The sequence below is a fragment of the Podarcis erhardii genome, assembly GCF_964252035.2.
Source record: "Podarcis erhardii genome assembly, chromosome: Z".
NCBI lineage: Eukaryota > Metazoa > Chordata > Lepidosauria > Squamata > Lacertidae > Podarcis > Podarcis erhardii.
In genome coordinates, this window is record NC_138504.1 from 47,407,418 (window position 1) to 47,526,872 (window position 119,455).

The 119,455-nt window shown below is 47.0% G+C and overlaps 3 protein-coding genes across 12 annotated transcripts; all 3 read left to right on the forward strand.

The window, feature by feature from the left end:
- The first annotated feature begins 1,347 nt into the window (after positions 1–1,347).
- ST6GALNAC4 (ST6 N-acetylgalactosaminide alpha-2,6-sialyltransferase 4) lies at positions 1,348–15,597 on the forward strand. Of its 2 annotated transcripts, none has more exons than XM_081847787.1 (6): positions 1,348–2,284; positions 4,479–4,543; positions 7,831–8,016; positions 10,335–10,747; positions 12,005–12,112; positions 14,686–15,597. In XM_081847787.1, the coding sequence occupies exons 2-6, from the start codon at positions 4,532–4,534 to the stop codon at positions 14,873–14,875; spliced, it is 909 nt and encodes a 302-aa protein (XP_081703913.1). In that variant the 5' UTR covers positions 1,348–2,284; positions 4,479–4,531; the 3' UTR covers positions 14,876–15,597. The 2 variants fall into 2 exon arrangements, with proteins under 2 accessions (XP_081703913.1, XP_081703912.1); XM_081847786.1 differs by having other exon boundaries at positions 1,349–2,295.
- Positions 15,598–28,907: 13,310 nt separating this feature from the next.
- On the forward strand, positions 28,908–51,971 carry ST6GALNAC6 (ST6 N-acetylgalactosaminide alpha-2,6-sialyltransferase 6). Of its 6 annotated transcripts, none has more exons than XM_081847790.1 (7): positions 28,908–29,159; positions 30,994–31,182; positions 39,700–39,764; positions 42,390–42,563; positions 47,317–47,714; positions 48,989–49,096; positions 49,250–51,971. In XM_081847790.1, the coding sequence occupies exons 3-7, from the start codon at positions 39,750–39,752 to the stop codon at positions 49,434–49,436; spliced, it is 882 nt and encodes a 293-aa protein (XP_081703916.1). In that variant the 5' UTR covers positions 28,908–29,159; positions 30,994–31,182; positions 39,700–39,749; the 3' UTR covers positions 49,437–51,971. The 6 variants fall into 6 exon arrangements, with proteins under 6 accessions (XP_081703916.1, XP_081703919.1, XP_081703918.1 ...); XM_081847791.1 differs by having other exon boundaries at positions 28,912–29,159; positions 42,288–42,563; positions 49,247–51,971; XM_081847788.1 differs by having other exon boundaries at positions 28,912–29,159; positions 49,247–51,971.
- A 13,972-nt stretch (positions 51,972–65,943) lies between these two features.
- Positions 65,944–117,392, forward strand: AK1 (adenylate kinase 1). Of its 4 annotated transcripts, none has more exons than XM_081847647.1 (14): positions 65,944–66,048; positions 73,218–73,407; positions 74,038–74,199; positions 76,020–76,192; positions 77,331–77,444; positions 77,692–77,883; positions 80,616–80,706; positions 83,603–83,682; positions 99,110–99,152; positions 105,667–105,702; positions 106,908–107,071; positions 109,411–109,527; positions 110,431–110,622; positions 116,973–117,392. In XM_081847647.1, the coding sequence occupies exons 1-14, from the start codon at positions 65,986–65,988 to the stop codon at positions 117,039–117,041; spliced, it is 1,686 nt and encodes a 561-aa protein (XP_081703773.1). In that variant the 5' UTR covers positions 65,944–65,985; the 3' UTR covers positions 117,042–117,392. The 4 variants fall into 4 exon arrangements, with proteins under 4 accessions (XP_081703773.1, XP_081703774.1, XP_081703776.1 ...); XM_081847648.1 differs by having other exon boundaries at positions 65,949–66,048; positions 73,218–73,383; XM_081847650.1 differs by lacking the exons at positions 65,944–66,048; positions 73,218–73,407; positions 74,038–74,199; ... (3 more) ...; positions 80,616–80,706; positions 83,603–83,682 and adding an exon at positions 86,400–86,542.
- Positions 117,393–119,455: the final 2,063 nt, after the last annotated feature.

Here is a 119,455-nt window from a genome sequence, read left to right on the forward strand (position 1 = left end):
GGTTGATGATCTCCGGCGGGCTAGGGACAAAGGTGAGAGCTGTTTCCTAGTTCTGCTGGATCTCTCAGCGGCGTTTGATACCATCGACCATGACATCCTTCTGGACCGTCTTGAGGGGCTGGGAGCTGGGGGCACTGTCATACAGTGGTTCCGCTCCTTCCTCCTGGGCCGTGTTCAGAAAGTGGTGGGGGGGGGATGAGTGTTCAGACCCCTGGGCTCTCACTTGTGGGGTGCCTCAGGGTTCTGTCCTCTCCCCCATGCTTTTCAACATCTACATGCAGCCGCTGGGAGGGATCATCAGGAGGTTTGGGCTGGGTGTTCATCAGTATGCAGATGATACCCAGCTCTACCTCTCTTTTAAATCAGAACCAGTGAAGGCGGTAAAGGTCGTGTGTGAGTGTCTGGAAGCAGTTGGAGGATGGATGGCGGCTAACAGATTGAGGTTGAATCCTGACAAGACAGAAGTACTGTTTTTGGGGGACAGGAGGCGGGCAGGTGTGGAGGATTCCTTGGTCCTGAATGGGGTAACTGTGCCCCTGAAGGACCAGGTGCGCAGCAGGGAGTCATTTTGGACTCACAGCTGTCCATGGAGGCACAGGCCAAATCTGTATCCAGGGCAGCTGTTTACCAGCTCCATCTGGTACGTAGGCTGAGACCCTATCTGCCTGCAGACTGTCTCGCCAGAGTGGTACATGCTCTGGTTATCTCCCGCTTGGACTACTGCAATGCGCTCTACGTGGGGCTACCTTTGAAGGTGACCCGGAAACTACAACTAATCCAGAATGCGGCAGCTAGACTGGTGACTGGGAGCGGCCGCCGAGACCATATAACACCGGTCTTGAAAGACCTACATTGGCTCCCAGTACGTTTCCGAGCACAATTCAAAGTGTTGGTGCTGACCTTTAAAGCCCTAAATGGCCTCGGTCCAGTATATCTGAAGGAGCGTCTCCTCCCCCATCGTTCTGCCCAGACACTGAGGTCCAGCTCCGAGGGCCTTCTGGCGGTTCCCTCACTGCGAGAGGCCAAGTTGCAGGGAACCAGGCAGAGGGCCTTCTCGGTGGTGGCGCCCGCCCTGTGGAATGCCCTCCCATCGGATGTCAAGGCGATGGACAACTACCTGACATTCAGAAGACATCTGAAGGCAGCCCTGTTCAGGGAAGTTTTTAATATGTAACATTTTAGTGTATTTTTCATCTCTGTTGGAAGCCGCCCAGAGTGGCTGGGGAGACCCAGCCAGATGGGCGGGGTACAAATAATAAATTATTATTATTATTTATTATTAAACGACCCGCGGGTCTGGAAGGCAAGAGAGGTACAGTACAGACGAGGCTTGCCGAAGGTTGCCCTTGCTCTTGGGTCAGGGCTCTGCAATGCGCTTCCTCGGGAGCAGGGATTTCCGAGGGCAGATTCCCAATTGTAAGTTGCGTTTTGGATCGCAGCCCCTAGGAAGGGGCGCTAAAGCACTAGCTTTTCCCCCTTCCAGTATTTCTTTCATTTTGTTCCCCCCACCCAAAGGACCGAGGTGGAACATCTTTAGCTAGGGATGGCAAGAACCCTCTTTTCCTGAAACCCTAGCCGAGGGAACCTATCCATCATTCAGGGAGCCGGCGGCCCGGGCCTGAGCGGTGGAGAGGCGGTGCTTTTCGGCACAAGGCAACCGGCCTGGAATCGTTTCCCGCGCGCTGCGAAAGGGAACAGCTGCGGTCGCGCGAACCATCCGGCGCTGGGAGGGGAAAGGGCGGAGTCGCAATCAGCTAAGGAAGGAAGCAGAGCATCAGCTGGCCGAGCGGTTGCGCGCAGCGTTGCGCTTTTGGAGAGCGTGCGGCCGCGTTGCGCGCAGACCTCGGCTGAGGCTGGGAAACGCCGGGCGAGGCCCGTTCCTCGGAACCCGCGAGCGAACAGCTAGGCTGGGAAGTCCCAGTCGCCGCCTCCGCCTCCGCCTCCCGCCGCGCCTTTTGGCACGTCAAAGTCTAGTTGCAGAGCGCGCCTTGGGAAGGATACCTCCTCGCCAAGCGGCCGCCCTCGGGGGCCATGCGCGCTTCTCCTCCCGGCCCTCTGCAGCGCTGTGGGAGTCGCGCACGTCTCCTCTTCCCAGACCGAGTCACCGAGATAGCAGCGGGGCCCCCAATTCCTCTTGCGCCTCCCCTCTCGTCGAGCTTTGTGAAGTCAGCGGTCTGAATTTGAGCCGGGGAAGCCGGAGCAGCAAAAGGGCTCTCAGCCCAAGTCTTGCTTTTACGTGTGGAAGGAAGACCACCCATCGCTTCCGCCCCCTCCTTGAGTTCAGGTACAGAGCAGGTATGATGAATGTGCTGTTGAGCATGTGCAGAACGCCCTCCTCCTCTTTGATCAACTGTGCCGCCGCGGTATCCGGCTAAGATTACATATTTGGGCATGTGGTTTGTCCAAGAATGGTCGTGTGTGTGTGTGTGATTGTGATGTATCCAACTATACCCTATTCAAAATAGTCCTAATGGATCTAAGCTAGCCATGTCATTTAATTTCAGTGAGTCTACTCTGGAGTGTGACTTAGCAGTTGGAAGGGACCCACAGTATTTAATTTTTTTATTTTAATTGTTGTCAGTTATTCTCATTATTACTTATAAATTTTTACTTGTTTATTTAACTCAGTTTTTTAGTTGCCTAATAGAAATACAGTATTCTCAAGTCCAACATGTATGGTAAGAAAAGCAGACCTGAAGCACTAAATAAAAACATGAAATCAAAAAATCCAACCCATCAGTCGCACAGCAGCAAAAATCTAGTTGTAAAGTTCACCACGACAAGGAAAAACTCCTGTGACTGATCCAACAACACTACAGAAGCTGAAACTGGCCAAATTGCTAAAACTTCACAGAGCCTGAAATAAAACGGTATCAGTGATGCTGAAAGAGAGGTGTTAAAAAGGCAGCTGTTGTGATCAAGTGACAGGAAGAGAACAAAATAGAAAGTAATACCATTTCCACTGTGAGAGCTTTTCCTTCTTGCATCCTAGGACAAGTGAACTGTTGTAAGAGCAAGCTAAAGTCAATCATAGGATCATAGTATCGTAAAACTATAGTGCTGGAAGGGGCTCTGAGGATCATCTCGTTCAACCCCCCGGCAAATAGACATTCTGCAAAGCTAGATTTAAGGTGCCATTTGATGCCTAGCCTACATAACCTAACCTACATATCTAACAGTAAATAATTTGCAGGAATGTTAGCCAACAGATTAGCTTCAATTTTACTCACAGTTAAATAAAAAACTAAGGAGGAGGCAGCTGACAGTCTGTGCCATCTCTGGGGCTGCTTGTAATCAAAAAAGCTGGCTGAGCACAGGCTGAGGTGGTGAGGCAGAGCCCTGTGTGCCCTAACAGACCAGATTCCTGTGCGTAGGGGTGTGTGTATATATATATATATATATATATATATATATATATATACACACACACACATACATATGCACATATACTACTACTCTCTAGAATCTTCTGCAAGCAAAGCCTGTGCTCCTCCTGGGACTGGAAAGGGGTTAGTTTGACCTCCACTTTGGTAGTAACACTAAATTACTGTCTCATGAAATGAGGCATGTCTAAAAAGTGTGTCACCAACATGACAAGTTCTGAAAGTTCTGACTTAGTTTTAAATTGGGGCAAAGCAGAGAGACAAACTATATTGCTATTTTGGGGATGGGTGGCCACACTGCCTCCCTCCTTAGTCTCAGCAGGGAGGTGGATGGGGACAAAAGTAGAATTAGTTGACTCTGTCTGCACATACTACAGTGGTACCTCGGGATGCGAATGGGATCCATTCCGGAGCCCCATTCGCATCCTGAACAGAACGTAAGACGCGACAGCACGTCTCCGCGGGTTGCATTTCACTGCTTCCACGCATGTGTGTGATGTCATTTTGACCGTCTGCGCATGTGCGAGCAGCAAAACCCGGAATTAACGCGCTCCATTACTTCCGGGTCGCCGCGGAGCGCAACCCGAAAGTGCTCAACCTGAAGTGTATTTATCCCAAGGTATGACTGTATTTGGACCCCTCCCACCCTACGAATCTCAGTGGCATTTCCCCTTCTCCTGAATCTAGTTTCAGAGGTCCTCCTGGATATTTGTTCTCCCCCTTCCCACCTGGAAGGTCTTGCAGCATTTTCTACCTGCACAGGAGGGATGGGGTACTAGCCTGCCTGGCCAATGGTCAGGGATGATGAGGAATTGTGGTCCAACAAAATATGGAGGGCCATAAGCTCACGGGTTTGGTGAAACAGTCTTCCCACCACATCCACTGAACACACATACAGACACAAACGGTGCCATAAAGTGTACTGAACTTCACTTCCATTGAACTGACTATGCCCAGCACAAAGGATAATATCCAAGTATGAAAAATGGTCTGCATCACTCCTTCCACTTTTCCTCTCTCTTTTTTCAAATGTCTTCATGTGGTGGAGATGTCCTAAGAAGCAGTCTCTTAAACAATCGGTTTAATTTTTTTCAGGGCATTGTCCTCAAGGCCCAAAGCAGATACATGGCTGATAAGACCTTAAAAGGATGCAGTTGTTTGTAAGTATGCAATTGGGGAGAAGGTGTGTATGGGATCTGAGTCTGCACTCAATACGCTCCTTTCACCATGGGAATATTCCTTCCATTTAACATTCTTCACGTGCCTCCTTGCCTTCTGCTCATTTGACTGGCGTAGCACACCTTCCCAGGGGGTTGCTTGCTTTCAAAACGCTGCCTGTTGGGTTCCTTTCTCCCAGCAGATACAGCCGCTTTAGTAACAGAGGAATCTGCCTTAAGTCAAGTCAGATTGTTTGTCTACAGGCTGGCAGGCAAGGGCTCTCTAGGATTTCAGACAAGAGTTGTTTCCCAGCACTTTCTGAGAGATGTCAGGGATTGGACTGGGGACCATCTGCTTGCAAAACATACACTCTGCTACTGAGCTGTTGTTCTTCATCTAAAGATAAAGTAAGATTCTAGTCCTTGTGGTTCTCAAGCAAAGGGCTGAACTTGGGGCATCTGCATGCCAAGCTGATTCTTTGACACAAACTATGGCTGTTCCCCTGAAGATGGGAATTTTAGTCCAGCAACATTTGGCCTTGAGGAACATAGGAAGCTGCCTTAAACCAGTCCTTTGCTTGAGGATTGCTTGAGGCATACTGGGAAATGCCAGCAATTGAACCTGAGAACTTCTGCATGCAAATCTGATCCTCTGTTGCTGAGCTACAGCACCTGCCCCATCCATGATGGTTTCTTTTAGATCCAAGTGTAACCTTAAGATCAACCTCCTTGCTCCCCAAAACCTGTTGTGGGCACATACCTAATTCTGTTCCATGTGTGGCCACTTGGCTGCTCATCTGCATGGGGTGGGGAGGAATTTAACCTGCAACCAGTTAAACCAAAGCTCTGTTTCTTTTAAGCTTCTTTGCAGTTAGATCTCACGCCATGCAGGCCTAAGCCAATTACGGCATCTAAAAACAAGCCTCTTAAGAGCACAGTGATCGCCATCCACTTAGCTCATGGAACGAAGGGCAGGTGGGACTATCGGCAGACCTGTGAAGTCTGAGTGGGACAGAGGTTTGGTGCAGAGCAGCCGATGTAAGGCCGAGTTGAATGCCCTGTTCAGGTACAGTCCTAAACCATGGGTGGCTAACCTGTGGCCCTTTGGAAGGTGGTGTTAGACCCTAGCTCCCAGGTTCATTGACCGTTGGGCCATGCTGGGGCTAATGGGAATTGGAGTCCAGAGACGATTACTGTGCTGTAGCACGGTGTGTGCAAACCTTAGCCTGTGGCGCTTGCCCCTTGTTCTTTAGTGCGACTGCAAGTAAAACATTTGGAAATATTTGGCTGTAAGTTGCCCTGGGCAAGATAAAGAGGCTGACTAATTAATTAATTAAAATATCTCATAGATACATAGAATTGCAGAGCTGGGTGGAACCACGAAGGTCATCTACTCCAACCCTCTGCAATGCAGGACTCTCTTGCCCAAGGTGCAACTCGAACCCGTGACCCTGAGATTAAGAGTCTCAGGCTCTACCCAGTGAGCTAGTCAACTGCTTTTATACTGAGCCCATCTCCGCATTAAGTCAAAACTCAGAATGTTGCTTAGTGGTTCTTAAGCCACAGTTTGATCCTGGCTTGTTTGAACTAACCATAGTTTAAACCAGGTGTGGGGAATCATAGGCCCAGGGGCATGATAGGGCCTTCCAAACCTCTCTACCTGGCCTCCTGGATTCTCCCCAAGCCACACACCTCACTGCCCCAGCTTCATGCCCTCCTTTTGCTTTTGCTTGCATACGGTGTGTCCACAAACACTGCCTCTTATACTTGTCCGCATGGACAGTAGAGGGGAATGTGGAAAATCTCACCTACCATACAAAAGTAAATGTTTGCATTCATTGCTCTGCTCGCTTTTTGCCTTTGCATGCTTGCCTCTGAAAGATTCCCTAGGAAAAAAATAAAAATCCTCCATATCTCTGGAAATGGAGAACCATGTTTTTTTCTGGGAAACTACGACTTCCACAGTGGCAGACTTGGGGCTTTCAAATTTCAGAAGTGCCCTGTGTGACAGTAAAATTCGGACTCCCCCCCCCTCTTGTGCTCCATTTTACAACATTGTTGCAGCACTACCCTAAAACCACGTTTGACTTCCATCATCCCTGTCAATTGACTGTGCTTGCTAGGGCTTATGAGAGTTGTAGTCCGGCAACACCTGGAGGGCCACAGGTTTCCCATCATTGGTTTAAAACGAAGAGTTCCCCCCATCCCTCCGAGTCTGAACACAACCGGGAACTCTGGTTAGCCCACTTGGGCAAAAGACCCCTGCGTTGCAGGCGTTGGACTAGGTGCCCCTCGTGATCCCTTCCAACTCTCCAGTTCTATGATTCTCTGATTCTAAAAGTGGAAGTGAAATTCTCCAGTCCCCTTGCAGGCTTGCCAGTAACCTGAGAGGCAGATATGTGGGGCAACTCTGGTATATTTGTTTCCTCACTTGATCTGCCCTTGGAATGCTCTTCTTCCTGGCCAGTTGCCAGACCTTAAATTTGCTCGTTTTCTGAAAATGGTGTGAGGTGGACTTTGTTCAAATTGACTTCTTCAGGGTTGCCTGCAGCAAAGCTGTTTGCCATCGAGCTGTTTGCTGTCATTTCCACAAGATGCACTTGGGCAAGTATATTTCAGCATCCTGTAGAACAATTAATAGAACTATTAATGTGGCGCTGCTTTCCCAGGGTCCTTAGAGTGCCAAGGTCTCTACAGAGCAGGACCCCAGCTGTGCAGCAGAGTGCGACCTTTGCATGTGCAGAGTCCCAGGCTCAGTCCCTGTTAGCAGGTTCAGTTGGAAGACCGCTCTCTGCCTAATGCAATGATGGGGAACCTTTCACCTGGGGGCTAAATGCCCCCCTCTCTCTGGCCCTTGGGAATGTCACTGGGCTGCACTCCTCCTCAGCCAGGCCACATCTCTCACCAGCCCCATTTGTACTGCACTTGAGTGTTTATGTCCTTCAACTCTGGTGGCTTCTCCTGCTTTCGTGGAAGGAGACTAGAGAGGGGAGTGTGTAGAAACTAGCCAATGGTCCAAACATAAAATTTAACATTTGCCCAGAGTGGCTGGGGCAACCCAGTCAGATGGACAGGGTACAAATAATGAAATTATTATTATTATTATTATTATTATTATTATTATTATTATTATTATTGCTGCACCCGCTTTTACCTCTGGCCTCACCTGCTACTGGCATGTGGCCCTTGGAAAGTTGCCCAGAAGAGAATGCGGCCCTCGGACTATGATGTGCATCTGCCTTTCTGCCTGCCAAGAGGAAGCTCAGACTCTCCTCTCTCTTTTTCTTCAGTCTCGGCTGTTTTTAACTCTGGTCATCCTGTGCGCCTGCTCCATCCTGTACATCTTGATTTGCCCTTACTTCTGTGTGTCGTTGTGTTGGCTTGGCTGCCATCACCCGGAAGAGCAAGGAGGAGTCCTGCCAGCTGGTCCTGGAGCTGCCCAGTTTGAGGGTTACATCAGCGTCCCTGATGGGAAGGTGAGTCAAGCCTCCCAGTTATGAAAGCGACCATTGTCAAACCGTGGCATTGGTCAGTTGAGAGGCACCAATTCAGGTTGCATTTTGGGGTGTCATTTTAATCCTCCATGAAGAAGAGAGAAAAGAAACCCTCCCCATAAGCAAAGAGCGGGGGAAGGGGTCTATCTCCTCCCTGATGTGCTTGTTTTCTACTTGCAGGGTGGTTTTTTTTTAAAAAAGCAAAACATATGGGGTGGGGAGCATTCAGAAACGTGACATTCTCCTCCCCACACACCTGGAGTAGTGCAGACTGTTCTGCCTCCTCGTTGTGCTCTATGTGGAGACCCAGACAAGTATGTTCAAGGTTTAGAAAGGGATGCAGAAAACTTCTGAAAATGTCATTTGGATCTGCATTATGAAGCACTCCTGTTCAGGGTTCCAGCCAGCCATACCCTTCTTTCAGACACTCCATTCCTACTTGCTCCACAGCCAGCATTCAGTCCTTTTCGGGGCCCAGACCTGTTTGGTAGGTTTCATGCCACCTTGCGTCTTTCCTCCTTGCGATGTTCCTCCGGCCTCATGAGGAGCCTCTTCAGTGGGGCTGGTGAGTGTGGGCCTCACCCCTTAGGCCGGGTGGAAGGGGCCTTGCAGGGAGCGGCCTCCATGCCCCACAGCCGGGCGATGTTCCTCCGGCCTCATGAGGAGCCTCTTCAGTGGGGCTGGTGAGTGTGGGCCTCACCCCCTAGGCCGGGTGGAAAGGGCCTTGCAGGGAGCGGCCTTCACGCCTCACAGCCGGGCGATGTTCCTCCGGCCTCATGAGGAGCCTCTTCAGTGGGGCTGGTGAGTGTGAGCCCTGCCCCCTAGGCCGGGTGGAAAGGGCCTTGCAGGGAGCGGCCTTCACACTCCCAGCCGGGCGATGTTCCTCCGGCCTCATGAGGAGCCTCTTCAGTGGGGCTGGTGAGTGTGAGCCCTGCCCCCTAGGCCGGGTGGACAGGGCCTTGCAGGGAGCGGCCTTCATGCCTCACAGCCGGGCGATGTTCCTCCGGCCTCATGAGGAGCCTCTTCAGTGGGGCTGGTGAGTGTGGGCCTCACCCCCTAGGCCGGGTGGAAAGGGCCTTGCAGGGAGCGGCCTTCACGCCTCACAGCCGGGCGATGTTCCTCCGGCCTCATGAGGAGCCTCTTCAGTGGGGCTGGTGAGTGTGAGCCCTGCCCCCTAGGCCAGGTGGAAAGGGCCTTCCAGGGAGCGGCCTCCATGCCCCACAGCCGGGCGATGTTCCTCCGGCCTCATGAGGAGCCTCTTCAGTGGGGCTGGTGAGTGTGAGCCCTGCCCCCTAGGCCGGGTGGAAAGGGCCTTGCAGGGAGCGGCCTTCACGCCTCACAGCCGGGCGATGTACCTCCGGCTTCATGAGGAGCCTCTTCAGTGGGGCTGGTGAGTCTGGGCTGTGAGGCGTGAAGGCCGCTCCCTGCAAGGCCCCTTCCACCTGGCCTAGGGGGCAGGGCCCACACTCACCAGCCCCACTGAAGAGGCTCCTCAGGAGGCTGGAGGAACATCGCCCGGCTATTGTTTTATTGATTTAATATGCTGTAAACCGCTTTGAGATTTTGGTTAAAAATATAAAGCGGTATAGAAATTTAAAAACAAAACAATCCCTTGCTTGCCCAAAGGGTTTTCGTGGTTCTCACTGGGATGTCAGTATAAACCCTGGATGAATAAAAACCAAAGGGCATGGATAGGCTGAGACGTGAGAGATGGGTCCTGAAATATCTCTCTCTCTCAGATGTCAAATGCCAGAGTAAAGATGCATTAATTTAATTTTCACCAAAAGGAAAATCATGCTTCAATAGCATACAAAATTGATCTGTTTATTCCTCCTCACAGTTCACCTTTCCTGTGGGCTATTAGTTGCCTAATTGGCAGGACCACTTCAAACTCCCTTTTCTCCTTCCTTTTCTTTTAAGCTGGCCTCATAATACGCCACCAGTCACTTGGAAATTACTTAGTTAACATGATGACACCACATTACTGTGGTGTGTCAGTGTCATGCTGTGTGTCAGTGTCACGAAGCCAGATCAGAGTGAGAGCAGGGAGTGTTACTCTCACTCTGAATGGAGGAATCCCTTCCCTTTTCTTGGTCCAGTTTTCAGATGCATGTTGAGTTTCCAAAAGAGGGTGCTCTTTGTAGAGGCAAAACCCAATTTTGTTTAAAAGGTCTGTCTTCTCCTTTGGCTTGGTTCCTAGATTTAATGGGGGAAAGGAAGCAGTGCAGCAAGGGTAGCCTTAGCCACTGCCTCTGGTCTTCTCTAAGCTCCCTCCAGGCTCTATTCTCTTCTACCTTTAGCCATTGGCCCGAGTGCCATGTCGCCAGTGTGCTGTGGTATCGAGTTCTGGGCAGATGCTGGGTTCGCGTTCTGGGAAGGAGATTGACGAGAAGGAGTGTGTCCTGCGCATGAACCAGGCCCCCACCCAGGGCTACGAGGAGGATGTGGGTGGCAGGAGCACTATCCGGGTCGTTTCTCATACCAGCATCCCCTTGCTCTTGCGGAACCAGAGCTACTTCTTCAAGCAGTCCCGGGACACAATCTATGTTATCTGGGGCCCCACCAGGCTGATGAGCCGGGAGAAGGTGGGCTTGGTCTACCGCACCCTCCTAAAAGTGAAGGAGATGTACCCGAGCCTGCACCTCTACACACTGACTGACCAGATGATGGTGCACTGTGACGAGCTCTTCCTGCTGGAGACAGGGAAGAACAGGTGAGAGGTGGCTAGAGTGGGTTATCACCAGGCAGGGACCATAATGGTGAAGCACATCTCCCAAGGATATAAGAAGAGCCCATTGGATCCAGCCAAGGGGGCCTGTCCAGCTGCCATGGACTGGTTGGACTCAGAGGAATGGTGGGAGGAACTAGCTGGGGAACCACCATGGGAAGAAGGCTCAGATTCTTTGCCCAGGGACTGGTGGTGGGAAGACAGTGAGTGGTCAGAGAAAGACTGGAGGAGGTGTCAGAAGCAGAAGAGGGTAACAGGGTTTAGTGAGAAGGGAGAGTGTGCAGCAGAGAGCAGTGCAGAATCAGAGGCAGAAGCTGAAGCAGGAGAGGAGAGAGGCCAAGAGGCAGAGATGAGTCTGGCCGGTGAAGAGGCACAAGTGCCTCCCCCTCCAGTTGCGACAAGCCCTCCTCCACCCTGGTCTCCCAGAACCAGGAGAGGCATGAAGAGGGCAGAGGAGAAGCGGGCTTCTCACAGGTGCAGCCTCAAATTGCTTAGGAAAATCTGTGGAGAGGAGGGGGCTTAGGCAGCTGTGGGGAGGCAGGGACCTTCAGAACTTCATGGGGGCAAGACCTGCTGGATATGAGTAGCTGTGCTCATTAGGCCTGACAGATCCTGGTTTTGCTAATAAAGAGTTAACTCCAATGTGCTTGGTGTAGTTTACTGCTGGTTATCTACAGTCACTAGCCCAGCACCCTGTCTCACTGGTCAACCCAATGTCCCAATGGGAAGGCCACAAGCAGGACATAAACACAACACCAACCCTCCCTGCTTGTAATTCCAGCAATTGGTGTTCAGGGGCACACTGCCTCTGACAGTGGGGACAGAGCTTAGCCATTGTGGCTAGTAGTTGTTGGTGGCCATGTCCTCCATGAATTGGTCTAATCTGCCCTGCATGCAGGAAGTCCTAGGTTTCCGTGCAGCAAGCCGAGGTTTGAGCTTTGGTGGCCTAGGAGTCATCCTCCAGCCCTTTATGATTCCGCGCATGACAAATGCTAGCCAAAATGATATACAAAACGTGCTGCATTTTGGGTGGGAGGAATGCTTTGCAAAAAAAAAAAAGTGTATTTCAGGCGGAATTGCACACAGAAATATGCACTTTTGGAGAAATCAACACTGAAAGCCCTATGAATTCTCATGGTGACTTTTTAAAAAAGTGGGAAAATGAGAAGCAGAGAGAAGCTGCAATTGACAGATTTGCCCGTCTCTATGTTAGTGTTTGCCTTGTCTCTCCCAAATCCACAGGATGAAATCTGGCTCTTTCCTGAGCACAGGCTGGTTCACAATGGTTTTGGCGATGGAGTTGTGTGAGCAGATCTTTGTCTTTGGCATGGTCAGCGAGAACTATTGCAGGTATGGCACAGGGAGGTGGGGTATGAAAGGATGTGTAAGCAGAGATACACACACATTATTTAAGAGTAATAATAAACATAATAATTGTACCATGCCAATCTGACTGTGTTGCCGCAGCCATTCTGGGCAGCTTCCAGCATATACAAAATCAACAAAACATTAAGCATTAAAAATTTCCCTATACAGAGCTTTCAGGTGTCTTCTAGCTCCTTGGCATCTGATGGTGGGTGCATTCCACAGGGTGGGCACCACCACCGAGAAGCCCCTCTGCCTAGTTCCCTGTAACTTCACTTCTTGTAGTGAGGGAACCACCAGAAGGCCTTTGGAGGTGGACCTCAATGTCTGACCTAGAGACACTCCTTCAGGTATACAGGGCAGAGGCCATTTAGGGCTTTAAAGGTCAGCACCAGCACTTTGCATTGTGCCCAGAAATTTAGTGGGAGCCAGTGAAGATCGTTTAGGATCCTTGTTTCATGGTCCTGGACACTGTTCCCAGTCACCAGTCTAGCTGCCGCATTCTGGATTACAGTAGTTTCTGATTCACCTTCAAAGGTAGTGCATTTCAGTCGTCCAAGCGGGAGATAACCAGAGCATGCACCACTCTGACAAGACAGTCTGCAAGCAGGAGGTGGTAGACAGCTGCCCTGGACATAGAATTTACTTTTTGTCTCCATGAGGAGTCCATATTGATTCCCAGGCTGCGCACCTGGTCCTTTAGGAGCAGTCACCCTATTCAGGACCAGCAAATCCCCCACACCTGCCACCCCCCCATCCCCCAGAAACAATACTTCTGTCTTGTCAGGATTCAGTCTCAATCTTTTGACTGCCATCCACCCCACAACAGCCTACAGACACCCACACAATTTAAATAAGAGGTAGAGCTGAGTATCATCTGCATATTGGTGAACCCCCTGATGATCTCTCCTGGCAGTTTCATATAGATGTTAAAATGCATGGGGGAGAAGATGCAACCCTGAGGCATCACAGAAGTGAGCGCCAAAGGGTCTGAACACTCATCCCCAAACCACTTTCTGGACACTTTCTGCATGACAGTGCCCTCAGCTCCCAGCCTGCCTAGATGGTCCAGAAGGATACCATGGTCAGTGGTATCAAAAGTCGCTGAGAGATCCAGCAGGACCAGGAAACAGCTTTCACCTCTATCCCAAGCCTACTGGCAGTGTTAGAAACTGTAATAGGAATTCTAGGAGCCAAGTGGTTCCTGGGACCTAAGTTGCAGGTGCCAAAACAAAATGTCTAGGTGCCAATTTTTTTCCTGTCCCTCTAACAATAAAGTCAGGCAGCCCGACAGCAATAAAATAAAATAAAAGCTGCCAGATGAATCAGGTGGTTTGTGGGGTAGTACAGCAGCAAAAGACGCACCTTTTTGTACCGCACTACCCTGCAAAACATCTGATTCTCCTGACAGCGCAGCAGCAAAAAAAAGACGCAGCCTGTTCTCACAGTTGCTTTTGGGAAGCCCCACAAGCAAGAACCGAGTGCAACGGCAGTTCTCCCTTCTTGCAGTTCCCAGCAAACTGGTATTCAGAGGCATGTTGCCTCTAACAGTTGAGGTAAAACACAGTCCTCTTGGCTGGTGGCTGTCAACTCAGCATTGTTGACACTGACTGGCAGTGAGTTGTTCAGACGGGGGACATTCCCACCCCTATATGGAGATGCTAGGGCTTGAACCCGGGGCTTTTGGGGGATTGGATAACAGTAAGAGCTGTTCAGCAGAAGGGGAATGGACTCCCTTTGGAGCAGTGGTGTAACATAGGACGCCGGCACCCAGGACAGGGCAAGTGTTGAGCTCCTCTGGTGGATTAAGCAGCTGAGGTGGGGGCACACACCAGGGGTGTGCATGCAGAGAGGATGAACGGAGCCCACCTCCAATAGGCTCTTCACCCACTGTCTCCATCCACCTGCCCACTAGACCAGCCCACCTTCCGCTGCGCCTCAGTTTCCAGGGCTCTATGCCTGTCATGGGGTGGCTGATTACACCTCCTCAAAAATGTGCGCCTGGGGCCACAACCCCTCTGTCCACCCCCCCATCCCCAACACACTATGTCTCTGCTCCAGAGAGTTTGGGCTCTCCTTCCTTAAAGGTTTTTTAACATTGGTTGAATGGCCATCTGCCACGTATGAGATTCCTGCATTGCAGGGGAAGGGACATCTGAATTGCTTGCAGAATCATAGAACTGCAGAGTTAGAAGGTACCCAAAGAATCATAGATTCATGGAATTGTAGAGTTGCCAGTCACAGGGTCCAAGATGCTTGGTATGGGGGAAGGTGCTCTTTTAAGTACTTGAGGCCCAAGCTTTGACTTTAGTCCAGTAGCTCTCTGGCAACCAGCTTTCAGGACCAGGGGTCAACCCAGCAGCTGCCACATTCTGCAATAGCTGCAGCCTTTTCCTTCAAGCGCAGTAATGCAGATGGGAGGATGCATGGGTTTAAAGTAGGAGGAGCCACATGGTAGCCCATCTCTTAACCTGCCAGACGGTGTGGTCCAGGCCTTCTTTAAGCATGCAGCAACCTGGTTTTCATTTTCTGTGTTTTTGTCGTCCTTTGATTGGCAGAGACAGAATCCAGCCCACTGTGCCTTACCACTACTTTGAAAAGGGCAAACTAGATGAATGCAAGATGTACCTGACCCATGAAAGAGCCCCCCATGGTGGGCATCGTTTCATCACAGAGAAGGCCGTCTTTTCTCGCTGGGCAAAGAAAAGGAACATTGTCTTCACTCACCCTTCGTGGCCAGATGGGTAGATGAGGCCAGCAGCAGGCCACCCATGGTGCTATTGTTGTTTTGGAATTTTCTTTGAATTCAATCTTCAAACATTTGTGACGGAAGCCATATTTGTCACTGTTTGGTTCTGCACAAAGTGCTGGCTCCTGCACGTGTGGTTTTCAAAGGGCAATGAGGCATCAGGATGCAGAGCAGCCGGTACAGGGCCTCTTCCATTTCCCTTGGCCATGTATTTCTAAACTTCCAGTCAAGAGGCAAGGAGTTGTTCTCTTCTTCCTGAACACTGAGTGGAAAGTCCTTCTCGTTGGTAGGTGGGAAACACTTTGGAATTACTATTTTTTTTAAGTGGAGGGATGGAAACATTTCAAATATTGTAGTGTGTGTGTGTGTGTGTGTGTGTGTGTGTGTGTGTATATATATATATATATATATATATATGCAATCCTCACTAGTGTTGGATTGTTGCGGCCTACTTCACCAAATTATGTTTTCTGTGCTTGACACATTGTGTGATGAGAAGTACACCTGGATTAGGCAGCAACGTTTTCTAATGCTGGAGATCCCAGGTAGTTTACCTGATAAAAGGCTCCCCACCCCCTGAGTTAATGGGATTTTGGGAAGCAGATGAGGGGGAAGACAGTAATCTGTTTCCACGATAACTGTTCCTATGTTTTGTGCACTGCTGAGAGATTGTCAAACATCACGTGGTTTAGCAATAAAATGAAATAAAAAATGAAATGAAATGAAATGAAATAAAATGAAATAAAATAAAATAAAATGAAATAAAATAAAATAAAATAAAATAAAATAAAATAAAATAAAATAAAATAAAAAACGACCCCTTTCTGCCTGAGACTCTCAGCCAGGACAAAGAAGGCTCACTGCAGGGCTCAGCAGCAAAAACAGCCTTGGCTGCCATGTGGCTGTTTGCTGTGTTTGTGGGTCACGTGGCTCTGTGGGCCTCTCCACCATGTCACCCTCCTTCCCCACCCCTTCAGCTGCTTCCTCTTATCTCCACCGCCTTCTGTGCTTCTGTTTCCCTTCAGCTGTTTCCGAGAGATTATCAAACATTTTAGAAACCTGAGCATGGAAAGGGCTGACAGTGCATGGCCTTTCTGAGCGCGAGAGGCAGCTACTTGAGAAATAGACTGCTGTGCTTCACGTGTCTTGGCTGTAGGAAAACAGGGGTGTACCTTGTCAACTGCAGATGGCCCCCAGACTAAATTCATGTGGCCCTCAGCTTTATTTTACGCAGGTGACGAGGAGGGGGGAAGTGGGTGGCAGCAAGAGAGAGAAAGCCTTAGTATGGAAGCAGAGAGTGGGGTGCTTCACCATGGATGCTGCCCCCCACTCACTGGCAGACGGGGCCCCCAACAGGGAGAGGGAAAAGGTGCCCACTCCTGTTCCTGAAGAAATAGCAGGGGCAGCTGGAATTGTGAGAAAGGGAGTCAACCCTTCTCCTGACCCCCACCTACTGCAGTTCCAATCAAAAATACACACCCTGCCCTCCAAGCGGTCCTTTTCCCTTGGAGAAAGGCTTACCAGTGTGAGCCAGTGTGGTGTAGTGGTTCAGAGCGGTGGACTCGTAATCTGGTGAACCAGGTTCGCTTCCCCGCTCCTCCACATGCAGCTGCTGGGTGACCTTGGACCAGTCACACTTCTTTGAAGTCTCTCAGCCCCACTCACCTCACAGAGTGTTTCTTGTGGGGGAGGAAGGGAAAAAGAGATGGTTAGCTGCTTTGTGACTCCTTTGGGTAGTGATAAAGCGGGATATCAAATCCAAACTCTTCTTAAAGTGCGGGGAGGAGGGCATTCTTCAAGATTCAGGCTTTCAACGAATCTGACCATTTTTTTAGGGATCAGCGGCACAGTTACAGGTGGAGATCAGGGAACTGGTGGGTTGAAATGGTTTGCTGGTAGTGGTGTTCAGCCATTGGGCATGGAGGGAGGAGGTGGGAACTGTGGACCAGCGCTGTTTTTTTTATCTGGAACACAGCTTGGAGGAAGTCCTCCTCAGCGGGAGCTGGTTCCTGTTGGGAGTGGTAGGGCAGGGAGGTCAACAGCAGATGGGGCCAGATCCAATGGCAGGCAGAGGCAATTCATTCTAGCTTTGCCCCCCGCACCCCCTGCTGAGTTCTAAAAAGGCAACACTGAGATGAGGAGAAAGAGGAGAGCGACAGCCAAGGTTGCAGGGTCACACCACTTACCTAGGGTGCTTACTGTTCAATTTCTGTACACTTTCTGAGCAGCTGTAAATCCCGACCCTCTTGTTTCCTGATGTCCAGCCAAACCCCTGTGTGTTTCTGCATAACCATTTAAGTTACAAGCCTCTCTGGCTTTGTAAAAGTGCCATGTGCAATGATGATAATGACAATTGGAGCCCCAAAGAGGGCCTCAACCAAGGATGGGAATAATAATAATAATAATAATAATAATAATAATAATAATAATAATAGGTTGTTATAGTAGGGGGTGTCATTCTCTCTTCGGTGAGGGGGTCTTAAAGATATTTTTAGGGTGTGAAGACTTCAAATCTGCTATTATTTTTGTGATTTGACAACATTTGGCTGGGTAAGTTTACGTTTGATGAAGCACATAAACTGTTTTCAGAAAACCAAATAATTTTAATTTTATCTTCTGAAGGTATCAGATAATGCTAAACAACAGTAATATGAATAAATACATAATAATAATATTTAACATACAGTTAAAGTACTTGGCAACCATTTTTAACTATTCCTATGCAATTTTACACACATTTTATTTACGAAGCAAAACTAAATTATATTAATTTAACCAAAATATCTTTTGAATTGCCAAGTCACTTAACAATTTTTTAGCATCCCTCATTTTTGGGAATTTGAAAGCTGAAAAATTCAGCACACCCATCATGCTATGGTAGATGAGGAACTGGAATGGGGAATAGATCAGCCTTTTAACATTTGGTAAGATTATTGTTTATTTTGTTAAATGCATTTCTCACAGTGAAGTATCTCACTGCTGCCAAGCAGTACATTAAGGATAAAAATAATGTTGGTGTCAGAAACAAAAGTCCTGAACTGCAAATTATTTCAATCCTATTCCTCTCCACGCCCCCACCCATGAAAATATTGCAACTCTTTCTGAGAAGACTAGAAAATAAGACAGCCATTATCTCAATGTCTTTATGACACTAGCACTCAGAATATGGTGATCAGTTCTGGCCACCACACCTGAAAATGATATTGTAGAATGGGGAAACTTCCAGAAAAGCAGAACTAAAACAATTGAGGGGCTGGAGCCCCTCCCCTTTGAGGCAAGGTTGCCATGATTGGGGCTTTTTATTTCAGAAAGGAAGGTCAATAAACTGAGGAGGCAGGGAACATGATAGAGGCACATAAAATTACACATGGAATGAAGCAAGTGACTAAAAGTATTTCTCCTCTCATGATGCTGGAACTCATGTAAATCCACTGAAGCTGCAGACAAAGTACTTTTTCACACAGCACAGAGTTGAACTATGGAATTCATTCACTCCCACAAGATTTGATGGCCACTATCTTGGATAGATTGAGGAAGCGCAGAAAGGCAGTGATTTAGAGGATGTCATATAGATAACGGGAAATAAATGGAGGCACAGGAAGCTTGCTATTCACGTTAAATGGCAGTGTTGCACGATCCCAAGATCCTGAGAACCACAGGCTCTCTGTTCCTGCTTTGCAGGCTCATCCTCCGAGGGCAGTGGCAGAGAAAAGCTGCGAAGCAGAAACTATCGAAGCTCAGCTCTCTTCTTACCTCCCCCATGCATAGTTATCTTCTCTCTGTTTTGAAAAGTACTTTTAAAATTATCTTCTGCGGCAACAATAAACTAGGTGAACATTAACCATTATTGGTGTCCTGGTGTTCTTGTCACATTGTCCATTTTCCTTACCAAGTTCATATCCTTGGTTTAAGTCGCCAAAGCATGAACAATCTATGGATGCCCCTTGAGCCAAAATCCCACATGTAGTTCTGAGAAAAAGAATGTTGAGTCTCCATAGTGTCTGCTGCACTCAGCACTCCCCCCATCCCCATGACAGTATGACATGAACAATGTCCTCTTTGTTCTGAGGGGAGAGGGGAAGAACAAATAACTCACTGAAAGTTTGGAATTTATTGGGGACTAGACTCCTCAATTGACCTGAGCTAGGCAGCCTCCAGACAGCCAGTATTTTGTGGGAGGGATCCAAACGCATACGGGAACTTAGGGAGAGGCCCATAGCTCAGTGGTAAGTCATCTGCTTTGCATTCATAGAATCCTAGAATCATAGAGTTGGAAGAGACCCCAAGGGCCATCGAGTCCAACCCCCTGCCAAGCAGGAAACACCATCAGAGCACTCCTGACATATGGTTGTCAAGCCTCTGCTTAAAGACCTCCAAAGGAGGAGACTCCACCACACTCCTTGGCAGCAAATTCCACTGTCGAACAGCTCTTACTGTCAGGAAGTTCTTCCTAATGTTTAGGTGGAATCTTCTTTCTTGTAGTTTGAAGGTCCCAGATTCAATCCCAAGCATCTCCTGGTGGTGCTGGAATATTCCCTGCCTGAAACCCTGGAGAGCTCCTGCCAATCAGTGTGCAGTATACTGAGCTAGATGAACTAGTGGTCTGACTCCGTATGAGACAGCTCCCCATATTCCTTATTGAGGTTTGCACACACAAAGTGAATATTTAGGAGCTCTGCTGCCCTAGTGCAGCAAATCAACTTTTTAAAAGCCTCAGGGCTTTTTGCAGTTTGGAAAGTGATAGGAAAATGCATTGAAAATGCAGGATGGTTTCGAAAAAGATCTAGGGGTCTGAGCAGACCACGAATCCACAGTGTGACGCAGCAGCAAAAAAAACAACAACAACAAAAAACCCCTAATGCTATTCTAGGCTGCATCAACAGAAGTCTATCATCCAGATCAAGGGAAGTATAATAGTCCCACTATATTCTGCCTTGATCAGATTACACCTGGAATACTGTGTCCAATTCTGGGCACCACAATTTAAGAAAGATATTGACAAACTGGAACATGTGCAGAGGAGGGCAACAAAGATGATCAAGGGTCTGGAAACCAAGCCTTATGAGGAGTGCTTGAAGGAGCTGGGTATGTTTGGCCTGGAAAAGAGGAGACTGAGAGATGATAGCCATCTTCAAATATTTCAAGGGATGTCACACTGAAAATGGAGCAAGCTTGTATTCTCCTGCTCTGGAGGGTAGACCTCGATCCAATGGCTTCAAGTTACAAGAAAGGAGATTCTGACTAAACATCAGGAAGAACTTTCTGACAGTAAGAGCTGTTCAGCAGTGGAACAGTCTCCCTCGGGGGGGGGGGGCGGGTTGTAAATTCTCCTTCCTTTAAGGTTTGGAAGCAGAGTTTGGATGGCTATCTGTCATGGATGCTTTAGCTGAGATTCCTGCATTGCAGAGGTTGGACCAGATGCCCCTGCATCATACTGTTGACTCATGTTAAGCTTGTGTTTCACCAAGACCCCTAGATTCTTTTCACACGTACTGCTAGTAAGCCAGATGTCCCCGATCCTATATATATTGGTGCATCTGGTTCTTCCTGCCTAAGTGCAGAACTTTACATATGCCCCTACTGAAATTCATTTTGTTATTTATCATTTGCCCAGTAATAAATGTTGGAAATGTAATGAGAATGAAGGTACCTTTTATCACCTATGGTGGACCTGCCCGAGGGTGAAAGCATTCTGGGAAATGATCTATAATGAAATTAAGAAAGTCCTTAAATGGACATTTACTAAGAAACCAGAGGCTTTTCTCCTGGGCATGGTTGGCCAATTGGTGCCAAAGAAGGATAGGATTTTCTTTATGTATGCTACTACTGCAGCAAGAATTCTTCTGGCAAAGTATTGGAAGATGCAAGAACTACCTACTCTGGAAGAATGGCAGACAAAGGTGATTGACTTCATGGGATTGGCAGAGATGACCGGCAGAATTCGTGACCAGGGGAAAGAGGCAGTGGAAGAAGACTGGAAGAAATTTAAAATATATCTTAAAAACTGTTGTAAAATTGATGAGTCTTAAGATGTCAAGGGGTAAGAAGCAGAGAATTACAGCTGTAACCAACAAATTTATGGGAATTTAATGAAGGGAACTAAATGGATAAATTGACTAAAGGGTTGCTAAAAAAAATTATTTCTAAAATAAGGATGCAGCGAAAGGGAGGTACGGGGAAGTCGATTGAAAGAAGTTACAAGAAAATAAGATTATGAATTTATTTATGTTTGATTTGTTTATGTTTGTTTGTGCTTTGTGATGTTTTTGTCTTTTAATTATGTGTTTTAAAAATTGAATAAAAATTATTTTTTTTAAAAAAAATGAAATTCATTTTGTTAGCTTGCGCCCAGTTCTCCAATCTGTTAAGGTCATTTTGAATTTTGATTCTGCATTCTGTGGCATTAGCTATGCCTCACATCATCTGCAAATTTGATAAGCACCCCCTCAAATCATCCAGATAACTAAAGGGTTTAAAATACCCACCCACCCCACACAAAGAAAATTAAAGCTAGGACCACCACACCCACATATAAAAACCAAATGCTTGTTTGCATTAAAAGCAAAGATGCATTAAATGTTGGCTGAGCAGCGTTCAAAACGGAGGGGGCTTTCCTTGCCCCCATGCAAAGAGCCTCCTTCTCTGGAAATGTCGAGAAACCTAAATCTGTGAGACAGAGTTGCTATGACGACTGTACTTCGAGAGCATGGTAACCATGGGGAACAACCGTCTGACGCACCCGGCCACCAGCAACTACTGTTGAGGATTTTGCCCTCATTTCTAGTGCATGTCACAACTGTACACTATATCCTGCTTTTACAAATATCACCCAAAGCTGCTTTCAAGGAGTTTCAAATTAACACAGTTTCAGGCCAGGGAAGCATTCTAGAAGGGGTCATGCACACCTCTTAAGGACCAGGTTTGCTGCTTTGTGATGCAAGTCCTGGCCATGATTAAAATGCATCTTGTGCCTTTAAGCATGATTTTAGTAAGTTGGCAACCCTAATAAACAGAAGCACTTGTGTAGTTGGCTACCGAGTACCTTAATGTTATCAGATACGTTTATGCTTAATGTATATTTACATATACCTGTATATATATATTTAAAAGTGTATCAGACCTCTTTATTCTATCCCTTTCAAAGTTAAGTAAGCTGTGTTTTAACCCAGCTGGACTGAAATATTGAGTTGCGAGCTTTGCAGGGCAGGATGTATCAGCTTTGATGAGAAATAACTCAAGCCTTAGTGACTGCAGAGCAACCGGAACAGAACAGTTGCATGTGTGTGTGTGTGTGTGTGAGAGAGAGAGAGAGAGAGAGAGAGAGAGAGAGAGAATGGATTTTGCTTACAGGAGGGCAAAGAAGCACGTTTTGTCTAGCAGATGAGCAGGCTGGCAATATCTGAAGTGTCAGCAATCTGGACTCTTTGATGCTTAATAAAAGTTCCTGTGAATGCATGAGAGAACAATACAGTGGTACCTCGGATTACAGACGCTTCAGGTTACAGACTCCGCTAACCCAGAAATAGTACCTCGGGTTAAGAACTTTGCTTCAGGATGAGAACAGAAATTGCGTGGCGCCAGCAGGAGGCCCCATTAGCTGAAGTGGTACCTCAGGTTAAGAACAGAAGAACAGTTTCAGGTTAAGAACGGACCTCTGGAACGAATTAAGTTCTTAACCCAAGGTATACCACTGTATTGAGGTAATTCAAACCAGGATTTTGGCAGAGAAGAATGCTGTTTTCATAAGCTAATTGCCATTATGGATTCTATAGGAAAGAACATTTTGCTGGGAGATGCAACCAGGGCCAGTCCAAGACATTTGGGCACCTGAGGTGAACCACAAAATGGTGTCTCCCACCCCACCAGGGAAGAAAGGGTGAGTGAAAATCTATATCAGAATCTGCTGTCCCTGTGGATTCTGCTGCCCAAGGCAGTTGCCTCACTTTGCCTTAGGGGTGGGCCGGCCCTTGATGCGACTATGAAAACAGTTCCCTCTCAATTCCAATTTAGAAAAGACAATATGGGGCAGAGAAGCCAGTGGTAGAGAAGACCCAAGTGGAACTTAGAAGACCAATTGGGAAATAGTTTACAGTTAGAAGAATTACAGTAGGATCTGAACTAGTGGTGTTAAGTTGTGGGTTGACATAGCAGACGACACAGCGATTTCTCCAAGTAGCTCTTTATTTCGTAAGCTGGAATAGAACTGACTGCAACAGCTCAGCCGGCCTGCTTTTATAGGCAGCCGGCTGTCAACATTGTAGCAACAACAGCCCAGAGTTCCCGCCTAAAATAACTGACGTGGACCTGAGTGAAAACTATCTACAGACCTGAGTGAAAACTATATACAGTATCCCCCTGCTGGCCCAGGGTGAAACTTCACTACATAACATCCCTCCCCACCGAGATAAGGCGTTAGTTACAATCGTAATGGTTTCCTTATATACAGCACTACGCATAATGGTTCAATTAGGCACAAAAGCATATCGGTTACATTTCCCATACTTAGACCAACAGTGATACCTGTCCAACAACATAGTCCTTTAAATAAGTTGGGCGCTTGGGAACTCTGCCAGACCGCCGGGGACTGGTAGCCAAGTCCGGAGGGCCACACAGTTCTTGCTGAGGCTGTGGTGCGACCCTAGGTGGCGTTGGAACCAACTCCCCTGGATGCGCTGCTGTGGGTGGAGCCTCCGCAAGTGGAGTGGTCTGAGTCTGTGGTAAGTCTGGCAGACCCTCTGAAGCGGCTCGGTTCGGCTCCACGCTGGCAGTTTGCGAGGGAGGTGTAGGTGGGGCCTCGCCATCTGTACGTGTCTCTTCTGGAGCCGCAAGCGCAGTTGGGGGCACCTCGGTAGTGTCCAAGTCCCCAACCCTGTGCCTAAGCTGGTCTATGTGCCGTCGCCACAAGCGTCCGTCTTCGAGTGCCACCTGGTACGAGCGAGGTCCAGTGACTCCCACTACTGTGGCTGGCACCCAAGGAATGTCCCCCACATAGCTCCGGGCAAAGACCTGGTTTCCTGGGACAAATGACCGTGGCGCGTTGGCACAGCCTGGGGGTTCAGCCACGGCAAAGTCCGGGTATAGCCGGTCGAGCGGTGACCTGAGGCGGCGGCCCATAAGCAGTTCAGCAGGACTCCTCCCTGTGGCTGCATGAGGGGTGATGTGTTGCACGAACAAGTATTCGGCGACCCGCTCATGCCGGTCTCCCCGGTCCAGGCGCCCCAGTGCCTCTTTTGCCGAGCGCACCATTCTTTCCGCTTGCCCGTTGCTGGATGGATGAAAGGGTGCCGTTAGGGCATGGCGGATGCCCAGTCCCAAAAGATACCGCTCAAACGTGCCTGACGTGAACTGCGGTCCGTTGTCAGAGACAAGGACATCAGGACACCCATGCGTTGCAAACAGGCCTCGCAGCACCCAGATGACAGCTTCGGTAGTGGTGGAGGGCATCAGGGCGACCTCCAGCCATTTGGAATAGGCGTCCACCACTACCATAAAGGTCCGGCCGTGAAAGGGGCCAGCCAGATCGATGTGCACCCTCGACCAGGGTGTCTTTGGCGTCTCCCAGGTGTGTCCCTTAGCTGCCGGTGGTGCAGGCCTCGACTCTTGGCACGCTTGACAGGCAGACACCCAGGCAGTGATGGCATCGTCCATATTAGGCCACCAGACGTAACACCGAGCCAACGCCTTCATTTTGACAATTCCCGGGTGGCCAACGTGCAGAGCCTTCAGGACGCGCTGACGGAGTCCCTGGGGAATCACGACGCGGTCTCCCCACAGCAGACAGCCGCGATGAGTTGAGAGTTCATGTTGTCTGGTTGCGAAGGGCTGGAACTCTGATGCAAAAGGCCCTTGTGGCCACCCCCTCCACACCCAGTTGAGCACCCGGCTGATGGTGCGATCCTGGGCAGACGCGGAGGCCACAGTGGCAGCCGATACAGGCGCTGCCGGAAGATCCTCAATCAGAAGGAGCGATGAAGCTGGAGCCAGGTCTTCCACAAATGCTGGAAGAGGGCAACGGCTGAGGGCGTCGGCATGGCCCATCGATTTCCCCGGGCGATGGATGAGCCGGTAGTGGTAGGCAGCCAGGAAAACAGTCCATCGCAGCATGCGTGGCGAGAGGACCGGTGGAGTTGGACGATCACCGGCGAGGAGGCCCAGGAGTGGCTTGTGGTCAGTGATGAGGTCAAAAGTCCTGCCATAGAGGTATTCATGGAACCTCTTCACTCCAGCCACAAGTGATAGTGCCTCCTTGTCGAGCTGGCTGTAATTCCGTTCCGTCGGAGATAGCGTCCTGGAAAAGTAGGCGAGCGGTGCTTCTCTTCCGTCTGGAAAACGGTGACTAAGGACAGCACCGATGCCAAAAGGTGAGGCGTCGCAGGCAAGGACCAGTGGCCTGGATTCACTGTACTGTACCAGTACACTGTCTGATGAAAGGAGAGCCTTGACCGCGTTGAAGGCCGCCGTCTCCCGATGACCCCAGGCCCAAGGCGTCTTAGTGCTAAGGAGTCGGTGAAGAGGCTCAGCCACTGTGGCTTTGTGGGGCAGGAACATGTTATAAAAGTTCAGCAGCCCCAGGAACGCCTGCAACTCCGTCTTGTTCTTTGGGGTGGGGGCCTGCTGGATAGCGTGGATCTTGGATGTGGTCGGGTGAAGGCCGGAGGCATCGATAAGATAGCCCAGGAACTCTACCTGTGGAACGGCGATCTGGCACTTCTCCCTCTTTACCTTGAGCCCGGCCTCTTGGAACCTGGTCAGCACGGCACGGAGGCGCTCGAACAGCTGCTGGTGTGAGTCTGCAGACACCAAGACGTCATCAAAATATGGTACCACGCCCGGAAGCCCTTGCAGGAGACGCTCCATAAGGCTTTGGAAGATGCCAGGAGCCACACTCACCCCGAACTGCAACCGTCGGCAATGGAATGCCCCCCGGTGGGTGACGATCGTCTGGGCTTCAGCAGTGGCATCATCGACTGGCAGTTGTTGATAGGCTTGGGCAAGGTCCAGCTTAGCGAAGACCTTACCCTCACCCAGGGAATGCAGCAGGTGTTGGACAACAGGAACCGGATAAGCGTGCTGCTGAAGTGCCTTGTTGATTGTGCACTTGTAGTCAGCGCAGATTCTCACCAACCCATCTGGCTTGACAGGCGTGACGATGGGGGTTTCCCACTTGGCGTGGTCAACCGGCTCCAAAACTCCTTGGGCGATCAGTTTGTCCAGTTGTTCGTCCACCTTAGCCTTGAGAGCAAAGGGAACCCGGCGTGGCTTTAGCTTGATGGGGGCGACTTGTGGATCAAGGCTAAAGGCTTTAGCTTGATCAAGGCTTTAGCTTGATGGGGGCGACTTGTGGATCAAAAAATAAAGATTTCCCGCCCCCTCCAACTCCGAGCATAACTGATTGGGTGAAGGAAAATGTGGCATCCTCCGTCATAAAACTTGCATGTGAGAGGAACACAATGCATAATAAGAATGAAAATAAATTTATTGAGAAGCCGGCCTTGTTTTTGCATTTCTGGAACAACAACGTAAACAACAATATTCTTCACTTTTGGTTTATACATGGTACTGTAGAGTTTTTGTTACGTTGCCCCTTCCGCCTCCCCTTCCCTCCATTCCATTTTCTATTCTTGCCTTTCCTCCTTTTTATTTCATTTTTTCCCCCAGTGTGAGAAGCATAGGGTGTTTGATGCATACTTGGTTTTGGCTGCAAATTGTAATTACATAACTTTATTTAAGAAACGCAAACAAACAAACAAACAATTCAAAAAGCAGAACCCAAGTGCAACAGGAAATCTCCCCATGTGTGATACTTGGAAGTAGACAGCCCCCAGCTACAGGCAGAGCATAGCCATCATGGCTAGTGGTTACTGACAGCCTTGCCCTCCAGGAATTTGTCTAAGATTTCCTCAGCAAAGCTGCCTTCTGGGGACAAGGCCTTCAGTGGCAGCAGCTAAATAATGGAATTCCCAGCATAAACTTGTGCAGCTTGTGCCTTTTGTTATTGCCTCTTAATTATATCTTGCAAAGCCTGCCCTAATCTTTTGGACCTTTAAGTTTAATATTAATTGTTATCCCATTCAGAATCCTACCTTTCCTCCAAAGAGCTTGAGATGGTGTGCATGATGGTGTACCCTTCTCCATTTTCTCCCTTATAACAACCCTGCATGGTAGGCCAGGCTGAGAGACAGTTATCAGTCTGAGGTCACCCAGTGAGATTCATGGCTGAGTCAGGATTTGAACTCAGGTCTACCAGGTCCTAACCTGACACTCCAACTACTACACCACTCTGGCTCTAATCTGATCTGTCTTTTAGTATATTTGCTCCCCCTCCCCATTTTTAATTTTTTAAAAATTGACTTCCGTTTTGTGCCATTGATTCTGCTCCTGTTTTTATTGTTATACTTCTTTTTGTATCTGATTGTTAACTGTCTTGAAACTCTGCAAGAAGGCAGACTGTGAATACATAAATAAATATTTTACCATGCACCAAGGAGGAAATCAATTGAAAAACAACAACAGGCCCTCGTTGCATTTGTTCCACAGTGTTAATGTGCTTTTGGTGCCTTATTGCGTGTGCATCACTCTCCCTGTTTCACCTGTGTAGGGATGCTCTTTAAACACTTAAAATGTGAACTGGAATCTACTATCTTCCCTTTCAGAGATGTAGCTTCAGAGTGGCCTGAAACCTCTACGCAACCCCCGTCAGGGATATTCAAGGACACACCCCCCCCTAGAAAATTTGGCCATCATTTAAAAAAGCAAGTCTCTCGTCTCTTTTACTTGTGGTGAAATAAGAGCAACTATACAGACATATTTCTTCCCAGTAGCTCATTAAGAAACAATGCAAGTAAATAGCATTTAGACTTTGCTAAGCTACCTACCTGTATTTATATTCTGCCTGCTCTGCTAATAAAGCAGAATGGCATGCAGACGGCCTGGTATAAATCCACTCCAATGCACAATTATGGGAGCAACTATGGGGAAGGGCCATATTTCAGTAGCAGAGCACCTGCTTTGCATGCAGAAGGTCCCAGGTTCTACCCCACCCCACCCCCCGCATCTCCCAGGTAGGGCTGGGAGAGACTCTTGACTGAAGCCCCGGAGTGCTGCTGCCTGCTGTATAGATGGACCAATGGTCTGAGTTAGTATAGAATGTTGTGGTTTAGTTGTGTCCGACTCTTTGTGACCCCCTGGACCAGAGTACGCCAGGCACTCCTGTCTTCCACTGCCTCCCGCAGTTTAGTCAAACTCATGCTGGTAGCTTCGAGAACACTGTCCCACCATCTCGTCCTCTGTCATCCCCTTCTCCTTGTGCCCTCCATCTTTCCCAGCATCAGGGTCTTTTCCAGAGAGTCTTCTCTTCTCATGAGGTGGCCAAAGTCTTGGAGTCTCAGCTTCAGGATCTGTCCTTCCAGTGAGCACTTAGGGCTGATTTTCTTCAGAATGGATCCGTTTGATCTTCTTGCAGTCCATGGGACTCTCAAGAGGCTCCTCCAGCACCAGAATTCAAAAGCAGCAATTCTTCAGTGATCAGCCTTCTTTATGGTCCAGCTCTCACCTCCATATACATCATTGCTGGGAAAACCATAGCTTTAACTATACAGACCTTTGTCGACAAGGTGATGTCTCTGCTTTTTAAGATGCTGTCTAGGTTTGTCATTGCTTTCCTCCCAAGAAGCAGCCGTCTTTTAATTTCGTGAGTATAGAATACACCTGCCAAAAACAAAACCAGTTTGTGGGTATCCCTCTGGCCCTATCCATCAGGACTAATGATTGCTGGTGCAAAGAGAGATACAGAGAGTTTTTCGTTTTTTGTATCATTGCAACCTGTTGCTTATATGATCACTTTGGGGAACTACGTATTTGATCGCTAGGCAATAGTGTAAATCTCACAAAAAATTAAAAATAGATCGCTTGGATTTGTTCCTCGGGCCCCCTCTTGGTGTCAGATCTCTCTTCCCAAACACCTCACTAACTGCGCGCGCGCACAGCGAGAGGCAGAGAGCGAGCTGAAATCGGATCAGGAGAGAGGAGGAGGAGGGGGGGGGGGGAAAGGGTGCCCCTGATTTGCTGCTCGGAGCATGAATGCAGACGGGAGAAAGCGAGACGTGCTAGGACCCAGAGGCTTGCAAAATCCAAGAGAGTCATCTTTTCGTCTGGATCCCAGAGGTTTAGCAGCAGCTTCTGGTGCTGGGATGTGTGCAAGTGAAGCTGGTACCAGCCCAGAGGAGAGATCCATTCCTGGTGAAATCTAGAATTGGATCGAGGGCGCACCGGAAGATCAAGAAGGTGGCATGCATGGCTTTTTTTTGGGGGGGGGGGGGTTGTTTTGTGAAGTAGAGGCGGGGTGGGGGGGGGGGGGAGAAGCTGCCAGTGTCTAGAAACCTTAAGATATAGCGGCTGGTTTCTCTCTGGTTGCCCCTAGATCTGCTTCGTAGGTTTGGTTGCCTGACAGCAGGCTGCTGAGTTTGACAACAAACAGGCCTCCCATGAAAACGCATTGTTAAATATTTGTTTGGGTAAAGCTCTTGGGGCTCCTCCAAATGGACCCAGGTGTCCGTACCATCCGTTACACTTGGCTAAGCTTTTTATGTATGTGCATGCTAACGATTTATTTGACAAATCTCCAAAGGATAAGGGTAGGTTTAAAGAGAAGTATGGTGGGTTTCGGGGGGCAGGGTGGTTGTGTGTATCATATATATATGTGTATATATATATATATATATATATATATATATATATATATATATATACACACACACACACACACACATACTGTGTGTGTGTGTGTGTGTGTGTGTGTGTGTATAATATGAATTGCACTTCTCTCATATATATGTATATGTGTGTGTGTGTGTGTGTGTGTGTGTATGAGAGAAGTGCATTCATATAACAGAGTGGTGATATTTCTAGATAAGAAGACTCCACATATATATATATATATATATATATATATATATGGAGTATAGCAATGCAGAAGGAAGGGGTAAATGAAAAGAGGAAGCTGTAAAAACTGAGTCTGTGCACTCATCATTGTTTACAGTACAACTAATAGTGGCTCTCCAGGAATTTGTACGGGGGTCTCACTGAACCCTGCCTGGAGATCCTGCAGTTTGAATCTGGGACCATCTGCACGCCAGGTAGATGCTCTTCCACTACGGCCCTTCCTGGCATACAAGTAAAGGAGTACAGAAGGCAGAGTGGAGTGTCTTTTTAGGGGGCGGGGGGATGTCTTACTTGTAAAGTTTCTTGTCTGTACACTCTCCGGTATGGGATGGAAGGATTTACTTGGGTCAGTGAAGCATAACTACTCAGCTTTCTTTGATTAACATCCTTGCACACACACACCCCCCGGCCACTCCTGAGAATATATTTTTTACTTATTTACATCATTGTGCACTGCACTTCCACACAAAATTTTGCAAGGCAGTGCAAGTTACAGAATTATCCAGGGAACAAGATGTCAGATTGTGATTGTATTGCACAATCCAAAATCTCTCTCTGGTTGGCAGATGTTGCATTAACTACATATACGCCATACATGTAAAGCACATTCCCCCACTCCCCAAATAATAATGAAAACTGTGATTTGTTAAGGGTGCTGGGAATTGTAGCTCTCACAGCAGCAAACAACAGTCCCAAGGATTCGTGGGGAGTGGGGGAAACTGCACATTAAATGCATGGTGTGAAGATGGCCCCTGTATGTGGTTGGTCAAGATGTGCTGAGCCAGCACTGGATCCTCACTTTGAGTCACTTTTGCATTTTGTGTGTTTGTGCTGTGGGATCTGACATAACTCAGCTTTATTTTATTTTATCCTTAATGCAGCCTTTGCCAACCTGGAGAGCACCAGGTTGGTGGAGCCTTCCGTAATGAAAACAGCTGTTTGGGGAAAAAACTGTTGGCCTGGGGCAGGGAATTATTCCAAACTTGGCCTTCTGCCACCTGGCATCATGTGCTTTGCTCAAGTTTAGCTAGAGAGAAAGCCTTTGACTCCAACCAGCAGATTGGCCAATGAGGGTCTGAGGCTGCTTTCGATTTGATTCCTCACCAGCAACCGTGTTTGAAAAGCCAGCCCATCTCCTTTATTTTATTTTATTTTTAAACACCATTTGCTTTTGCAGGCCTCTGAGAGCAGGGCTGTGTGCTGGCCTGTCTTGTTGCGATGCTTGAATAAAAGGAGCAAGTGCATGAGCTGCATCATGGAAGGATGGTCTGGCAACTGGGGCTGGCAGCACCTCATGGCTCCCCACGAAGGAGAAGACCCCCCCAACCATGCTCCCGACTTTGTTCATGTGAGACATCCTGCCTTGGTAAGGAGGGAGACACTGACCTGGATTTTTAATATGTTCTGTTAGAGCTTAAATCAGGCACAGGCCCAAATGCCCAAGCAGCACTTATTTATCTGCTTGTTTTAAAACATTTGTACTCGGCTGAAGTTCTGAAGGCGGCATGCAATATATTTAATGTCTGCTAAAATAGACAATGGCATAATCAATACTAGGAGTGGGGCAAAGATGTAGAGTAAATCTACATCCCCACCAACCTCAGCCTGCCACCAGCCAGACCCTGCCCCCCTGCCTTCTTACCTAAATCCAGTCCAGGGTGTCGCCCTGCCTGCCATCTTCCTCCTTCTTAGTCTCAGTGCTGCCCCTTGTAGAACTCAGCAGGGAGAAGGAACATGGAGATAAAGAATGAGTTGGCTCTGGCTGTCATTGGCCTTGGACATACATACTACAGACATCAATTTATATGTATACCACCTTTTCAGAGTTCAAACCGTGCTCAAGGAAGCTTATGACATAACAAATTACAGAATTACAAACAAAACCAAAAAGTAGTCACAAACAACAAATAAAACACATCAAAAATACACAACCAAACTATTTGATTTCCACATAATTAGATCTTAAAACAGAGATACAAAACATTAATATCAACAGCAGCAATACCCCGCCAAACAATACCCCCATTCTAAGTGTCTCTTCATCAGCCTCAGCTTTTGCAGCTGGAGTCAGTCAGGGTCCCACCCTCCCAGGTGGGAAAGGCCAGCAAGCGGGGGGTGGGGGTGGGGAGCAGGTCTTCCGGGGCTCCCAGCCAAGATGGTCTCTGGCCTCTTCAGGTAATCAATAATCTATTTGGTTGCCTATGATCAGGGCCTGCCCAAGACATTCTGGCACCTGAGGCAAACCACAAAATGTAACCCCCCTCCCCACTGTGGTCTAAACCACTGAGTGCTGTAGGTGGTGTTGTACTCCAACTCCTATCAGCCCCAACCAGTGTAGCCAATGGTAGGTAAACGTAAAAGGTTAAGGTCCCCTAGATGGTTAAGTCCAGCCTAATTTGACTGGGGTTGAGGCGCTCAACTAACTTCAGGCCAAGGGAGCTGGCGTTTGTCCACAGACAGCTTTCTGGGCCATGTGGCCAGCAGGACTAATCTGCTTCTGGCACAACAGAACACCAGAGCGCACGGAAACGGCATTTACCTTCCCGCCGCAGTGAAACTCCCTCCCAATTGAGATTACACAGGCACCCACCCACCCTTTTCCTGAACTTCAGGTGCATGGCTTTCTTATTCCAGCAAGCATTTTAAGATAGTTTTGCGTTTATGTTCAGTTTTATGATGAGTTTTTAACTGTTTTATTTTCTAGGGTTTAAAAATTCATTTATTTAATTTGTTCACAACATGAAAATACAAGATAAAAACACAAAATACATAATAAAAACAAAGCAAACCAATAAGCCCTCCCCTTTGTATTATTCTCTGTATTGTTTATTTTTATGTGCACAGCTTAGAAATGCTAGTGATTAAGCAGTGTATATATTTTTGCCAATTATTTTTATTGATTTTCCAAATTATTAAGCAGTATATGTAAGTCTGCTGACACCCGCCCCCCCTGCCCTCTTCATGGACGCTGTTTTGGCTACTGTGCCCCCACATGGGAGTGCTACCTAACTAGGCAAAAGTTGCCGCTGCTCATTGCGAGAGATTTAAGCACATGTTCAAAGCGTTCTCCGGTTTGACACATGTCCTGGGCTCTTCAGTTGCACTCCCACCCAACTTAATAATATACTTCTCCTACTCCTACTCCTACTCCTCCCGTTCCATGAGTTCCTGAGTCAGATTTCCCTAGGATCCATACACTAAATAATTAACTCACAAAAGGCAAGTATGGATACTTAAGGTTTTATTTTATTTTCAAAGCAGCCCAGGCATAAACCTAATCATCCTTGCTCATTCAAACCTCATTCTGGTTGATGGCAAAGGGATGGGTAGGTCAAGAAGAGGTGGAGAAACTCCCCAGTAGGACATTTGAGAGAAGGGAGCTGTGCTCCACTTGGAAGCTCTGCTCTAAGAATCAATTACATGCATGTTTTACAGAGCCCCACCGAGATCACTGGGGTTTATTCCCACTTAGGAGAGCAATGGATGACAGTCTCTATGTAAAATGTTAGCGTTAAAGCACTGCTGTGCAGCCCAGAATGTTCCATCCCAAGCACAGGATGCTGGGATTTCATTTTAACACCCACACATTGTTAAAATTCTTCTAACCAGATTGCTAAAGAACACTGAAAACAAGTGCTTTTATTGTGCTTAAAATGTCATGCTCCTAAAGGGGAAAAAAAATCCTTCTACAAACTAGGGGTGGGCAGATTCTTCTGATTCTCATTTTTCTGGTCTTAACATCAGTTATCCACATTTGCAGATTTTTCTTTATGCAAAGGAGAATTCCTCCTAATACACACATGCATGTATGCATGCATGCATGCAGTTTTATAGAACATGCAAATTTTTGCAAAGCAAATTTCCTCTAATATAATGCATTTTAGTGGGAGGGTTTGTATGCTGAATTTTGAAGGGTGGCTGTGCTTTGGTTCATATACTGTTTCAAAAACGGCGAAATGGGGTTTTCAGGAAGGGTTTTCCCACAGCCCTACCTGGAAACACCAGAGATTGTGCTTGGGACCTTTTGCATGTAAGGCAAATGCTCTGAGCCATAATCCTTCCCCAAAGAACGGCCCTACCATTAGGCAGAGGGAGATAGTTGGTACTTGGGCGGGGTGAGCAGCAGTGCCAAGGTAAGGGATAAGGTGGTATGTTCTTCTATAGGGAGAGTTTTAGCCATCTCTCTTTAATGTTACAACCTTTTAAAAAAAAAGTTATCTGTTTTGGGGCCCCTTAGGGATGCGGGTGGCGCTGTGGGTTAAACCACAGAGCCTAGGTCTTGCCGATCAGAAGGTCGGCGGTTCAAATCCCCACAACGGGGTGAGCTCCCGTTGCTCGGTCCCTGCTCCTGCCAACCTAGCAGTTTGAAAGCACCTCAAAGTGCAAGTAGATAAATAGGTACCGCTCCGGTGGGAAGGTGAACGGCGTTTCCGTGCGCTGCTCTGGTTCGCCAGAAGTGGCTTAGTCATGCTGGCCACATGACCCAGAAGCTGTATGCCGGCTCCCTTGGCCAATAAAGCGAGATGAGCGCTGCAGCCCCAGAGTCATCCGCGACTGGACCTAATGGTCAGGGCTCCCTTTACCTTTGCCTTTATCCACTCCCGAGAGCAGAGCATTTTCCGGCTAGTTATCTGATCAAACTCACCAGCTTCCTTAAGAAATGCCTTTACTGAGCTGCATTTCAAAGGGATTGCCACCACGGACTTGGACAGCTACTGCAACAAGGTCCCGCAAGGTGGTGTTTGTGGTCAACCTCAGGTAGAAGACATTACTCGTTAACTGTTAGCCTGCTCCTCAAATAGAGATCCAAGAGATCACTTTCTGAAAACATTATTCACAAAAGCAAGCAGGTGAAACCCAGCATAAATTGTTTGGCTTCTTTTGAGTGACAATAGCTTTCTAATACAGAGTGCAGCACTGGCTGTAGAAACCAAAACAAAAAAAATCAAGGAAAGAGTTAGATAAAACCACTATGAATTATTGTGGTGCTTCACAGGTTTAGTTTTAAATCACCTTCTCTCTTACATCATGGATGTTGGCTTATATGATGGGTGTATATATGATCTGTGTTGCTTATTAGTACTGTTGCTGCAGGTTTGTCATGGCCTTTGGCTAGAACAATAAACTTATATTGAATTGAATTGGTTGGAAAAATTAAGAGATGGGCCCCCAAATGCATGTCTGAGTGAGTCCCCCGTATGAGAATGCTGGAGACTGCTGGAATTGACTGTCTCGTTTCAGAGATGAAGAAATCAGCTCAAGAATCAGCCACTGGGTGTACCTTCCAATTAAGTGTGCATGGGTTGCAGCCCCAGTGTGATCCTTCATATAGTATGCTTTTTCACAAGCCAGCCCCATGGTGCTCAGTGGGGCTTAGTCTCAGTGGGGCTTGTGAATGCATTTAAGATTGCAGCCTAAGATGGATTAATTTTAGTCTTAAAACTGGTAACAGAGAAAAGGGAAAAAGACAAAGATGTAGCAGTATTTATTTCCATACAAATCATTACAAAACTTCCACCCTTGCTGGTTTGATGTGCAGTTCTTTACTTGGCAGTCAGCACATGCGAGTCAAGATGCTTCTACAAACATTTAACCGGACCTGGCACAATAAATTTTGACCAAACTTAGCCAAAGGAAGAATGACTGAAAGAGTGCTGGCCAGTGTCAGATATCTCAGCCCAGAGGTCCAACGTGGAACTTCAAATCCAAACAAATGCCATCTTCAGTGTGCAATGCATTTTAAAGGTCTATGTCCTTTATCACGTCCTGCCTATGGGCTCCCCATAGGCACCTAATAGATCACTGTGCAAAACAGATGCTTGACCCATCTTGGACTCATCCAGCAGGGCTCTTCTTCAGTCTTTTTATAGGAAGTCTTGTGGAGCCAATTGGCCATAAACTAATAGTGCTGTTCGCCAGAAGCGGCTTAGTCATGCTAGCCACATGACCCGGAAGCTGTATGCCGGCTCCCTCGGCCAATAAAGCGAGATGAGTGCCGCAACCCCAGAGCCATCCGCGACTGGACCTAATGGCCAGGGGTCCCTTTACCTTTACCTTTAGGACTAAAAAGGTAAAAGTACTTAGAATTAACAAATAAATAGAAATGGTCCAAGTGACCTGTTGTGATCTACATGGTAGTGAAATGAAGAGGGTTTAGTACCATGCCCAAAAACCTTAAAACCAGGGCTGTGATAACTTTTTGCTTGAACCTAGACTAGCATTTGTCAGTCATCCCTGCACAGCAATGTGACCTGGTAGTGACCTTCCAGAGTTTCAGGCAGCATTTTTCTCCCAGCCCTAACTTTCTGCATGCCAAGCAGGTGCTCTTATCACTGAGCTATGGCCTTTCCCTTAGTTGAAAATTCATAATATTCAGTATAAAGAAGGCAGTTTCCTATGTTCCATTCCGGACGTGCCTGATTCTCCTGGCCTCTTTCCTGACATCTAACCCACGAGGAAATCAGTTTACCCAAGTTAATCATGCGTAGCAATCCTGTCCTTGGGCCTGTTTGGAGGACCCAGTCCAGTGCGTTAAGGTCAGGCCTAGATTTTCCATTCACTGCTGCTTTTCCTGCGTGTTGTTTATAGACCCTGCTGGTTTCCTGCCTCTCCCCCCCTCCCCCTCCCCTGTCCTCCCTCCCTTGTCAATTAGAGCATTTCCCTGATCACTCTGAGTGCAGTGCAGGGGAAAACTAGGGCTTAAAAAAAATCATTTAAATATCCAGGACACGTGACAGTTAAGAAGAGATGCCAGCTGCCACATTGTTCCTGGGAAGCAAGAAAGAGAGAAAGTTTATCTAGGGGGGTGGTGTGATCTTAAGCACCTTCCAAAAAAATAATAAAAATGAATTGAAACACAACCGTTCTACCTTGGAGCAGCTAGTTAGCTTCTGCACACACTTGCATACCTCTCTCAGCCCTCCTCCAGGTTTGCAAGAGACACATTTCATCCCCCCCCCCAATTTTTTAATTCATTTTGTAACACAAATAAACAATACAAACAGAAATACAAACAAATTCTTGTCTTATCCTTATTTTTTCTAAACCTTGTTAGGTGAGCTTCCCCAAGTCCCCCCCCCATCTGATTTTCATTTTACCTCATCTTTAGCAGTTTCATATATCATAATTTTTAACCATGTTTTTAATCACACTTACTTTTACCGTAAAAATATTCACATTTTATCACTTACAAATAATACTATTTTAAAATACACTATCTTCTACTACTAACCCTACTGTTAGAAGTAGGGTAGCCCTTTCCCCAGTGCCACAGTCTCCCCTCTCCCAAAATTGCAAACCCAAGACTTCATGCAAGAGCAGAGCAACTTGGGCCTCTAAATCTAGGGGGGCCTCGCCAGCCCACCTGCCCCCCAGCAGGCAATCTCCCCTCTTCCAAAATTGCAAACCCAAGACTTCATGCAAGGGCAGGGCAACTCGGGCCCAGCAACTATGAGACAGGGCCAGCCAATGGGGCCCAATTTGAAGCTCTGGGGCCCAACTTGAATTTTTTTTGTGGGGCCCCAGTTCACAGCCAAAGTCTGCAGAATCTTAGAGATATAAATAAAATCCATCTAGATTGCCCTGGTGTGTGTGTGGGGGGGGGGGGCTTAGGAACAGCCTGTGGGGCGCAATTTGGCCAAATTTCTCCAATTGCCTTCAGGCCAGCCCCAATGAGACAAACAGGCCAATTGGACAAACAGGACAAACCCTACGCCAAAGGATAAATGGACATAAATCTGGATATCAGGAATCATAAGACAGAGAAACCAGTAGGAGAACACTTCAATCTCCCAGGACATTCTATACAAGATCTCAAAGTAGCTGTCTTATTTATTACAAAAGAATTTCAGAAATAGACTGGAAAGAGAAGTTGCTGAATTGCAACTTATTACCAAACTTAAAACCATTGAGAGACCTGGTCTGAATAGAGACACTGGATTCTTGTCTCATTATACATGATAAAGCTGTTTTTAGTCATCTCACCCCTTGCTTCTTCCTGTAAGACCAATTGCAGTCATTAACAGTCGTCAACAGGTTTCCCACACCTATCAGCCAATCACCCATTCCCACCACCCTTCTGAGTAATACCCCTCCCCACCCTCTCACTATATATAAGGATCAACATAAACCAGAAATAAAAAAATAGAGGGAGGAATGGCAGTACTCCTCAAGCAGTTAATGCTGATGCAGGAACATCTAAACCAGCAGTGGAAGCTGAAGGGCGAGCACCAAAGTTGACAATGGGAACAGATGCAAAAGCACCATTTGCAGCAGCTGAAAGAACAAAGTGTGACTCCATGCCAGGAGCCAGTGATGGAAGAAAAAGGTACCAAGCTGGCTGGAGCTGAGGAGGAGCTACTCTAGGAGTAGTTTGTGGTCAATCTAGGAGTCTTGGTTGACCACAAACTTGACATGAGCCAACAGTGTGACGCGGCAGCTAAAAAAGCCAATGCAATTCTGGGCTGCATCAATAGGAGTATAGCATCTAGATCAAGGGAAGTAATAGTGCCACTGTATTCTGCTCTGGTCAGACCCCACCTGGAGTACTGTGTCCAGTTCTGGGCACCACAGTTCAAGAAGGACACTGACAAACTGGAACGTGTCCAGAGGAGGGCAACCAAAATGGTCAAAGGCCTGGAAACGATGCCTTATGAAGAACGGCTAAGGGAGCTGGGCATGTTTAGCCTGGAGAAGAGGAGGTTAAGGGGTGATATGATAGCCATGTTCAAATATATAAAAGGATGTCACATAGAGGAGGGAGAAAGGTTGTTTTCTGCTGCTCCAGAGAAGCGGACACGGAGCAATGGTTCCAAACTACAAGAAAGAAGATTCCACCTAAACATTAGGAAGAACTTCCTGACAGTAAGAGCTGTTTGACAGTGGAATTTGCTGCCAAGGAGTGTGGTGGAGTCTCCTTCTTTGGAGGTCTTTAAGCAGAGGCTTGACAGCCATATGTCAGGAGTGCTCTGATGGTGTTTCCTGCTTGGCAGGGGGTTGGACTCGATGGCCCTTGTGGTCTCTTCCAACTCTATGATTCTATGATTCTTTGATTCTATTCTTGGGGTGCTTCTGATTGACCCCTGGGAGCCTACTGTGGAGGAGGAGAAAACAGAGATTCCTGAGAGCCTGCCAGAGGAACCAGGGGTTGCAGAGGTGCCAGAAGGAGAGGACCAGACACGGGTCCTTCTGCCATGTCTTCTATTCTCCAAAGGGACACAGACCCTGTGTGTGCCTGTGGCCCCATGCGCTCTGGCCTCTGCTTGGCAGAGAGAGGGGCAGGCACAGGGCTTTTGTAACAGTTCACTTGGCACATGCTCACACGCTGCTTCCTTATTAAAGGTAAAGGTACCCCTGACCATTAGGTCCAGTCGCGGACAACTCTGGGGTTGTGGCTCTCATCTTGCTCTTTAGGCCCAGGGAGCCGGCGTTTGTCCGCAGACAGTTTTTCCGGGTCATGTGGCCAGCATGACTAAGCCGCTTCTGGAGAACCAGAGTAGTGCACGGAAACGCCGTTTACCTTCCCGCTGGAGTGGCACCTATTTATCTACTTGCACTTTGACATGCTTTTGAACTGCTTGGTTGGCAGGAGCAGGGACAATGGGAGCTCACCCCATTGCGGGGATTCGAACCGCTGACCTTCTGATCGGCAAGCCCTAGGCTCAGTGGTTTAGACCACAGCGCCACCCGCATCCCAGCTTCATTATTAGTACATTGCAACTTTCCAGTGCTTAGCCCAGGTGCAAAGTAGACCACGTCCCCACTCTCCTTTGCATTGAAGTGACCCCTACCCCAGGGTGGTGAAACACCTTGTATGCTAGTAAAAGCCCCTTCTTTTTCATCCAGAAACCACAAATGTCACCCTGTCCTTTTGACTTTATTGCAGGCATCCAAGTTACGCTGATCGAGGCTCCAACCTAAGGCCAGGACGGCGACATGAAAAACGACAAGGTGAGCCCCCTACCCCACTCCTGCCCCCTGCAGGCTCAGGAGGAATCTGTTTCTTCCTCCTATTATTGATCTATGAATATGAATGTTGCATTGCTGTACTGCACCAGCGGCAGGGAATCTTTTTCAGCCTGTATGGCCTCATTCCCTTCTGCACAAAGAGTTTCCAAGTGCCACATAGAATCATAGAACTGTAGAGCTGGGAGGGTCAACTAGTCCAACCCCCTGCAATGATGGAATCTCACGCAGATCATACATGACAGGTGGCCATCAAACCTCTGCTTCAAAACCTCCAAGGAAGGAGAGTCCACCACCTCTTGTGGGAGTTTGTTCCACTGTCAAACAGCTCTTATCATCAGAAAGTTCTTCCTGATGTTCACTTGAAATCTCCTTTCTTGTAACTGCAATCCACTGGTTTGAGTCCTACCCTCCAGAGCAGGAGAAAACAAGCTTGCTCTATCCTCCGTGCGACAGCCCTTGAGATATGGGAAGATGGATATCATCATTTCCTCTCAGTCTCCTCTTTTCCAAGTTCAACATACCCAGCTCCCTCAACCGTTCATGAGGCTTGGTTTCCGGGACAGTACAGAGGCAAAAATGAGGAAAGGAAAGAACATAAAGAGCACCTTTCTACTGTAAGTTTTCATATACACCAGGGGTCAGCAAACTTTTTCAGCGGGGGGCCAGTCCACTGTCCCTCAGACCTTGTGGGGGGCCAGACTATATTGGGGGGGGGGTGAACGAATTCCCACAAATAACCCAGAGATGTATTTTAAATAAAAGCACACATTCTACTCATGTAAAAACACACTGATTTCTGGACCATTTGCAGGCTGGAGTTAGAAGGCGATTGGGCCAGATCCGGCCCCTGGCCTTTAGTTTGCCTACCCATGATAACACATTCACATGTCCCTCGTCTCCCTGCCTCTAGATAAGCAAAATCTTTATTAGTGTTCAAGGAACACATTCCATACAGGCAAAAGTACCTGGGCCATGTCACAGGGCCAGTAATAGGCATGGCTTGGGAAAGTGTGTGGCCTAGGGAGAGGTTCAAGGACCAGATAGAGAGGCCTGGATGGGCACATTTAGCTTCTGCACAAACTTTAGGAATTGCTTTGGGAGTGGCATGCTTCCTGCACCAAGCCAGGAATTCATAGTGGTCTCCTATGGGCAGGCTGCATTGACAGTCATGCAAAAGCTGCTGCTTCTCATTGCGAGGGTAAATGAACGTTAAATGTTAAGAGCCACATAAAGCACTTCTGGTTTTCTGGGTTTGCTGCGCGGTTCAATCTCTTTATTCTCTTGCGGCTGTTCACCACCACATCCACTGTTCACCCCCCTCTCTCCCTGCCCAGCAGTTCCATTAGTTCCTTATTCAGATTTCCCCAGGATCACAACACTAAATAATTTGCTCACAAAAGGCAATCATGAAGCACTTAAGTTTGTTTGTTTTTCCAAAAGCAAGCTTTGCATAAATTTGTGCTTGCTGAGAGCTGTGGTCCAAAACCGGTTGATGAAAGTTGCTCTAGTAGGATGGGAGAGGGAAGGGGGAAATGTCTGGCCCCCTCCAGACTGATGTGCAGGTTGTCTTTTTGGGGGGGGGGTGAATTCTGTGATCATTTTATGGAGGATAAGGCTATCACTGGTCCCTAGCTGGCTACATTCTTCCTCCACTGAATACTAATTGATGGGAATCACAGATGGGAGGATGCTCTTGTGCTCAGGTCCTGCAGGGCTGCTGACTGGCCACTGTAAGAGCAGGATCAGGATGCTGGAGTAGATGGACCCTTTGGCCTGATCCAGCAGGGCTCTTCACAGAGGCAATAATTGTGCATTAACAGTGAATTCAGGCGTGGCCCACCCATGACGTAGACTGAAGCAGCCACATCAGGCAGAGCCCCACCCTTGCTGCTGCTAAAGGTAAAGGGTAAAGGGACCCCTGACCATTAGGTCCAGTCGTGGCTGACTGGGGTTGCGATGCTCATCTCGCTTTATTGGCCGAAGGAGCCGGTATACAACTTCTGGGTCATGTGGCCAGCATGACTAAGCCGCTTCTGGCAAACCAGAGCAGCGCACGGAAATGCTGTTTACCTTCCTGCTGCAGTGGTACCTATTTATCTACTTGCACTCTGACATGCTTTCGAACTGCTAGGTGGGCAGGAGCAGGGACTGAGCAACAGGAGTCGTCGCGGGGATTCAAACCGCCAACCTTCTGATCAGCAAGCCCTAGGCTCTGTGGTTTAACCCACAGCACCACCCGCGTCCCAGCTGCTGCTGCTGCTCAACCCTAATTCACAAGGCTTCGGCGGCAGCTTTGTGGGGAAGAAGCACTTTCCTGTTTTACCTCAGGTGGTGAAGTGGGACAGGCCGCCCCTGAGTGGATGTATCCTGGAACCTCTGCAGCCAGGATCAAGCAGATCTCCCACTTCCCATGACTTGGAACCTGTATATTTTTCTGCCACGTCAGGCTCTTGGCTCCTGCTCTGCTTGTGAACAACTACTGTCCCTGAATCCCTTTTTACGCAGGCTACTGCCAAGCTAGAAAGGTGCCCCGTGTGAACAGATGCCCTGCAGAGCAACCTGGCTCTTCTGACCATTTGCCCCCTCGTCCGCTCTTTGTGTCTGCAGGGCCAGCGTGCAGTTGTCTTTGTGGTTCTGTTTGGCCTGGTCATGCTGCTGATCATCTACAATGGCAGGAGCGAAGTCTTCCACTACACTGCGGTGAAAGTGAAGCCCCCGTTGCCTTCCAGCCTCAAAAAATGGGGGGTGAAGAACGGGTACCTGCCAGTCTCTGGAAACAAGGTATGGGAAGCGCGTGAACTTTCAGCTGCCATTGTTTTGCAGGTCATAGAATCTCAGATCTCCCCAAATCTCAGCCCCTCACTGGCTTTGCTGCACACTCAGGTGTTTTCTGCCTAACTAGAAAGTGTCTTTGAACTCTTGGAAGAAAAAGGACTGTGTAAGCAACTAAGATAAAATTTACATTCATTGCCCCTCCCACTTTTGCCTCTGGTCCTGCCCACCACTGACATGTGTCCGTTGAGCGGCTGCCCAGAAGGCAGTGTAGCCCTCAGACTGAAAGAGGTTCCCTACCTCTGTTTATTATTACATTTACATCACAAAAAATTACATTCTCCCAAACCCCTCAAGGCATGCTATAGAAACTTCCCCAGCCCCGTTTTGTCCTCACAACAACCCTGTGAGGTTGGTTAGGCTGAGTTACTGGTCCAAGGTCTCCCAGTGGGCTTTGTGGCTGTAGATTAATCATAGGTGGTCCTGGAAAGGGGAGTGGGCGGGGAGGGATCTTGAGAAATTCCATAATTTCTGGCACGTCACTAGCCACTGTACCCTGGTTCTATTAATAACAACAACAGCAACAACAATTTATTATTTATACCCTGCCCATCTGGCTGGGTTTCCTCAGCCACTCTGGGCGGCTTCCAACAGAATATTAAAATACAAAAACCTATTAAACATTAAAAGCTTCCCTAAAGAGGGCTGCCTTCAGATGTGTAATGTATGTATGGGGGTTGCTCGTGCGTAAGTTGCCACCACGCCTGGCTAGGTAGCCTGGTTAAACCTTTCCTGGCTGGACAGCCCTTCACTTCGTGGCTGTTCAGTCGCTAGCAGAATCCGTCAGTGGGCGTTTCTTAAACTTCTTCCAGCACAGAAGCTCTTTGACGCCAAGTCTACGCCTACTTTCCCTGCGCGGAAGTCTTCTGCGCAGGGTGGGTGTGGGCAGAGGAGGACCTGTGCTCTCCCTGCTGGTCTCCAGCAAAGAGTCCTGGAGACCCCTCTCCGATTCCCCCATCCGCCCCCCTTTATCCCTGGTGTTACGCTGATTTCCTTCCCCAGCCGATGAGTTCCCTCTCTCCCTGCTTGGCCTTTCTCCGGCATCGCTTGGGAGCCCTACCTCCACTTCTGGCTCCGATGTCAGTTCCCTGACAAGATGTCTTATAAAAGTCTGGTAGTTGTTGTTCTCTTTGACATTTGATGGGGGGGGGGCGTTCCACAGGGTGGGTGCCACTACCGAGAAGGCCCTCTGCCTGGTTCCCTGTAACTTGGCTTCTCACAGTGAGGGAACTGCCAGAAGGCCCTTGGCGCTGGACCTCAGTGTCCGGGCAGAATGATGGGGGTGGAGACGCTCCTTCAGGTATTCTGGACCGAGGCCGTCCAAGCCAGAAGGATGGAATAATGGGTAAGGAAATCTTGCCTTTAAGAATTATCTTGGCAGCTGTTGGTAACAAGCAGCCACAGAATGGCAGAGGAGTGATTCTGAAGCGGCTGTATGGGAAATTGATTCTCAACTTCTGCTGATTTGTTCTCGATGATTTTTTCTTTTAAATAGAGTTTTAGAGGTTAGCTGTTTTAGACGTTTTATCTGCCATTTTCATCTTGGATAATACCAACATTGTATTATTTTATTGGCCTTAGGTGTTGTTAGCAGTCTTTGAGAAGATGTTTTTAAATGAAGCAATGTTTTTAAATGAAGACATTAAATGAAGAAATGGCGGGGGGGGGGGATGACAACACAAAAAGTAAAAAAAACCTGTGGAGAACACGAATGCTATTCAGAATGGTTCAAAACTTGCCACCGCAGAACTGAAAAAACAAGAAGACTTGTGGCACCTTGGGAGACTTGACAAATTGTATTATTGCATAAGCTTTCATGGACTAGGGCCATTTGCTACAATGGAGTATGATCCTCAGTTGTTATGTATATATGGTTCTCAGAACTTGTCTGATCCTGGAGGTTGCCGATAGAGAGAGGAAGAAAAGATTCTATCAGTGTGTTCCATGCCATGCATAATTGCATATACTTCTAATATGAGAACCCATTTTACTCACCATTTTCCAAGGCTAACACACACATCCTGCCCCCAAAGAAAAATCCCTTTCTTCATAATAGTTCTCTTAACAGTTCTGCAATATCCTTTTTGAGGTCAGGTTATCAGAATTTTCCCTTGCGCTCTGCCTTCCATCACGGTGTTCCGTTGCACCAGAAGCGGTTTAGTCATGGGGGTCCTTTACCTTTTTTAATCAGAACTTGTATACAGTATTCCACACTTGATTGCATCATGGTTTCATGGTCCGTAGGTGGCTGCTGAATTCTGAACAGTTTTGCTTTGGATGATAGAACTGCATGTTTTTGAATGTTCTGTCTGAAAATACAAAACAGCCTGCCTGCACATAAAAACTCCCCTAGCGTATCAAGGAGAAAGGTCCTTTTCCCTGACATGCTAGTTTTCTGTGTTCAATGAGTTTGTTGTTGCTTTTAACATAGAGGAGCATTGAAAACATGACCCCCCTCCTTTGCTAGCAGGGCGAAGTGCCACACAATTCAGCACTGGAGCCAACTTCAGGGGGCCGTGGGTGCTTTGGCATCCCCAATAATATATTTGTGAGCCCCCACAAAGTCGATGGGTAAAGTTGAAGCCCTTCATTGTGCACCCACAACCTTTGGTGCCAGATGGCATCTATGCAGTGCACAAAGGACTGTACCACCTGACATACAAATCAAGCAACAGAGTCAGTTGCTGTTGTTGTTGTTGTTTATTCGTTTAGTTGTGTCCGACTCTTCATGACCCCATGGACCAGAGCATGCCACTGCCTCCTCCAGTTTGGTCAAACTCATGCTGGTATCTTCGAGAACACTGTCCCACCATCTCGTCCTCTGTCGTCCCTTTCTCCTTGTGCCCTCCATCTTTCCCAGCATCAGGGTCTTTTCCAGGGAGTCTTCTCTTCTCATGAGCCTCAGCTTCTCATGAGCCTCAGCTTCAGGATCTGTCCTTCCAGTGAGCACTCAGGGCTGATTTCCTTCAGAATGGATAGGTTTGATCTTCTTGCAGTCCATGGGACTCTCAAGAGTCTCCTCCAGCACCAGAATTCAAAAACATCAATTCTTCAGCGATCAGCCTTCTTTATGGTCCAGCTCTCACTTCCATACATAGATGTACAGTGGTGCCCCACAAGACAAATGCCTCGCAAGACGAAAAACCCGCTAGACGAAAGGGTTTTCCGTTTTTCGAGGCGCTTCGCAAGACGAATTTCCCTATGGGCTTGCTTCGCAAGACGAAAACGTCTTGCGAGAGTTGTGAGATTTTTCCCTCCCCCCCCTTTTTCTAAGCCGCTAAACCGCTAATAGCCGCTTAGCCGCTAAGCCGCTAATAGCGCTAATCCGCTAATCCGCTAATAGGGTTGCTTCGCAAGACGAAAAAACCGCTAGACGAAGAGACTCGCGGAACGGATTATTTTCGTCTTGCGAGGCACCACTGTAATAGTGTAACTGTAGCATTCTGTTCTCACAGTAGCTGAATAGATAGATGCCTGTGGGAAAGCAGGAAGCAGGACTCAAGCACAGGTGCCCTCTCTCTCCCCTCATGTGGTTTGAAGCCACTGGGATTCAAAAGCACTGCTGCCTCGAACTGTGGAAGTAGAGCAGCACCATCATGACTTGTCACCATTGGAAGCCTTCTCCTCCATGGATTTATCTAATCCTCTTTGATAGCCATCTAATTTGTTGGCCATCAGTGCTTCTGGTGGGAGGGAGTTCCATAGTTTAACTATGCGCTGCGTGAAGAAAGACTTCCTTTTATCTGTCCTGAATCTTCCAACATTCAACTTCATTGGAGATCCTTGAGTTCTGGTGTTATGAGAGAAGGAGAAAAACCTTTCTCTATCCACTTTCTCCATACATTTCCCGCCCCGACCTGGCCACAGTGATCCATGTGACAGTCACCTCCAGGCTTGACTACTGTAATTTGCTCTACGCAGGGCTGCCCTTGAAGCTGTCCCAGAAACTCCAGCGGGTGCAGAATGCTGCAGCGAGGCTCCTCACGGGGTCTCTGCCATGGGAGCATATTCACCCAGTGCTTTTCCAGCTGCACTGGCTCCCGGTGGAGTACAGGGTCAGATTTAAGGTGCTGCTTTTGACCTTTAAAGCCCTATGCGGCCTAGGACCCTCGTACCTACGGGACCGCCTCTCCTGGTATGCCCCACGGAGAGCCTCAAGGTCCATAAATAGCAATACCCTAGTGGTCCCGGGCCCTAAGGAAGTCAGATTGGCTTCAACCAGAGCCAGGGCCTTTTCAACTCTGGATCTGGCCTGGTGGAACACTCTGCCTCATGAAACCAGGGCCCTGCAGGATCTGATTTCTTTCCGCAGGGGCTGTAAGACAGAGTTGTTCTGCCTGGCCTTTGGCTTGGAATCAACTTGATCCCCTCCCCCTCTTCCTTTTTCCTTTCTCCTTCTGTGATAGAACTCCTATTTGGGGACTTCCTTGGCTTTTTTCTGGCCCACGTAGGACCAGTCTGGATAGCTGGCCTTGGTGAAGATTTGACGTTTTCATCCCCCAAAAAGTTTTTGATTTGAATTCCTACTGTAATGAGGCAACATTTTAATGTTGTATTTTAATCTTGCTTTTAAGTTGTATTTCAATCAATTGTTTTTATACCAGTGTTAGCCACCCTGAGCTCAGTCTTGGCTGGGGAGGGTGGGGTATAAATAAAATTTAATAATAATAATAATACTCTTATCCCCGCCCCCCCCCCCCAGACTTTGGATCATCACTGCAGCCAATGCGTGATCGTCACCAGTTCCAGTCACCTGCTGGGGAGCAAGCTGGGGGCAGAAATCGACCAGTCAGAGTGCACAATTCGCATGAACGATGCTCCCACGACAGCCTATGAAGCCGATGTTGGTAACAAGACGACCTTCAGGGTGGTGGCCCATTCAAGTATCTTCCGGGTCCTGAAGAGACCACAGGAGTTTGTCAACAAGACTCCGGACACCATCTTAATCTTTTGGGGGCCACCAGTCAGGATGCAGAAGAGCTTGCTGAAGGTCATCCAGCGCGTCAGCATGTCATTCCCCAACATGACGGCCTTCGTAGCTTCCCCCAGGCGCATGAAACAGTTTGATGACTTGTTCAAAAAAGAGACAGGGAAGGACAGGTAAATTCACCTGCAATTGTCCCTCCAGCATAGTTTCTGCAGCTCCTCTTCCAGGCAAGCCCTGCTGTGGGGAGGGAGGAAAGATAGGTTGACTGTATCTTTTCCTTTCAACTTACAAGAGGGAGGTTCTCTGCAGGTTCTGGGGAATCCCAAGATTTGCAGAAGTAGAAGAAAAATGGTGTTAATAGGTTAATAGGCGGGTTGGGGGGCTAAATCCTAGAAATAAAGAAATGCTAGGATATTGATTAATTGGGATATGGATTAAAGTATGGGGTGGGACGCGGGTGGCGCTGTGGGTTAAACCACTGAGCCTAGGGCTTGCTGATCAGAAGGTCGGTGGTTTGAATCCTGGCGATGGGGTGAGCTCCCGTTGCTCGGTCCCTGCTCCTGCCAACCTAGCAGTTCGAAAGCACGTCAAACTGCAAGTAGATGAATAGGTACCACTCCGGCGGGAAGGTAATGGCGTTTCCGTGCACTGCTTTGGTTCGCCAGAAGCTTAGTCATGCTGGCCACATGACCCGGAAGCTGTATGCCGGCTCCCTCGGCCAATAAAGCAAGATGAGTGCCGCAACACCAGAGTCGGCGACGACTGGACCTCATGATCAGGGGTCCCTTTACCTTATGGGCTGCAGAACTGTCCCAGACAAGGAATCCCTGGGCTGGCTTATGCCTGGCTGGCCTAGAGAAGAACCAATCTGTTAACATGGCAAAAGGGGCAAAAGGGAGTGAAATGTGTGTTTGAGGGGACACGAAAATGAAGTTATTGAGCAAGGGTTGCCAGGAAGGAGAAGGAGGAAGAAGAGCTGAGATCCATCTTGGGCAGATTGCCTGCCCTGCTACCTCTTGAAAGAACTATGCTATAAGATCTGGACTCCCTCCATGCAGACTGAAGGTGTAAATAGGTGAATAAACCACATTTCATAAAGCCATGACAGTTTCTGCCGTGTCTGTCTCCGAAAGGGACATGGGACCCCATTGGATCGGCAGAGAGAGGGGCAGGCACCTCCCACAAAAAAAAAATAAACCAGCCAAATTAGGGTTGAGTGTGTGCTGAGTGATAAAAGAATGCTGGCTGGCTGTGGAGTATGAGGTGTGTGGAGTGAAAAATTGATGTGAAACAGAATAGAGTGATTGGAATCCTCAAAGTGGAGAATTCCACACTGCAACATTTTGTTGCAGGTCAGCATCTAATCTACATCAATCACTCACAGGTTGTGTTTGGATTCCCTTTCCTTTGAAAACCCCCCTCCTTTTGTTTCTCCCTGCTTTTGCAGAGTGACGTCACGGTCATGGCTAAGCACTGGCTGGTTCACCATGGTGATTGGCGTTGAGCTGTGTGACAAGATCCACGTCTATGGGATGGTCCCTCCCAACTACTGCATGTAAGTCCTGCACTCTGCGTGCTCGTTTGCAGTTTCGAGGGGGGGGGAGTTGCCCCAGGGCTGTCTCAATCTCTGCCTCTGCTTCTCTGCACCGCTCCCTGCTCACTGAACCCCAACCTTCCCCACCCCCTCCGGTTCTCTTCCCAACAGCAGGAAGCCTCCGCCCCACAAGTTGCCCTACCACTACTATGAGCCGAAGGGTCCGGATGAATGTGCCACCTACATCCACAACGAGCAAAGCCGGAAGGGCCACCACCACCGGTTCATCACTGAGAAGCAGGTCTTTGCCAAGTGGGCGAGCCTCTACAACATCACCTTCTCCCACCCAAACTGGGACTGAAGCCCCCCGTGGGGTGGGGCGGAGGAGAAACCACACAAGTGCCAAACCCATGGACTTGCGGGGGGGCAGTGGGGAGGAGCTTCTGGGGCACACGGCCCTCTCCACAACAGGAGGAGGGAAAGAGATGCCCTTGGTGTGAAGATAGCTCAAGGGCCAACGTTGCTCCTAGCCCCAGGCCTTCCGTCTGCCAGGCTGCCAGGCCTGCTCAGCTGCTGTTTTAAATTTCCCACAATGCCCTTGGGCATTATGCATTGGATGACTCTGCTCCCCCTCCCCCCTTAATGACAGGTCGCAGTCTGCTGCTGCCAGGGAAGCCCATGGTTTGAAAGCCCACCAGAGGGCTTGTATTAGCACACAAAACGACCCCTGTCGGATCAGGATGAGATCTCAGCACCTTGTATCTGCCAACCAGGTACTTCCAAGAAGTCTACAAGGAAGGGTGTGAAGGTGGCAGCCCTCCACTGTGTTTTGCCTCCTGCTTGGAGCGGGTATACAGAGGTAGACTTCCTTTGTACATGGAGGTTCAGTTTTCAGCTGTCATGGTTAAGAGCTTGTGGGCAGACCATGAACTTTACCCAGCCCTTTGTAACAGGGATGGGCAACCTTTTTGAGAGGGTCAAGGACGCCACTCCCTTGTGGGAGGGAGAAGTGGTTGCGGTGGGAGGGAGGGGAACTAAAATGCTGCTAACTTTTTAATAGGGACTTTTCACTTTTACCAAAAATAATAATAATTGCAAGGCAAATGTTGAAATGTGGAGAACTGGAGATTGGAAATAATGAGAAATTGAGAGAAACCAAAATCAACCCTAGCAAACCCACAAGTACCTGCTATGGCTCCTCTTTCCCCCACCCCCACAAACCTGCTAGCTCACCTTCCTATGCCAACTATTTGCATTACTAACAGAACATCCCATAATAGACCCAAGAGGGGATGGAAAGAAGAGTGGCATGGGGTGGAACAAATCGAAGATTTTGTTTTTATTCCAGGGAGGCAAGCCATGTGCCATTAGTCTGCTGTTTACTTAAGAAGCATGTTTGTGTTTTGTTTAGATTTTATTAAGCTTGCATCAGCTCATCAAAATGAGCCCAGCCATAGGAGCCAACTCCTAGGGGCCGAGGTCTCTTCGGCCTTCCCGGTAAAACATTTGATGGTGCTGGCATTGCCATTCAAATGGTCTGTGTGCACTACATCTTGTGATCAATTATGCAGGGCAGAGCTTACCTGCCCCCCCCCGTTTTATTCAAGTTGGCACCCCTGAGCCCAGCCCTTTGAGAGGGAGGAAAGTAAAATGGAGGGAGCAAAGGTAGCCTCAGCTCAGTCCAGTGGTACCTGGCGCCCAGGTGGGCAAAAGGCAGGTAGCCCAACAGAAAGGGGAACCAGAGCTAATGACAAGCAGAGCCAACCCATTCTAGTTCTGCAAGGGCAACACAGAGCCTAGAGAGAAAGAAGCTGAGTGGAGCAGCCACCCTCTGGGTAGCTGTAGATAAGAAGGAAAGGAGATGGGGTCTGGCTGAGGACAGGCATGAGGTTGATGGGGCAGTGCCCCTTTCACCCTGATGGACCAGCCTCCGACTGATCTCATCCCTTCCCATTCACATCCTTACTCTGCAACTACCCCGTCCCAGAAACCGTACACTCCTCCCCACTCATTTTTTCATCTGGTGGTACAGCTCTCATGTGGTAGCCCAGCCGTTGTCCACAACTGTAGTTTTTAAATAGTACCCCTCCACGTATAGGTGGCGCTGTGGGTTAAACCACAGAACCTAGGACTTGCTGATCAGAAGGTCAGCAGTTCAAATCCCCGCAACGGGGTGAACTCCCGTTGCTCGGTCCCTGCTCCTGCCAACCTAGCAGTTCAAAAGCACGGCAAAGTGCAAGTAGATAAATAGGTACTGCTCCAGCGGGAAGGTAAACGGCGTTTCCGTGCGCTGCTCTGGTTCGCCAGTAGCGGCTTAGTCATGCTGGCCACATGACCCGGAAGCTGTACGCCGGCTCCCTCGACCAGTAAAGCGAGATGAGCGCTGCAACCCCAGAGTCGGCCACGACTGGACCTAATGGTCAGGGGTCCCTTTATCTTTACCCCTCCACACACCACAGCATTTATCTAAAAGCTAAAATAGGACCAGGGACCAGGAAATCAGAAGTGTCAGAAATCAACGGGGACATATGGGCCGCTTCCACAACAGGACATTTATTGTGGAATAGCTACCCTTCGTTTGCTCACTTTTTATGGGGCATCTGCACAGTGCCATCAAAGCATGCTTCGCCCAAATCTGACTTTTAAAAACACAGTGGATCAGTTCAGTCATGGATGTAGCCAAGGGGGCGCAGGGGGGCAGCTCCCCCCCAATCATTAAAATCAATACAAATTGAGGTTCTCCCCCCCCCATGAAAGCTTGCCCCCCCCAACAAAAAATCCTGGCTATGCCCATGAGCTAGAAAAATAGGTGCCAGTACTCACCATGAAGTTGTTACAATGAATGCCACACATTTTAACAACAACAACAAGTGGTGCTGTTGCTGCTTACCCCTGAGTACCCCCTGAAAAAAAACACTGGAACAGCTGTGCAATTGCACCAGGTATAGATAATTCATTGCACAACTACAGTGGTACCTCGGGTTACATACGCTTCAGGTTACATATGCTTCAGGTTACAGACTCCGCTAACCCAGAAATAGTGGTTCAGGTTCAGAACTTTGCTTCAGGATGAGAACAGAAATCGTGCTCCAGCGGCACGGCTGCAGCAGGAGGCCCCATTAGCTAAAGTGGTGTTTCAGGTTAAGAACAGTTTCAGGTTAGGAACGGAGCTCTGGAACGAATTAAGTACTTAACCCAAGGTACCACTGTACTCAGTAGCATTCATGGCTGGTTATGGCCTGGATAGAATTTGCTCAAGCCATACGTTCCCTTCTGAATGGTATGCCTCTCCTCTCAAGGAATAAACTCTATCATGTTAACCTTTCCCTTTCCAAATATCAATGCCTTTATAACAATTTATTTCCTCCCATTTCTCTGAGGTAAGAAAGGTTATAATCTAAGGTGCAGTGAGGACTGAAGGTATTTAATCCTTTCACTACCCATAATGCTCCCAATTTAAATCCCCACAACAATTGGAACTGGGGGGAAAGGGAACTGCCCAATTGACTACAAAATGTGGTTTAGGTTTTTGAAGCCTAGGAGCACAGTTGTGATTCCAATTCTAGTTTAAAGCTGGACAGCAACAATTTGGTGCTTCTGAGTCACCTATGTGTAGAAGCAGGTCCTGTGGCATCAACTTTTCCCACTCAGCTGGTCTCTCTTGTATTTGGCATGCAGAGAGGTTGTTTCCCCAGAGTCTGGACTGGGGCGGCTTCTCCGTGTTGCCACCTTTTGATCAGAAAGCCAATAATAACCTTGATGACCTCCTTATCACACAGCAATATCTTTTTGTTTGTACATGCATGGTGTCCGTGCAGCGTGTGCACCCAGCGAGGGCAACGTTGCAATCTCATATTTTTACAAATTGAGGAAGGGTAGCAAAGTCATCTTACCCATAGGAAAACAACTATTGCTCTGTCTAGCTCAGTATTGTCCATACACAGTGGCAATGGCTCTCCAGGGTTTCAGACAGGAGTCCCTATCAGACCTAAATAGAGATGCTCAGGATGGAACCCTTGTCCTCCAACATACTGCTCTTCCACATGACACAGCAGATCAGAGAGAGCAAAGGAAGATGCAGTCGTACCTCGGAAGTCAAACAGAATCCATTCTGGAAGTCCGTTCAACTTCCAAAATGTTCGAAATTCAAGGCAACTTCCTCCAATCCTCTTCTGTCTCCTCTTCTTTCTGGTCACGGATTCTTCCAGTCAGATCAGCCAGCTCCAAAAAGTCCATCATCTTCATCTGCCATTCTTCTATTGTTGGTATCTCTTGCGATTTCCAATTTTTGGCTAATAAAAGTCTTGCTGCTGTAGTGGCATACAAAAACAGTCTAACATCTTTTTTGGGCAATTCCAGTCCTATTATTCCAAGTAGAAAGGCTTCTGGTTTTTTAATAAATGTATTTTTCAACATTTTTTTCAACTCATTATATATCTTTTCCCAGAAGTCTTTCACTTTAGGACATGTCCACCACATATGATAGAAAGTACCTTCTTTTTCTTTACATTTCCAACATAAATTATCATTTGTATGATACCTCTTTTCTAATTTCACCGGGATTAAGTACCATTTATACATCATTTTCATAATATTTTCTTTTAATACAGTACATGAAGTAAACTTAACCCCTTTCTTCCACAGCCTTTCCCAGTCTTCCAACATTATATTGTGTCCAACATCTCTTGCCCAATCAATCATCACAGATTTAACTTGTTTGTCCTTTGTATGCCATTCTAACAACAAATTATACATTTTGGAGAGATTTTTAACATTAGCGAACCAAGGCGCAACTTCCGATTGGCTGCAGGAAGCTCCTGCAGCCAAATGGAACCCACGGAACCCAAAGAATGTTTGCAAACCGAAACACTCACTTCCAGGTTTGCGGCGTTCAGGAGCCAAAACGTTTGAGTTGCAAGGCATTCGACTTCCGAGGTACGACTGTACTGCTAAATGCAAATCCTAGATAGGCTTGTTCACCAGTTTGTGTTTAGGGTACTATCATACCCTGTAACCTGCCTTAAGCAATAATGCTCTCATGTGATTTAGCACCTATCTTTACCCAGCTGTAGATTGTACCAGTACTATAAGCTACTTGATAGCTGAAGGGTACTGGGAAGGAAGGCAAGCTATTGCTGGTCATTGTTTTTGTCTTTTGCCCATTTCAAAGCCAATTTTCAAATGCTGGGAAGTGGCAGTAGCTATCAAGAGAGGTTGCACAGGGTAATTAAACGACACTGATTTGTGTGTTTGTATGTCACGTTGATGCACAGGTCCTTAGATCTCAAATTCTGGAAGGATAGATAAGATCGAAATGATGATCTTCCATTCCTAGGCCACCCATCCTTTGAGTCACGCTTCCCTGAATTTTGAAATGCAGTTCTCAAAGCAAATCATGTTTGTAAAATGTGCATATTGGGGAAAACTCTATAATGAAATGCACATATTAGCAGTAGCGGAGCTTCATTCTCCAGCAACAGCAGCGGAGAGCAGGCGGGGACGTGGCTGGCGCACATCCTGGGGGGTGTGGCACACTGCCTGCAGGGTGTGGCACGCGTCCTGGGGGTGTGGCGTGCCACCTGCAGGGGCGTGGCACCCAGCGCACGGGGGGGGGGGGGGGAGCAGCCACAATGGCACCCCACCAGAATCGTGGTGCCAGGGGTGGTGCGCTCCCCTCCGCCAGTACATATTTGTGAGTATTACATACAAAAATGCATTCTGTTAGGGGAAATTGCTTACCAACAATGTTTGTGTTAGGGGAAGCTGCGTACAAAAACTTGTATATTGCAAGGAAGTCATGCTAAAATGCAAGTGATTTTTCTGTGAGGATTTAGGGGGTGAGAATTGCAATCTGATGTGGAAATGTGCAGAGCTGAACTGAGGAATGAGAATATAAAAAAAATGGGGAAATGTGAGAAACCAAAATTGACAGATTTGCCTGTCCCATTGTTGAACCCCCTCCCTTTTGGCACAGCCACGTATTTACATATTCCCCACTTTATTTCATGTATAACACCTGCTGTCAGGGCCGGCCCAAGACATTTTGGCACCTGAGGCGAACCACAAAATGGGTGTCCTGCCCACCAGGGAAGAAGGGGTGAGTGAAGATCTACATCTGGAACAAGTGGAGAGGAATCAAATACCTTTCCTGAAAGCTGAAGTGGGAATCAAAAGCCATTACTGGGGGGGGGGGCACTTCGAATCACTTGGTGGGAGGAGACCCCAGAGGGCAACTCCTACCATTTCCTTCCTCAGGGTGAGGAGACCAGCAGCACCTATTTGCCAAGAGGCTGTTGTGCAGGTGGCATTTGAGGGAGAAGGAGGCTGCGAAAGCGGCACAGTGCCAAGGATTGTGCTGCAGCCATCACAGTGGCAGCGGGCAATGCATTCCTGGGAGGCCAGATCTGCCCCTGTGGATCCTGCCGCCTGAGGTGGTTATCTCACTTTGCCTCATAGGTGGGCTGGCCCTGCCTGCTGTAGGGCAGGTGAGCATGGCTTCACCAAAACGGCTTTGTGAGCTTAATGGGAAGGCCTGGTGCGCCATGTTAGGCCCATTGGCTGGTGGTTCCCCACTGCTTAGTGTTACAGAACAAGAAGATTGGTAGCTAAGCTGCTGCCTCTTCTGTGTTGTGTACACAACTGTTTCCTAGCCTTACAGAACCATCATAGAATTAGGGGCCCAAGTTCCCCTAAAGAGTAGCTACTTTTTGTCTTGGGGTTCATTTAGATTGCCCAGGTAGTCAGATGTGTGTCTCTCTTTTTTTTCTATTGGTCACCTGTTTGGGTTGATAAAGTAGTATTCAAGCTTTCTATTCCCACAGAGCTTTGCATTAGGAGATATCACTTGGCTTGATGACGAGTTGCATACGATGCAAAAGCCTGCAGCAAAGAAATAACTGCAAAATGCAAACACTTGCAGCTTCCCCTAGGAACAAATAAGTGACTGTTGTGTCTAATGGCTTCTCACTTGACAATCATACACTGGGATAATTTTAGAGTCCTGCTGCTTTGACTACATTTGCAGACAAGAAGCACGATCAGCATGGACAATCAGGACAATCATTTGGCCAAGTCTTTCTTCCTCAAGCTTGAACAGCACTATTAGTTTGTGGCCAATTGGCTCCACAAGACTTCCTATAAAAAGACTGAAGAAGAGCCCTGCTGAATGAGTCCAAGATGGGTCAAGCATCTGTTTTGCACAGTGATCTATCAGGTGCCTATGGGGAGCCCATAGGCAGGACGTGATAAAGGACATAGACCTTTAAAATGCATTGCACACTGAAGATGGCATTTGTTTGGATTTGAAGTTCCACGTTGGACCTCTGGGCTGAGATATCTGACACTGGCCAGCACTCTTTCAGTCATTCTTCCTTTGGCTAAGTTTGGTCAAAATTTATTGTGCCAGGTCCGGTTAAATGTTTGTAGAAGCATCTTGACTCGCATGTGCTGACTGCCAAGTAAAGAACTGCACATCAAACCAGCAAGGGTGGAAGTTTTGTAATGATTTGTATGGAAATAAATACTGCTACATCTTTGTCTTTTTCCCTTTTCTCTGTTACCAGTTTTAAGACTAAAATTAATCCATCTTAGGCTGCAATCTTAAATGCATTCACAAGCCCCACTGAGACTAAGCCCCACTGAGCACCATGGGGCTGGCTTGTGAAAAAGCATACTATATGAAGGATCACACTGGGGCTGCAACCCATGCACACTTAATTGGAAGGTACACCCAGTGGCTGATTCTTGAGCTGATTTCTTCATCTCTGAAATGAGACAGTCAATTCCAGCAGTCTCCAGCATTCTCATACGGGGGACTCACTCAGACATGCATTTGGGGGCCCATCTCTTAATTTTTCCAACCAATTCAATTCAATATGAGTTTATTGTTCTAGCCAAAGGCCATGACAAACCTGCAGCAACAGTACTAATAAGCAACACAGATCATATATACACCCATCATATAAGCCAACATCCATGATGTAAGAGAGAAGGTGATTTAAAACTAAACCTGTGAAGCACCACAATAATTCATAGTGGTTTTATCTAACTCTTTCCTTGATTTTTTTTGTTTTGGTTTCTGCAGCCAGTGCTGCACTCTGTATTAGAAAGCTACTGTCACTCAAAAGAAGCCAAACAATTTATGCTGGGTTTCACCTGCTTGCTTTTGTGAATAATGTTTTCAGAAAGTGATCTCTTGGATCTCTATTTGAGGAGCAGGCTAACAGTTAACGAATAATGTCTTCCACCTGAGGTTGACCACAAACACCACCTTGCGGGACCTTGTTGCAGTAGCTGTCCAAGTCCGTGGTGGCAATCCCTTTGAAATGCAGCTCAGTAAAGGCATTTCTTAAGGAAGCTGGTGAGTTTGATCAGATAACTAGCCGGAAAATGCTCTGCTCTCGGGAGTGGATAAAGGCAAAGGTAAAGGGAGCCCTGACCATTAGGTCCAGTCGCGGATGACTCTGGGGCTGCAGCGCTCATCTCGCTTTATTGGCCAAGGGAGCCGGCATACAGCTTCCGGGTCATGTGGCCAGCATGACTAAGCCACTTCTGGCAAACCAGAGCAGCGCACGGAAACGTCGTTTACCTTCCCGCCAGAGCGGTACCTATTTATCTACTTTGATAATAATAATAATAATAATAATAATAATAATAATAATTTTTATTATTATTTATTATTATTATTTATACCCCGCCCTCCCTAGCCAAGGCCGGGCTCAGAGCGGCTTACAAGCAATAATAAAAACAAGAAGAATTATTACAACTTAAAAACAAAAATAAAATACAGCATTAAAATAATGAAACATTAAAATATTAAAATGTAGCCTCATCGCAGGAGGAGAAGGAAAAGAAAAAGAGAGAGAGAGAGAGAGAGGGAGGGAGGGAATCAAACTGATTCTAAGCCAAAGGCCAGGCGGAACAACTCTGTCTTACAGGCCCTGCGGAAAGAAATCAGATCCTGCAGGGCCCTGGTCTCATGAGGCAGAGCGTTCCACCAGACCGGAGCCAGAGTTGAAAAGGCCCTGGCTCTGGTTGAAGCTAATCTAACTTCCTTAGGGCCCTGGAGCACTAGGGTGTTGCTATTTATGGACCTTGAGGCTCTCCATGGGGCATACCGGGAGAGGTGGTCCCGTAGGTACGAGGGTCCTAGGCCATGAAGGGCTTTAAAGGTCAAAACCAGCACCTTAAATCTGACCCTGTACTTCACCGGGAGCCAGTGCAGCTTGAAAAGCACTGGGTGAATATGCTCCCATGGCAGAGACCCCGTGAGGAGCCTCGCTGCAGCATTCTGCACCTGCTGGAGTTTCTGGGACAGCTTCAAGGGCAGCCCTGCATAGAGCGAATTACAGTAGTCAAGCCTGGAGATGACCGTCGCATGCATCACTGTGGCCAGGTCGGGGCGGGAAAGGTAAGGGACCAACTGCTTGATGCGGCGAAGGTGGAAAAATGTCGCCTTGGCTGTTGCTGTAACCTGCGCCTCCATGGAAAGGGAGGCGTCAAGGATTACACCCAAACTCTTAACGGAAGGCAATGGCACTAATTGGGCCCCCGCAAGAGAAGGGAGTTGGTCCCTCATCCCCATGCCATCCCGACCTAGCCATAGGACCTCTGTCTTCGAAGGATTTAGTTTCAATCGGCTCCCACGAAACCATCCAGCCACAGCTTCCAAGCATCTGGTCAGTGTGTTTGGGGTCAAGTCGGTGTGGCCATCCATCAGCAGATAGAGCTGAGTGTCATCAGCATATTGGTGACAGCCCAGCCCAAAGCTCCGGATAATCTGGGCAAGGGGGCGCATAAAGATGTTAAAAAGCATCGGGGAGAGAATTGCGCCCTGCAGCACTCCACACACCAAGGAGTGGCGCGACGACATTTCCCTCCCTAGTGCCACCCTCTGTCCCCGACCAGAGATAAAAGAGCACAACCAGTTACGGGCTATGCCCTGTATCCCCACGTCTGCGAGGCGGTGGTCCAGAAGATCATGATCGACTATGTCAAAGGCTGCTGACAAATCTAAAAGGATCAGCAATCCTGACCCGCCTCGATCCAGTTGTCTAAGGAGATCATCTGTTAGGGCAACCAGAGCCGTCTCCGTCCCAAAACCAGGACGGAAACCGGACTGAAATGGATCTAATGCCGATGTTTCCTCCAGAAACCTACCAAGTTGTTCAGCAACCGCTCTCTCAATTACCTTACCCAGGTATAGAAGATTTGAAACTGGGCGGTAATTGGATAGGTCTAAGGGATCTAATGAAGTTTTTTTTTAAGAGTGGACACACCACTGCTTCCTTCAGTTCCCCTGGAAATATCCCTGTGTCAAGGGACAAATTGATAATTTCAACCAGGGGGGTCCGCACAACATCTGGACACTCCCTAATCAGCCAAGATGGGCACGGATCGAGGAGGCATTGATGTGCTTTTGAACTGCTAGGTGGGCAGGAGCAGGGACCGAGCAACGGGAGCTCACCCCGTCATTGCGGGGATTCGAACCACTGACCTTCTGATTGGCAAGTCCTAGGCTCTGGTTTAACCCACAGCGCCACCCGCATCCCTCGGGAGTGGATACTAAGGGGGAAATTCAGTATTTCTAATAAGTTGCAGGTCCGTTCTGGATTCTATCAAGATCCAATCCCTTAGTAGACATGTATTCAAGGTAAATGCAGAGTTCAGTTCTGGAAAATAATTATAGTCTAAAACAGCTTGACAAGCTGCTTTTCAGCACCGGTTCTCACCCAATTCCCTATAGCACAGCACAGGAAAACACTCAATTGGTATAACAGGAATTATTCTAATATACTATGAGTGCAATCAGTTCTTGCCTTAATTGTTGGCCACCTGCAGTAACACTTTTGGACAGCTTCCATCAGCTGCCCTCCCTTATTGCAATAAAACTTCATCAATGCTCCTGTTTGCTGTGTTTTGACTTTCACTGCCTCCATACAACCTTTTCAAGAGAGGGATTCACTAAAGAGCACACACAGATATCTAAATGAATGAGTTTGTTCTACAGCTTGCTGATCTAAGCACCATTTATACTTAGGACGGTGCCTGCCGAAAGTAATAATCTTGGTCCTAGAGTAATTTATAGATAGGCTTTCCTGTTTACAGTATGTGCTGAACACTTCCAAGAGATTTTTGAGGTCCAATCACAAAAGAGAAGAGCAACGCATCATCCGCATGCATCAAGACTGAGATCTCTCTGTTCCCAATTACTGGAGAGGGGGAGCTTGCATTGCCTAAATATGGCACCAAGTCATTAATATATAAAAGTTAAAAAGAGTGGGAGTCAGAATGCAACCTCTGAAAGGCCTCAGCCATACCAACATTTAAACATACTCTGACCCTCATTTCAGTATTGCTGTATAGTTATTAGATCAATAGCAGAAATCTGCAGTCAACATTGGCAAATGACTGCAATTGCCAGTCAAAACAGTCTGTTTTGATTAATAGAGGCGCAAACAGAAAGATAAAAAAGGCTACATAAAGATTACTCTTAATGTTTTTAGACTATTTCCTTATACTATAGTTCAGAATTTGATCAATGTTACTGTGTCCTTTTCTGAACCTTGCTTGTTTTCATGAATAACATTATTTTGTCACCAATCTGATAACTTTTGAAGAAGATACCACGCATATAGTTTTGAAGAGATGTCTAACAAGCCAAGCAACCAATAGTTTTTGCCAGTGTTATAAATAAACCAGCCATGGTAGGCATCCGCCATTATATGTATTCCTTACAGAGGAAGCCTTAAAGGTAAAGGTGAAGGGACCCCTGACCATTAGGTCCAGTCATGGCCGACTCTGGGGTTGCGGCGCTCATCACGCTTTATTGGCCTAGGGAGCTGGGGTACAACTTCTGGGTCATGTGGCCAGCATGACTAAGCCGCTTCTGGTGAACCAGAGCAACCATTTACCTTCCCGCCGGAGTGGTACCTATTTATCTACTTGCACTTTGATGTGCTTTCGAACTGCTAGGTTGGCAGGAGCAGGGACCAAGCAACAGGAGCTCACCCTGTTGCGGGGATTCGAACCTCCAACCTTCTGATCAGCAAGTCCTAGGCTCTGTGGTTTAACCAACAGCGCCACCCGCGTCCCCAGAGGAAGCCTTATTTTATAGTAAATAAGTGCCATGAACTCATTACAGGAGACTGGTTGCCGTTCAGGTAAGTTGATCGATATACTGTTGATACAAGCAGTTGCCCAAATTGAGCACCAAATATATTGGATAAATATTTAACCAAATCAGAGGCAGGAACTGAGGTTTCCTGTGATGATCTCATTTCTTTTCTTTTTTTATATACATTTTTATTGATTTTTTAACATATCAGTTCCAACTGTCATACAACATATCTTCACATCTTATACAGTATTTTTTACTTCTGTCAACACCTCTAATGATTTTCTGTTCTTTATCACTTATTCTTAATTTCTTAATTTCCTATTACATTTAATTGTCCTTAACTAATACAGTGGTACCTCGGGTTACATACGCTTCAGGTTACATACGCTTCAGGTTACAGACTCCGCTAACCCAGAAATAGCGCTTCAGGTAAGGACTTTGCTTCAGGATGAGAACAGAAATTGTGCTCCGGCGGCGCGGCGGCAGCAGGAGGCCCCATTAGCTAAAGTGGTGCTTCAGGTTAAGAACAGTTTCAGGAAAGCACTTTTTAATGTTTCGTCTAGATATCAGGATCTTTTGATAAGAAAAACACCCAAATGGATTTCACCAACTGAAGCGCAGTTAAAAATTTGTCTAAAATGTATAGTTTGTTATTGGAGTAGCATACAAAAGATGAGCAAGTAAAATTGGTTATGATTGATTGGGCACAAGATGTGGGACATAATATAGTGATGGAGGACTGGGAGAGACTATGGAAGAAAGGGGTTAAGTTTACTGCATGTACAATGTTAAAGGAAAATATGAAAATGATATAGGTGGTACTTAACCCCTGTTAAACTGGCGAAGATCTACCACAATTGTGATAATTTATGCTGGAAATGTAAAGAAAAGAAAGGTACTTTCTATCATATGTGGTGGACTTGCTCCAAGGTAAAAGACCTCTGGGAAAAAATTTATAATGAATTAAAAAAAATGATGAAATATACATTTATGAAGAAACCAGAAGCCTTTCTCCTTGGAATAATAGGTTCTGAAGTGCCCAAAAAAGATGTAAAAGTATTTTTGTATGCCACAACTGCTACACGGATTTTATTAGCCAAAAAATGGAAAACACAAGAACTACCAACGTTAGAAGAATAGCAGATGAAGATGATGGAGTTTATGGAGCTGGCTTATCTCACCGGGAGAATCTGCGATCAGAAAGAAGAGGAACATCAAGAAGACTGGAAGAAATATAAAGATTATTTGAATAAATATTGTAATATTAAAGATATGTAACCACCTGAAAGAAACAATTAGACCTAGGATTAAAATGGAATTAAATTTATAAATAAGAAAATGTACGATAAGGGAAGCTATGATCAGGACTGTGATATGGACTTTTGAAACTCTGATATTGGAAACTGCTACATATACAGTAATTACTAAGAAATTCGGATGGAAGAAATTCTAGGAAGTCAAATACCATGTTTATGAAGATGGATGGTACTTTTAATTAATTAAGTGGTAATACGTTGTATGTATCTTTTTTCTTTTTTCTCTTTTTTCCTATTTTTTGTTTGTCTTTCAGATAATTCATATATTTACTCCAGTGTTCTAAGAATCTCTGATCCTGCAGGTTTCGAATCCTTCCTGTTAATTTATCTAGTTCTGCAAAACTAGATGTGATGATCTCATTTCACTGAAATCCCAGGATACCAGTTCCCAGAATTTGTTTTCTCTCTGCTCCATTACTGCTAGTTCCAATTCCTGCCACTCGATTTTTGTATTTTCAGCTTAATTGTTTTTGAGCAGACTCTTCTATTCCAACCTACATTTGATGGATTCACTGTGAGACCATTTCAGTCTTTCACCTTCTACTTACGCTCACAGATTTGGTTGTATGTATGCATTTTATTAGAGCACACAGGGTCATTGATATTGGAATGTGGTCACTTTCTGGTCATTGTAACCCTTCAAAAGTGTTCACAAAAGTGACCATGGAATTTTATTCCAATACATGACTATGGCAGTGAGACTTTTATACACACAAAGATGGAAAGATTCATCTTTACCAACAATGGAAGAATGGTTGTTAATAATTGTTGGATATAGCTGAGATGGCAAAATTGACATGTTTAATCAAAGACACAGTCGCTGTTTACTAAAGGTTGGAAACTTCTTATAGACTTCTTGCATGAAAAAGAAAATGGCAGTTGGGTTTGAAGACTGAAGATAATGTTGGGTTATAGAAAATGGTTTTGTTAGGTGTAATAGTGAAGTGGTGAATTGAATAATGTTTACAAATAGTGGATAAATGAGGAATCAGAAGTTATTGATTTCCCTTTCTTCTTTTCCCATCATCTCTTCTTTCTCTCTTTCTCCTCATTTCTCTATTTTCCTTTTATTACTTTTTTGTTGTTGCAGTTTGTGCTTATACCTAGGATAACTTTTTACCTTTGACAAAAAGTATAATTAACAATAATTTATGTATAGCTTTTTCTAAATTCCAATAAATCTATTATTTTAAAAAGTGTTCACAAAAGTGAATAATGAATGAGAGATTATAATGCAGTTAATAGCACTTCCACTGTATTTGTTCAAATAAGAATACAGACCCTTAGCAATGCCTAGTGGTTAAGAGCGGTGGACTCGTAATCTGGGGAACCGGGTTCTTGTCTCCGCTCCTCCACCTGCAGCTGCTGGGTGACTTTGGGCCAGTCACACTTCTCCGAAGTCTCTTAGCCTCACTCATCCCACAGAGTGTTTGTTGTGGGGGAGGAAGGGAGAGGAGATTGTGAGCCGCTTTGAGACTCCTTCAGGTAGTGATAAAGCGGGACATCAAATCCAAACTCTTCTTCTTCTTCTTCTCCTCCCATGAAGGATATATTCCTTCACAAATTCCAACAATTTCAGGCCCTGTGCATTATATTTCTTGTCCAAAGAACAAAGAGAGGTTAGGAAAATATTTTCCAAATCTAAGCTTAAAGGTAGCAAGAGACTCTCTGGCAGTTGCTTAACAGCTGGCTGACTAAAAGAGTTATAATCCTGTAAATTGGCGGCAGGCGAGCAAGCATTTTACAAACAGGGAGCCATTGAAGAAAATGTCCATTCTCTCATTGAGGAGCCACACGAAGAAGGGCTTCAGAGCAGAGCCGTCTTTCCCATAGGACTTAGTGGTGTGTCGCACCAGGGTGCCAGCCTCTCAGGGGCGCCTCAGCAAGTGGAGCAGCAGCGCGGCTTTGCTGGTGGCCTTCCCCTTCCCTGCACACCCACCAGCTGTGCCCCGTCAACCATATGGCTGGCGGGCGTGCAGCTTCCCTCCCAAGCCTCTGCGGGGATCACCCTCCTTCCGAGGAGGCTTGGGAGGGAAGCTGTACTCTCCTCCCGTGGAGGCTTGGGCGGGGCACATTTTCACTCCCAAGCCTCTGCGGGGATCGCTCTCCCGCAGCAGCATGGGGGAGAGTTGTGCCCCCCCATGGCTGGCAGTGAACAGCTACGGCCACCCCAACACTACCCGTAGTAATTTGGGGGTGCTGGGCACAGTGGCGTAGCGTGGGGGGTGCAGGGGGGGCGGCCGCACTGGGCGCAACATCTTGGGGTTAGGGTTAGGGATAGGGTTAGGGGGCACAAATCCAGAGTTAGGGGGTGCAAATTACTTGCCTTGCCCCGGGTGCTGACAACCCACGCTACGCCACTGGCTGGGCAGATATTTGCACCCTGGCACCGCATCTGCTAAAGACGGCCCTGCTTCAGAGAATGATCTTAGGGTCCAGGTAGGCAGGGGTGTAGTGGGGGGGCTGGGGGGCACTGCCCTGGCACATTTTTGAGAGGGAGTGCGACCAGGCGCCTGGCTCCTCGTTCCCAGCAGCAGAGCTGCTGCAGGTTGGTTCATATGGAAAGAGGCAGTCCTGGAGGTATTGTGGTCCCGAGCCATTTAAGGCTTTATAGGTCAATACCAGCACTTTGAGTTGGGCCTGGGAACCAATTAGCAGTCAGTACAATTGGGCCAGCATCAGGGTTATATGCTCAAGCCATTCTGCCCTGGTGAGCGGCCACTGAGTTCTGCACCAGCTGAAGTTTCCGAACCATCTTCAGAGGCAGTCTTACATAAAGCATTGCAGTAATCTAATTTAGGAGTTACCAGAGCATAGATGAAAGCAGACTGTCCCTGGTCAAGGTAAGGGTGCACCTGGGCCACCAGCAGAAGCTGATGGAAAGCAGGCCACGTTGCGGAGGCCACCTGAGATCCAGGAGTACCATGGGCATAGCCAGGATTTTTTTTGGAGGGGGCAGGCCTTTTGTTGTTGGGGGGAGGGCAGAACCTCAGTTTGCTATGGCTACGTCCATGAGTACCACCGCTAAACGACATACCTGCTCCTTCAGACGGAGTGTAACGCCATCGAGAGCAGGCCACCTCACAGCCTAGCCAGATGAAACCAAACGCATCCTTGCCTTCTCTTAGCAGCATCAGCAGCACACCCACCTAGCCTTTGGCTTCCCTCGACGCTGCGATAGTTTGCCCCCCCCCCCCGGCGCGTCCCACTCTGTCTGCTCTCCCACCCTCGGGGGATTCCACCAAGGACCAGGCGCTGTTCCAGCGCCATCTGATCGACGGCGCGCGCGCTGCGCAGCCTCCTGCCTCCAGTCCCCGGGCGGAGGAGTGGCCGCTCATCGCCGCAGCAAGTAGACCCGGTTGGAGGAGGAAGAAGGCGGGAGGGAGGGAAAAGAGGCAGCGGCTGGACGGACGGACGGACCCACGAACTGTTGCTTGTCGCCGGCGCCTGCCCAGCTCAGAGACACTGCCATCGCCATGAGCGAAACAGCCGACGCCCGCGACTACGTCTCCCGCCGGGAGATCCCGCAGCTTTTTGAGGTGAGCCAGCCACTTGGATCGCCTGTGCGCTCCTTCTCTGCTGGTCTCCTTTCGGGCTGGCGTTCCCGGGGTAGCCTTGCCACCTGTTTGCCATGTGCGCGGTCGCAGCTGAAGAAGAGCGCGTCCACCACCTCCTCCTCTGATCATGCACAAAACGCCCCTTTGCCTCGTGGTCGGGACAGGAGGGAGGCGGGCGGGCAGCTCGCCCGGTTCTCCGCTGATTTGAACGCCAGGGCTGGGTCCCCTGGAATCTGGCCACAAAAGGTAGACCTGTCGGGGGCTCAACTGAGGGCAGTGTTCAGGAAGGCTTGTTTCCGCACCCTGACAAATGATAGCCCGCAAATTAAGTCCCCGCTGGCGAGTTAAAAATTGGGTGGGAAGATTGTGCCCCATAAGCATGTCCAGAGCAACTCATGCCTCATGTTAGCCGTCATCCCTGTTTTGTAATGGGCTAAGATCTGGGAAAGCAGAGTTCAAATCTTTTCTTGGCCAGCCATGAAACTTCCAGAGTGACCTTTTGCCAGTCACAGCCTCTCAGCCTAACCTACCCACAGCATAGCTGTCAACTTTCCCCTTTTCTTGCGAGGAATCCTATTCGGAATAAGGGAATTTCCCTTAGAGAAAGGGAAACGTTGACAGCTATGCCCCACAGGGAGGTTGTTGTGACAATAAAATGGGGAGGTTGGTAACCACGTAAATCACCCTGAGGTCCTGGGAGGGGGTGGGGGATATAAATGTAATAAATAAAAAGACCCAGGAGTGATGTGTCCCATGTATTAATATGAAGAACAAGCAAGTATCTTAGCATGTGCCAAGTGCTAACGCTCCACCATGCATCTGAGGTTACAACACTACGGCTTCTGGGTCAAGAGAACCTAGCGTGAGTCACTTCTGAGAAATCATTGAGCAGCATGGAAAATTCCCTTTGGCAGAGGAGAGTGAGGGATAACGCCCCACCCCCCATGCCATCAGGTGTTTGTTTCTTGACCACCTTTGCATGGAGAAGAAATGTGCTTGCTTGATGCCTCGACAGCTTAGCAACCTAGCTGGCATTAACCTGTATTGATTGCTAAATGAATTGACTCAATTATTGCCCTCTTGAAAGGGAGCCTATGTGATCAAGCTGTTAAGCTGCCATTATTGTGAGACCCAGGGAGCTGTTTTTAATAAACAAGACACAAATCAACGTCCAGAGGGAAGTACCTTTGTTGTGAGGAACTTTCTCCATATGGCTGGTTTTGCATTTGGCTCCTTGTCACAGTCAATCAGGTCCCCGCAGAGCCAGTAATTAAAGAGGAAATGTGAGGCTCCAATCCAAAACACAATTCCCAGGGGTGTAAGCACAGCTGAGGAACTTACAGAATGCTTTTCTTATACAGTGGTACCTGTACATACACTTCAGGATACAGACTCCACTAACCCAGAAATAAGAACTTTGCTTCAGGATGAGAACAGAAATCATGCTCCGGCGGTGCGGTGGCAGCGGGAGGCCCCATTAGCTAAAGTGGTGCTTCAGGTTAAGAACAGTTTCAGGTTAAGAATGGACCTCCAGAACGAATTAAGTACTTAACCCGAGGTACCACCATATGTGTTGACTTGCACAAGTGCTGGTGCCCCATAAGAAAAATTCCCATAGCATTTAATAGAGAAAGACATTAGCTTTGCATGCAGGAGGTCCAAAGTTTAACCCCTGGCATCTCCAGGTAGGGCAGGGGAAAACCTTTGTCTAAAGTCCTTTTGACTTCAAAGGGGTTTACTCTCAGGTATAGGACTGCAGCCTTGCTTATTGTGGCTAGCAGCCACTGACAAATCCCATTCTGCAAATGTATCAAATCCCTTTGTGAAGCCGCAAGCCAATTCACATCCTGGGGCAACAGATTTTACAATGCAGGATTGGTGCCAGCATATTGCTCTGCTTTCCTTTGGACCACCTCAGTGAAGCCAAGAGGAAGGTCTTGCCATCTGGGTCTTGCCTAAGTCCACACACACTGCCCAGGGAGGCCACATTAGTGCTGCCAACACAGTGGCTTGACTTCACTTGGAGGCACACTCCATTGTCTCTCACGACAGATGGATGACGACAACAACAGCAACAACAACAATGGGGAACTTTTTTTTCAATCTGAGGGCCTTGTTGTCTTCTTCTGATGGGTAGAGGGCACAGGCCAGTGGTGGAAGGGCCAGAGACAAGAGTTGGCAGAGCAAGGAATGTAAATATTACGTTAGTCTGGTAGGCTTCTTTTCACACAATCTCACAACCAGGGGCATAGGAAGGGGTGTGCTGGGTGTGTCATACCTAAGGGGGTGACAAAATGGCACACCACGGGGGGGCACTTACTGCGGGGCCTGACCTGCAGTGCGCCCGAGCCACACGTCTCTCCTGCGAGTGACACAGTGACTTGGGCCCCCGTGCTGCCCCAAATGGCAGCGTGGGGCTTGCGTCCGCCAGGCGGACTCTGTGGGCGGATCGCCACCCCACCCCCATGGGCAGATCGCCCCGTCCTCACCACCCTGGGTTACGGAGCAGCTAGCTACACCCCTGTTCACAGCACCCTGCTCTGCCATACATCCAGGCAAGCATTCAACAACATCTAAGAGGGAGCAGCCATGAGTATGGCTGGGGAGAGGCTGTATATCTCAAGGGCCAAACAAAAAGACTTTGGCCCCTGGATCTCAGGTTCCCTCCTCCAATGCCCCTGTTATAATGGATGATATGATTATGTATCCCCCTTTCCACTGCTCTGTAGTAATTCAAGGTGTGTTTACACCATTGTAGCATCCCAACACAGTAACTGTCTCCATGGCTAAGCCCTGGATTCCTCTTTCCCAGACACACCTCTTACCACAGCATACAAAGTGAGGGACGGGACCATTTTATTCTGAGGCAAGGGTGAGGAACCTTTTTTCTGTAGAGGACTACATTCCCATCCACCCCTGCAGGGGTAAAACAGCAAAAGGAACCATAAGTTTTTGGCTCCGTTCTTCTTACCACATTAATTAGTCTGTGTCATTTGAAGAAGCTACGTACATTCATATTTCAATATGGCTTGGAACATGTACTTAAATGCAACTTCCATCATTAATTATGGGTTGCAAAATGTATTTAAATGCATGTTAAATACATTTAATGTGGGACAGTGGTTAAGAGTGTCACACTAGGACCTGGGAGAGACCAGGGTTCGAACCCCCACTTGGCCAAGAAGCTCACTGGGTACAATCATGGGCAAGTCACTGCCTTTCAACCTAACCTACCTCACAGGGTTGTTGTAGGGTTTAAATGAGGAGGGGGAGACCATGTATGCCACCTTGAGCTCCTAGGAGAAAACATGGGACATAAATGCAATAAAATAATAATAACTAAAAATATTTTATCATAAGACGTAGTTTTAATTTCAAGTTGGTTCAAGATGATAAACATCAGATACAGTAGAGGCTTTGGTAATACAGGGCCCTGAGCAAGGACAAAATTTGGCACCCCCCCAAAAAAAAATATTTCCTTTCTCCCCACAATAATTTATTTTGGTACTGTTACTTTTTTAATGGACATCCTTGGTAGGTACCCATATAAATAGAGGTGGTATTATTATTATTAATAGTAGTATCAGCATCATTTTGTGCCCCCTCAGCTTCACACCCTGTGCAAGAGAACCACACAGCAACTCCAGCACTGACATAGGGTTAGCAAGACAGCCCTTCAGAGAAAAAACACAGTATGTGTGGACCTAGACTGTGCCATTTATTTATTTATTTATTTATTTATTTATTTATTTATATATTCCGGTACATGCATTTATAAATGTAATTTATCCTTAAAAAAGAAAGAAAGAAAGGTATATTGGTACCTCTCCCCCCCCTTTTTTTTTTTTGGCGGTGAAATCAGCATTGCAAAATCTGGAGAAGTGGGAAATCCAAAGGATAAGTATACTCCAATCTTCAATCTGTGAATTAGGCTGCAACCCAAACTCCAACCACAGATTTGTATGACTTTATGGAGTGGCCGGGCTGCTGCCACATCCGCAGTCGCATGGTGGCTGTGGCAGAAGTGGGGAAACACAGGGATCGGGTCTTGATCAGGCCCAGCGCCGTCACACAGCAATGGTGGGGCCAACTCAGGATCTGATGGATCCCCTTGGGGGCGTCCACTGGCCACTGCTGGGGAGAATCCTGCCTGTTTGGCATGCAGATGGGGAACTCTGCACTCACTGTGGCCTCACCCCATCAGTAGCAGCTGGTGGGAGGCCTGCTTAGCTGGCACAGCTGGGAGGGGGGACACTACAGGTGTGTTGGATTGCCCTGTGGAACATGCACATTGGGTCAGTTTGTTTACAAATGTATATGCAATTGTCCACTATTCCTACCTGCATACATGTTTTGGAATCATAAATCTACAGCCTTGATTTTGATTTTTTAAGATTTTTTTTTTTTGAATGACCAGTTGCCACTCACTTCAGTTCATTTCAAAGAATCACAACCTCCACAAATAATAATAATAATAATAATAATAATAATAATAATAATAATAATTTATTATTTATACCCCTCCCATCTGGCTGGGCTTCCCCAGCCACTCTGGGCGACTTTCAACAAAATATTAAAATACAGTAATGCATTAAACATTAAAAGCTTCCCTAAACAGGGCTGCCTTCAGATGTCATCTAAAAGTCTGGTAGTTGTTGTTCTCTTTGACATCTGGTGGGAGGGTGTTCCACAGGGTGGGTGCCACTGCCGAGAAGGCCCTCTGCATGGTTCCTTATAACTTGGCTTCTCGCAGCGAGGGAACCGCCAGAAGGCCCTCGGCGCTGGACCTCAGTGTCCGTGTAGAATGATGGGGGTGGAGACGCTCCTTCAGATATACTGGACCGAGGCTGTTTAGGGCTTTATCTGTTGTTGCAATGCAATGCAGAAGACATCTAATTAAAGAGCATTGGAAAACATTGTCCTGCCCACTTTTGCCCTCTACTGGCATGTGGCCTTTGGAAGGTTGCATGGAAGGGAACATCAGCATGGTGCTCTCTGAGTGTGGTGGGACTCCAGCTCCCATCAGCCCCAGCTACTATGGCCAGAGGTCAGGAATGGTGGGAGCTGGAAGTCTGCAGCATCTGGAGGGCACCAGGTTGGAGGCCCTGATGTACACCTTTCTAAGCTCATGGTGGGACCAGAGGCACAAGTGAGAAGAGCAATGGAGGTGACCTTTATGGCAGAGCCTCCATTCCAGCTACGCTAAAGTCAGAATCATAGAACTGTAGAGCTGGAAGAGACTATGAGGGTCATCTAGTCCAACCCCCTGCAATGCAGGAATCTTTTGCCCAACGTGGGGCTCAAACCCAAACTCCTGAGATTGTGCTTCTCAGGCTCTGCCAACTGAGCTACCCCAGCTCAGAGGTTTCTGCACACACCTCTCTCCGCCCAGAAAAGCCTAGAGGCATTACCACAATTCAAGGACAATTTCCTTGAGGAGAGCGCCACTCAGAAGGGTGGTCTGGGGAGAGTTCTGAGAGCCACACAGAGGGTGGGCCACATCTGGGCTCAAAGAAGTCTCTGTCCCTGGTGCTCATGAATATCCAAACAAGCTGACAGTTTTCTGTAGAAAACTAGTTGCTCCTAGAGATAACAGACCTGAAAATAATCTATTCTCCTGTTTTCGCCCCCCTCCCCCCGCCGGAGTTCCCAGTTTCTGTTGAGCCGAAATCTTTTGGTGTCACATTTGCAAATGATTCCCAACCCAATATTAGCAGTTTTACAGTGGGGCTTCTCCTTTGGAACTCTCTTGGTTTTCAAGTCTGTTGCAAAACATCCAGGGAGAATGTAATGTTCTCGCTTCCTTACCTACATACCCAGCTTCTGAGTGTTATTACCATTAATGTTTGATTTGTGACTGCTACATAAAGGTTAGCCAAACCAGGCACTGATCAATGTAACACTGACCTTTAAAGCCCTAAACGGCCTCGGCCCAGTATACCCGAAGGAGGCGTCTCCACCCCCATCGCTCAGCCTGGACACGGAGGTCCTCCTCAGAGGGTCCTCTGGTGGTTCCTTCACTGTGAGAAGCGAAGTTACAGGGAACCAGACAGAGGGCCTTCTCGGTAGTGGCACCCGCCCTGTAGAACACCCTCCTATCAGATGTCAAGGAGATAAAGAACTACATAACTTTTAGAAGACATCTGAAGGCAGTCCTGTATCAGGTAGTTTTATTATGTTTTTATTTTATTATGTTTTTATATCATGGGTAGGCAGACTAAGGCCCGGGGCTGGATCCAGCCTAATAGCCTTCTAAATCCGACCCGTGGATGGTCCAGGAATCAGCGTGTTTTTACATGAGTAGAATGTGTGCTTTTATTTAAAATGCATCTCTGGGTTATTTGTGGGGCATAGGAATTTGTTTAGTTTTTTTTCCAATATATAGTCTGGGCCCCCATAATGTCTGAGGGACAGTGGACCAGCCCCCTGCTGAAAAAGTTTGCTGACCCCTGTGGAATCCCCTCCCCAGAGAGGTGCACCTGGTATCTTCATTGTTATCTTTCATCAGATGCTTTTTAAAGTTTAACATTTTACCATGTCTTGATGTATGCTGGAAGCCGTCCAGAGTGGCAACCCAGTCAGATGGGCAGGGTAAATAATAATAATAATAATAATAATAATAATAATAATAATAATAATAATAATGATAATAATAATAATAATAATACTTAAGACACACCACTTTACCTAGGACAAGAGGAATATTGTCTTTTTATATTGTGACCTGCCCTAGACCCTAATGACAAATGGGTGGGTAAGTTGACTTCCTGGGAGGAAGTTTAGGTTGTGGGGACTAAGTCATTTAGGGTTTTAAACTTATGTGAGCACCTTGAACTGGGCCTGGAAATGAATTAGCAACCAGTGCTGCTGTTTTAGACCAGGGGTTTTGTGCGTTCTAAACAGAGTGAGTTGTAATTGTGACTTTCTCATTTGCTTCACCTGCTTGAGTCAGGTGAATGTGATGTGCGAGTGACTGGCCAGCTAGTGCTACTAGCCCCTTGGCCATATCTTTCTGCTATGACTTGGAGCTGGTGAGGTCAAAACATAGATCTGGGAAGAGCATTGAGACTTGGCCATGTACTCCCCCACCCCTTCTGAAATACATATAATTTTAACCTGTGCTTTCCTCCCCCACTTCTGCTTCTCCACAGAGCATGTTAACGGGCCTCATGTACTACCGACCAGAAGACCCGGTTAGTTATCTGGAGCACTGCTTGCAGAAAGTCCGGGAGCTGGGTGGACCCAAGATGGTGCAATGGGATACATTCATCACTCAGGAACGACGGGCCATGCACAGCAATGGCAGCAGTGGGCAAGGCAAGAAAACTTTCTTCTGCACAGGTTTGGATGCCCCCTCATTGAACGGCATGTTTAAGAGCTTAGGTCAGAAGTCACCAACCTTTGTGGGCACATTTGAATTTTTGATGCGTGCTGTGGGTGCCACCCTGAATTGGTGTTTCTCTCCCCTTTCCCTGGATCCTCCTTCTGAAGGGGAAGGATGGAAGTGCAAGCGTGCTTTCGCTCTCTCAATCTCTCTTTGCTTCTCTAAAGCATCTAGCTAAAAGTCTAATCCAGTAGGATTTATCTGAGCCTTAAACAGGAACACAGGAAGCTGCCTTATGCAGAGTAGGACCAATGGTCCATTTAATCTGCACTGATGGGCAGTGGCTCTCCAGGACCTCAGAGGAGATCTTTCTCAACCGTACCTGGAAATGCCAGTGGGGACTGAACCTGGGACTTTGTATGCAAAGCGTGTGTTCTACCACTGAGCTGTGGCCCTGCTATGCTGGAGGAAGTGGAAAAGAGCATCTCTTGCAACTTCATCCAACTTCAACAGTGGCTGGGGGTAGAATTCAGAGGCTGCATGGGCACCTGGGGAAAGCACCTCAAGGACACCATCGAACCCATGGATTCCATGTTGGCAACCCCTGTAATTTGCAATGACATTCTGATTTATTTTTATCCTTGCAGGACTAGGCTTGGCACCATACAACCAGTACCAGCACCTACCACCCATTGAAAGCCAGTTCTCCATTGAGAGTGACTCGGATATGACAGAATTCACAGGCCTGATCCAAGAATATGATGTATTTGTCCCTGGTCAACCTCGTCCTAAGATCATATTTGTAATAGGTGAGAAGTTAACTGGGATGAGGAAGAACGGTTCTTCGGTGGGAAGAGGGGCAAATGCTTGCTTGGAGACTTGGGTAAATTCTTTTATCTACTTGCACTGGTGTGCTTTTGAACTGCTACATTGGCAGAAAATGAGACAGAGCAATGGGAGTTCACCACTGTCAAACAGATTTGAACCGATGACCTTCTGATCGGCAAGCCCAAGAGGCTCAGTGGTTTAGACCACAGTGCCACCCGTGTCCCTAATGGACTGTACCGCCACAGGGTACAAGGAGAGGAGTGTGTATATATGTGTGTGTGCGTATATGGTGGGAACAGTCATTAATATGCAGATGATACCCAGCTCTACCTCTCTTTTAAATCGGAACCAGTGAGGGCAGTGAAGGTCCTGTGTGAGTGTTTGGAGGTGGTTGGAGGATGGATGGTGGCTAACAGATTGAGGTTGAATCCTGACAAGACACAAGTACTGTTCTTGGGGGACAGGAGGTGGGCTGGTGTGGAGGACTCCCTGGTCCTGAATGTAACTGTGCCTCTGAAGGACCAGGTGTGCAGCCTGAGAGTCATTTTGGACTCACAGCTGTCCATGGAGGCGCAGGTCAATTCTGTATCCAGGGCAGCTGTCTACCAACTCCACCTGGTACGCAGGCTGAGACCCTACCTGCCCGTGCACAGTCTCACCAGAGTGGTGCATGCTCTAGTTATCTCCCACTTGGACTACTGCCATGCGCTCTAAGTGGGGCTACCTTTGAAGGTGACTTGGAAACTGCAAATAATCCAGAATGCGGTAGCTAGACTGGTGACTGGGAGTGGCCGCCGGGACCATATAACACCGGTCTGAGAGACCTGCATTGGCTCCCAGTAAGTTTCCGAGCACAATTCAAAGTGTTGGTGCTGACCTTTAAAGCCCTAAATGGCCTCAGTGCTGTATACCTGAAGGAGCGTCTCCTCCCCCATCTTTCATCCCAAACAGTTCCATCTCCGAGGGCCTTTTGGCAGTTCCCTCACTGCAAGAAGCAAAGCTACAGGGAACCAGGCAGAGGGCCTTCTCAGTAATGGTGTCTGCCCTGTGGAACGCCCTCCCATCAGATGTCAAGGAAATAAGCAACTATCCTACTTTAAAAAGACATCTGAAGGCAGCCCTGTTTAGGGAAGTTTTTAATGTTTAATGTTTAATGCTGTATTGTGTCTTTAAGATTTGATTGGGAGCCGCCCAGAGTGGCTTGGGAAACCCAGTCAGATGGGTGGGGTATTAATAATAATAATAATAATAATAATAATAATAATAATAATTTCTCCAGAGCAGCCTTCTCCAATGTTGGATCTCCAGATGTTGTTGCACCACGTACCTCACCCTCCTCAGCCAGCATTGCTAGAGATTAGGAGTGTTGGAAGTTATAGTCCAACAACAAATAAGGACCCAGAGTTGGAGAAGTCTGTTCTAAAGCTTAGACCCATTTGTGGTTATTTTGGTGCACTTGATCAATTTCTTGGCTGCCCTGGAAGACCTGCCTTGTAGGCCTTTTTCCACCTGGCCTCTGGGGGGTGGGTGGGTGTCATTTTGGCCCTGACTGACTCCAGCTGCAAAAGCTGCGGTTGCTGAACAGGCTCATGGTCTGGGTTATTGCTTAGGGGGATATGTTTTTGTTTTTGTTTTGTTTTTTGCTGCTTTCTGTATATTTATTTTTAGATCTCATGTGGATATGGTTCCATTTGGTTGTGTACTTTGTGATGTGTTTCGGTTGTTATTGTTTATGGTTACAGCATAAGGTTCTCTACTCCTTGCTCTACATGCCTTGCTCAGCTGTCTTTTTGGATTGCAGGGGGTCCTGGGAGTGGGAAGGGGACTCAGAGCAATAGGATTGCCTCCCATTTTGGATTCATCTGCATCTCCGTTGGTGAGATCCTGCGCAAGCAGATGATTCATCATGCCAACAGCGACAGGAAGTGGGAGCTGATTGCCAAGATCATCGCCAATGGGGAGCTGGCCCCACCAGTAAGAATGATTGGCTTTCAGAATTTTAGCAACCAAGGTTGTTTCAAGACTTTCAGAGGTGGATTCAAGTCACTAAAATGTATAGGATAAGCAGCTGACTAACAGGAAGACATACAGATCAGGATGAATTCAGGGTGAATGCTCATCACTGTATAATTGCCCCACAAATCACAAATCAGAACTAACACTGAAGTCAAGACCAGACATAAGTGTAAGCTTTCTATAAGCAAATTAGGATGAATCTTCTATAAGTTTTGGAAAGTGCTTTGTCCATCTGGTTGTCCATCTGTTCTTGAGATATCAATCACCAACTTGGCATGGGGGTTCCTGAGCTGGGGGGCAGCAATCTTCCTCGATGTTTAGATGCCAGCCACCATTTTGAATCAAGATGGTGGACCAAAATGTCATTTGGACATGACTAAGTCCATTTTTGGCATAGGTTTGGCCATAGGCACCAAGTCCCAGGGCCCTGGGTGCCATGGCTTCCACAAAGTGTGGCATGGCCACGTGTGCATGCTGCGGGGCTTGGGCACAGTACATCATCACGCCCCTGGCATGTGTGCGCTACTTCGCCATACCCTGCTACGTGCATGAGTGAAGTTGGCACACTGGGGATGTGACGATGTAGAGCACGTCCCCAGTGGTAATGCATGGCCCCAGGCACCTGCAGTCACAAGCTGGCACCAGTAGGCTTGACTGTCTCTAAAGATAATAATTAAACTTGCTTGGAAGGGTGGAAAGGAAGATGGTGTCTTTTCCCTTTACCGCCTCTTGTGAGAAAGAGGATTTTTTTGGGGGTAGAATTTATCTCCCTCCCATTGCAATTGCTGGAGCAGCAGCAGGAAAGGAAATGAGTGGATGAGGGAGAAGGAAGGGCTTTGGAGGTGAGAAGGCAGATTTGCATTCTTTTCTGGCTCAGATTAAAAACTTTAGTCTGTGATGCTCAGTGTGTAATTGACTGGAACACTGGGAGTCACTGAGATTCATCTGTTTCCCAGCCAGGGATTACAGAAACTTGGCAACTTCACCGTTTTAAAAAGGTGCTCACTTTTTGTTATTTCCCTGTTCATCTTGCTTACCCACAAGCAAGGAGCTGAGAGCCTCAGCCTTCCCAGTGATGCCTCTCTTTGCCTTTCAGGAAACAACAATTGAGGAGCTGAAGCAACAATTTATAAAGCAGCCAGATGCGAAAGGCTTTGTGGTGGATGGCTTCCCCCGAGACATTGGCCAGGTGTTAACGTTTGAGGAGCAGGTAGGAGACAACCCAGGCAGAGTGAAAGAAACTCTGGGAAAGCCATTGCCAGTCATTGCAGAGGATACTGAGCTAGATGGACCAAAGTGGAGGAACATAGAGGAGAAAATTAAGAGAAGGGAAACATTGAGAAAAAGGATGAAACCAGTGTCAATTTGTAGTGCTCCAGACATACCCTGGGCAGCGAAGAGGGTGAGAGGATGGCCGCCATGTTTAAAGCCTGACACTTGTCTCCCTTCTCTGGCAGATCGGCTCCCCAGATCTTGTCGTCTTCCTGGCCTGCCCCAGCCAGAAGCTCCGGCAGAGGCTAGAGAAGCGTGCCCAGGAGCAAGGCCGCCTGGACGACAACCCCCATGCCATTGGGCGCAGGCTGGAGACATTCAAGCAGAATGTGCCACTGATAGTGAAGTATTACCAAGAGAAGGGAACCATTGTCCGGGTAAGGACCTTCCTGAACTGAGTCGATTGGGATGCTCTAAGGCGTTGGGAAAGAGAATTTGCTTTCATCAGGACTGGAGACAGAGCAGAAATTAATTTCAGCTGGCATTTGAAGGCGAGCTGAACTAACTCACACTTTCTGAAGCAGTACACAAACTGCAGCACAGACATCCTTCAAAATTTGCACTTTTCTGAATTTTTCAATGCACTTCCTCCAGCCAAGTAATGCATACAAAAATACATATATAAAGCATGTATAAAATGCATATATTGATGGAAATAATGTACAAAATCCACTATACAAGGGAAGATTTCTTTTTTTAAAAAAATATTTATTGAAATTTTCCAGAATGAACAAGACAAAAAAAATAACAAAAAATGCAAAAATACAAAAGAAAAGAAAAAATACAAAAACAACAAAAACACATAGAATTTCCCTTTACCTATTTTCTTTTAACTTATTTTCCGGACCTCCTCATACCTCCCTTTCTTATATTCCAATTCAAATTGTAAATTCAGCAAATCCTTACCATTAGTTTTTGCTTGTTTCAGATACAAGGGAAGATTTATTTGCAGAAATGTTTTATTAGAGAAAATAGCATACAAAAAAATAAATATTCATTACATTTGTATACCATCCTTCATCCAAAGGTCACAGGTGATTCACAACATAAAAATACAAAACAAGAACACAAAATACATAATAAAACTAAAACAAGCCCAAAACATTCATTCTCCCCAAAACACATTTTGGAGGCCATGGAATTGGCCGAATGCCTGGTTATAGAGAAACATTCTTGCCTGGCACATAAAGATATGTAAAGAAGGTGCAAGCCAAACTTTGCTGAGCAGAGCATTCCACAGACTGCAGAAAAGGCCCCTTCTTATGTTGCCACCCTCTGGACCTCTCATGGAGGAGGCACACAAAGAAGGGCCTCAGAAGATGATCTCAGGGTCTGGGTAGGTTCCTTTGGAGAGAGGCGGACCTTGAGGTAATTGTGACCCTGAGCCATTTAATGCTTTATAGGTCAAAACCAGCACTTTGAATTGGGCCTGGAAACTAAGTGGCAGTGAGTGCAGTTGGGCCAGGATTGGCATTATATGCCCAAAACGTCTTGTCCTGGTGGACAACTTGGCTGCTGAAGTTTCTGAACCGTCTTCATATGCAGCGCTACATACAACACATTGCAGTCATCTAGCCTAGAGGTTACCAGAGCATACGCAACAAGAGTTAGGCTATCCCTGTCCAGATGGGGGCGTAGCTGGGCCACCAGCCAAAGCTGACGGGAGGCACTCTGCACCCTGAGGCCACCTGACAGCAAAGGATCTCCTTCAGAGAGAGTGTAACCCCATCAAGAGCAGGCGATCTCCCAGCCATCCGGTCTAGGGAACCACACACCAACAGTGCCTCAAGTCTTATCTGAATTGTGTGTCAGTCTGTTGACTCTCATCCAGTTCATTACCAAGGCAAGGCAAAGGCTGATGATGAAAAAGCTGCACTAAAAAGCTGATAAATTTTCATGGGGCCTTGTTTTTCAAAACCATTGCAAACTGATGTGGAAACAGGGAGAACTGAACTTAAGGTTGGAAAAATGAGAAACTGAGAGGAGGCTTTTTCACACGTTATGATTTGTACAGTTTAGCTATTGTTTACATAGGTATATAGACTATTAATCTCTCTAGTGTAACCTGTGAACACCCACAGAGAAAGAGGGAGAGAGTAGGATGGGGGGCAGAGTGAGGAGAGAAGCAGAAACAGGCTACAGACCTAAGCAGCAGCAATTCCTACTGTGTGCAAGAAATAAATGAATGAATGTCTGTGCTCGGAAGAGGCATTTCCTTGAGACAGCAGGGAAGGTATCTTCTTAGATCATGGACAGGCAAATCTGCAGCCCTCTAGATGTTATTAGACTCCCATCCACCCGTGCCACCATGGCCAATAGACAGGGATGATGGGAGATGTAGTCCAGCTCCACTGGAGGGCAGCCGCTGCGATCAAGGGTGGCATCACACATCTATGCCCTGTCAGAAGCAGCTGGCCTAGACATACCATATTTTTCTGTCTATAAGACGCCCCCATATATAAGACGCCCCCTATTTTTGGGGACTCAGATTTAAGAAAAGGAGGGATGTATCTGTGCATAAAGGTAAAGGTAAAGGTACCCCTGCCCATTCGGGCCAGTCTTGCCAGACTCTGGGGTTGTGCGCTCATCTCACTCTAGAGGCCAGGAGCCAGCGCTGTCCGCAGACACTTCCGGGTCACGTGGCCAGCGTGACGAAGCTGCTCTGGCGAGCCAAAGCCGCACACGGAAACACCGTTTACCTTCCCGCTAGTAAGCGGTCCCTATTTATCTACTTGCACCCGGGGGTGCTTTCGAACTGCTAGGTTGGCAGGCGCTGGGACTGAGCAACGGGAGTGCACCCCGCCGCGGGGATTCAAACCACCGACCATGCGATCAGCAAGTCCTAGGCGCTGAGGTTTTACCCACAGCGCCACCCGCGTCCCTATCTGTGCATAAGACACCCCCTAATTTTTGACATTATTTTTAAGGGGAAAAAACTAGTCTTATACATGGAAAAATATGGTATCTTTGGCCTGATCCCTTAAGGCACACCTCGCTTCATCATGATGGGGGCCTCTCAAAATGAACACAGCAGGCCCTGCGCTCCTCCTTTGTAACCAGCCTGAGAAAGATTTAACAGCACCTCCCTCCCCCTGCTTTTTCTTTCCAGTTTGCTGCGGACAGAGAGGAGGAGGAGATTTTTGCAGACATTGGCTCCTGCGTTCAGCAGCGGCTGCACCTGGAAAGGATCGAGTTTCCAGGTGAGAGCAGGGGGGCACCTGTTTGCATCAGGGTGGGGGTCTGAAAGGTAAGGAGAACAGCACTCTGCAAAAAAAAAAAAAAGCTCGAGTCAAGCCTGTGATTGCATGGTTGCCTTAGGGGGCAGAGCTTCCTTCTATCCAGGGCTTGCCCCCCCCCCCATACTCCCAGGTGGGAGAGGTGCTTTCAAGAGGAGCCAGAACTAGAACCAGCAATCCTTGGCTCTCTGCGTACCTGTCGTTTCTGGTGAGCAATTATTATGGTGGCTTGGAGCCTCATCCCAGACAGTGAAGTATAACTCAGGGTCTGGAGTCATCACACTCACCCTGGCTGGTCATTAGTTGCCCAGGACTGGGAGGATTGAAAAGACTCCCAGTTTGGGACTTGGTGACTCTGGTGGTTGCTCAGCTTGGATCTCGCCCTGGACGTCACCTGTCTATGCCTCAGTCCTGGCAGCAGGAGCCCACGATTCTACAAAACGTTCTGCTGGCAAGGAAGGCAACAACCGTAAACTTGCGGCTAATATTTGGAAAGCTGAATTTTCAGTGGGAGAGTAAGTGCACAAACCCAATTGCCAGGAGAGGAAATAACAAAACTGAAGTGAAAAGGGACCATTAGCCAAAATGCACCTTTGCTGCTCATGTGTCTGCTCCATTCATTGATGAAGGCATAGGGAGTGACGGGGAGGCAAGAAGAGACAGGCCTAATTTTTTATATCGGAAGAGTGAAGGGTGAAAAAACCTCCCCTCCAGTATCAGAACGAAACTGAGCGCAAAGGAATAAAACAGGGAAGGTAGGTGAAAAGTGCCAGGGGCAATAGAGAAAAGTGATAGGAGAAAGAGTTACACCTTAAGAGCCCGCTGGATGAGGCCAGTAATCCGTCTAGCCCAACATCCTCTTCTCACAGTGACCAAGCAGATGCTTCAATGGGAAGCCTGCAAACAGGATCCGGCCACAAGAGCAAGTCTCCCCCTCTTCCTGTTTCCAGCAGTTGGTGTTTGGGAGCATTGGTGCCTCCACCTGTAGTAGTAGTAGTAGTAGTAGTAGTGGTAGTAGTAGTAATAATAATAATAATAATAATAATAATAATAATAATAATATTTATTTATACCCCGCCCTCCCCAGCCAAGGCCGGGCTCAGGGCGGCTAACAAGTAATAATAAAAACAAGTTGAATGAAAACAACTTAAAAACAAGATTAAAATACAACATTAAAATATTGAAAAATTAAAATATTAAAATGCAGCCTCATCACAGGAGGAGAAAGGAAAAAGAAAGAGGGGGAGGGGGAGGGAATCAAGTTGATTCCAAGCCAAAGGCCAGGCAGAACAACTCTGTCTTACAGGCCCTGCAGAAAGAGATCAGATCCTGCAGGGTCCTGGTCTCATGAGGCAGAGCGTTCCACCAGGCCGGGGCCAGAGTTGAAAAGGCCCTGGCTCTGGTTGAAGCCAATCTAACTTCCTTAGGGGCCGGGACCACTAGGGTGTTGCTATTTATGGACCTTGAGGCTCTTCGTGGGGCATACCGGGAGAGGCCGTCCTGTAGGTATGAGGGTCCTAGGCCATGAAGGGGCAGAGGCAGAGCTGTGGCCTTCAGCTGTAGCCTTCAACAGCCTCCCCTCCATGCACCTAGGCAGGGCAGTCATGCCCATGAAATTAACAGAGAGATGCCTCTCATCACCTCTAGTTTGTTCCTGAGTTCTGGTGTGGGTGGGGGAGACAACATCATCAGAGAACCTGCAGGAGGGTGGGAGATGAGAGGAGATTGACTCTAATTTATAATCTCATCCCCACAATAACCTGGTGAGGTAGATTAGGCTGAAAGGCAGTGACTGGCCCAAGTTCATCCAATGAGCTTCATGACCACGTGAGGGATTTGAACCCTGGTCTCCCAGGTCCTGGGATGCGGGTGGCGCTGTGGGTTAAACCACAGAACCTAGGACTTGCCGATCAGAAGGTTGGCAGTTTGAATCCCTGCAACAGGGTGAGAGCTCCCGTTGCTCGGTCCCAGCTCCTGCCAACCTAGCAGTTCGAAATCACGTCAAAGTGCAAGAAGATAAATAGGTACCACTCTGGCAGGAAGGTAAACGGCGTTTCCGTGCACTGCTCTGGTTCGCCAGAAGCGGCTTAGTCATGCTGGCCACATGACCCGGAAGCTGCACGCCGGCTCCCTCGGCCAATAAAGCGAGATGAGCGCTGCAACCCCCGAGTCGGCCACGACTGGACCTAATGGTCAGGGGTCCCTTTGCCTTTTACCTCCCAGGTACCTCCCTTGTACATGGGCGTAGCCAGTATTTTGGGGGGGTGGCAGAACCTCAGATTTGTACTGATTTGTATTGATTGGGGGGGGGCAACCACCCACCCCCTTGGCTACTGCCCATGCACTTGTAGGCTGAGAATGAGTTGATTTGCAGTGAGTAGGGAGTCTACTATAAATGTTTGCCTAATTTTACTCCAGCTGCAGAGTTTAGATATTTTCCTGGTCCTAAACACAGTGTCCACTCTGGATGCCCGTTGCTGGGAATGGCAGCGGGGTGACGCTGCTGTGCTTCTGTGCCCTGCTTGCAGTCTTCCCCAGAGGAATTGGGTTGGCCATTTGGAATCAGGATGATGAACCAACAGAACCGTTGGCCTGATCCAACAGGGCTCTTCTCATGTGAAACTTCAGGTTACCTGGGGACAGTGGTGAACAAATTTCAAGGACTAGCTCTACAAAGACCCATGTAGCTTCTTGCTTTCCAGTATCCCAAAACGATGGCAGCTGAGACCGAGACTTGCTTTTTACCACCTGGGAGGATTCTGTCAGCACCCTGGTGTGTTGTGTTGCTCCCCCTGCCTCCCACCACCACATGGAACCTTCCAGGCATCTTTTGTTTCCTGTTTTCTGTCTCTTGATTCAGAGTCTCCGCTGCTGGCGTCGTTGGACAATCTGTTTAGCCCCAGCCAAGACTCTCCGAAGGAAGAACAGAACTGGGGGCAGGTAAGGTTGTAGCAGTGGCATGTCATAGGCCTGGGCTCTTGGCAGAAAGCCTGCCAACTTGCTTCCAGAGCTGAGGCTGGATTGGAGCCCCACTTCCTCTTTTCTGGGTCAAAAACAGGAACGGGAAGGGGTGGGAAGCGGGACTTCACAAATGGAAAACAGGAGAGTCAGTGGCCCAGGAGGTCAAAAACTGGCATTGGTCAACTACTGGCTGACAGTTAACCCCTGTCCATTACGCAGAAAGTAAAGTACTGGATGCAACAGGAGGCTGCTTTTATTTTATTTTGCTCAGTTTGCTTGCTTGCAGGATTTATATACCACTTTTCCAGGTGGACCTCGACAAAGTGGTTTACATAAGATTACTCTTATTTGGGGGAGGTGGGGGGTGAGTTTCAAAAGAATGGGAAAGGCAACATGCTTGTTTAGAAAAAAGCTATTACTGCTGCTTCTCCCCTCAGGGCAAGATGGTCCTTCAAATGCCCCTGTGGAGCAGGGAGGGAGGCTGTATCCAGTGTTAGTCCTACTCAGAGTAGACCCATTTAATTTTCCTAAGTTAGCCATCCATCCACTTTGAGCAGGGGTTAACCCATTAGCCCATCTAGTTCACAGTTTTCCAGGGTTTCAGATGGGGGACATTCCCAGTCCCACCTAGAGGTGCCAAGGATTGAGGACCTTGGTGTGGTGATTGGTGCCTTTGCCCCATTGCTTCTTGAAACATTTCCCTGATCCTTTTTGTGTGGGGACCTGATTTACTATGCTCTCCTCTTCCATAAGACTCAGCTCCTATGAACACATATAGCTGCCTACATTGGACCCATCGGTCCATTTACCCTCATACTATCTGCTCTGATGGCAGCAGCTTTCTGAGGTTTACCCCCAGCCTCACCTGGAAATGTCAGTATTTGAACCCCTGACCTTCACCATGCAAAGAGTAAACTCCTACCACTGAGCTACAGCCCTTCTCCTCATAATGGTTTCCATCTTTCACCATCTGACCCCTGTTAAAGGTGTAGGGGGCTGATGGAAATCGATTTCAACCTCATTTGGAGGGTCCCAGTTTACAAACTGTGTGGGACAGCTTTGAGAGACTTGTGGCCCCCTGGACTGCAGCTCCCATCATCCCTGACCATTGGTCATGCTGGCTAGGACCAGTAGGAGGTGGAGTCCAACAATATCTGGAAGGCCATAGGTTCGCCATCCCTGCACTAGTACTATAAGAAGCTGCCTTTGAGGAGTTCATTTGTTCAGACAGCCTTTACCAGACTGACATCTCCCCAGGGTCCCAGAGACAGATGCATCTTCCTCCGTCCCCTCCTACCTTCGCTACTCTGGGCTCACAAGTGGGAAAAACAACAAATATTGCATGCAACGCTGGGGCTCCACCTCTGACCCATGATATGTCTAGCCCAGGACACTGTGTGCTGATCAACGGTGGCTGTCTTTGCTGGCTCCGGTGTGTAAGATTTCCAGCCCCCACTCCAAACAGGAGGTGTTGGGGATTGAACCTGGGCCCTTCTGTATACAAAGCAGGTGTCCTGCTACTGAGATATGGCTCTTCTTTCTCCACCAGCAGCAGTGTCTTCCCAGAAGCAGCCAGGCCACGTGCCCTTCACTCCTTCATTGACATTCCTTTACTTTCCATTATCCCTCACTCCTCTTAGTCCCACCCCCTGCATCTGCATAATGTAGTTTGGAAGGGCAAATCTGTCCATTTTGGTTTCTGGGTTGGATGGGAGAACCTGTTAACTCTGGTTTATAATTTTTCCCAATCTTAATTCTAGTTCTCCGCATGTTTGCTTGAAAAATACCTTTCCTCATTAGCATTTTGATGCTAATTTCTCCTAAGATAAAGATTTCTGATCACAGTTTTGCAGACCATACATTTTTCATGCACCTATTCCTCATATAATGCTTTTTTTTTTGCAAGCTACTTTGCACAAAGACGAACCCATTTCTACACACTTTTACCCAGTTAAATGAAGTTTTACGCACATGACTTGGCAGTTGGAAAGCCACCTGTCAGTTACCTGACATCATAATGGCATCAGGCAACTGACAAGTGGGATGTTCCACTCACCTGTCAAAGTCAGCCCACGGAGGTCGGGACAGGTAGCAAAAAAGGCTCCCTTACCCATAACATAGTTATAAAGATTGTCAATAAAACCAAACAAATCGAAGTGTAAATAAAGATCCAGCATCTCCAGTGAAGAGGATCTCAGACAGCATTCTTTTTTAAAAACACACACCCCAAAACCCAGATAGATATAATAACACATTAATTTGATAATGGTTTCCCCCCCATACCTTTCTTGTCATTGTGATGACATAGAAAACTCAGGGAGAGTTTCGCTTCCTTATCTGCTTATCCCTTTCGCTATCCTGCACCTTCTTGCGGTTTCCTTGCCACTCTTTTTGTGTGCCCCCCCCCATAGCTGTCATTTCCAGATTTGAAAATAAGGGATCAGCAGCCTCGAAAATAAGGGACCAGCAGCCTCACCTGTCCTGGGGACAGTCTACGGGATATCTAACAATCCGGGATAGCGGCGGGAAGTGGCGCTGGAATAAGCGAATTTCCCGCAAAAAAGGGGAAGGTTGACAGCTATGCCCCCCCCCCCCGTCATCCCCATAGCATTTCTATGCAGCTCAGGTCTCCGGGCATCGGGTGTCCTCCGTCGCAAACCGTGTCAGGCAGCGAGAGTGTCCCCCCCCCCCGCTCCCAGCATGCCACGCGCCTGGCAGCCGTGTATATAGAGTGGTAAAAATAGCTGGATATCCCATGCAGGGGCAGGCTGCTGGCGAGAAAGAGCCCTCGTCTCCCTCGACCCCCCTTTCTTGTCCCCCTGCACCCCAGCGCTGAGAGGTACGTACGGATCTTTTGTTGGGGCAGGGCTTCTGGGGGAAAGGACACACCGCCCCCCCCCCCCACGCAAATCGCTTAATGCAGCCAGGGAAAGCACGCTGCAATTCTTGTTTTTATTGTTTTCATTCATTGGGTACCACCCGGCAGATCGAGGAAGCAGGACAGATATTTTCATTATGTTGCTCATGGTCTCTGTCGTCGTAGTTGTAGTAAGGGATTCAGTAGAAAGGTGCAACCCTGGATTGGCTGCTAAGTCCCTTTTCAGCTCAGTGTGCTTGCAGACAAGTAACAATGGAACAATGCAGTGCTGTGCGCTTTTCAGAATTTGATCCCTCTGGCTGGTTTGTCAGTCGTGCGTGTTGCTGTTGTGGTGGCGCTGGTGTGTGTAATACAAACACCCATGTCTTGCTTGGGTTGTGCGTCTGGGATAATCAGGAATCTCCCCTGTTAATTCGCTCAAGGTCAGTCTACCTTCCATCTTGCATCGCTGGGATATCCACCCCACCCCCCACAAAGTCATGCCATTAAGAGAAATCGCAGTGTGTGTATGCGCTCCCCCCCCCCATTGGCCAGCCTCACACCTCCAGCCACAGGGAGATCCCTGTGAAAGGCACGCTCTGGTTTTTTTTACCGGAGTCTGGCTGGAAATGTTGAATCGCTTTGCTAGTTGCTAAGAAACTTCGGGCGGGGGGGGGGCGGGGGGGGGGAGCTGCAGCCAGTGTTTGTAGCTTATTGAAATGCTAGACTGAAAAGAGCCAGCAAGAGTGGGAGGAAAGAAAGTGGTGTGCTTTGCAAGCTGGGAACCTGCAGGTGAACATGGAATTTCTGTTTACATACCTATAACAGGTATGTGGAGTTTTGCTGCTCAGGATGTGCAAATGCACTTGAGGTGTGCGTTTGTACAAGAAAGCTTGACTGGTTACAATAACCCAACAGGAGAGCAGTTGCTTTGTACGCAGAACCTCCAGAGTTTATATGTTGTCGTCTCCGGGTGAAAGGACAGGAGAAGGCTCCCTGGTCCAGGTCCTTGCAAAACAGCTGCCTCTTGGAGGATACCAAGATGGCAGAGGCTGGTCCATTAGGCTGAACAAGGTACTGCTCCATCAGCCTCAGTCTGTTGTCAGCCACCTGCTTTCTTACTTACATCCTCATCATTATTCAGCCGAGGGGGTAGCCCTGCCTGCCAGCTTCTTCCTTCTCAGAGTTGTTCCTTGTAGAACACAGCAGGGAGAATGGGAACAAAACCAAAATTAGTTGGCTCCACCAGCTATTGGATGTGGTACCACTTACTGTTGGCCTTATCTTCTGCCCTACCGGCCCCAGTGCACACTAGTGGCAACCAGATGCTTCTGGGCTACATCACTCATCATCCCGGACCATGGTGGGAGCTGGTGTTATCTTGTCAGTCCCCAGGATAGAGGGTGGGCAGGCAAATAGCCTGAGCTGGTGTAGGGCAGTTCTCTGTGTCCATAATGTAGCTGAGTAGTAGAGCACCTGCTTTGCAGTTTCCATCATCTGCAGCTGGAAGGACCCAGGAGCAACAGGTGGAAAACCCTGCCCACCCCAGACCTTGGAGAACAGCTACAAGCAAGAGTCCATAGTCAATGCTGCTTCCAGGATTAGTTGAACAAAGAGTTTGACCTTGGATATGGCAACTGGCTATGGTTAAAGATAAACAAATAATAGCTTGAAAGAAGAAAAGTGCTGAATTGTTTTCTGATGGTGCGCTCATGTGCCGTAGCATCATATTAGAAATATGCTTTCCTCCTGGGTGTGTGGGAAAAGGGAAGCTTTTAATGTTTAATAGACTATGGTATTTTAATATTCTGTTGGAAGCCGCCCAGAGTGGCTGGGGAAACCCAGCAAGATGGGCGGGATATAAATAATAAATTATTATTATTATATTATTATTATTGCCACCTGTAGAGTGGTTGTTGTTTTAAAAAAGTGTGTGTGTGTGTGCACGTGTGTGTACACACACACACACATGCCTTTCATCCAACTAAATTCCACTGAGTAGTCATGTCCATCAATTTCAGTGGGTTTCCTCCAAAGAGAACCAACTTTGCATTCAGCCATTTCAAATTAAGGTGCCAAAGGCTTGGCATGACAGGCTGTTGCAACCAAACCGAAACCTTTTGGGGGAAAGTGAGAAGCTAATGGTGAAACCCATTTCTGAGAAGGGGTGTGTGTGTGTGTGTGTGTGTGTGTGTGTGTGTGTAAAATTCCTGACTGCTCCACAAAATCCACCCAAGGCTGATTTAAGTGCATAAATCAAGGAAGAACTTCCTTTTTTTATATATATAATAATTTTTATTCAGTTACAGATAGGTAGCCGTGTTGGTCTGCCATGGTCAAAACAAAATAAAATAAAAAAATTCCTTCCAGTAGCACCTTAAAGACCAACTGAGTTAGTTCTAGGTATGAGCTTTCGTGTGCATGCACACTTCTTCAGATACACTGAAACAGAAGTCACCGGACCTTTCTATATAGTGAGAAGGTGGGGAGGGGTATTACTCAGAAGGGTGGTGGGAATGGGTGATTGGCAGATAGCTGCGATGAGCCTGTTGACGACTCTTAACGACTGCAATAGGTCTAACAGGAAAAAGCAAGGGGTGAGAAGGTGAAAAATGGCTTTGTCATGTATAATGAGATAAGAATCCAATGTCTTTGTTCAAACCAGGTCTCTCCATAGTTTTAAGTTTGGTGATAAGTTGCAATTCAGCAGCTTCTCTTTCCAGTCTATTTCTGAAATTCCTTTGTAATAGAACAGCTACTTTGAGATCTTGTATAGAATGTCCTGGGAGATTGAAGTGTTCTCCTACTGGTTTTTCTGTCTTGTGGTTCCTGATGTCGGATTTATGTCCGTTTATTCTTTGGCGTAAGGTCTGGCCTGTTTGTCCAATATAGAGAGCTGAAGGACACTGTTGGCATTTTATGGCATACACAATGTTAGACGATGAGCAATTAAATAGTCCCGAGATGGTATGTGTGATGTTGTTGGGGCCAGTAATGGTGTTGTCCGGGTGTATGTGGCAGCAAAGTTGGCATCTGGGTTTATTGCAGGCTCTGGTGCCAGTGTCCGTGTTAAGTCTGGTTATAGCATTATTGTGGGTTAGGAGTTGTTTAAGATTGGGGGGCTGTCTGGAGGCAATGAAAGGTCTTCCTCCCAGAGCTTGAGAAAGATTTTTATTCAGTTTTTAAAACACATAATTAAAATTTTTATTCAGTTTTTAAAACACATAATTAAAAAAAAACAGACACATCACAGAATACAAACAAACATAAACAAATCAAACATAAATAAATTCATAATCTTATTTTCTTGTAACTTCTTTCAATCGACTTCCCCTTACCTCCCTTTCGCTGCATCCCTATTTTAAAAATTTTTAGCAACCCTTTAGTCAATTTATCCAATTTATGCTTTCACCCTCGGGCAGGTCCACCATAGGTGATAAAAGGTACCTTCATTCTCATTACATTTCCAACATTTATTATTGGGCAAATGGTAAATTAAAATCAAGGAAGAACTTCCTTGCCACAGCATTTTGTTCAGTGGTGGGCTGGCCCATTATAGCCAGTCCATAGGAGTCAACTCCTAGGGGCCGAGAGGGCTTTGTCCCCCCCTCTAAAATATTTGAGGGGGCTGGGGCCCTCCAAAGTCGATGGGTATTGCCATTCAAATGGCATGCGTACAACACATCATGTGATAGATTATACAGGACAGGGCTTACCTTCCCACCCCCCCAAAAAATATTTTGTTCAATATTGGTACCCCTGAGCCAGTCTAAGATGATCTGGCTCTTTTGAAGCCTAAGGGCATCATCCCCTTGTGGGCGGGACCAAAGCCAAAGTGGGTGGAGAAACCAGTATGACTCTTAAACTTTGTACTGTAGGCTGTGCTCCACCCACTCCAAAGTCAGGTGTTTGTACACACATTCAAAGATGGGCACCACCACTCCGGCAGGCAAGAGTCACTGTCAGCGTTCAAGGATATATTGCAACTAATCAAAAACACTCAGGGAAGGTGCAGAGCAAGACCTGTGAGGAATGTAGCCGCTGGCGTGGGGGCATGGCTTGGCTGGAGTCCTAAGGGTCAAATACAGCAGCCTGGAAGGCTAAATTTGCTTTCCTCCCTCCCCCCCCCCATGCTTGAGGCTCCCCACCCCTGATGTAAGCTTTGAACATTAGGTGTCAGTTGTTAGACTTCTCCAGTCATCAAGGTGTCTGTCTTGGAGCATGTGTCCCAAATAACAGCTTTCCAGTTCACCTGAAGGTAGCCGTTGTGGGGATTTGGAAGGCATGTGAATCAAGGCACTGCAAAGTACTCTAAGGCACTTGCAAGCCCCCTATGTTTTTTTTGGGGGGGGGGTTAGGAAGGGCCATTTAGAGGTCTCAGTTTTTATGGAAATTTTGAGGTGACCTACATTTTGGAGTCTGACTGTCAACTCCAGCCAGCATGGTTGTATGATGCTGGGGGATAGCTCAGTTGGTAGAGTATGTGACTCTTATTCCCAAGGTTGTGGGTTCAAAGACCCACTTTGGGCAAAAGATTCACGCAATGCAGGGAACCTCATGGTCTGTTCCAACTATAATTCTATGTAAAGGTGTTGTAGGCCAAAATATCTGAAGAACATCAGCTTGTGCAAGGCAATTGCATCTGACAAATCCAACCCCCTGCGAGCCAATTTGTGGATATTACCAAGCATATGTTATATTATATAATATATAATATCAGAGTGTTATTCTGAACCTACCATTGGGTTAGCGGTGGGTGCTTATAACAAAGTCAAGCACACTTCTGAGGATAGGCAGAGTTCCTGTTCCTCACCATGGAGATGGTCTCCAAGCAATTATGGGAATAATGATTCAGAGCTACCTTGTAAGGTTTACCAAGATGCGGTTGGCCCCTAACTCAGTTACAGAGCTGTGTAGGCAAAGGGCCTCAGGTTCCTTCCCATTTAAAAAGAACCAGCCGATGGGAAGGCTCTGTGCTTGTGGTTCTGATCACCTGATGCCACTCTACCCCACTATTGGGTAGATGAACAAGCAGGTGGGCTGACACTTGGACAATAAGTTTGCTAGTAGTGTGCACAGCAGGGGTAGCCAATGTGGAAAGTTGGGAGTTGTAGTCCCAACAACTTATGGAGGGCACTACATTGGCAACCCCGGATAATAGAGGAGGAGGATGTTCCAAATGACTCTGCAGGTGTGTGTTTAAATGCGGTTAAACATGGCTTAGAAGGCGAATGAGGCAAATTCATGGAAGATGCTCAATTTATCTGTGGCCATTTAATCACGATGGCTTTATGAAGCTTCCATGTCCAGAACCAGTATATCATTCAATATCAACCCCATGGGGTGGGAAGGGGGAGCTCTAGGGAGAGAAATTCCCTAGAGAGAATGTGGAGAGAAAATGGTGAGTGAAGTGAACAGGGCTGCTGCCCCATGTACGGTATTTATATATGTGTTTTGTGTTGTTTATTGTCTGATTATTGCCTGTCACTTTGTTGCTTATAGTTTCTTCGTTTATTTGACACTGCCTGTGTCTCACTCTGTGTGTGACTGACACGCACACACACACCTCACATATGGTGTGTTGTTTATAATTTGTGGTGTTCTTTTTCCTGCCCTGCTATTTGTATCAATGAAGAGCAGGTTACTTAATTAACTAACATATTTAGATATGCTTTTTCCATTCATTTTTTTTAATGTGGAAATGAGACTGAACACATTGTGAATGAGCACATGCAGAATTGACATGGGCCAGATATAGATAGATCCATCCATCCATCCATATGCACAGGTCATTTTTAACTTTAGAAAAATCTCCACTTTGCTGTACACTACCAGTGTGTCTTCTCCATTGCAAGGATGTGACCCCTCTGAGATTTATTATGGGTGCCCCATACTTAGAACTCTGAAGCCAGCAAAACCTCAAGGTCATCTGGCCTTATTAGGTGTGTCTGTTGCGGAGTGTAACTGGACCCCACTCCGTCCCTCTTCAGTCAGACCAGTGAGGTGGGTCGCAGTGATCTTTGCAAAGAACCACAGGTCTATTTTCAGTGCCTGCTCCTTTGAGACTCTTCCCAAAAGCAAGGCTGTTACTTTGGTGCAGGAATGAGGTGTGGCCATGTGTTTGCCAGCAAAACTATCTATTGTATAGTGTTCCCCCTCAGGGCATTCCCATTTTACAGATAGAGGACTGAGGCCAGAAATATTAGTGACTTGCAGAGCTAGAGACTGAAGTCAGACTTCCTAGACAGAAGGGTTTTTTTGGGAGGCTGGGTGCAACAGGGCTCCTGGAGCGCTCTGGCTTATGCTTCATAAACACTGTTTGTGTTTGTATGAAAGAGAGTACGTATTTTAACCCCTGGGGGGAGAGACATTTGAATCATTGCCCCCATCGTACCATTTCCCCAGTGGTAATCAGTGCCTGAAGCTGCTATTTAATTCCAGTTTTCAAATCCCGTGTCTTACCCTGAATGCAAACAAAACAGAGACAAGCTAATAAGAGAGCCGAGCCTTAGCAGGAAGGCATTGTCAGACACCGTGCTTTTTAGAGACAGAAGTTTGAATTTTTGTTGCTGCATGAGGTATTTGTTCTCCAAATCATATAAAGTGTATCCCTGGAATACAGGAAGACAGAGAGGGAGAAAGGACTGTGAATGATGGCCCCTAATAATAATAATAATAATAATAATAATAATAATTTATTATTTATACCCGGCCCATCTGGCTGGGTTTCCCCAGCCACTCTGGGTGGCTTCCAACAGAATATTAAAATGCAATAACCTATTAAACATTAGAAGCTTCCCTAAACAGGGCTGCCTTCAGATGTCTTCTAAAAGTCTGGTAGTTGTTCTTCTCTTTGACATCTGATGGGAGGGCGTTCCACAGGGCCGGTGCCACTACTGAGAAGGCCCTCTGCCTGGTTTCCTGTAACTTGGCTTCTCGCAGTTAGGGAACCACCAGAAGGCCCTCGGCGCTGGATCTCAGTGTCCAGGCTGAATGATGGGGGTGGAGACGTTCCTTCAGGTAAACTGGACTAAGGCCGTTTAGGGCTTTAAAGGTCAGCACCAACACTTTGAATTGTGCTCAGAAACATACTTACCCTTTTGGCTCCTATCTATTGCTAGAGTTGCCACTTAATCTTGTTAATCACTAGGATGCCTTATTAAAAGGGTGGGGGGAAGCTTGGCATGAGTTGCTAGCTTTTGCTGTTCCTCAGGGCTTTGTCCCTTGCCCCCAACAATGGGAGCATGCGACAGATGTGCATAAAATTATGTGTGGTTTGGAGAAAGTAGATAGGGGTACATTTTTCTCCCTCCCTCATAATACTAGAACCTGGGAACAAATAATGAAGCTATAATGTTGGTGGAAGATTCAGGAAAGAGAAAAAGAAGAGAAATTCTTCATAGGGTGCCTAGTTTAACTATGAAATTCACGCCCACAAGATGCACTATGACCACCAACTAGAATAGTATTAGGAGCAGATTATTCTAAGACTCCCTGGAAAAGACCCTGATGCTGGGAAAGATGGAGGGCACAAGGAGAAGGGGATGACAGAGGACGAGATGGTTGACCAAGCTGTGGGAGGCAGTGGAAGACAGGAGGGCCTGGCGTGCTCTGGTCCAGGTGGTCACAAAGAGTTGGACACGACTAAATGACTAAACAACAACAGAGGAATTCTCATAGGGGTATCAATTGCTACCAGCCATAATGGCTGTGTTCTGCCTCCACTGTTGGAGAGCGCTGTTGCATAACCTCCAGTGTGATGCTGCCCAAATCTGGGACATCACCTTCCAGGTCTGAAATCCTGCGTGATGCACGAGACCTGCACAAAATCACAGATGTGAAAAAAGTCATGGCACCCAAAAACACACATTTTGGGGCAGTGAACGAGACCCCCAAATTCCTACTTTTTTGGGGGGTGAGATCTTGGCCAGAAATCATGCGAAAGCAGGGTACCCAAAATGGCTGCCTTGCTCACCTGGGGAAAAATGGGAAGTCCCGGTTTTTCCAGGGCAGTTGATGGGTATGCTGTTGTGTTCAGGTCCTGCTATTGGGGTTCACCTTGTAGCATCTGGTTGGCCACTTTGGGAACAGGGTGTTTGACTAGCAGGCCCTGGACTTGATTCAGAAGGCTTTTCTTGTGCTCTGAATATAGACATTAAAACAGTGAATTGTGTGGGGTGGATGCAGAAAAGGAGTGTGCCGTCAGTGGCGATCGGCTCATTGCTACCAACCGTGAACTGCATTTTAGGCAGGGATGAACTCCACTTGGAAACTCCATTCAGGAGCTCCTGAATGGAACCAATCCCAGCACCAAATTTTAAAAAGTGACAAATACAGTATGCTAAGGAACAATCAGAAATGCTGTTAAAGGCTTGTCTACACTTAGCTTTCCCCCTTTCTGGGCACAGTCCACACTGTAAAGCACTGTGTCCATGAGCTCTTCTTCTTCTTTTCCCTTGCATTTCCTCCATGAAAACCTGCTCTTTAACAGTGAATCAGAACAAATGACAATTTGGATTTTCTGTGGATTGCTGCTTGTTCCAGTTCAACGGTAAAGAATGGGTTTCCATGGGGAAAGCGCCATGGGGGGGGAGCACTCTGACGCAGTGCTTTACAGCACAGACGTGTGCTTGGAAACACAGCACAAAAGGAAGTTGGGTGAGGCCTAAGTCCCCAGGTAATTACTTTCAAGCTGCATATTTACCTGCCCTACCTACTATCCCTGATGTCATGTATGATGCCAGTTATAGGGCAGGTGAGAGTGGCTTGGGGAAAATGGCCTCATGGGCCAAATGAAGTAACCCTTGCAAATAGGCAAATGATGGTGAGAAGTGCAAAACAAATATTTGCTTTTAATAATAATAATAATAATAGTTTATTATTTATACCCCGCCAATCTGGCTGAGTTTCCCCAGCCACTCTGGGCGGCTTCCAACAGAATATTAAAATACAATAGTCTATTAAACATTAAAAGCTTCCCTAAACAGGGCTGCCTTCAGATGTCTTCTAAAAGTTGTTGTTGTTTGTCTCTTTAACATCTGGTGGGAGGGCGTTCCACAGGGCGGGCGCCACTACTGAGAAGGCCCTCTGCCTGGTTCCCTATAACTTGGCTTCTCGCAGCGAGGGAACTGCCAGAAGGCCCTCGGTGCTGGACCTCAGTGTCCGGGCAGAACGATGGGGGTGGAGACGCTCCTTCATGTTTTGGGAAGACAACACACACGTGGGGTCAAAAGAGCTTGCTGGTTGCAGCTAGACTTGTTACTGCACCAAATTGCAAGTGCTGTGTGCCATTTTCCATAGATTGTTGGTGCAGAAAGCTTTGGAATGCAGCAGAAAAGCTTCCCTATCAAAAATGTGTGATCAAAGGGGCTAACCAAACCAGAAATGTATTAGGCTGTATCTTTATTTATTATTCCATGCGGGGGAGAGCGAATAGAATACAATGAGCTCCCCCCTCCTCAAAATAGTGACAGTGGGCAAAGACCACAAATAGAAATTGTTGGGGTTAATGTCTAGGTTCGGACTTGTGGAGCCAGCATTATAATTTGCAGTTGTTGATGTCAGCAGAAAAGAATTGGGAAAGGGTATTCTCTTGCTGTCTTCAAAAGGGCAGATGCAAACCACATATTTTAACCACATGCAGAGCACATTTAAAGCCCATGACTTCCCCAAAGAATCATGGGGACGGTAGTTTTCCCCTCACAGAGTTATAGTTCCCAGCACCCTTACGGTGTGGATCTGCCCTTTGTAACAAAAGAGGGGGAAATGCAATGCTGTTTTGCTGCTGAGCTGTTTTCTGTTTATACTTTTGCACCAGAAAGCTTCTTAATTAAAAAAGAACAGAGCAGGGACGTAGCATGGGGGGGGAGGGGGCATAGCTCTGGATGCATGATTTTTAGGGGGCATGAGCCAGGTACCCCCACACAAGGATCCCTGTCCCGTCCTGTGAGCCCCGGAGCCTGGCCTGGCTGGCCTGGCCTTCGCATCCCTGGCCCCCTTGCTGAATGGCCACCTGGCCAGTGTTGGGGTGGGGATTTGCCTGCCCAGGGCCACATTGACTGGGCATACTCCTCCCTGCATGGGCGGCCAGGGCTGAGCTGGTACATGGGCTCCGTGCGCCCTCTGGCCCCCATGCACCCATGCCCAGAAGCAGGCGAGGGTTGGTCTAGTGGAGGGGATTCTGTTGGCCCTGAGCATCCTGCCCCTGCCATGCGCCAAAAAAGGATGCAACACTGCTGGTGTGGGAGCAGGGGAGGTTTTTGGCAGTGCTTTGTGGTATGTGTCTCTATTTTCATCTGTTGGAGGGGAGGCATTCATGGTCCTGGGGACTTGAACTTGTGGTGTAATCCAAGCTGTCCTCCCTCCATTAAATATGAAGCAATTGCAGCTGCTCTCCAAGGCAACCACAGCAAGGCTTCAGGTTAAGAGACACCACAGTAACGTATCCCAGCTTTTTCTCCAAAGTGCTCAGAGCACCACACACATTTTTATTTTTATTTTGTCATTACAGTAGCCTTGTAGGCTAGCCTAGGCTGGGGGGTGGCAATTGAGTCTTCCAGTGGGCTTCATGGGGATTTGGAACTGAGTCTGTCCAGGTCTTAAGTCCAACACACACACACAAACACACTCAAACCCCCATGCTCTTCAAAGATTTTTTTGGACTACAAAGTTAATCAACCCTATCCAACATGGCCAATGGTCAGAGATGGTGAGCGCTGTGGTCCAGCCACAAGTCCCACATCCCTGTTTATGCACATGCTGTTTTAGAGGTTAGGACTCTGATTGGCAGCCACTCTCCATAGTATTACCAGGAGTGAGGACCCTGTGCTCCTTCTGGTGTCTGAATATAGCCCCCATCATCCCTGCCACATTGCCCAGGGCAGATGGGAGTTCAAGCCCAACCACGGCTGGAGAGCCACAAGTTCCCCACACCTTTCTTAGGCATTGGTCTTTCCCACTCCCTCAACCTCAGAGCCTATTAAATAAAGATGCTAAAAGTTTGAACTTGATACCAGTTACCTGGGAAACTGCTTCACAGCAGGTCAAACTATTTGTCCACCCAGCCCAGCATGTTCTACTCCAGGGGCAGCTAACCCGTGGCCCTCCAGATGTTGCTGTGCTCCAACTCTCACCAACTGTGGAACAAAATGTTCCCTGCCCCTCTCTTATGTCGCCTTGCTTTCTTTCTCTTTCTGCTTTCCACCTGTGGAACTGAATGTCTGCCTTTATCTTCTCTGTTTGGCTGGCTCTGCTTTGCTCTCCGTCTCCTGGCGACTGACGGTGGCAGCAACGCTGCCAGGTAATTGTTGCCACGGGAACTCCATCCTAAGGCATCTGCAATCCCCATTGTGGTGCAACCGTTTCCCCTTCCCTGCTTCTCCTAGATATGTTTGTGTAGGGCTGTTGTGTTCTCTCAGAAGCTGCAACCAGACCGGTGGGTGCCTTGCCTGTTTGCCTTTCAAAGCTGGCCACCATTGTTGGAGACATGCTGCTTTGGGTTTGCTCCTCTGAGGCAGGAAGTCTGCACATGTCCCAGGCTAGGATCTCTAATCCTGGATCTTTGGTGGGGTGGAAGATGGCATGTGTCAGAGCAGTGTTTCTCAAACTTGGGTCTCCAGCTGTTGTTGGACTACAACTCCCATCATCCCTGACCACTGGGTCCTGCTAAGTAAGGATGATGGGGGTTGTAGTCCAACAACAGCTGGAGACCCAAGTTTGAGAAATGCCGTGGGTTAAAGGAAGAACCTCTGGGGCATCAACCATCTTCTCCAGCTCTGGCCTCTGATCTGAAGCAGAGCCAGCAAATGGTTGCTTGGGTTGACGCACCAAGTCCCAAGAGTGTGTTTGTGTAGACAATCTGTAATAGGACAGCTTCTTCCCCCACCACAGGGGTGAGGAACCTCAGGCCCAAAGGATGAATGTGGTCCTTCACTTCTGGCCCTCTTAACTCTTCTGGATCATATCCCCTGTCTCTGCCAGCCACACCTCTCACTGGCCCTGCTTAGCGTTGGGAACAGCCTTGCCTGACTGGGGGGTGTCTTTGTACTCCTTTTGTGCCTCTGGATGGAGGATAGGGAGGGAGGCATGGATGGGTGCAGAAACCAACCTATGTGCAAAAGTAAAATTGATATCAATTGCTCTGCCAATTTTGCCTCTGGCCTTGCTAACCACTCCCACGTGGCCCCTGGAAGGTTGCCTAGAAAGAAGTGTGGCCCTTGGGATGAAAAAGGTTCTCCTGCCCTTCCACCTGTGCTGTTGATGTGGTACTTTCTTCTCTCCCTCCCCTCCCCTCCATTTATCTCACAGGAGAACAGAGAAAGAGTGAAGGAGGTTGCTCAGTAAGGGAAAAGGTTAAGGAGCAAAGCAGCAGCATCTTGATGTTTTGCAGACTAGGCCGAGCTGGGAGCTGACTGAAATTTTGCTCCCCTCAGTTGCGAAAAAGGAGACTGAAGCTTCCTCAAGGATCTCAACCAAGTGCTTTTGGGGTGGCCTTTGCCAAGCTCTGCAGCCTTCAGCCTAACTGAGCCCTTTGTTGTTGTTGTCTTCCAGGCAGAAGAACTCTTTGTCCCAGAATTTTTCAGGATGGCAGCTGGTAAGTGAATCCTCTTACTCTTTCCCTGACTTGGTCTGCCTTATTGCTCTTTCGGCCCAATTCACAGACCAGCTGACACAAACTGGAATTGAGGGATAGGTCTTTGAGTTTAGGTCTCTGAATACCAGTTGCTGGCAATTGCAACTGCGGAGGAGAGTGCTCTTGTGTTCAGGACCTTTTTTGGGGGCTTCCTGTTGTTGGCCACTCTGATAGTAGGATGCTGGACTAGGTGGGCTGTTGGCCTGATCTAGTGGGCTCTATTATTATCCTTCAGGTCTTCTTATTTAACCTCCCTTTCTGTCTAGCTACAAGATGTTATGTCCACCAACTTGGTTTTAGAAAGGGATTTGAGAGGAGAGTAAGAGGAACAACTGAAGAACGAGGACTGCAGCTTGATTGAGGCGAGCAAGAGAGGCGTGATAGAGGTGCAGAAGATTCTGCATAGTGTGGAGAGGGAGTTTCTCTCTGGCTTCCTCACAATGCTAGGACTCAGGGCCAACCAGTGAAGTTGAATGTTGGGCTCTTCAGGACAAACAAAAGTGGTGCATGAATTATGATGTAGCAATGGCTGCAAAACTTGGATGGGGTTAGAGCAATTCATGGAGGATAAGGCTAGTAATGACAGCTATCCATGGTAGCTGTGTTCTCCCTCCACTATTGGAGGCAGTAAGCTTCTGAACACCAATTGCTGGGAATCACAAGTGGAGAGGATGCTGTTGCACTTGAGTTGCTTCTTGAGTGCTTCTCAGAAGGGGGATCTGGATGGGCCCTGTGAGAACAGGATGTTGGACTACATGAGACCCCTTTGGCCTGACTCAGCTTCAGGTCTGCAATGGAGCCCATCAACACCTGTTATGCCCACCCCACCCCATCTTTCATGGTACCCGCAAACAGCACCAGGTGACCAACAGCTGCGGTATAAATTTTGCACAACATCCCATTGCGATGTTACATCAGAGGCACTGTCAGGAATCCAATGGTGGATTGGATTTGGTGGTGGACACATTTGGGCTGCACTGCTACCACACTCTGCCTCCCATACGCCAGCCAGCCCTGGTGCCCCCCCCCCACAGAAGGGTCCCCTTTGCCGTGGGATCCCCTCAAACCTGGAGTCGACTCTCATGCCTTCTGATTGGCCTTACATGTCATTTGAATAGTGATAGGACACATTTTGACAGTCCAAATACACTGTATTCCATCTTGCCAGTAGGAGCATGCCTTGCAGCGTTACTCTAGCTGCATTACGTGAGTGTCAGTGGAGGCTGGTGCATCAAGGTGAAAGGGGCATCACCCTACTCATCTCAGCTTGCCCTCGGCCAGCCTCCACCTGCCTGCCTGCCTGCCTTCTTTCTTACAACCAGGGGGTGTCTGTGCCTGCCAGATTGCTCCACTGCTGCCTTAGTCTCTGCAAGCTCAGCCATCTGATCTGCACCATGTGGGCTGAGAGTAGCATTGTTTTTGCATGCTTTTGTCATGTCTTCAAATACAATTGGCTGTATTAGCCCGCCTGTTTTTAATGAATGAATGAATGAATGGGAACCTGGTTTGCTGACAAAAGTGAGTTCACTGCACAAACTTAGGGCTCATCCACAGTTCTGCTTTCCCCACCGCTTTCCCCTAGAAAAACTCAAATCTTTACTACAGAATTGGTGCAAATGTCTATTGGGTTTTCTCCAGATTGACATTTGCTTTTATTTAGCAATAGGGAGCAGGTATCCTGGGGGAAAGCAGAAGGGCAAAGGCTAAACCACACAGGGCAAGAGGAAAGCAATGTCTCACCCACATTTCCACTTGTCCTGTGCCCAGAAAGTGTGGGTCTGACTGGTTTTCCTGAGGTGGTCAGCCTGTGTCTGGGCTTTGCCACTTCAGGAGGAGGCTCACAGGTCTGAAAGTTTCTCTATAGAAATAAGTTCTTGGGCAGAGGCTCTCTCCTGGCCTTTGCATCTGAGATCCTCTTAAACAGAGATTGTACTGAGGACCCTCCATAGGAAAAGCAGCTGCTCTGTTCTGAGATGTAGCCACTACCAGCCATGTTCATATGTCATGATAAGCAAGGGCTGCTGGTTGCTGGTGTGCTGGTCTCAGCTGTCCAACCACACCTAGTGTGCTTCTCCTCTGCTACATGTCAGAAAAGCAACCCAGGAAGCCACAGTTAAGTTTGGCTTCCCACAATGTCCAAACGCAGCATCAAGGTTTGCTCCTATCTGACAAGCCAGTGTTGCTAGCAAGCCTTAAAACTATGGTTTGCCACTGGTTCATAAATTCTAGTTCATTAGGGGCAAGCAAAGCATGGCTGGTAAATTGCCTTGTTTATTTCTCCCTCTTGTGCTAGAGGAGTAGTAAGGTCAGCGGGGGGTGGTCCATTGGGACAAGAAGGCCCCTGCCCCATTGAACTCAGCTGGTCCTCAGTTGCTCATCTTCCTTTCTGCAACCAGTCCAGGGGGTGGCGCTCACTGACCTCTCCCCCCTTAGTGTTTCCTTTGTATATCTCAACAGGGAGGAGGATGGGAGCAAAATTAGAACTAGTGGGCTCTGCCTGCCATTGGCTCTGGCACCACCTACTGTTGGTTTCCCTGCCTTCCGCTCCACCAGTCCCAAGGGGCACTATCCTGCACTGGGAATGACTGGCCCATGGGGATCAGCATGCCCATAATCTACAACAGACCATGATAATCAGACAACTTTGTCCTTTCTTAGCTGCAAACGTGGCTTTCCTTGGAACACCCCTTCTGCATTTTGGGTCGGTCTGCAGTACGGAAACCAGAACATAAACATCTCTGGTTCAGGCACATCAAAAGATTTCCCCAAGCCACACATGTCCCCAAGTAGGCAGTTGTAATTCTAGAAAGCTGTAATTAAAGGAGACCTCACCCTGCTGCTTGCTGATGATGCCTTGAGCTGTGGACTGCTCCAAAACCAACCCTCTTTATTTTTAGCTCTGCTGCCTTCGCTGTCAGTTAGGTTTTCACCCATCCAGTGCAACCTTCCAAGGGCCACGTGCAAACAGTGGACGGGGCCAGAGTCTAGTTTCTAGACTCCCCCACCCCACCTCCTTCTCTAACTTCTGTCCAGGCAAGGAATGGGCACTATCAGAGATTTGGGACACATCCCAGGCAGGCAAAAGCAGGGCCAGTGAAGGATGTGGCCTGGGAAGTTATGAGGGCCAGATAAGGAAGCCCGGAGGGCCACAATTCTCCCCGAGCCTGAGGTTCTCCACCACTGCCCTAAAATGCAAGAGATGGGGGTGAAACTGCCTGCACCCTCACAAAAACCATTACTGACTTTTAGGAGGAATTTAAAACAATTCCTCTACTCTGAAATCATTGGCTTGAGGGAATGTGGTTGTTTCTTAAGTGTTTCTAGAAAGTTCTTCATTATATTGTTATTGCTGCCATAGGTTCCTTCAGGAGGAAGAATGCCATATAAAAGAATAAATTAAATTAAATTAAATTCAAATTAAACTTTCAGTAGTTTGAAATTTGACTCAAGCCCAGCAAGGGACATGCAAAATCCCATCCTGCTGTGGATTTGTGGCCTAGTGCCCCAAATGCCAACACTTTGAGACCTTGCAGTGTTGTGCTTCTAAAACACAAATCCAGACTTAATTCTGTGCATGGAGGCAGATTTGTACATCCAGGTCAGGCAGCAGGTTGGACACTGTTGATGCCAGCAAGACCTGCAGACTAGAAATAATACCATTCCCATAATTCCACATGCATTTTTTATTATTAAAAAAAGCACAGAAAATATGAACAGATGATAAAAATAACAGATTCCTGAACCTTGATGACTCCACATTTTGATAACATGGAAATCAACAGCTGGGTACACGGGCATAACCAGGATTTATTGGAGTTGGGGCAGGACACCCCCCCGTCATCATCCTCTGTCTGGCTCAATCTAGCAGAATTGGAATGAAATGTCTCAACATCAGTTGTTTTAAATTACTTTCATTTGACCCCAAGTGCTCAGAAAAATTAGTCAAAATCTTTCTACAATTCCTACTTATTAGTTAAGTATTTTTATTTATTTACTTGATTATGCCCATGGCTGGGTAAGTGCAGTCATGACAATTGTCCTTCAGTTGTGAGAGAAAATTCTTACTTTACATGCCCTGAAGCACTCTTTTTCATTCTTACTTCGCTTACGAAAGTACTGGGCTCAGGAGTTCTCACTCCTCCTGCTGCAGCCCTAAAAAGGGTGTATGTGAGCAAAAAATATCCTCCGCACCAATGCATTTTAAGTAAGGAGTTGGGGTCAGTCTGCGGGCAAGATTACCCTTTTAAAGGGGCTTTTTTCCCAGCAGCAGCTCAGGGGAACTCAGTTCCGGCACCTCTCAGTGAGCACCACTGCCATTCTAAGAGAACAAGGGAGGTGAGTTCTGGCACCTCTTTTTCTAGGAAAAATAGCATTGGCTACATCCAGCGTGACATCATGGATATTCTTGGGCTTTAGGGCTACAGAGACGCAAGTTCAAATCCCCACTGAGCCAAAAAAACTCACAGAGGCTAGTCATTCTCTCTTAGTCTGGACCTACCTCACAGGGCTGTTGTGAGGATACACTGGGAGGACAGAGGAAAAACCGTGTGTGCTGCCCTGAGTTCTTTGGAGAAAAGACAGCATGAAAATTAGAACATCAGAATAGCATCTTGTTTTCCACGGTGGACAACCAAATGCATCTGGGAAGCCCTGTTCTTGCTCTGGTTCCCCAACAAGCTGATTTTCAGAAGCATGCTGCCTCTAGGTGTGATTCCTGCATTTCAGGGGGTTGGAATAGATGACCCTTGGTGTTCCCTTCCACCCCTACTGTTCTATAATTCTGTAATGATGGAAGGAGGCCTGTATCACCCACCTTTCAGCTTCACTGAGTTGACTTCACAGGGTTCCGGCATTATGAGAGAGGGAGAAGAAGCGCTCTGCACCATGAGCAATTCTGTATGGCTCTATCATGCCTCACCCTTATAGTGTGGTATAGCAGGTATGACTAGGACCTGGGAGACCTGGGTTCAAATCCCCGCTCACTGGGTCGCCTTGGGCCAGTGACTTACGGTACTCTCAACCTATCCTACCTTGCCGGGTTGTTGTGAGGTGAAATTAGAACTTTGTATGCCACCTGGAGCTCCTTGGAGGAAAGGAGGGATATAAATGCAACAAAACAAACAAGCACGCAAGCTCCTAACCATTGAAACCTGTCCTTGAGGGGGGGGGGGTTCTCCAGCTCTCTTTGCTCAGTCTCATACCATCTTACATTATTGCTAATTTTAGCAAGAGCCTCTCTTGGATTCTGAGTGCAGATTGGAGTTGAAAAAGATTCATAGTGAGACGGCCTCCTCCATTTAGATTGTTTTATTTTTAGATTTAAATTATATCCAGATTTTAAGACTGTCCACTGTAACTGGCACTTTAGCGGGCTGTGAATGTAACGGGTCCTACTTGTGTTGGTTTCTGTTGTAGAAGTTCTGTTTCCTACTACCCAAAACAAATCAAGCTTCCCACAGCTAGTGCCGCTGGGGGTTTAGACTATAAAGAATCCGCTCTCCCCATATTTCTGGATTTTATTTTGCCTCACCTCAAGATGCTTAGTTACTTCCTCTTCCTGTAACTGGAATACACCTGATAAATTTTTCAAATGAGTTCAAGATTCCTCCAGCTTCTCTCAAGAGTCAAATTTGAATTGTGCTGAGGAGAGGCACTCAAAGCAACAGATCATCTTACACTAACATGGAGCAGTGCATGAGGTCCCTTTGAACTCTATGATCCTATGACTCTATGATTCTATGACTCTGGGTCCTCCTGGGCTGGATCCAGGCTCTGTTTGCAAAAGGGAGCACATCTGGAATCCTCCACCCGTATTGGATTCTTGGCCCCCTGCAGATGTTGCATGAAACAATTGAGCTCTGGCATCTACTGGGCCTTAGCAACGGTCTCCCTGGCAACCTGTGTTGGACTCTGAGCCACAAGGCCTCCCTAAAAAGCCCAGACTAAGCCCAGCCCAGCCCCAGCTGTGGAGGGCAGGGTGCCCAGAGGCCCATGGACAAAAAATGTACTAAGCAGGAAAAGAGAGGCTTTCTGGGGGGCGGGAACAAGGAGGAAGGACAGGACGGGAATCAAAGCAGCAAAAAGGAGCTACCAGTTTTGGAGGGAAGATGGGTGCCCAGTGCTCCTGTGTGGAAGACCCCATAGTTAAAGCTGGCAAAGGTAATCCTGGGAGGGGAGGCAGCGATCTTTGCATCTGACGGCCTTAGGGCTTGTCTGAAATCCTTTGAAAGCTGGAAGCTGGCTTCTGTTCACATTGCCCAAAAGCAAAGGCTGAGCGCCTTCCATTTGGCAAGGGGCTGGGGTGGAGAGCAGCAGCAATAGCACGTGTGTGTGTGTGTGTGTGTGTGTGTGTGTGTGTGTACCAGCACTTGCTTTCTGCTGAATATCTCTCCCTGGGCGGGCATCTGGTAAATGTCCGCAAGTGCTTGCCTCCCAGAGCTTAACGTTGTCTTGTTCCTTCTTTTCCCCGTCCCAGAAAAACTGAAAAACCACAAGATCATCTTTGTAGTTGGTAAGTACAGAAGAAGTTGCTGGTCAGCCTGATGCAGAAATAGATCTCTCATCCAGCTCATAGATTTCCAAACAAACAGGAACAGGAACATTAATAAAAGTGAGGAACTTACCACTGAAGGGTTAGCTGGGGTATATTAAGGAAGGGTCTGGGGCATGGATAGGCAAATTAAGGCCTGTAGGCCGGATCTGGCCCAATCGCCTTCTAAATCCGGCACGCGAACGGTCCAGGAATCAGCTTGTTTTTACATGAGTAGAATGTGTCCTTTTATTTAAATTGTATCTCTGGGTGATTTGTGGGGCCTGCCTGGTGTTTTTACATGAGTAGAATATGTGCTTTTATTTAAAATGCATACCTGGGTTATTTGTGGGGCATAGGAATTTGTTCATCCCCCCCAAAAAAAAATAGTCCGGCCCCCCACAAGGTCTGAGGGACAGTGGACTGGCCCCCTGCTGTAACATGATCTGGGGCATGTTAAAATCCCAAGGAAGAGTAACAACAATAACAAGCATAGGATTCCTGGTGCCCCCCCCCCAGCTGTTCAGGCTTCCATCCTTCCAGGTATCCTCAGCCTACCTCTCCCCAGTAGGCAGTCACAGTTGGAGTAGGGGTAGGGGAGTTTGTATTTAAAGGTGAACCTGTCTGACCCACACTTTCAGAAACAGTACCACGAAACAAAACGCAGCAGAGCTTTAAAACTCATTATTATCCAAGTTTTGCAATGCAGTTCTCCTGCAAAGTAATGTGTTACAAAAAGGCACTTACACTCTGGGGTGGGGGTGGGCGTCCATTAAATTGTGTATATTAATGAAAGTAACATAGAGATGTGCATTATGCTAGGGGGAATTGCTTTGCAAAATAGCATTTGTTTTGAAAATCTGCATACAAAAATGAGTTTATGAGGAGAAATTCACACAACAATGCTGATGAATTTTCATGAGGTTCTTTTTTTGCAAACTGATGTGGCCATGTGACAAACTGAACTTTGGATTGGAAAAAAGAGAAGCAGGGAGGAGGATGGGGGTATATAATTCGTTGGTTCTGCCTGTCTTTGGCTCTGGCTGCACCTGCCATTCCCTCCACCTCATCCGTCCCAGTGGGTACCAGGCGCCACTGCCTGAGAAGGTTTCATGATCTACCACTCCCTCCCTCAGCCATTTCTCTTCCTAGGCTCTGTGGCGGAAATGTCTTGTGTTGTGTTGCAGGCGGGCCTGGCTCAGGAAAGGGGACACAGTGCGAGAGGATTGTTCAGAAGTATGGTTACACCCACCTATCCACTGGCGACCTCCTGAGAGCAGAGGTCAGCTCTGGCTCAGACAGGGGGAAGAAACTGTCGGCCATCATGGAGAAGGGAGAGTTAGTCCCACTGGTGAGTTTATGGTGGGAATAAATGGGGTTTGTTCTGACAGGGCCCTGCCTTCAATGCTCTTCTTCAAATTGTAGAGTTGGAAGGGACACCAATGTTCTCTTCCAACCCTCTGCAGTGATCTCCACTAAAGCATCCCTCTGCTTAAAAACCTCCAAAGAAGGAGAGTCCACAATCTCCTTTCTTGAAACTTGAAGCCCTTGGTTTGGGTCCTACCCTCCAGAGCAGGAGAAAGCAAGCTTCCTTCATCTTCCATATGACAGCGCGTTAGATATTTGAAGATGGCTATCATATCTCTTTTCAGTCTCCTCTTTACCAGGCTAAAAATACCCAATTTCCCTCTTTTTTCTACCTAGTTAAGATCTTCCCTCTACCAGTCTGCCACCTTTCTCTTCCAATTAAATAGTTTTTCTTGTGTTATATATACATATGTAATAACAAACCCATAACATAACATTCCCCATAACATAACATTCATCTCCACCACTACAGTGGTGCCTCGCAAGACGAAAAGAATCCGTTCCGCGAGTCTCTTCGTCTTGCGGTTTTTTCGTCTTGCGAAGCAAGCCCATTAGCGGATTAGCGGATTAGCGCTATTAGCGGCTTAGCAGATCAGCTGATAAGCGGTTTAGCGGATCAGCTGATAAGCGGCTTAGCGGATCAGCTGATAAGCGGCTTAGCGGATCAGCTGATAAGCAACTTAGCGGATCAGCTGATAAGCAACTTAGCGGATCAGCTGATAAGCGGCTTAGCGGCTTAGAAAAAGGGGAGTGAAGGGAAAAAACCCCGCAGGAACTCGCAAGACATTTTCTTCTTGCGAAGCAAGCCCATAGGAAATTCGTTTTGCGAAGCACCTCCAAAACAGAAAACCCTTTTGTTTAGCGGGTTTTCCGTCTTGCGAGGCATTCGTCTTACGGGGCACCACTGTACCTCCAAAGCAGATATGAGCTTATACAGTAACATAATTGATTCTTATTCATCCATACAAATTATCCAAACGTCCTTGCCCTACCCAGCCACTCTGGGCAGCTTCCAACACATATAAAAACATGATATAACATGAAACTTTAAACACTTCCTGATACAGGGATGCTTTCAGATGTCTTCTAAAAGTTTCTGTAGTTCTTTATTTCCTCGACATCTGATGGGTGGGCATTCAACAGGGCGGGTGCCACTACCAAGAATGCAGTGAGGGAACCACCAGAAAGCCCTTGGAGCTAGATCTCAGGGTCTGGGCTGAATAATGGTACACATTCCTTCAGGTATATAGGGTCAAAGACTTTTAGGGCTTCAAAGATCAGCACCAACCCTTTGAAATTGTGCTCAGAAATCTACTGGGAGCCAGTGTAGATCCTTTAGGACAGGTATTATATGGTTCCAGTAGCCACTCCCAGTCACCAGTCTAGTTGCCACACTCTGGATTAGTTATAGTTTCCAAGTCAACTTCAAAGGTAGTCCCACGTAGAGTACATTACAGTATTCTTCTTCTTTGGCAATCGCTCATAGCTGAGTAAAATTGTCTTCCATGAACATAGTCTTAAAGTGACTGTGGAGGCTAATTCTGGATCCACACGTCCTTCCACAGTGGGGACATAGGTTTCCGGGCAGGAGTTGATCACGGTGAGGGTTTGCCAAATGTGCCTTCCTCTTAGCACGATTTCCCCTTTACTCCCGAGTTTGGGCATCTTCAAAGTCCGTGACACCTGTGGTAAAGGCTGTTCTCCAATTCGAGCGCTTATGATATGGTGATAAATGGCCACCATATTGCATAAAATTCGCCCAGTTTTACTGTTCCATTTATCACTTTTAAGTTATGGGTTATTTTCTCAGTGGTAGCTGATTGCAAAACATTTTTACACCATAATACCAGGAACAGGCCTTGTAAGGCCTTCCAGGTTTGAGCTATAGGTAGCTGAGCAACCATTTAAAGAACAGTCAATAATTCCTTGGTCTCTATATCAGTGTTTATATCAGCTCCACCGCCTATTGAAGTAGAAGGTCCCTTGCAAATGACTCCATGCCTTATGACGGGAGCTGCCTCAAAGAATACTTGCATAAATCCACCTTTTTTTTTACTTGAGATCCCTCCAACCCATTTGATCTCTCCTCTTATTGAAAGGAAGTCTGTATGCAACTGAAATGAATCACAGAATCATAAAGTTGGAAGGGACCTCAGAGGCCATTGGCTCTGGCGCCACCTACTGTTGCCCTCCTGCTTTGCCAGTCATAATTGGTACCAGCCACTGCTGGGGCACCTCTAGGTCTCCTGATCACAGGCCCCCACAGTTTGCAGAGCACTCCTGTGGTGTTAACTTCATGGCATTTTCCTTCTCTGCTCACAGGACACTGTCCTGGAAATGCTGAGGGACGCCATGGTGGCCAAGGCAGACACCTCCAAGGGTTACCTGATTGACGGCTACCCCCGGGAAGTGAAGCAGGGCGAGGAGTTTGAGAAGAAGGTAAGAGTGGAGTGGATGAGTTTGGGAAGGGCTGAACCGGAAGATGATTGACCCAACCAGAGTGGGGTGGATGGAAAGAGAGACCCTTTATTCTGGTTGGAACCCTAAACATTCAGGATTATGAAGAGGAATAGTGTGGGGAGGTGTTTGCTACAGATTTTGATTTGAACCTACCTGGTTTGCACTTTCTGAAATGACATGCAAACTGAAATGCAGCTGTCCTTCAACTTTTGCACTTTTCCAGGTGTTGCAATGCAGTTTTCCAGCCCAAGAGTGTGTACAGTGATGTGTGTAATCGGGGAAAGTGAGCTTCTCTCTTGTGCATCAGTGGTGATGGTTTGGAAGCAGTATTACCGTATTTTGAGCGTTTCCTGCCTGGGATTCCCTGAGACAGCACAAGATGGCAGCATTGTTCCCCTAGCCTGTTGTAACTGCTGGTTTATTTTACATTCTTAGAAGCCTGGGCAGATAAGGCTTGAGCACAGATTGAAAAAATCTGGACAAGGTGACTAGTAGCTTGGTGTCCACACCCACTCTCCCCAGGTGGAGCTCCCAGATTCAATCTCCAGCCATATCCAGTGTTCTGGACCGCGACCTGAAAGACCAGGGTTCAAATTCCCACTCAACCATGAAGCTCACGGGGTGAACTTGGGCCAGTCATTGCCTCTCATACTAACCTACCTTACAAAGTTGTTGTGAGGATTAAATGAGGGTGGAGAACCACATAAGGAACTTTGAGTTAGACCAGGCCCCGAGGAGCCTGTGGCCTTCCAGATGTTGCTTAGCTGCTGTGCTGGCTGGGACTGGAGAATTTAGGCCGGCACAGTTATAATTTCCTTCTTCTCTTCCTCTTCCTCTCCCTCACCCCACTCCCTGACCCCTCCATGTTGCCTCCCTGCTCAGATCGCACCCCCAACATTGCTGCTCTACGTGGACGCTGGCAAGGAAACAATGGTGAAGCGCCTGCTGAAGCGCGGGGAGACAAGTGGACGAGTCGACGACAACGAGGAGACAATCAAGAAGCGGCTGGAGACATACTACAAGGCCACTGAGCCTGTCATTGCCTTCTATGAGAAAAGGGGCATTGTCCGTAAGGTATGTCCCATCGTCCACCCATCTGTCTCCCTCCACTCCCAAGGACATAGGATGCAGGAGAGCAGAAAGCAACTAAGTGTTGCACAATGGCCACCGCTTCTCCAGGTTGGCCACTCTACTCATGGGTGATGAACTTAGTTTGTCCAAATAATTTTTCTGGGGGTAGGATGATTTGTTTGTTCAGCAGTTCCAGCTTGAGGAGGCACCATGAGCTGCAATGGCATCTTTTTCTCTTTTATTTTCTTTTTTTTTTTTAGCTCAGAAGCAGCAGAGCTTCTCTCTGCTTCTCTCTGTCTCTGTCTCTCTTTGGGCAACTTGGCCACCAATTTGCTTTCCCTGGAACAGGATTTCCAGTAGCTGGGGGTAGGGAGGGTGGGAGCTTCCATGTTCCACAATACTCCCCTTTCCCATGAAAGACAGAAGCTAGAATTAAATAAAATGGATGCAGGCTGGCTTGATTTGCATCATTTTTGCAGGTTGCAGCTTTTTAAGGGAGTGGGGGTGGTATGGGTATATGGAACTCCTACACTTGATCTTAGCCAAAAGGCCGAGAAGCGATGGGTATATGGAACTCCTGAACTGGGCTCCAGTTTGCGCTTACTTGGGCTTAGTAAACTTCCACTTCAGGCATAGGCAAACTCCGGCCCTCCAGATATCTGGGACTACAATTCCCATCATCCTTAGCTAACAGGACCAGTGGTCAGGGATGATGGGAATTGTAGTCCCAAAACATCTGGAGGGCTGAGTTTGCCTATGCCTGCTCTAGACTGTCAGTATTTTGTGAGGGGAAATTCAAGCGGGTTTATATTAGACAGTCCTCACATCATTCTGCTTTGTCAGTGGCCATGCAACAGTTCCCGCAAGGTTACTGCATTATTTGCACATTAGTTGAGCACGACAAAAGTGGGACAAAAAATAATAATGAACTGGACCATTTGTGCTATGAAAAGTTACAGGATTTCAGCAGGAAGTTGTAGGATATTCACTGTATGGAAACAAAGCAGCATGTGCAGCCCGAAATGTCTGCAGGTACAAACAGCATTGAAAGCCAGGTGCCATCATGAGCACAAATAATCCTGAATGAGCAATGGAAAGGGTTTTTTCTGTCTAACTACAGAGCAAGCTTTTTGCAAGCCAATCAGGATGGATGCTGGATAAATGGGTTTTCTGGAGGAGCCCTTCCTTTCAGCAGGGGGCGGTGAGGTTCTGGTTCATTTTAAAGTGAGGGCGAGGGGGAGTTCAGTCACAACATGGGATGCCTCACTGTGTCTCTTGAAGATGTCCTGGCTTCATTCATAACTCCAAAGGAAGTGTCTACCAGGCCTCCAGATGCTTGGCATAGCAAGGCAGTGAGTAATCCACAGGCCCCACGGGACGGAAGAGGGGGCGCCAGGCTGATGGAGACAGTGTGAGGATTTAGGGGCAGAAGTGGACAGAGAATAGAGGAAGCTGTGCTTGGGCGGGGAGGAAGGTAACTCCCAAGATTCATAGCACTTTGGCACAGAGAGCTCTGGTTGCGTTTGGTCCCTTGTGCTGGAATCCTCCCTGAGAAGAGCAGCTCAAGGAGATGTCAGACTTCTTGCTAAACTAGTGTTATTTATTACATTTGTTAGATGCTTTATACAGAAAGCAACGAGAATGAAATAAAATGCTAACAGGCAAGTTTAGCGAGAAGCCAGATTCAAAACTTGGCTTATGCCAAAGAATCAAGGGGAGTGTCGTTTGTTTTGGGTGCTGAGGGTTGTTAGGAGGCCCCCTCACAATGCTGGAAATCCCCTGCACTGTTAACAAACTACACTTCCCAGAATTCTTTGGAGGAAGCCATGACTGTTGAATGTGTCATAAGAACACCTTGAATATTTTTTAAAAAATATTTTTTATTGGTTTTAGAAATATTTTCATGCCTGACATCATATAAACAAAAATAGATAAATAAAACATTTTGCTTCATAAGCCGGTGACTTCCCTCCTCCCTGACTGATGGCTTTCAAACCTGTTCTCTATATACTGCATTTTCCTATATTTCTTAAATCATAATCATTTTAACCTTGCAAAACTTCCAGTAACCCTACTAGCAATGTTAGTTCTTTACAGTTGTCTTTCAAATAGAACATAAATTTATTCCAGTCTTTCAGAAAAGTCTGATCCTTATGGTTCCGAAATTTTCCCGCCAGTTTCGCCAATTTGGCGTAGTCCAGTAATTTCATCTGCCACTTTTCTTTCATTGGTAAATCTTCCTCTTTCCATCTTTGGGCTAATAACATACTCACTGCAGTTGCTGCATATAAGAACAGTGTTTTATCCTACTTATATATTTCTCTACCTACTATACCTAATAGGAAGGCTTCTGGTTTTTTTGTAAACATATATTTCTACTTTGAATATTTAGAAGGCTTGAGGAAAGCAGTGCAAGGTGAGAAGGGGCTAAATAGCCTTTCTTTTACTTTTTTAATTACTTTTTAAAATTAGTTTTCACATTTCTATATATCTTTACATTAACCATTTCACATATCCAAAAAGAAAAAGAAAAGGTTCCTTTGAACCATCAGATGTCCCTCCCTCCTTCCACGGGTTCTTTCTGTAATAAAAAATTATCTGCATCCTTTTAAATTATCCAACTACTAATTGTTCCATTAAGAAAAACCATATGATAAGTTTCACATTACGAGCATCTTTACATTCCTGCCAGTGATTTTAAATGTTTACAGTCGTTCTTTATTCCAGTCTTTTTCAAATACTTGATCTTCCTGGATTTGGATCTTTCCTGTCAATTTCGCCATCTCCACATAGTTCATCAGTTTCGCCTGCCATTCTTCTTTCAATGGTACCTCTTCATTTTTCCAATTGTGGGCTAGCAATACTCTCGCTGGTGTTGTTGTATACATAAATAGTCGTTTATCTTCTCTAGGTATCTCTTCACCTACTATATCTAACAAAAAGGCCTCTCATTTTTTTAACAAATGTCTTTTTAGACATTTTCTTTAATTCATTGTAAATCATCTCCCAGAACGTCTTTACCTTATTACAAGCCCACCACATATGGTAAAAAGTACATTCCTTCTCCTTACATTTCCAACATAATTTTAAACTCACTTTATATATCTTTGCAATTTTACTTGGTGTAAGATACATCATTTTCATATAATTTTCTTTCAATGAACAGCATGCAGGGAAGTTGATTTCTTCTCTCCATTGCTTCTCCCAAGATTTCTTTTCAATATTATACCCAAAATCCCTAGCCCAATGTATCATTACGGCTTTAACTTCCTCATCCTTTGTATGCCATTCCAACAATAATTTGTACATTTTCGATAATACTTTCACATTATTGTGCAACAGGTCTATTTCAAACCTTTGATCTTATTGTATCAAACCTGTTTCTTTTATCTTAAAAATATCATTTACCTGGTGGTATTGTAACCAATATGTCATAAATTCTTTTACGTCTTCAATTTTTTCCCCAGTTTTAACTAGTCTTCTGCCTCCATTAACAAATCCCTATAGGTGGCCCAATTTCCTTTCATATTTAACTTTTTAACTGAAATTGCTTCCAAGGGTGAGAACCACCAAGGTGTTTTCCGTTCCAGTAAATTTTTATATCTATTCCATACATTGTGTATTGACTTTCTTGTTATGTGGTTCAGGAATCCTTTGGCAACTTTTACTTCCTCATACCATAAATATGCATGCCACCCAAATCTGCTGTCATAATTTTCCAGATCTAGTAAATTCGTATTTTTCAACAATATCCAATCCCGTAGCAAGCAAAGACAGAAAACCTCATAATATATATAGATCTGGCAGGGAGAAGCCACCTCTTATATTTAAGTTATATATATAAAACTCACATTTTATTCTTGGCTTCTTCCCTTTCCAGATAAATCTAGATACTACTTTTTGCCATTCCCTGAAGTGTCCCACCCTGCTCACCACAGGGATTGACTGAAATAAAAACAACATTTTCGGAAGCACATTTATTTCACAGCAGAAATCCTTCCCCAAAATGATAATATCATCCTTCCCCACAGCTTCAAATCCCTCTTTATTTTTTTCCACATAGGTATGTAATTGTCCTTAAATATATAATTTTGGCAGTTAACCATACCCCTAAATATTTTGTCTTTGGGATTTATTTCTGTGATCTGTTGAAGCTTTTCTTTCAATTGTACAGTCATATTTTTTAATCAACATTTTCGTTTTTACTTTATTAAGTCTGAAACCAGTTACTTGTCCAAATTCCTGAATTCTTTCCAGTGCTTTTGGTACAGTGGATAAAGGATATTCTACTGTTATTACTAAATCGTCTGTAAAGGCTTTGAATTTATATTCTTTCTGCTCCACCCTGATTCCTTTTACACCTTCATCTGATCTTATAGCTCTTGCCAGAACTTCTAAAACAGTAATAAATAATAATGGTGACAGAGAACATCCCTGTCTCGTTCCCTTTGTAATTTCACATTTTTCAGTTATAACATTATTAACAATCAGCATGGCTTTCTGTTCAGAGTATATAGCTCCTAGATGTAGGAAGGATTGCCCTACATCCATCATCTCTAGGTTCTTTTTCATAAAATTCCAGGAAATATTGTCAAAGGCCTTTTCTGCATCAACAAACATCAGTGCTTCTTGCTTATCATTCCTGGTATCCAAATATTCTATTATGTCTATTATATTCTTCATATTATATTTCATTTGTTGACCAGGAAGAAAACCCGCTTGATCATTATGAATAATGTCTTTTAATACATCTTTTAATAATCTTTTAATAAGTTTATAATCATTGTTCAGTGTCTTGTTTTGGAATTAATGAAATGTGGGCATCTTTCCATGAATTTGGTAGTTTTCCTTTATTCATTATATTATATATATTATCTTATGATATATCATCAACATCCTTCAGTGGTAACAGCAGCTCATGATCATTTCATTTTTTGTAATATTTTGCTGTAAGTTCATCTGGGCCTGGCGATTTGCCTAATTTGGAATGTCCTATTGCTGATTGTACCTCCATCATTGTATTTGGTGCATTCAGCTGATCCTTCTTTTCTATTGGAATCTTTGGTAGTTTGTTCTCCTTAGATAGTCCTCGATTTTTTCTAAGTCTTCTTTTCCAGCCGTATACAAGTCCTGGTAAAATCTCCCAAAAAAAATTCCTAAAGGGGCTAAATATCCTTTCAAGCTGCTACTCTGATCAAAATTAGAGTCCTCCGATGCTACTTTAAAAAGTGTGTGTGAGAGAGAAAGAGAGAGAGAAAGAGAGAGAGAAGTAGGAAGAAACTTAGCTTTAAAAAGAGTTTTGGAAAGATAGCTTTACAAGAGGTTTAGACAAATTCATGGGGAATAAGGCTATCAACGGCTACAGAGGCAGTATGCCTCTGAACACGAGTTGATGGGAGTCAGAGGAGGGAAGAGCGCTGTTGCACTCTGGCCCTGACTTCTTGTTGGGATTTTGTTGGCCACTGTCAGAACAGGATGATAGACCAGAGGGGTCTTTGGGCTGATCCAGCATCCAGATCTCTTGAGTGGCATATCATTTTTTGACTACACTCCCAGGACACATGGGCAGCATGAAGCCGGGGTTTGTGCTTGCTCTCTACTAATTATTATTTATATTAAAATGGAAATTCTGCACATATACACCTCCCTACCCCAAAGCTGCAACCTGTATAAATCATGCAAATCAAGGTAACATGGATCCTTTCTTTAATCCTGCTTCTGTGCCAGGGATGGAGCACCTCCAAATATTGTTGGACTCCAGTTCCTATCATCTCTGCCCATTGGCCATGGCAGTGGGGGTTGATGGGAGTCAGCGTCCTGCAACATCTGGAGGGGGCACAGGTGTTTTCTACTTGTTGTCTATACAAATGCATCAAGCGGTTTAATTTTTATAGGGTTCTTGCCATGACCAGGATGCAAATATAATATAATATAATATAATATAATATAATATAATATAATATAATATAATATAATATAATATAATATAATATAATATAATATAATATAATATAATTAATATAATATAATATAATATAATATAATATAATATAATATAATAGTGGGTTGGTGGGCTCTGCTTTATTCTTTACCTGCCCTCCACCCTAAGGTCCCAAGGCAGGTTACAGCATTAAAAAGCAGTACTGAAAACAGTTTAAAACAATTTTTACCATCACAAAATTAAGGTGGGTGCATAGTAGAATGGCTTAGAATTGCTGGCGATGCTGTCAGCTGTGCGGTGGGGGGGGGGGCGATGTTAAGCTTTTGCTCAAAGTGTGATGATAGTGTTTTGTACTAGCGGCAAGTCTTTGGCAGCCCCAAATTGCTAAATGCATCTTCCCTTCTCTCCTCAGCTTAATGCCGAAGGCTCAGTGGACGAAGTGTTCCAACAGGTCTGCACTCACCTGGATGCCCTGAAGTAAAATCACAGGCAAGAGCACCTGTTGGTCTCCACCCCCCTCCCCCACCCCCACAGTTCCCTCTTCTCTCACTCTCTTCCCCCCCACCAGTGAATCTCCGTTCCTGATGCCCCCCTCCCCTTCCCACTCAATCTTGCCTCAGATCCATGCAGAGGAGCCCCCTCTTTGCCTCCCCACATGAGCCTCTCTAGCCCCCCTCCTCTCGCCTGCTTCATCTCCGATTTCATCTCAGGGGTTGTGACAGCGGAAGTGGTGTTATCCTGTTTTCGTGGACGGAGCCTCGTTGGAGGAAATTTCAAGGACATTATGTTTGGCTCCCTAACCTTCTCTCCAAAGTAAAGTTCACTTTCATGAGCTGAGATGTTTTTTTTTTTTTATCTTTTACCCCCTTCCCCCCTTCTTCTTCTTTAACAGGAAAAGCTCTCATGTTATGTTCAGAGGTTGATTAAGGGCAGGAAACTGCATGTTTATCCCACTGCAGAGTATCCAGAGAAGGAGATCTTATTTTCTCTGGATGAGTGGCATGTAAAATGAGGCTGCAAAGGGGACGTTCTCTGATCCTAGTAATTCCGTGGAATGTCAGAGAAAAGCTAAGGCTGGGTCATGATCTTTTAAAAACCCAGAGCCTGCTTTGAAAATGCAGCTAGAGTTTCACCATACAATGCAGGATAACAGCACCTGTCTGTTGCAAATATAAACACAAATATTAGTCAAAATAACTTGTCACATGGAAGGTAGAACATAAGGACTTAAAGTGCTTGGCTTGCAACATGTGGCAGTGGATGGCTATAACATGCTTTCTACCCATTGTTTGAGATAACCATCTTTAGTGAAGACCAACACTTTATAATGCTCTGAAATGATTGGCTGATGTTACTCATCACCGACAGGAGAGGTGCTGCTGATAACTGGGAATCTGTCTCCACCCTTTGAAATGTAACCCAATAAATCACTTTGTAAAAATATGTAATTAGGGGAAACTATGTACAAAATGTGTGTATTGTGATAAATTTGCACTAAAGTGCTGATGAATTTTTGATGGGGGCTTTAATTTAAAAACTTGCAAACTGATGTGATGTGAAAATGAATTTGCAATGTGGTAGAGGCAGGGGATGAGAACCCAGGAGAACCAAAAGTGGCAGATTTCCCCATCCCTATTTAGATTACAGATGCATCCTCTGAATGCTGTATTTCTGCTTCTGCAAGGAAAGCTGCTCCACCCCAGGGCAAGAAACCCCTGTGCTTGTTCTGTGGTTACTTGATATCAGGGCTTTTTTTTTTCAGTCAGAACTTACCAGAACTCAGTTCCAGCACCTCTCAGGTGGGCACCATTGCCATTCTAAGAGAACATGTTGAGTTCCAGCACCTCTTTTTCTAGAAAAATAGCACTGCTTGTGTTATAGCACGGCATGGTGGCGTAGAGGAAGGGGGTGTGGTCAGATACTTAAAGGACTTTTGCACAGGCCCATGATGGAAATTGGCACAAATTTCCCCATAAACACATGTATACGGATAGACACTTCTGGGAAATTAAGTTGGTTAGCTTAGTAACCAGCTACTCTATGAGCAAAGCTTTTTTAAAAAAAGTTTTAAAGATGGGGATGTGGACAGGGGACCCACTGCCTGGGGTTTGGGGACCCCTGGGCCATCTCCTATCAATGCCCCTGCCCAGAAACACAACCACAAATAAGAGACCCAGTTTTTCGGTGGAAGAAATGTGGTCTTTTTCTTCTAGCATAATGGGAGGTTTTTAACGGCTTCGTGGGCTGCAAGTGAGATCCTTGTGAGATCCACATGCCCCTCTGTTTCCCACTCTCCAGACTGTACACCTAGAAAAGCAGCACACCATGAGGGAAAACCTTGTTCTGCGTACAATGGGGGTTGGAGGTTAAGCAGCATTCCTTCAAGTAAGCCCCCACCTAGACTCTGAAGGGTAGATCTCCAGTTAAAGACTGCTGGGCTTCTAAAAACATAACCACAGAAAAATTAAGGGGCTCTTGTGTTACCCATCCCAACAGAAAACTAATTTGCAGTGGGATTTCTTCCTTTGAAAGAAGGAGACAAACAGGCATGTAAACTTTCATTCTAGATTGGGCTATGAAAGGAGGTGGCTGGAGGCCAGACGACCCCTTGCCCCCATTTCATCCCTTACCACTTCATTCCCTTAGCAGCCATAAACTACAGATTGACAGCTTCTATGTGCCTTTTTCTTTGGTCTGCTGGTGAAAATATTTGAGTAGGAGCCCATCTCTGCCAGTCTCCCTTATTTCTCTGTCTCTGTGGAGCAGGAATGGGGGACTTGCTGGAGCCCAGCTCTCATTAGCCCCAGGCAGCAAGGATGATGGGACTTGTAGTCCAGCAGTATCTAGAGAGCCATAGGTTTCCTGTGTGAGCTGTAGGGAGACTTGAATCAAGAG

What these genes read in the sequence shown, in the direction of transcription:
- AK1 (XM_081847647.1), top strand. Translation starts at nt 65,986, where the DNA reads ATGAGCGAAACAGCCGACGCCCGCGACTACGTCTCCCGCCGGGAGATC. An exon ending in GAAAACTTTCTTCTGCACAG is followed by an intron (nt 73,408 to 74,037) that starts GTTTGGATGCCC and finishes TTATCCTTGCAG; the next exon opens with GACTAGGCTTGGCACCATAC. An exon ending in GCGAGGAGTTTGAGAAGAAG is followed by an intron (nt 109,528 to 110,430) that starts GTAAGAGTGGAG and finishes CTCCCTGCTCAG; the next exon opens with ATCGCACCCCCAACATTGCT.
- ST6GALNAC6 (XM_081847788.1), top strand. An exon ending in TGCCAGTCTCTGGAAACAAG is followed by an intron (nt 42,564 to 47,316) that starts GTATGGGAAGCG and finishes CCCCCCCCCCAG; the next exon opens with ACTTTGGATCATCACTGCAG. An exon ending in GTCCCTCCCAACTACTGCAT is followed by an intron (nt 49,097 to 49,246) that starts GTAAGTCCTGCA and finishes TCTTCCCAACAG; the next exon opens with CAGGAAGCCTCCGCCCCACA.
- ST6GALNAC4 (XM_081847787.1), top strand. An exon ending in CTGGAGACAGGGAAGAACAG is followed by an intron (nt 10,748 to 12,004) that starts GTGAGAGGTGGC and finishes CCAAATCCACAG; the next exon opens with GATGAAATCTGGCTCTTTCC. An exon ending in GTCAGCGAGAACTATTGCAG is followed by an intron (nt 12,113 to 14,685) that starts GTATGGCACAGG and finishes TTTGATTGGCAG; the next exon opens with AGACAGAATCCAGCCCACTG.